The following is a 144,179-nucleotide window of genomic DNA, read 5'->3' as shown; positions in this document are numbered from 1 at the left end:
AGGCGCCCCAGCCGCGAGCGCGCGCGCCGCTAGGAAAAAAGGAGGCCGAGAACGCAGCGCCCTTAAAGGCGCCCCAGCCGCGAGCGCGCGCGCCGCTAGGGAAAAAAGGAGGCCGCGAACGCAGCGCTCCTAAAGGCGCCCCAGCCACGAGCGCGCAGTGAGTCCCAGAGCGACCACCGCGCTCCTGCAACCGTGCAGCCCGCCTCCCGTCCCGCAACCGCGGCGCCAAAAGAACTCAAAAAGCGGCGGCCCGCACGGCGGCCGCGGCAGCGTGCCTCCGCGCCCACCGCACGGCCCCCGTCACGCGACCCAAACGCTGCCCTCACAGAACGCCAAGGGAAACGGCGGCCGCCGATCTCCCCCAGCCAGTTCCTCCGAAGCTGCAATTCCACCAGGGAAGGGATCCAAGGCGCCCTCCTTCCCCCACTGCTCCGAGACCGACCTGGAGCAGCCTGCTGTAAGTCCTGTCCCTCAGAAAGTCTGGACAAGACTGAAGGAGGGAGGCTGGCTCACGTGACAAGCCAGCCCCGCCCTCCTTCTAGGAGGTTCTAACTGGAACCTCCTCCTCTCTGCCTTCAGGGGGTGGGGCAAATCGCTCTCCCCACCAACTACGTTGGTGTGGAGAGTCCCTTCATGTACAGACTATGATTTAGGGATTAATGTTATTCCAGTGTTAAAGGTTTTTGTTAACTACTTATCAATTTGGCTGATGAATAATATAAAATATAAAATAATATTAAAATAAACCCACTAACTATGGATTTTGAATCTGTGCTTTCTACTCTGGAAATAAAGGGGTTCTCAAATCTGATTGTTAAGCTTGTCAAAAGTAGACTCTGTCTGTGTATTGACTCACCATTAAACAATTGATTCAATGGGTTTACCTGCATGGCAGGGGGTTGGACTAGATGGCCCATGTGGTCTCTTCCAACTCTATGATTCTATAATCTAGTTAGCACTAACAAATGCACTGCAAATAGGTTTCTAACCGCATGTCATCATCACCAAGGGAAAACATGACCATCATTAATTTCGTCAGTCCTGATGCTTATTCTGCTTTCTTTGTTAATTCCATGTCAAACTAATTTTAGGAAGTATTATTAAAGATAGTTAAAACAGAATCTAAATGGAATCTCATTGTCACCCCAGTTGCCTACAATCAGGAAGACAATTACTATAATTTTTTTCTTAGGGGAAATGATATAATTTGATTTAGAAATAGAAACATGGTGGCTTTTTAAATTTAAAAGATATGAACATTATTGTGCTTTCAGGATTAGCACATGAGAATATAAAGAAGAGTTGGATCAGACTGAAGTCCTGTTTCCTGTGGGAAGCCATAATAGAGGTAAGATGTAGTGGCAATCCACTCTTTATGAAGGGCTTTCTGTGCTGACAGCTGTCAGTCCATATTTCTCTCTGGAAAGGAAAGCTCCAATGGTGGCAATTTGGCAAGCACGTACAATTTTATTTTTTCACACATACAACTGTGTGAGAGGTCAGTGAACCCACCGAAGGCATTTTGCAGTTAGTATTTTTGAACACCCAAGGACAATGCTATACAAACTGTTACAGCAGTATACAGTTTCCCTGGTATTTTTTAGCCTGCACATTCATTCCAATGTGCACAGAAAATGCCCACTGACTCACCCATCGGATTGCTTTTGTTTGGTTGTTTTGTTTTGTTGGCCTTAAGATGGCCTGTAGCAAAAATTCAGTTGTTACAGTTCTCAGTCCATGAAGTGAACTACCCAGCTTTTCAAGTGGTATTGTTGTGGTTGTTATTATGTACTGCATATGTACATTATACACATGTAACATCTAATAGCCATAGTGCAACCATTGTGGTTCTCCATCCCTTCAACACTGCCATATAATCCAGATTATCAAATCAAATTATCTTATTTGAGCTGCTTTATCTGCTTTGAACTTGATTATATGAGTCTACACTACCATATAATCCAGTTCAAAGCAGATAACCTGGATTTTATATGGCAGTGTAGAAGGGACCTGACCTCTGTTTCATATTTAGAGCTGGGGATCACTGTTACTTTGCAATTGGTGAGCGAATTTGTCTCTGTCTGGAGATCCCTGTTATCATCTTCTTAATACTTTGTAACAGATAGTAAAATCTAGGCCCCTTCTACCATATAAAATCCGGATTGTCTGCTTTGAAATGGATTATATGGCAGTGTAGACTCATATAATCCAGTTCAAAGTAAATAATGAGAAATATTTTTTTCTAATTTAGCAGTCCAAATTCTGCACAGCATGCATTGTATATGATGACAGTCCAAATTGACCTGCCATTTTGTTTTAACTGTTATATCATTGTATTTTATTTTGCACCATTGCGTTATAATGAATCCACTGTGGTTTATTTATTTATTTATTTATTTATTTATTTATTTAACAGTTATATGCCACCCTTCTCACCCCGAAGGGGACTCAGAGATATATTAGCATTGTGCAATATCAGTATTGTATATTACTATATTTTAGTATGCCATTATATTGTAATAATGTAACATTCAAATGTTATCATCACATATATTAATTATGCATTTCTTTTTTAAAAAGGAGTTACAACCTGTTGTTCTGGTAGCTTAGATGAGGCAGAGAAGAAAGGAGTTATCTCTGAAGTTAAGTTTTCCTTCTGCTTCTGTTCCTGATTCCCCCTTACTTACTGTAACCCTTTATGCCAATCCTTCTTAAAATAGTGATTCATAGACTGGTGCTGGTTCTCAAGGCATCCATTACCAATTGCAGGGGAGGAAGGAACAATTGTATCCATTGGGCATAAATATTATATTGGTTTTGCCTTTCTGGGCATTGGCTCTTCAGTAGAGGGATGCACAGGGTTTGAAAAGATGAGGTAGTGAATGCACATTGAGAATCTGACCTCTGCAAGGCAAAATCACTACTTAGGCAAGGGAAGTACTTAATACAACTCAAAAAGCATCCAGATAAACATTCTTGTCAAAGAAATATGCACAGGATGAAACCTTGCTTTAATTGTATGATTAAGCATGCTGTGAGCTAGCAAAACAAACAAGCAAACAAACAAAAAGCCACACACACCCCTTCTTTTTTACAGCTAAATTTACATCAAAAGTGGCTTTTTGAGCATGGCATTTTCAGACATTTCCATTTGTTCACTTATCTCCTGTGTGTGTTTCAAACAGTAATAAAGAGATGGGGTTATTTATTTATTTATAATTCAGAAAAGGGATTTGTTTCCAACATTTTATATATGAGTTCCAGCATAGTATCTTCATAGTCACAATCAGATAAAACTGCATATCCCTAATCCTTCCATAGTCAATCTGCTCATGGAATTCTTCTGTATTTCCTACACATGGAAATTGGGGTGGGGTGGGGGTTACAAGAATATTAAGAGAATTTCTAGACCTGGTGTTCTTTCCTTATGGTTTCTATCAACTCTAGCAGCAGAACCATTGATGAGATATTATGGGTAATGCATAAATATCCAGAGGGCCGCAGTTGCTGATATTATTTTAGGGGAAATATTGTTTAATTTTCTTCTCCTGAACATGAGCTATTCAGTCCTTTATTGACTGAGAGGCCATTTGCCTAGTACACTCTTCTTTACATATTCTATTAGATCAGTCATTGGCCTTTCATAACAGAAAATTATGCTTATAGGATATGACAGAAATGAAGTGTTTTCAATTATGAAAGAGATATGAGTTGTTTGTAACAGGTGAATCATTTTTGACACCAAGATGAAGGAGTAGAATGTTAGAGTGAATGGAGTGGGAATGAGGATTATTCAAGGCAGAAGAGCAAAACTCTTACTTGGCCCTATTTGAGTGACAGCTTGCCCAAGACAGTTTCCTGCCTATAAACTACATTCCCACATTGCTTGACATACCTGAAGTGAAGAGTGAGGAGGGAGGGGGAAGGAGTGAAAAATATAGGAAGATTTGGGAGGTAAATGTTAAAGAAAGGGGAGTACTATTATGATTATTATGACTTTAAAATTCAATTAAAAATTAAAAAGTCTCCCTCTCCATTTTTCCACACTCCTTTGCTAGTTAGCTGCGCACATATCTTGGGAGGTCTGACTTGGCCATGGTGGTTCATGAAATCATTACATCCTGAACAGATTATTGCAACACACTCTATGTGGGGTTACCTTTGAAGATTGCTCGAAAACTTCATATAGTCCAACAATTGGCAGCCTGGATGCTCACCGGAGCAGGATATAGGGAGCAGGATATAGGGAGGATATAGGGACCCTCCTGTTGCACCAGCTCCACTGGCTTCCAAGCATAATTCAAAGTGCTGGCTTTAGCCTATAAAGCCCTAAATGGTGCCAGCCCAGTTTGCCTGTCTGAATGTATCCTCCTCTCTGAACCTCCAAGGAGGCCCTGCTCTCAGTCCCACCACCACCACAGGTGCGGCTGGTGGGGACAAGAGACAGGGCCTTCTCTGCGGTGGCTCCTTAGCTGTGGAACTCCCTACCCAGTGACATCAGATTGACCCACTCCCTCCTGACCTTTCATAAAAAACTTAAAACCTGGCTATGGGGTCAAGCCTTTGAGCAATAAATTGGAATAATTTGGGAAGATAATGTTTTAATGGCCTTAATGTTTTGACCCGGACGATGTTTTAAATCAGCAAATTGTTTTAAATGGACTGTTTTAAAGTGATTGTTTTATAATTATGTTATTGTGTTTAATTGCATTGTGATTTTTAATGTATTGTGTCGGCACCGTGGGTTGCCTGTTGTAAGCTGTCCGGAGTCCCTCCCCGGAGGTGAGAAGGATGGAGTTTAAATGCCCTAAATAAATAAATAAATAAATAAATAAATAAATAAATAGTATGGCACAGAAGGAGGAAAAGAAACTGTGGAGTATGAGGTAGGTGGTCCACCACTGTAGCTGGCAGGACAGGGATAGAAGGGATGGGAGGGAATAGCCATCCCATGTCCTTGGGCTGCCTGAGCCTGGGTATCACAGGATGGTGTTAGAACACCCGCAGCTAGTTCTGCCAGAACTCAGAAGAAAACCCAGATCCTGGTGCAGGTTTCACTTTCCCCTGGGTTATTTTAACATAGGGTGCAGGTACATTAAGTGGCTTTCCTAGGTTCAACTGGATCAAACCATGTTGTTTTGTGGCCATCCATGGACTGATCCAAAAACCAACTTAAATGGCCAGTGTAAATGACATCGAACTGTATAGTATAAAAATGCTCTATAATCGAGAAAAATAAGTGTTAAATTGTCTATAGTGGGTGTGTTTTCTAACCACTATATTTTAGGCTAATCTAATGAGTGAGGTCATTCTAATGCTTCATGGAATACATCAAGTGAATCATATGTTTCCCTTGAACACATTGGAAGAAAGGGGAAATGAAAACCCAAATTTCCTTCCACTTCATATCTGTTATTCCATGCTTGGTATATGGACAAGATACATCCTAATACAGGATTATTTCTCAGCTGTACTTAGCCTTTTTCAATGTTGCTTCCTAAAGTGGGCATGAATCAATTTTATTTTGTATTATGGCTGCCACCCAAAAATAAAGTTGAACCCCCCCCCCCAAAAAAAGCTTTTGTCTTGGGGAATATACCATAATTGCTAAGAAAAATGTGGTCCAATTTAACCCTAACAGTTGTAAGTGTTGATTGTTTTTTGAAAGATACTATCAATGACACCATTGAAGGTATATTTAACACCTAGTAATGAAAGAGCAAACAAATCATACCAAGTTTTGTGAATGGTCATTTTCTAAGCTGTTGTCAACATTCATAATCCTGTCTTCCTTTCATTGTACTTCTTTAAAAGACTAGGAGATTAATAAGTTCTTCTTGATAATATCCCCTCACATTCTGTGAGTTTCAAGAAACATAAAATACCTTATCACTCTTACATTAGAAATAATAGAGCAAGTTACCCAGCTGAAGATTGTGAAGATAACCTGCAGGTTGAGCAGTTGTTCAGGGTCTTTTCATTGTGTTCTTGTATACTCATCGGTATTTTTCCAACTTTTCACTACAGTGGGCCACACAGAGACCTATTTGTTTACAGTGCAATTTATTACTGTGCTACCAACTAACAATCTCTTACTTTCAGGTTAATTTTTTGAGGAGTCAAGACTGCAGAAAAATTAGAAACCCAATGTTGAGCAATATATTAGAAGTATGGAACAAATATAGGAGAATGTTAATAGCAAATGGTTCAGTAATACCCCCCAATTATAATGGAAAAGAAATTTCCATTTTTTTAAAAAAAAATGTAATGGATAAAAAATTAAGGGAAAAAACTTAGATAAGATAGGGGATTGGATAAAGGTTGGAATGAAGAAGGAAATGATCCATTGTATACAATTAGAACAATGGTTTAAAAATTGGGTAAAAAATAATTAAAAAATGGAAGTAAGCTTAACCAAATTGAACAAACAATCCAAAATGGAAGGGCTGTAGAGGAGCATGAAATTTTGAAAGGAATAACTAGTAAAGTATATAAGATAATAATTAAAATAAAGGAAGGAAAAACAAAAAATAACATCCTCAAGGAGGTCTGGGAAGAAGATTTAGGGATAAAGATAAATGAAACAGAGTGGCAACAATTATGGAGTCAAAGACATCTAAAAATTATCAATATGTGTTAAAGAAAATTACTATAAGCTAATATGGAAATGGTACCTAACACCAGTAAGAATGGCAAATATAAATAAAAACTACTCAAAATATTGCTGGAGAGGATGCCAAGAATCAGGAGCATATATACATATGTGGTGGCAGTGTAAATAATTTTTGGGGTAAAGTATTTGGCGAAATAGAGGATATAATGAACATTAAAATAGAAAGAAGTCCTAGTATAGCTTTATTGTCATTATATAATAAACAATTGAAAAAAGAGGATAAAGATGTGATAACAAAATTATTTACAATAGCAAGACTGCTTACAGCAAGGAATTGGGAAAGAGAAATAAATATACAAATAGAAGAGTGGTACGAGGAAGTATGGAAATTGGCAATAAATGATAAGCTGACATGTATATTAAAAGTTAAAAGAGGTATATGGAAACAAAGTGATTTTTGATGATATATGGAGAAAATTTATTGAAAAAGGATTTAAAAAGAAAGAGGGAAAGGCACCTCCACAAGAGGAATTGAAATTGTGGACAGATGATATGTAAAAGCTGTGGCTTGGGAGGCAGGGGGAGCACAGTGGTGAGAGTTAGATAATATGTATAAGCAGAAAAATAACAGTAGATGACAAAGTTAAAGTATGGTAGCTTGTATTGAATAATATGTATCTGCTGTAAAATCATAGAATCATAGAATCAAAGAGTTGGAAGAGACCTCATGGGCCATCCAGTCCAACCCCCTGCCAAGAAGCAAGAATATTGCATTCAAATCACCCTGACAGATGGCCATCCAGCCTCTGTTTAAAAGCTTCCAAAGAAGGAGCCTCCACCACACTCTGGGGCAGAGAGTTCCACTGCTGAATGGCTCTCACAGTCAGGAAATTCTTCCTCATGTTCAGATGGAATCTCCTTTCTTGTAGTTTGAAGCAATTGTTTCGTGTCCTAGTCTCCAGGGAAGCAGAAAACAAGCTTGCTCCCTCCTTCCTGTGGCTTCCTCTCACATATTTATACAATGAACAATGTATAACAAATGTATTGAAGTATGATAACATAATACATTTTTTAAAAAAAAAGACTGCAGAAGCAGTACCACAAATCCTAGCCTCTATTGATGTACAGCTTTCTCCAAAAGCATAGGACAAAAGGAGTCAATTTAATACAGATGGCTAAAATAAATGAATAAATAAGCTCATTGCTTAGAAGAATTTTAGTAGACTCAACTGTTTCTGTTATTCTCCTTCTCAAGATTTGTTGTGAGAAAATGCAAGCATTTCCTGGAGAACAAGCACTTTTATGCGCCTTGTGGGTTGACATTTGGTCAACTTTGGTAGATTCTTTGGCAGGAATCATAATAGCATCTCTAATTATCCTAATAGCATCTCATAATTATTGTCATAACATTTAAAACAGAATAAAACACAGAGCTTTCTATTCATTTATTCTCCATTGCCATCAGATTGCATTAGCAGCTCTTTCATCAGAAATTTTTGAAGCCTTTTTTCTTGGACCCCCTGAAGAGGAATTTAAAATATTAACAGCCTGTAATAAATCAGGTTTATTACTAATACAACAACACCTCACAGCATCGTCAGACATGTCTCTTACATATATAGTTTCTGTTGGATGGTCTGTATTGGATGTGATGCCACAACTTTTCATTCATAGCAAGTATACTACTCACCACAGCAGTTGTTTTCTGGCTAAATATAGTGACTCTAAAGATCTAAATAATCTAAAAATGAATGTGGAATAACTCTTTGTATGATAAAAATTAAAAGCCAGACTAATTATTACTCTAAAGATGCAGCACGATACTGCACCATTTCTTCTTGGTGTCTGGGTTTTTTTGGGGTGCTGATTCAGAAAATTGCATTGAATAGACAATGCCAGCTTTAGTTTCTCAGATGAGTCCCATAATCATTGTCATGGTTTTCTATGGGTAAGCAGATAGCACTATAGCATATGTTCTGTATCTCAAGGACTAGAGCTGATTTGGGGAAACTGGTGCCATTTTTGGAATCAGCAGGCCAATTATATCCCAAAATAGTTATAACATTTGAGATACCAAATTGTGTGTTGTCTAATCCAAAGTCTAGGACTTTGAGACCTTAACTCTTAAGATTCTGGCTTGGAATCCGTTTGCATTCAAAAATTGTTACTGCTTCATTATGGGGTTGCCATTTCTTTTTCCATGAAAATGGAAATTAAATTTAACAGAAATTTAAGAGGGAGGGAAATATGTTTTCATTACTACTGATGTATTCACATATATTTGTAGTGTGTCTGTGTGTAGGTGATTAAAATGCAGAATTAAAAGGGAAACCAAAAGTCGGAAATCCAGGGACTCATCTACATTGGCAGATTAATCTTTGGCTAGTCCAGAGCAGTAAAGAAACCCCATTTAACTGTGCCATTGTATATAATGGGACATCTGCATTCACCTATTTTAATTTCCATGGGGGCTAATAGAACCAGCCCCCAGTGCAAGCCAAGGGCCCACTGTGTGTGTGTTAAAAATAGTTTTTTTTTTAAAAAAAATGTTTTTGAACAGAAAAGAATGTAGGAAAAAAGTTAATCTCGCAGATGTTGCTTAAATGAGACTTATTGTATGGCAAATTTCACTGTTTTCTTTTTACATAGACATAAGATATCATTTACGTAAAAGTACATGTCACAGCGATTCTGATAAAATCTCTTTTCAAAAAGGTAAGGTATTTAAGAAACTACATGATGTTAAACATTTCTCACTTCTGAAAAGATAAGAATGTGGAACTGGAAGAAAAAGTAATTTCTTTCATTATTTTCTGTTTTACAGGTAGCAGGGATTAGGAACATTGCAGTCCTTATGTCACCCTTTCCTGAGCAAGTTTCATTGCTCTTGGATCACATTTTCAAGGCATTCACATTTTATGCTTCCAGACTATATCTCCCAGGATCCCTTAACTAGCTTCCCAACATTCACACTCTTTTGCTGGCTGGGCTTTTCTGGATTTTTTTGTACAAAAAAATAATTGTCCTAAACTTGAGTTTAAACATGAAAAAATCCAACTCATGTTAATGTGAAAACATGCAAGGGTGTGCATCAGGAGAGCAACTCTTAGCACCTCATTACATTTAAACCTTAAAACACTTAATCAGCATGCATCCCACATTTTTTTTACAACAGAATGCATACAGGATTCTGACAGCATGCATACATCCCCATCACATACATTTCTTACTGTTTAATGTAATCAATTTTTACTCATCACACCACAGAAGCTTTTCTCCTCCCAATTCATTGTAATGTCAGCATACGACAGGACCTGAAAGGAGATGTTACAGCACAGAGGACGGAATGCTTGCTGTTCAGCTGATCACACATAAAAGCAGCACATTTTATGCAATTTATATTTAAAAGCACAATATGAAACCTGTATCCAAATGCTCTGTTTTTGACATCTTTTGCACATGGTTTCCAACAGGTTGATGACAACAGGGGACAAATGTAGCAACCAAGGCTGCTACAATCTGAAGTCTAACTTCAATTGAAAAGCTACATCATTTCCATCCCCTGATCTATATACAAGGGCTGAATGAAAAGTCTTGAGCCTACCTGTGATGACCAAAATAGAGCAACTTTTCATCATACATCCTGCCAAATGTCACCTGTATGTGAGGTGCTGCTCTCTGACAACAGGGGTAAATATCAGGAAAAATGTTGATTTTTAGTAATGAGAACTGTGTTGTAGATTGTATGCATAACACAATCATGCAGAACCATCAAGTGACATTGTAATTCATAGCAGAAGAGCATGCCATTATCCATAATAAAAAGCCTGGAGTGAAAGCATTTCCTATCTGATGGCATTGTCATGGATGCTATGAATGACTGGGGCAACTCCCAGGACCCTAAGAGTGATTTATGATAAGTTATACAACTTTGTTCTCAATTAGAATTGATTGTAGAACATTTTTGGAAGATTGCATTTTGAATGTATTCAGTGGTACATTCCACCCATGGCAGAGGTCCCTTTATAAATGTGTTTATGAAGCCCCTAATTATTTGGTAATATTGCTTCCGTGAGACTTTTGCATGAATAAGAATGACTGGGTTAAACAACATTACAGAGAGTTTCTGAACAGAATTTATGCAGGTGCATTAACGGATGCACTTTGTAAGCTACATCACAGGCTTCCAAAAATTGATGATTTTACCAGGATTAAGAAATTCTTTCAGATACACACCCTTCAGTTGATGACTATGTATGTTGTTGTTTTTCCTCTTCTCATTTTCCATTTTTTACCCACTTCATCTGAAGCGGTAAGCACAAATGAAGTGCACTTCATACAGAGAAAACTTATTTCAACTTTGATCCCAACTGTTCAACGAGTTGCAAGAGATGTGGATTGTTTCCCCTGGTTTGAACCATTGAGTACAAAAGATTGCTATATAAAAGAGTACAAATAAAAATGAAGAAAACCTTCTGCTCTTTTTGGTCAGCTTTGGGCATTTGAACTGCTGGTTTTCTTTGAGGTGTTAGAGAACTACAGCTACACATCGTTCAATCTTCCCTTATCCCTATGCCATTATGAAAATATATCCCACACCCCCTATACAATACAAACCATTAATAATTAATCTTCACTGATTATAGAGAAACAAAATTAAGATTTAGCATTTGTGAGTTTATTGAAGAAAATACCATATCTCTTCTTGGATTATTCCTCTCTGCTTACCTTCTTTTCCCCCCTTGTGTTAGATACTCAGATAATCCAGTTCAAAGCAGATATTATGGGGGTTTCTTGATATTCTATGTCTCTGTGGAAGGGCCCATAGTTTGGCCTCCTTGTGCACAAAGACCTGTTATTTTAGATAACATATAATGATTACAAAATATAAATATCCTATCTTATCCAATTTGTCATCGATCCACTCTTTTGGGCTTTACGCAAATCTATCATTTGCCAAAATATATGATCCTGTGCTTTTCTTTTCAATTTCTGGCCAAATAGCTTAACCATTGATTTGTCCTAAAAAGTACTAAGTCTGCCCAAGGGCTGCTTGTGGTATACAGTTCATTAGTTGATATGTTCATTGGTTGTCTTTTGTTCATTCTCCACACATCTTCTTTTTGCCTCACAGATTTCATTGACCATATCATGTACCCCAGTTCTTTGATGCAGCTCTTTATTGCTGGCTTTATCTCTTATTGTCATGCCACACATCCTTCTTTCCATTGCTCTCTGAGTCACTGCCGGTTTTCCCTTCTCTAACTTTGTTGTTGCTCATGTTTCAGATGCTTATAACATTGTCAGTATGACTGCAGTGTTGAAGATATCTGCTCTGACCTTCATTAGCAGCTTATAATCTGTTAGCATTGTCCAGTTTCGATTAAAAGCCATCCAGGCAGCCTTGTGTTTACTTGTTCATTTGCCATCTACCAAATTATTTGACTGTGTAAACATAACATAATTTATAGAAATAGCAACCCCTGTAAAAGCAAAACATTATTAGGAAAGTCTCAAGCTACAAATGTTGAAGAAAAACATTAATAATAAGAATCTTGAAATAATCTCAAATTTCAGGATAATCAATAAGATATGTGATTTGCTTTCCATTTTGCATAGGATTGTGCTGTTGACTAAATAAGATGAGAAATGTAAGCAAATAATCTTAAAAATCCACCCACTTTAGCTTCTTGCAAGTAAACAGCCATAGGCCTATGTTGTTATTATTACAAGTTTTTCATAATAATATAAACTAGTTAATGACATGATCACTATGGTTTGGGGGCAAGGTTTTGGGAAATTCTGGGCAATAATTGGATGTAATGAAGTGTATTATAGTTTAGAAAGTGCAATTCAGAAGTCTTCACACAACATCACCTTTGAAATCCATTAGAAGGAAGCTTCAATTACAAGCAAAATGGGCCGTTCTCTTGTGTCTTCGTGTAGACTAATAATTATTAGGCCAAATAAACAAAGCACAAAAGCTGTGCAAGCTTTCAAGACACACAGGTTGTTTCATTAGGCAAGGATATCAGAAAAAGACAGTCAAGAGAAAATGGGGAGTAGGGAATATGATCTAAAACCCTATAGTATAGTATGATGTGATTCTTTGCTAATGTAATTTTTTCCCAGTAAGGTTGTTCTTTGCTGATTTTCTCCTTGAAACAATCAATAAACCATTTTGACAGTTTTCTTCCTGTTGCCAGAAAGTCTTTGGAAACTACAGTTTTGAAAGGTAATTTGATGCAACACTTCATTGAAAAAAAATGCACGTGCTGTTTTTGTACAGAAAAAAAAACAAATTTTCTTTTTAGATTTTTTTTGTGTCAGGAGTAACTTGAGAAACTGCAAGTCACTTCTGGTGTGAGAGAAACGGCCATCTGCAAGGGTGTTGCCCAGAGGACACCTGTTCTGTCACGCGCTGGGCCTGTAATAGCTGTACTTTTCTATAGGACGTATACTTTAAGCCCAGCGGGAAGTCGGGGTGCCTCAAAGAGAGGTTGTCAGGGATTTCTCTGAAGTGATGGTCTTTAGAGTCTTTAATGATACAACAAAGTCTTTATTATGGAACAAACAACAAATATTCAATGGTTCAAACAACACTTTAAGGCTTTCTTAGTCTAGTCTTCAATGGACTGGCACCTGACTTCGATCAACTGAACCTTCTTCATAGGAAAAAAACCCCTTTTTGCCTCTCCCAGGCTGCTTTCTATCTATGCCTCGTCAGTGTGGGTGCTACTACCGATTCCAAGTGCGTCTGGCTATCGAGCAGACCTTACCTGCTGAGGCTTGAAGATATTTCAGCTGAGTTCAGTGAATCGGTTTCCCTGGATGGTCAGTTTCCCTGGATGATCAGTTTCCCTGGATGATCCTTTTTCCCTTGGATGCTCTTAAGAAAGGAAGCTTTTCTATGGGACAAGCTGGTCTACGTCCTATAGCTTAGCTACCTTGTGTGAGACTGACTAAAAAATGGCTCCTTTCCCTCCCAGAGCCCAGATCAGGGGGCGGAACCAAAGCTTAACTATGATGGACAGGAGCCCTGCCCTATGACTGCAAAACAGATAACAGAAATAAAATAAAGTTGGAGCTCCTGGTACAGCTGTACCAGCACAACACCGGATGTTTTGATGTTTTATCATCCTTGTGGGAAGGTTGTCTCATACCCCCACATGGAGAGCTCATCCATGCTCTCCCTGGATTCGAACCTCTGACTGAAGTCTTCAGTCCTGTTGACACAAGGGTTTAACTCATTGCACCACCAGGGGTTCCTTCTTTTTAGATGATTTATTTATTATTTATTATTTATTTATTTACTTTGCTTCTAAACCGCTGTTCTCAGCCCGAAGGCGACTCACAGCGGTTCACAAGACACAGAACACAGCTAGCAGAACATGATAGCATTGCCTTCTCTGAAAATATTTTATATATCCTTAACAAATGCTGTTTTCTTCAGAGCAGTATTGGTCACTCAGATGAGACAAGTTCCTCAGTGATCACAGAGGAAAGGTCTCTTTCTCATCTTATTTATCCTTTTCCTTCAATAAAAACTTCAATAGTTATAATAGAACTATAATTCTTTTTTCATAGGTCCCAATTACATTAACCATTTAATGCAGTTTCAAACTGGCATTGAAGAAAGTGGTTTTGCTGTGCAGATGATTACATATGAAATCCTGAAACCAATTTAGAGCCTGGATAGTGATGACACAAACCACAAAGCAATGATGTGCACTGAGGGCTTTCTTTTAAATGCTTTTGTGGGAGTTTGTTATCTGGCCACCTCAGTTTGAAGCTAGCTTTGAACTGCATTAAATAATTAGTAGATTGGGCCTTAAGTAAATGAAATGCTGCATTACTTCTCTTATGGCAGGTTTATGAGTAAGTCTGTGGGACCCCAGATAAGTGAATCAATGTAGCTGTGCAAATACAGAAAGATGCAATATGAGGTTGTTGTTGTGTGTTTTTTTCATGTCAGGAGCTACTGGAGAAACTCCAAGTCACTTTTGGTGTGAGAGAATTGGCTGTCTGCAAGGATGTTGACCAGGGGATGCCCAGATGTTTGATGTATTTCCGTCCTTGTGGGAGGCTTCTCTCATGTTCCTGCATGGGGAGCTAGAGCTGACAGGGGGAGCTCAACTCACTCTCCCCAGATTCGAACCACTGGCCTGTCAGTCAGCAGTCCTACCAGCACAAGGGTTTAACCATTGTGCCACTGGGGACTCCTGGTATGTTGCCACTCTCAGTGATCATTTGACTTCTGAAGGATTGGGGCTTCATGCAATAAAGTCCTGCTCAATTTTGAGATATAGCATGGTGGGAGAAATTCTTTTCCACACAATGAAAGAATCCCCGTTGGAAATGCATAGGATTTGGTCACCTTCTCTTAACAATTGTCTCTTCAAATAATTTAATTTTTGAAGGCATTGTTTCTTTTGTTTGGTTTCTGGAAGTGCCTTTTATACTGAAAGGAATTTTTCTCTCCACTCCCCTTTGTCATGGCCACAGGATAAATGAGAACAATTCTCTCTCGTTTATATTTCCCCCCTATTTATGTTTAGGAGAGGTGAGGGTAAAGTGTCAGTCACTTCAGTACAAAAGAGTTATAACGTTTTCCCCGGCACATTATTGCATTTAAGAATGGAGGCTTATGCTTTATTTAAACATTTAAAAAGACATTACTGAAATGAATAAAGGTCAGATTATACAATTTAACCTTTATGTACTGCAGTATGTAAGAGTCTTAAGTATTTTGCAAAACTGAGCTTGCCAAACATAGGTATTGGAATATGTCACAAGATGTGATGTTTTAAATAAGAAAAAATGCAACTTGACTATTTAATATAATCTAGGGTGACAAAAATACCTATTACAAATTGCCTATTGCATGATTGCATGAATGAATACACCCTGTAATAAGTTTGCCCTAGGGACACGATATGTCAGAAATGACTTCAGGGTACGCAGCAAGAAGTAGGACATGATTGGCCATATATATATATAGAGAGAGAGAGAGAGAGAGAGAGAGAGAGAGTAAGAAGACTGAGCAAAAAAGGTATGTTTGATTTCACATGAAATTGTCTTTAATTGTGTGTGATCCTAAATGCACCTTTTCCTCCCAAACTATTTATTTTCCCAGTAGATTGATAATATTAATACTGTTTTAATAGTGGTTTGAGAATTATAATAAGCTCATTGACAGTATTATAGAATCATAGAATCATAGAGTTGGAAGAGACCTTGTGGGCCATCCAGTCCAACCCCCTGCCAAGAAGTAGGAACATTGCATTCAAAGCACCACCGACAGATGGCCACCCAGCCTCTGTTTAAAAGCTCAGAGAAGGAGCCTCCACCACACTCCGGGGAAGAGAGTTCAGCTGATGAATGGTTCTCATAGTTAGGAAGTTCTTCCTAATGTTCAGGTGGAATTTCCTTTCCTGTAGTTTGAAGCTGTTGATCCGCATCCTAATCTTCAGGGCAGCAGAAAACAAGGCTGTTCCCTCCTCCCAATGACTTCCCCTCACATATTTACACATGGCTAACTATCATGTTTCCTCTCAGCCTTCTCTTCTTCAGGCTAAACATGCCCAACTCTTTAAGCCGCTCCTCATAAGGCTTGTTCTCCAGACCCTTAATCATTTTAGTCGCCCTCCTTTGGACACATTCCAGCTTGTCAACATCTCCCTTAAATTGTAGTGCCCAGAACAGGACACACTATTCCAGATGTGGTCTGCCCAAGGCAGAATAGAGGGGCAGCATGACTTCCCTGGATCTAGACACTATGCTCCTATTTATGCAGGCCAAAATCCCATTTCTGCATTGTAACAAAAGACATTAAGCTTAGAAGAAGCAGAACCTTTTGTGTATCTTCATTATGGTTGTGGATCCAAATAGTTTTAAAATTAATTTATCAGCATTGTGCCACCTAGAACAAACCATTGCAGATGTAATGCAAAATACATGCCAGGTGTTTTAAGTCCTTTGTCCTATTAATGAGACATACGCCAGTTCAGTGGCCACCTCATCATAATGGAAAATTCTCTGCACTACAAAAATCTCATAGCAGATGTATAGTAGGTATTCAGCAGTTAGAAATTAAGAAAAATCCTTAAATGTTCTGAGGGGGGAAATAGAAAATATAATAACATTTTATAGATAGGTTATGATAATTTAACAGCAGGGCAACATATAGTGCCCAGTTCTGTTAATAAATGTTTACAAATAAAAAACTTCAGGGGGCTTGACTTTTCTAAAATAAAAATGCTGATCACTCCAATTGAATGTTAAGGCCTCATAATGTGTTGGTGGCCCAGGGCTGCTGACTTATCACATTATAGTAACTGGATTCTGGTATTTTCTGGTCTTTTGGATATTCCCTAATACCCTATCTAATTTTTTTTCTCCTTTCATTTATTTACTATGCCACTTTTCCTGCACCAATACACCTGAATTCTTTTAAAACTATTTTAAGCTATTTTAAATCAAATTGATGCAGAATTAATTCTTCATTTGAAACATGTACATTCTGGTCACAGTTTGCATTTTTTCTCCTTTATATTTTTAAAAAAATAAAGAAAGAAAAAAAAACTGAATGCAAACATAGAAATTATCATTCACCTGTTAGCGCAAGGTTTGTGAGGTACATACATATGCTACTATATATTATCAAACATTACACAATATTAATATTGGTACGACTGCACATATGTGCCCCTCAGCATCTGCAACATGAGAATAATAGTTTTGCCTTGCTATAGATCGGTATTGTATACATTAATCTGTTTTCCTGGAACTAGGGAGCAAAGGGCTAGCATATTTTGACCTCTCCTTCTGGGCAGGGACAATAGGTACAACGAAGTGAAGAAAATAAAACATTCAGCAATATATAGATTTGAACTGTAGATGAATCTGTAGATGCATAGACTTGACCATTATAACTATGTACTTCTTGATTACTTTGTCATTTGTATTGCTTAAATACTTGTGTAACGGGGTATTTAACAAACCATTCATTTGAAACACAATGGCAGAGGGAACTTGTCTACATCAACTAAAATATAATGTAAACCAGAAGTCATTTCTAGATATCCAAACAAGATCCAGGTTTCCAATCCTTAATGCAAGGCAGGGGTTCTCAAACTTTTTCTGCCGCAGAGTGCTTTTTGAAGCAAAAGTTTTTTTGTGGATCCCCAATAAATGTTTATATCTTACTCACTCTCTCTCTCTCTCTCTCTCTCTCTCTATATATATATATATATATATATAGCATGGGCAAACTTTTTGCTGCCACATCGGCAAGTGGCAGATGGATGGAGTGTGGTTGTGTAAACTAATTGGGAGTTTCAAAAGAACTACAGCAGGTATCTGCTTGAATTTCTCCAAAATGACACAACATATGCAGAGCATCATTTCTCTCAAATTTTAGAAAGATTCTTCTATCCACTGATTTTTAGGAATTTCTTTCAATTTAAGCAATTTAAGTACCTTGGGAAGTCACACTCTCTCAATTTCAGAGAACTTTAGGCTTTAGGTTTTCAATAAACTTTTTCAATTACAGCTATTTGAGTTGGGTTGGACTACATGGTCTTTGGGGATCCCTTGAGCGGAAACTTTAGAAACTAATTTCTTCATCATTTTCAGGACTAAACTTGGGATAGTTGTAGAACAATTTTACAACTGTGAGCCTCCCAAGTTTCAGAACACTTCACCCATGCAGATTTTTTTGGAAATTTTTAAAGTTTTACAAATAACATTATATATATATATATATATATATATATATATATATATATATACACACACACACACACACACACACACATACATACATACATACATACAGGAGGCATCCCTTGAATTTCTGGACAGTGAGGCAACATATGCAGGGTGTCATTCATCCCAAGTTTCAGAACATTTTGCTCATGCACTGATTTTTTGGATTTTTTAAAAAAATCTATTCTCTCCTACTAAGAGGAGGAGACAGCTTGCATTGGGGGGGGGGAGAGATTCATCTGCTATTCAGCAGCCAGTGGCAGGGATTTCTGGGACTTTAAGTCCAGCAAGAACTTCACAACAGTAGTGGAGACTGGAGAGGAATATCAGCCCTATGATTGTCTGGGGAAGAATATGTGATGCACCAAGTATGACTGCTCTCAGGCCTATCACTTGGTCCGATCACTCCCACAGTTGTTTACTCCAACTTGGAAAAAAACAGTCAGGAAACTAACAAAACTAATGAACATTTCTGGAATTTTGTAGGATACCTGTTTTTTTTTTTTCATTTGGGTTCCAGAAAGTAGCGGGGAGATTCTTGTGTTGAATTTTGGCAGGTCTTATCTATGAATTGCTGAATACATCTAAAACTCAAAACAAATTCCAAAGTTTTACACACCCCTAGAAACTAACTGTCACAATCCATCTCCCCATCTCACATTACATATATGAGTGTTTGTTCAAAGGGCCTCTTTGACATAAAGAGTTGTTGCCCTCTAGAGCAGGCATGGACAAACTTTCTAACTTAGGAGCTGCATGGTGGGCTGGAGCGGAGTGGGCAGGCTGGGAGGGAAGGGGTTCTCCCCAAGACCCCTCCCTACCCCTTTCTCCGTTTCTTCTTCTCTTTCAGAAACAGGAAGTGAAGGAAAGATAGGGAATATTTGGATCCCAAAAGAGTTGGCCTTGGTCAAGATGAGATGGTGAATGGGAGAAAAAAAGGGCATCAATTAGACCCCTACTCCTGATATAGAATCTTATAATCCTAGAGCTGGAAGAAACTCTAAGGGCCATCCAGTCCAACCCCCTGCCATGCAAGAAGGGACAATCAATCAAAGCACTCCCAATATATAGACTTTGTGGAAAAGCCTGCAGAGAAGGAGACTCCACCACATTTGGGGGAAGCCTAGAAGTTCTTCCTAATATTTTCAGTCAAACTTCTTTCTCTGCCATTAGAACTTTGCCATTTGAACTCATTCCTCCCTTGTGCCCTGGTCTCTAGAGCAGCATTTGAAGTCCATTTTCCCTTCATCCTTCTCAATGGGACACTTTTTAATTTTGAAATATGGTTCTCATGTTCCCTCTCTACCTTCTCTTCTCCCAGCTAAACATCCCCCAGGAGGAAAGGAGGAAGGAAAAAAGCGAAGGAGGGAAGGAAGGAAGGAGGGAAGGAAGGAAAGAAGGAAAGAAGGAAAAGAAAAATGGAAGGAAAAGAAAGATGGGAGGAAAAGAAAGATGGAAGGAAGAGTGGAAGGGAATGAGGGGAGGGGAGGAAGAAAGAGAGAAGGAAAGAAAGACAAAAAGGAAGGGAGGGAGGGAGGAAAAGGAGAGAGGGAAGGAGGGAGGAAAGAGGGAAGGAAGGAAGGATGAAAGGGTGGAAGGGAATGAAGGAGATCGGGAGAAAGAGCGAGGTGTGGAAGGAAAGAGAAAATGAAGGAGGGATAGGATGGTGTGAGAGAGGAAAGAGCCCAAGGGGCCACATCCAGCCTCTAGACCTGGGTTTGCCCATACCTGCTCTAGAGCCATTTATGTCACTAAAAGGAAACAACTTATTTCAGGCTAATTCATGTAAGTGTTTGGAGCATGTGTATTATTGAGACATGGCACCCCCCCCCCCCAAAGTTTATGGACAATTAGTATGCAGTTTATGGACAATTAGCAAGCAGTATGATTTTTCTTTATTTTTTGAACATTGCCTGCTGCTCCAAAGTTGCAAAATGTCAAAGCCACTACACCAGTGGTTCTCAACCTGTGGAGACCCTGATGTTTTGGCTTTCAGCTCCCAGGAATCCTAACAGTTGGTAAACTGGCTGGTAATTCTGGGAGTTGTAGGCCAGAACACCTGTGGAACCACAGGTTGAGAACCACTGTGCTAGACATTCCAAAAGGACCTAGTAGCTGCTGTACCCTAAAAACTTGATTAAATCAAAGCCTTCAGTAAATGTATCAACTTTTATGTATAACTTGTATTCATTGTATACTGTGTCAATTTTAATGTATAAAATGTATCAAATGTATCTTGAAGGTAGGTACCTCCCTGTGTCCTAATTTTACATAATCCCTTGGGATCATGGCCAGGGTCCCTTCAACTATTTCCCAAGTCAGATAATATCAGGACTTTTGTGTGTGAATGAAAGACAGATTATCTGCTTTGTCATGAAGATGAGCTCAGAATGTTTGTCCATGTAACTGAGGCTGAGATTATGGTGCAACCCGAAGTGCTTGTTCTCAATCTGGGTTGATCTGGTTTTAAAGGAAGCTTACCAGGTATGGACCTCCTTATTCATGGTCCTAGCTGAAATCTATATGTGGGGACCCAACAGCTTCATATGGATCAGACTTTCTCCTCATTACCATGATTATGCAAGCTAAGTTATGTATAACGAAGTTATCAGCCAACAAGTATAAATGCGAGTCTTCCCAAACAGTATCTTCAGACATGCATTGCAAGACCCAAACCTACCAGCAGCCCCATACACTCCCTATTTATCTGTGCTGAGAGTGCTGTTGGTCTGAGTTTGCCACTGTTCTTGTTTCTGATGAAGCACAGTGCAGTGTAAATAACATGTAAGGAATATAACAGTGTTTTTCACTTCCACTGACACTACAGTGCTGCGCGCAGTATGGTATTTAAGGTAGCTGTGACTTTTATGTAACAGGATTGATTACAATCTATTAAGCCTGTCAGGCAAGCCTACCTCCCTGGCTAATGTTGTGATATCAGCACGTCTCCTGACCACTATTTCTGCCAACTTTCCTTTCTAAAGATGACAAGAACCTTCAGCTGGGCATCATGTTCATTTTTCAGCATGGCTGATGCAGTTCCAAATTTGCTGTTCAGCTAAATGTCAAATCCTGGTTATCAGAGTCCAGCCCAGTGTGCCACTGACAGCATCAGCCACTTACAGGGCAATTTCCTGCATTTGGAATTGCATGGTGAATTTGTATTCATTAGCAGAGGAGGGAAAATGCTCCACAAAGCCGCCAAAACAAATCCAACTAGTTGGCCAGCCACACAATTAAATCACACAAGTATGGCAGTCGCTTGCTGTTACCTTTCTCTTCTGACCACTACTTGTGCGTGGAATTGTATATTTACTATCTAATTGATTGGAGGCATCATAGTTTTGAACCATTATCGGAGCATGTCATGTCACTCCATGTTATTGTCTGTGCCAAATTAATGGAATATAGCACAGGGCAATAATATATGTCAGGCGCTTCCATAAAACACCATTTGGAGATGTTATATTGCTATGAACAGTCAGTTTCTAGTCCAAAACCTTTGGCAGGTGAACGAGTATGAATTATTCATGATAGATTTTAAATTTATAATCATTTATTATCTGCATTGTACAACTTTTAAGGTTTTTCTCTCTCCAAAGGACTATATTCTTCTGAACAAGATTTCAAATGACACTATGGTCACTTAAAAATTGAGGTCTCTCTGTAGCTGAATAGCAAGGCCACAAATCCTCTTTTCTCAGCAACCCATTAAGCAGAATGTTTGGTTAAGGTGAATTGCTTACCGTTCCGTTCCTGTTTTGTGTTCACTTTGTTGAAGGAGAAAAGTCACAAAAGGTAAGCCAAAAGTCATTACTGCACCAATTAAACAAGTGCACATAGAGTGGGTGGAGAGGGAATCTGGATAGGAACGGTGTTGTTAATCCCTTTATTGTTTAGATAGCTTACAAGAAAATTGGATAGGATTTTTGCTAACAGTGCTAGGGGTAGATAATTACCTGGACTGGTTCAAATAAGTAATTATCTACACATTCATTTATCTAATGATATGGGTGGAAGACAAAATAACATGAATGGAATTGGGCTGCTTCTAGCATATTTAACTGAAATGTGTGCTTTGAACCCAATAAACACCATAAATATCCAGACCAGTGCTTCAACTGCATTCATGAGTAGTCCAGGAAAATGTTTAGTTTAGATATGTTAGGCGTTATGTTTCCTTTCTAACACCTGAGCTGAATATGACTTTTCCAAGAATGCCTAAAGGATATATCTTCATGTAAGAGATATATTTTTGCCAGTGCAGATTTCTGGCTTCAAATTAAAAAAATGTAATTTTTCAAAGATCTCCTGCTTTGTTTGCCTTTTTGCTTGACATTTGTGTGTGTGTGTGTGTGTGTCTGAAGAGTCAGGAATAAATAAGCAAAAATCCAATCCCCAGTAACTTTCTCTGGCATAATTGAATCAAGGTGGGTTGCTGTGAGGTTTTTCAGGCTGTATGGGTATGTTCCAGCAGCATTCTCTCCTGACATTTCACCTGCATCTATGGCAGGCATCCTCAGAGATTTGGTCAAAGGTCTGTTGGAAATAAGTCGAGTTAAAAATCAATGTGTGGTGGCATGAGGTCCCACTTCTGGTCTGGACCCAAAACCCAGCATGGCGCATTGGTCTGAGCATTGGACTACAGTTCTGGAGACAAGGGTCCAAATCCCCACTCGGCCATGAAACTCACTGGGTGATCTTGAACAGGTCAGACTCTCTCAGGCTTAGAGGAAGGCGATCACAAATCACTTTTGAAATAATCTTACCCAGAAAACCCTAAGATTGATTTGACTTAGGATTGTCATGAGCCAAAAATGTCTTGAAAGCACACAGCAACAATGATTTGGATTGGATTAAGCAACCTATGAAATCAGCCTGCCAATCTTGTGTTACATTAAACTGATGCCTGAGAGGCAGCTTGAGTTTTTAGATACAACCAGCTATCAAAAACGGAAGTTTTACTGAACCACGACACACAGCCAAAAGCTTTACTTAAGGGGTGTTTTTGTTTGGTTTGGTATATCACATATATAGGTGTTTACAGCTGTGAAAGACAGCCAATAGTAATATAACCTATTTAAAATAGCTCAAGCATGGGCTCACTTGGTATAGCCTTATATTTTGATAAAATGAGAACTTATATAATCATACTGAGACAGTGTTGATCTTTCTAATGACATTTTGATAGGAAAAAATAGCTTTTTTATTTTTTTTTAAATCGTAAGTTATAAATATTTGAATTTGAACTTTCAGGATAGTGGGCGTGTGTGTCTGCTGCTTTGCGTCTGTCATGTTGTTATCTATGGCTAATGGTAATCCCGAATCAGACTTCAGAGAAAACTAAAAACTGAGAAGATAGGGTGGCAGGTGTTCACTAGCCTCCCAATATTGCTTCTTTGGAGGTCTGCTTGACATATGTATTCATCAAATTGTCTATTACATAGCTACATAGAGTTGTATTAAGGCAAGAAGAAGGAAGAAGAAGGAAATAAATGAGTTGTGATTTTATTGTATCCTATATATCTTGATCAGGCTCTATCCTGACTGTAGATGTAACAGAAATGATTGAATGTAAATTGTGTTTTTAGTATCTGTGCTTCTTCCTGAAATAAGAGCTTGAGCTCACCAATTTATTGCCTATATTCCAATGTCCTGGGCCTCTTAATATGACCATTAAAAGGGCTTCCCAAGGCCTTTGTGTAAGCCATTTCCTCTTCTGCAACCAGCATTTTGTAAATGGAATTCAGGATAGGTAGTCAACAATAAGAAGAAATGCTTTCCTTTTTAAAATTTGCTGCTTTGATTGAAACTTGTTTTAGATTCAGCCTGTTTATTTTTTCCAGCAGCTCAGACAATTTAAAAAATCCCTTAAAATACATATGATTTTCCTCAACTATTGAAGACTTTCTCAGAATGAACATTTTGCTCTTCAAAGAAAAGAATGGCAATTCATGGCCTACAGAATTTTTCTATGACTTGCTCCCCTATAGTTTTCTAGATTTACTTCTCTTGTACTGAATATTGGTATTGTTCTGCCCCCCATGCTATTTTAACTATTTGGAAGGTGAACTGGCTGTACAGGCAACAGATCAGAGACTATATAGTTCAGGGGTCCTCAAACTTTTTAAACAGAGGGCCGGGTCACAGTCCCTCAAACTGTTGGAGGGCCGGATTATAATTTGAAAAATCTATATAAATAAAAATGTAATGTTCATTTGTGGGATTAACATAACTCAAAAACCACTGGACGAATTGACACCAAATTTGGACAAAATACATCTATCAGGCCAACAAGTGACTATCACTCATAAAAACACTGAAAAACACAGCGGAAGAGATTTAAAAAGCAACATCCCCCAAAAAATACATTACAATACATTCGCAAAACCATATATATACACAAACACACACATCTATGCATATACACACACAAAACGCATATACAGAAAAGGGGAAAGAAGGAAGGAAAGAAAGAAGGAGGGAGAGAAGGAGGCAAAGAAGGAGGGAAGGAGAGAAAGAAGGAAAGAAAGAAGGGTAGAGAAGGAAGGCGAGAAGGAGGGAGAGAAAGAGAAAGAAAGAGGGAAAGAAGGGGGAAGGAGAGAAAGAAGGGTAGAGAAGAAAGAGAAATAAAGAGGGAAAGAAGAAGGGAAGAAGGAGGGAAGGAAAGAAAGAAGGGTAGAGAATGAAGGAAGGGGAGAAGGAGGGAAAGAAAGAGAGAGAGAAAGAGGGAAAGAAAGAAAGGGGAAGGAGAGAAAGAAGGAAAGAAAGAAGGGTAGAGAAGGAAGGAAGGAAGGAAGGAAGGAAGGAAGGAAGGAGAGAAGGAAAGAGGGAAAGAAGGAGGGAAGAAGGAGGGAAGGAAACAAAGAAGGGTAGAGAATGAAGGAAGGGGAGAAGGAGGGAGAGAAAGAGAGAAAGAAAGAAGGAAAGAGGGGGAAAGAAGGGGAAGGAAAGAAAGAAAGAAAGAAAGAAAGAAAGAAAGAAAGAAAGAAAGGTAGAGAAGGAAGGAAGGAGAGAAGGAAAGAGGGAAAGAAGGAGGGAAGGAAAGAAAGAAAGAAGGGTAGAGAATGAAGGAAGGAGAGAAGGAGGGAGAGAAAGAGAGAAAAAAGGGAAAGAAGAAGGGGAAAAAGGAGGGAAGGAGAGAAAGAAGGAAAGAAAGAAAGAAAGAAAGAAAGAAAGAAAGAAAGAAAGAAAGAAGGGTAGAGATTGAAGGAAGGAGGGGGAGAGATTGAAGGAAGGAGGGGGAGAGAAGGAGGGGGAAAGAGTGAAAGAAGGAGGGAAGGAGAAAAGGAAAGAAAGAAAGGTAGAGAAGGAAGGAGAGAAGGAACGAAAAAGAGAAAGAGGGTGGGAAGGAAGGAAAGAGACAAGGAAGGATGGAACCAAAGAGAGAACATCAGGAGAGAATGCTTCTGGAACACAGCCATACAGCCCAAAATCAAAGATGATGTCTGTGTGTGTGTGTGAAGGGAGTGGGTTCTTGCCCAGCAGAGGAGGAGGAAGAGGAGGAGGAGGAGGGTCTTGGCGGGTGCTTCACTGGTGGAAGGAGACCCCTCCCTCCTTCCCTCGCTCGCTCCCTCCGCACTGACCCCCTCCCTCTGCTCCTTGCCTTGCCTTGCAGGGAAGCCCATGGAGTCCCCGCCCTGGCAGGCAGAGGCTCGGGAGGCGCACCATGCCCGGGACGCGGCTGCTGCTCCGCCTGGCTTTGCTCTGCGGATGCACGCAGCTCGTGGCCCCTTCCCAAAGGCAGAAAAGCTGGCTTGGCCCAGGGAGGAGGAGGACGAAGCGGCCCCAAAGCTGCTTCATCCGCAGCCTCCTCCCACCTTCTCCACACCCTGCGGGCCGGATAAATGCCCTCGGCGGGCCGGATCCGGCCCCCGGGCCTTAGTTTGGGGACCCCTGATATAGTTAAATCAAACAAGAATTTATTAACTGATGGGAATTTTAGACTTTTTCTCCTCCTGAATCTCACTACTAAGTCTTTATGAGGAGAGGTAAAGTCTTTAAGAGATAAACACCGTTCTAGCCAAAATGAGGTTCTTGAATATATTTCTTCTTATTGTCCCTTTCAGCTGTCTCTAAGATGGTCTCTATATTTAACTCTGATTGGATTTAAATACAGCTCTGACTGGACATGCTATTTTGTCGACCTTTTTGCCTTCCTCTCTCGTCACCTCCCAGTCACAGAAAGGGCAAACTCTTTCAAGAACCAGAAGTGCCTTGCCTGAGGCACCACCTTTGAGGGGATTCTTAAAGGGGCAGGGCAATGGAGGCTTCAAATGCAAAGAGGCTGTCTAGACCAACCCCCAGAAACTGTATATAAAATATCAATTAAGCTCTTAATTAATTAAGAGCTTAATTAGGGGTAAACAGTGAGGGTCTTCATGGAGCACAACAGGTATTGCTAGTATAGGCTTTGAAGTATCCCAAATCCTTTTGAGAAGTCGAACTCAATGAAGATAGCTTTCCGAACTGGTGTTAAATGTAATGTCTATTGTCCATCTGAAGCTTTCTTTCTGGAAAGTAAAAAAAAACAAAAAAAACAAACCAGAATTTCACTGTGATGAGACAAAGCAAGATCTCCTACTGCTATGAAATACTCTGGAGAGAACTAAAGATGCCTGTATCTTGTCAATAGTATTAACACAGCTCATACAAGAGAAGAGTGTTTTCAGTACACATGATTAAGCAGGAGAATCTGAGGCTGATTTGATTTCCAGGGTAGTCTGCAACCCATCTGTCCTCTTGTATTTTCTGCTTTTAGAAGTCAAAATGTTCTAAACATAAAATAGTTATAACAGAACAACCCTATGAATTTTGACATAGAGGTCCCATTGTATTCAATAGGATGGCCTTACAGTGAAGTCTGCATAAGAATGCAACATTCTAAATTTGGAAGTAGTAATTTAACTTTCTTTTGGCTGCAATTCAGTTTTATTCACCATTTTCCCTGCCATCCTTTTGTCAATCAGCAGAGGGTGTAAAATAATGATATGCATTTAAGCAGAAATGGTACAAAAGGGAGAAATAACATGTAGAGCAAAAGAAAATCTGCAAATCCAAATCATATGGCTTTCTGGGAAGAGGAGAAAATAAAATTAACTGTTTTTTAGGCAGACCAATAGAAAAAAAAGATGTGTCACCATGCCTTTTGATGAAATAAGATAGAAAGAGTTATGGCATGATATGAACACCTGGAATTCAGGGAATCTACACTGTAAAAATGTGAAAAAAATATCCATTTTGTGTTTTAAAAAATTCCTCAAATGCTTCGACAAGATTTCTGAATTATGAAAATTCATAAAAAATGAACTGAAAGGCATCGATGTTTCGCTGTGCCTTTGAGTAGATAATTCCTTAGATAGCTGGTCCTAGCTAGGACCCTAAGTTTTGTCCTCTCACTTTACAATCGCTCCTATCTGTATTGTTGCCTTATGACTCATGTACTTTAGCTTTTGTTGCACCAGTCCACACATCCATGACAATAAACTGAATTTTGTTATTGGTTGTTGATTTTGATGCTTGCTTTATATTGTTAAAATACTGTTGTTTTATTTTGTTTTATATTGTTGTTATGGATTTTAATGTGTCACATTTTAATTATTTTGATCAGGCTTGGCCCCATGTAAGCTGCCCCAAGATCCTTCGGGGAGATGGGGGGGGGGGGTAGAAAAATTAAGTTATTATATTATTATAAATTCAATAGGTACAACTGTTCTCAGTAAGGAAGAATCACATTGTAAGTGCCCGCAGGTGTTAAAGATTGGGAGCTACTAAGGAACAAGAGAGGAGGAGGGGAAAGAAGAGAAGAGGTATCAACCTAATTTGGGAGTAACACGGTTGAATACCCAAGAACTCAAGCACACATATAAGAGTTATGTCTTTAAAGCTTAGCCTTAGACAGCCAAACAAAAGTTGCTTTTGGTTTCCTCTGCATTACATTTGAAACACACACATAGCTTTTTCATCCCCAGTTACGAAGAAATTTGTGGTAAATTTGTAACGGAAAAAAAACCTGAAATGAAATTGTCAACCATTTCTAATGTCCCATTTTTTCAACAAAAACAGTGTATTCCAATGGATTTCTTGTCATGCCGGCATTACAACCACTTCCACAACCCAAGGGAAGGCATCAGAAGTGCTGACTATTGGTAACTGTCCACACAGTGTGAAAAAGTCCATAGGTTTAAAAAATCCCACATACAGTCAAAAAGATAATTGTCTAGATATTATTACTATTCCTGCTCATTGTATTATTTGTAAAGTTCTGAATGCAGAAGTGTTATACAATATTTAAAATATTTTTAAAATACCATTGCTAGAAGGCAATGGGCAATCACGTCTCTCCCCCACTTCCCACCTCAGTCTTTTTGCTGAAGCCATTTCCTCTGTGTCCTTAAGGCCAGGTTCCTCTTTGGTCCATATGGTCAATTCCTTCTTTTTTACTTTTGATTTGTTTCATCTCATGTTGAGGATGAAAGAATTCTGCCAAGCCATCTGCTTAGGCTTTACCCTTCACTGCATATACAGAGGCTTTTTAAAAGTTCCCTTTTGAAAAGCTTAGAGATCCTTGCTGTGACAAAGTTTTGAGAAGTCCTAGTTTAATTAAACAAAGCTGTTTCCTGAAATACTTATTTTCTATTATAGAACAGAACTAACTCAGCAAGTGCAGGGATTCGTTTTTCTGTTCTCCACTTCAAATATTCAAGTGTTGCAATTGTAGTTCTCTTTGAATGCATTGTAATGGTGAAAAGATTCAACATGTGAACACTCCACATTGAGTGGAGTTGGATTTTTCCATTGCTTGGGTACATAAGCCAAATGTTCTGTTGACTTACACTCCATGTCACTTCTCTGTAGTCAGTGGGAAGCCATTATTAGACAGATTTCACGAACAATCTGAATCACATCACCACAGGAATTTCTCTTTCAACAAAAGGGAGCTGTCTTTTTTGTAAAGCATTTTAATGACAGCACCTAGGGTACTCCAGCATTGTGTTAATATCATTCAAAGGCAAACATATGTTCAGAACCATCCTTGTGGGAAAAAATGCTATGAGATTAGGTATTGCTTTTAGGAATATCTGCACATTAAGTGTAGAGTAGATGGTTTGTTCTTCACTGCCTGATTTCTACTACTACAGTTATGTAGCATTTTTGTAGTACCAATTGTGTCCAAGGTTCATAATGTGAATCTTGGAATGTGAAATACAAATCCTTTCATTTACAATAAAAGAACAAGACATAGATGAGTCAAAAACTGATAGGCCAAAGGTGAATATATTTTATACTGGAATGGGGAAACACAAAACCACAGTAATCATGGTCTGAGCAGGTTTACCATTCACACCTCAACTGGAAAAAAATGATATCACTTTTGAAACATTACAAAAAGAAGGAAAAAAATCTTGAATACCCACAGGCACAAATACACACTGATATCAGTTTAAGGAATTTGGTCTGAAAACTACTTAGAGGTACGTTTTCCTCTACATTATTCTGTAGATCTAAAAGGTGATGAAGATGCCTATGGGCATATATCAGGTACATGATGATTATGGGGCTGATGAAAACTTGATTTGGAAAAAGCTAAAAGGGATAGATGTGAAGATTAGAAAATTATGTGCTATAGGAGACTGGACAATCATCTTTGTGCTCCCATTCTGAGTTTTAGTAACTTCTAACAAATTTGTACTTTCATGTCACTGTTGATGTAGAAAGAGAAGATCTTTCAGACAGAACACTTCTCTGTGTGTTGTAATTACCTCCTCTATGTCTTCATGCTTAACAGAAAAAGACAAAAGTATCCAGCAGACATATTGTATTTGTAACCTAACCACAGAAAGTTGTAATTAAAGGAATTTTATTCTGATGAAGGTCTACTGCTCTATCCATCACACACTGGGGTTGAATTTTTTTTAATGGCCATTTGGTGGTTACTTTCTTTTCTCTTCTAAAATGGAAGTAGCATGAAAATCTGGAGGATGGTTAGACTGTATAAGGAGGCATACCTTAGTCTGTCTGCTTCTGCTTCTTTTTTTAAATTGAAGCAGTGGTGGTGACTTTTAGGAGTTGAACATTCTTGGGATTCACAAAAGGATGATTCTCTCCTGATGAGAGTCTCAGGTGGGGGTGATGGTGAAATGCATTGTCATAGTAGAGTTGAAAGAAAGATGCCAGGGTGTTCCAAAATAATCACTGAACTGAGTAGAGCAACAGAAAAAAATGGATTAAACTTGGGAGAGTAGTGTGTATATGAAAGGAAGGGGAAGAAGAGAAGACATTTTAAAATAATTGCTGAGATATCAGGAAATGAGATTGATGAGAAAGAATGAAGAACATCACAGCAACTGATGGATGAGATGAATCGACTGATAATGGATGAATGAAACTAACATACATGTACAACTGCGTGAGAGTGAGAACAAAGACAGAATGACACAAAGAAAGATAGAAACAGTGTTCTATTTGGTTCTCTGTTCTATTTGGTTCATCCCACTTTTTTTTGGTTCTTACCATTACCAGTGTACTCTCCTCAAATATTTCCTCACAAAGGGAACTGAAAATGTTACCCACACTTGTACTAGGACTTATTCACATGGTCCAAAATTTGACAAAAGCAACAGGGTTTTTGCCCTTTTGCCACTGAGGCAGTTGACTCCCATCACACTTGATATAATTTCTTTTGGGGTGGCTCCATGGTGGAACTGCCGCAAAACCCTTGCCACCACCGAAAAATTGGCAGCAGCGGACAATGAGAGGAAAAGATTGGAAAAGATGTGTCGAGCCAGCTGAAGCAGACTTCCCCCTGTGTAACGAGGTGGGGGGAGCCTGGTAAGTGTGGGGTGCAGGGTGTAGGCCCCCACAGCCCCTGGGCAGGCACCACTAGCATTGCTACAGTTAGAGGTGATAGTGGCCAATTCCAGAGGCATGTGTGATAGATCAGGACTGAAATTTCACATTAAACTTTACTTTCAGAGGCTAGCTTGGAACAAGTCAATATCTCTCAGAATAATTTAACTCACATAACTTTTATCCTACAAATGTCCTTCTATCTTTTTAGTGTATTAAGCTATTTTACTGTCTCTTGATATATGATGGGATATAAATATTGCAACAACAATAAAAGCAACAACAAATGGTAGAATATTTGTTGTCCTACGTTTTCTAATAGAAAGATGGATATGAATATGGATATGACAGATGACTATTTAAATACGACATTTAAAATGGTGGATATATGGGTAGAAGCTAGAGGAAATAATTAGCAGGGAGAAACTTCTTTGTTTTATGCTATTGTAAAAGCCCAAAAAATCCCAGCATTATGGGAAATATGCAATTCCAAATGACATCGCTAATTATGTTTCTATCAGCACAAATTATGCCTATAAGAAAAACCAAATAGAGAAGAGAGCCAGTTATGCCAAAAAAACCTTAATAATCAGAGGATGCCATTATGATATAAACTAAGTTTTACATTGAATGACATACTTCCATTATATCCCACGGCTTCAGCTAAAGCTCTCTGTCCTCAAAATTGTTCTGTTGGCTCTATGGAGGCCTGCAGAAGAAAAAGGAGGGAGATAAACTCTGACTTCTACTGTTATTGATTACTAAAATCTACAATTGCCCTAAATGATGCCAACTGGGTATATACTAAGCAGGCTTGTGCATTTCAACTGAACCTCGTAGACCCTCATATTTGTTTGTGAACACCTCTCAAAAACAAGTGAGAAACTAGATGGCATTTTCAGACTGCAGCCAAAAAAATATGGCTAGATCTGGTCCATTGGTGGCAATGGGGTGGAGTGGGGGCTCGCAGGTTCCCCATTCTCAATCAAGAAAATAAAAGAAAATCAAAAAGATACAAGAGAGAGGCAAAGCCAGAAGTCAAACCAAAAAATTCACTGAAGCCAGGATGCAACTGGGGTGCCAAATAGAGGAAGAGGAACCATGATCAGCTGCCACGTGGTCCCATTACGGATGGGAAAACGTGATGACTGGGCCCTTGCCATTACAGCCATATAGTAGAGCCAAAGAAGTTGGTTTGGTTGAAGTAAAACAGATAAAATGAATCCATGCACAGGTTTAATGCTAAAGATTGCAGAAAGGTGCAAATGAATGGCACTTGGAAAAGTCTACATCAGCTATACCAGGGATCCTCAAACTTTTTTAACGGAGGGCCAGGTCACAGTCTCTCAAACTGTTGGAGGGCTGGATTATAATTTGAAAAAAGCATGAATGAATTCCTATGCATACTGCACATATCTTATTTGTAGTCCAAAAGCACTTAAAAATAATACAATAATTAAAATGAAGAACTAATAAACTTATTAGTATTTCAATGGGAAGTGTGGGCCTGCTTTTGGCTGATGAGATAGTATTGTTGTTGTTGTTGTTGTTGTTGTGTGCTTTCAAGTCATTTCAGACTTAGGCTGACCATGAGTGAGGGCTGGGTAAATGACCTTGGAGGGCCATATTCGGCCCCCAGGCCTTAGTTTGAGGACCCCTGAGCTATACCAATGGTGAGGCTGAAATGGCATATAAAAAAAGAGAAATATAGCTCGAGAAAAGATACAAAGTTTAGGTTTTTGAGTTGATTTGTTTTCCTCAGTTGTTTCAGGACTGAGATATCACACATAGAGAACCAGAGTGAAAGAATATAAGACTTGTTTATGGGGAATATGACAATTGACAGAAGAGCCATTTATTTCCAGTAACCTGGGAAATTAAAAAAAAGCTACTTGCAATTGAGTGTGTTGTGCTTGCTATTAAATATTTTCTTTCTAAATATAAAATAATAAATGCTGGCATCACCACTTCCTGTCATTTTAAATTACCACCAGATGCACTGCCTGGTATCTCTTAAAGAAAACAGAAATCATGAAATACACAACATTTATACTAAATAATATATATCCTTCATGCTGATATTGGCCAGGTGTTCTAATGGCACCTAAATATTTAGGGTAGTTAGAGTAAAAACAGATTGCTAGGAGCCCCGGAAAGATTTTTCCAAATTGGATGGGGATGGTGGAAGAGAAAGCCCTGAAAATGGCAAATGAAATTCAATGTAAGCAAGTGTAAAATAATAATGCATAGTGAGGAAAAACAACCTCAGCCTCATATACACTAATAGATTCTGAATTGGCTGATAAAGAAAGGGAATTCGGGATTCAAACTGATGAAAATGTTGATCCATTGCATGGCTACTGTAAAAAAAAAAAAGGCTTACTAAAAATAAACCCATAAAATGAAACTACAAATAACATGTCCCAATACAAATCTATTTTGAGCATATTGGGAAGAATGTACTATTTTGGTCATTGCACCCAAAAAGGATACTATAGAACTGGAAAAGTTATAGAAGGGGGCAACTAAAGCAATAAAGAATGGAGCATGCCACTCTGCTATGAGGAAAGTTTACACCATTTGGAGCTACATAGCAGGGAAAAAAGGCAAGTAAGGGTTGATATGATAAATGTCTAAAACTGAGTATGGCATAACTGCAGAATAAAACATGGAGAAGGCATATAGAATTGCATATGCTTAGGAAAAACAGATAAGGAGAAGCCTTTTCACCTTTCATCACACTAGCTTCTGACATGGTGTGCAAATGGTATGATGCTGAGGTCATATGAAAAGAAGCGTTTTTTCAGGCAATGTGCCATTATTCCAGCTCACATACCACAGAGGCTCCAGATCCTGTCTGATCTTGGAAACTAAGCAGAGTCAGCTTTGGCTAGTGCCTAGATGGGAGACCATAAAGGTAATTTCCTTCTTCTTAAATATAAGCTATCAGGTTCTGTAGGCTAAAAAACTGAAAAACCACTTCTGAGTATTGCCCAAGAAAACATTTAATGAGGCTATTGCAAGTTGATAAGTGACTTGAAAGCACCCACACATGCACATCATTAGCTGCAGAATGTATCAAAACAAAAAAAAGTGATGACTAATAACTTGAATATATTTAAAAGACTGTTGGAAATATTTATGGAGAACAAGGCATCATTACTACTGGTTACACCCGCAATACCAAAGATTTGGTAGGGACCACAATGAAGTGAGTCCCCTTGCACTTATGGCTTGCTTGTGATAACAGAATAACATGTTGACTGCTGTATGAACAGAATGCAGGGCTAGATTAGACTTGTGTATTATCCAGCATTGTTCCTATCATATTTGTTTGTTTCACCTGTTAAAATAGCATCTTCAGCCTGGCTAACTGTGTGTGGCAGAAGGCTGGAGAGATTTTGAACTCAAAGGTCTATGAATAATGCTTGATAAATTAACCTGCTTGTAGATGAAAAAAAAGTGTTTCTGCTCATTTAAATTGATGACTAGGGAAAAATATATTTAACAACATTCACAGAGTAAAGTTATGGAGAAGGCATACAAAATTGCATATGCTTAGTCTTCTCTGCAGACTATCTTCCATAGTAGAGTTGGGAGAAAAACTCAATAATAATAATAATAATAATAACTTTATTCTTATACCCCACCACCATCTTCCCAAAGCAACTCAGGGCAGGTTACACATGGGACAGAATGTCCACAAGACGTAAGATAAATCAATCAATTAAAACAAAAAAAAAACCCATTAAAATAAGAGCATTGTAAAATACAACAAACCAGATAAAAACACAATTAAACATAAAAGTATAAAACAGCAGCACTGAAGTTCCATCAGACAATGTTCTACAAAAACCAATGACCACAATTACTAAAATGGGCATGATCAGGCCGTAAAGGGGCTGGGCATGGGAAAGTGCAAAACAGCATACCATAGGGCCAGAGAATTGGATGAAGTGCAGAGAACAGAGTACTATGTGGTGACCTAGGGACTGGGCATTTATAAACTAGTGAATAGTCATTCTCAAATGCTTGCTGAAACATCCAGGTTTTCAGATCCTTGTGGAAGGAGGACAGTGTGGGGGCTTTGCCTAATCTCCCTGGGAAGTGTTCCAGAGTTGGGGGGTCACCACCGAGAAGGCCCTCTCCCTCATCCCCACAAGCCATGCTTGTGATGGTGGTGGAAGTAAGAGGAGGGCCTCCCTGGCAGATCTTATAGCCCACAGCAGTTCATAGGGGAAGATGAGATCACAAAGATAGGTGGGGCCCAAACTTTGTAAGTCATAACCTACATGTTGAATTGGGGCCAGAAACTTATTGGCAGCCAGTGGAGCTACTTTAATAGGGGCATCATGCGCTCCCTATAATTAGCTCCAGTTAGAAGTCTGGCTGCTGACCTTTGCACCAGTTGCAGTTTCCGGGCTGTCTTCAAAGGCAGCCCCATGTAGAGTACGTTGCAATAATCCAATCTGAATATAAACAAAGCATGGACCACTGAAAACAAGTCTGTCTTTTCAGGGTATGGTTGCAGCTGCCTCACAAGCTTTTACTGTGTGAAAGCCCTCCCAGCCATTGTCAACACAACCACATCGAGCACGGGTTGCCACCCTATAACCCAATCAGCCTTGTGACTGACCAGGAGGACCTCTGTCTTGTTTGGATTAAGCCTCAGACTGCTAGGCGTCTAGAGAGCTTTCTATGGGGCATGCTTTGCTACCAGAGAAGAAGAAATTGAATTCTCTTTTACTTAATTAGTTATCTTAGGATTCAAACTGACATATTTTTCACTAAACGTGTTAGTCTTAAACAATTGAAATTCTGCAGTTTTAAACAAGGAGTATCAATATTATAGCAATATTATACTTATTTAATATTACAAATTAAAGACAACCAGCAACACTTGAAAAAAATTCATTCTTGTGTTCAAAATCAAAGAAAGTGATCTTAATACTTTTTGGCAATTTACACGAAAACAGTATTACTTAAAACATATTACAAGCTTCAGTGTCTTTTTTTAAAAAAAGAAATATGCTGACCTTATTCATTTGTAGATTAATTATTTCTAGAATTTCTCATTTCCGGAGCCAGTCTCTGTGAATTTTTTCTTTCTTTCTGTAAAGTTGCTGTGGTGTCATCCACAATGTCATGTATAAAAACATATAGTAATTGGACTGCTTGCTTCTTCATACTCCCAGGCATCATTGAAGCCAGAATATAATAAATATAATTGCTTGTTATTAAAGAAGCATTAGATACATCCTATTCATGCAGTGTAGGGGTAGGCACTAATGTATCAAGAACCATTTCATTGATATAAATGTGTTCTTACATACTGAACACTGAATGAGGAACATAGAATATTACCCATGACATTGGATGCCATGTAAAATCAATCTAATCAACATCTGCTGGAACAGTAGGAACTTTCCTCTCTCCCTCCCACAACTGTACCTTTCTCTGTCTCTGCCAAACCTTGAAGAAGCAGGGAGCTATGGGATTTCGGAGAACAGAGGGAATCTGCTCCATCAGTGATCTTTGTAGTAAGACTTTTTTGTAGGTGGTGTATAGGTGGCTGATTCTCCATACATACATGTACTTCATCCCTTCTTTAAAAATAAGGAAATTAAAATGAATGGAAAATAAAGAAAAACAAATACAGTATGACCCATACATAAAACCCATGTAGGATTGGTATCTGTAGTTTCATTTATCCATGTCCTATCTAGATTTTTTACATCCATCAGTGCAACTGTGGTATTGAAATCCTATTAATAGGGTTCACTATTCCGCGTAGTTTTACATATCCACATCAAGTTTGTGAATGTACCTTCTGTGGATATGGGGACTGTACTGTATTATTACATACCCTCTTTGTGCCACAACTGAAGAATTTGCAAGAAGCTATAAATTTAGGAACTAAGGAATGGCAATTGCCATGTTCACCCAGTCACGGGCCATATTGAGACAAGGCAATATGGAGAGACATTTCAGAGTCCTGCTTCTTAAGACTATACAAATTATCTATCTTTGCATGTGAAGATAATGTACTTACAGTTACATTACTGAAAGAAGTTGTAACTAATTATATTTATTTTAGTGAGAATATGCAAGGCCAAACCCAGTGTCCAAGTTTTTATATCGCAACAAGAACTCATGTTGTTTTTCACCCAAGAGTTCTGTTCAACTGCACGGCACACATCAGTCTTAAAAAAGGGTACTTTCAGTTATATTCTAGAGCATGAAAAAAAATGTCAGTGATATTATCTACAATGCATCCAGAATTCATGTTAGGAAGAGAATGAAAAAATCATAGTCTATGGTCCAAAATGATCCAGCTGTCAATGCTTTAAACCCAAACAGAAGACATCTAAAGGTACTTATAAGGAAATGATATATTTTTAAATTTTATCATACCTTAGGTTTACTGCAGAGAAGTGGAAGGCACAGGAATTCATTTGCATGACTAAGTAACTTACAGGAAAGCATGTTTAAATATTTTATAAACAAGATATAAGAATTCCAGTTCATAAAATATAAGCTCTTCAAGCTGTAACAGACTTGTAGGTAATGACTACCCCAAATTCTATCGCAACAGCATATACAGCTATCTTGTTTTCTGTAAATAATTTAGCACATGCATAAAGGCTTAAAGTTTCCTAAAATGTTTTAGAGTATAAGTTTTATAACTCAATATTCCCATTGCTTTGATTAGTGTGTGAAACCTGTAGAGGGCTTGCAGGTGAAGAACTTTTTTCAGCCTCCATGCTTATAATATTCACATAAACTAATGAATAAAATAGGAACTCTATGACTGTATAAACTGAAATAGTATAGCTACTTGGAAGTTCCATAACATATTCCAAGTGTTCAGAGCACTTGGAAATAAGTTGCGGCAGTAACCAATAAAAAAAACCTCTACGCAGGCAGCCAATACAGTATTCTAATAACTCCCAAATGACTAAGATCTGGAAGACTGAATGAACAGTGCCTTGCCTGAGGTCTGCAGCAGAAATCTCTACATATGTCTTCAGTAAGAAATCCTAACGACTTAAAGGGGAATTAGGAATTAGCTTGCATCTACTACATAGGTCTTTTAGGGTCCTTCCACACAGTCATGTAACTGATATCCCACAAAATTTACTTTGAACTGGGTTATCTGAGTCCACACTATCATACATTCCAGTTCAAAGCAAATAATGTGGGATTTTATTCAGCTATGTAGAAGAGGCTTTAGTCTTAAACATAACCTGGGGATGATGACTTCCAAAGTGCTTGAAACCCTTTGTTTCTTTGAGAGCTTCCACATCACAGTGAAAGGTCTCATTATTCATTAACAGAGGTAGAAAGAAAGATCTGACATCATGGATAAAAATAAAGGGCATGTTCCATGACAAATTAATAGGGGGGGGGGGGATGTTTACACTACAAAGCAGATTTTTTTCCATTAGATTTTATAGACCTGTGCTCATATAAGTGTCCCATCTTCTCTTCAAGTCTTGCAGCTCTTTAGAAGTAAAGTGGAGGGCATCAGCAAACAGACATATGGAAATGAACTATGATATTATGGTAATTAATAGCAAAACCAAACTATGTATTCTACCCTGTATAAACTGGTAGATTGCATTTGTTTGGGTCACAAGTTGAAATGTCAAGAGAAAGATGGCCATTTATACAAAACCAAAGAGCAAGGAACTAGAAATAGATATTCATTGCATAGCATCTCAACATGGTGGAAAAAGCTATGGCTAGACAACCTGTTTACCAGCTTAATCTGCTAAGTACTGATTTTTAAAAAATGGAAAACTTAAAGCTCTATGTTTTGATTAACAAAATTCACATGAAAACCTACTGGGTAAGTTTTCATTCTTAAGATTATTATTATTATTATTATTATTATTATTATTATTATTCCTATGTTTTTTATTATTATGAAACAAGACTTGCACTGGCTGAACTTTCAAATAACACTGTTGTCATTGCTGCTGCTGTTGCTAATTGCTGTCAATTCAACTTATAGTGACTCTATGAATGAGTGACCTTCAAGTCACATTGCCACCAACAGCTCTTGCAGACTTGAAGCCATGGCTTCCTTAATTGATCTATCTATCCGGAAAGGGGTCTTCCTCTTTTTCTACTGTCTTCTATCTTACCAGGCATTGTTTTATTTTCTAATGCTTTGTCCAAAATATGACAGTCTTAGTTTAGCCATCTTGATTTCTAGATAAAGTCGAGGCTTGATTTCCCCTAGGACCCATTTATTTACTTCTTTTTGGCAGTTTATGGTATCTGTATAATTTGCCTCCAGCACCACATTTCAAATGGGTTGATTCTGTCTTTGGCAGATTTATTCACTGTCTTACTTTTAATACAACACAGAAATATCATGAAATATATGAAAAGTCCTGATTGTAGTATTTAATCATATGTCTTTACACCTGAGATTATTACCTAATTCTTACATAGCTCCCCTTCCATTTCCTAGGACATGTTTACACTAATCAGTTCACACCACTGTAAATGTTCACACCAAATCTGAGGTTATTGTTTACATGACCAGGGAGTACATCCAGTGTGCTGGAGCTGTATGCATCTTACTTTGTAAGACTTGTCACTACCATTTATAGATGGCCATGAAGCTCCTTGTGAGCACTTGGGGATTGTGGGTTCCTCTGCTGGCAACAAGACCAGGTATAGTGACAATGGTGATATGGCATGATGACCTCAAGGAAAAGGTGATAGCACTGGTGTAGCATCTGGAGAATGGATAAGGATTATTTGGACCCAATCCAGCTGTCCATACTGCCTCAAAGCTGTGAGATACTCTGGAATTTCAAGAATTTCAAGAAAACTCTGGAGTATCTCCTGACTTTGACTAAATAAAGACATTTTAAACCCAGGGCTCTTCCACATAGTCATATAACTCAGAATATCAAGGCAGAAAATCCCATAATATCTGCTTTGAATTGGGTTATCTGAATCCCCACTGCCATATATTCCAGTTCAAATCCGAAAATTTGGGATTTTATTCAGCAATGTGGAAGGGGTCCCAGAAAACCCAAGATGCTTACTGAAATTAACTCTACATTATGAAGACGGACAGCCTTCCATTTAAGGTGAGTCTGATGTTTGGATCTAGTGTAGACAAGCCCCACATCTTCTGATTTCTTCACTGCAGTCTCCATTCCAATTAATTACTGAAGGTCCTTCCACACAGCCCTATATCCCAAAATATCAAGGCAGAAAATCCCACATTATCTGATAACCTAGTTCTAAGCAAACATTGTAGGATTTCTTGCCTTGATATTCTGGGATATAGGGCTGTATTGAAGGGCCTTGAGCCAATGCATGGGAAATCTTGAACTATTTCCATATCTTCATTTTCTACTTTAAAGTTATGTAGATAATCTTTGGTCATTATTTTTGTTCTCTTACTTTTGCCTTTGCATTTTGTTCTTTGACTTTTTTTCCCCAGTAGTCATGTTGCCACTTTGAGAGCTCCTCCACCAGTGTCACCCTGCTCTTGTTACTGCTGCTGCTCAATATCTGTTTAACTTATTTAGTCTGGCCCCTCAGCAGAAGGCTATCTCACATTGGAGAGCCTACCAGCAGAAGTACTACTGTCAACCTAACCTCTTGCTTCACAAGGCTATGCAATCCCACCATTATGTAAAAGTAGAGCCTTGGTAGGGCTGCTTTTTGAACATTAGGCAGAGCCATCCTCTCCTAAAATAATAAAAAGAACAGTCTGTTTTATTCCTTTTGCTTCCAATTACTAGGCTTTCAGCAAACCTTAAAGAAGCATTGACAATTGAAAAGTGGATTGTTAAAGTTGATGAGATAAACTAATGTGACTTTTAAAGAATAAACCAATTGAAGATTTTTTTGAACTTTGGTAGAAACTGTTTATAGACATTTTTGAGCAACAATAGCTAATTTTGTAATAATATGTGACATTGTGATCATATTTTTAGTAGAATGATTTAGCTAGATCTATCGTTACAGTTTGGATTGGAGGTAGGGAGTGTCTTTGTGTCTTAGGGTACATTTACACTGTAGAATTAATGCAGTTTAACATTGATAATAGGGGTGTGCAGGATTCTGTTTGGCAATTCTGGATTCAGGGAAATTTGTCAATCTGGCATTGGGACCACCGAAAACAGACCAGGGTAGCTGAAGGCTCAGTTGGAAATGGATCGTGACAGTAGGATCTTTCAGCTAATGGGGGTTATGGGCTGAGTGGCACTCTACCTGAGGTGATGGCCACAGCATGAGGGCAGCGTTGCATATCAGCCAAGAGTGAGTGCCTGCTAGTGGTGGCTCCTCCTCTTCTTTCTTCTCTGACAGCCTTCTCCAACCCTTTGTGACCCCCCGCCCCGGTAGACCAACTGCTAGAGGTGAATAAGGCAGGAAAGTCTTCCCTGGGCTTTTCCTCCAGAGAGGGCCTGCCAGGAACTTGCTTTCCCAGCAGCGTTTTGATTGGCACAGGCATCGAAGGAGCCACTGTGCTTTCTCATGGGGCATGATGAGAGTTGAGTGTTTTTCTCTCTATTTCTCATGTTTCTTTCTCAGCCAATCAGAGGCCCAGTTGACTATGTCCATTTCCCTTCCCTCTTGTGGCAATTCAATTTCCAGAACCCCCTCTTGTGGGTTTTTAAAAAATGTTGTGGTAAAAAAATTTTTTAATTCCCCAAAATTAGTGGATTGGTGAAATGTAGCCATAAATGTGGCCTACAACTAAAGCAGCCAGAAATGGGACTGAAAAGGGCTTTTTTTTTTTGACGAGTCACACACCCATAATCACTAACTGCCATGGCTCATTACTATGGAATACTGGAATTTGTAGTTTTTGAAGTACCCGCAGTATTAGGCAGGAAAGGCTAACAGAATTCTAAAACTACAATTCCCATTTTTCCATAGCATTGAGTTATGGCACTTCTTTCTTGATCCTTGTTGATGCTGAAAGCATTCTCTGAAATGTGTGATAGCAAATAATAACTCATACAGAAAAGTCAACTCATTTGCATAGGAATATTCTGACTAAAATGCAAGCTGCCAGGTGAAAATGAATCTTCATTGTGGTTTCTTTACATGCAAAAACACACACCAAATTTTGCTTTCCTATCCCCACCTGCCACCTTATTCCTGTTTAAGCACATAAAGTGCTTCATATAATAATTGAATTTTTCATCTTATGGAACCTAAAAGCTTCTAGGTAAATACAAACAGAGAAAACCATGATAAATCCATTATGGAAGTTGGCCTTTTCCCAACTACTTCTGTATTAGGCAAGTGAAATCACAGACTCCCTGCTGTCCATTGTTAGGTTAGGTGAGCCCAGTTCCCTGCTGCGCTTCATATGCATTCAAGGAAAGGCTTCCCGATGCTACATTGAATGCCTTTCCAAACAAGCATTGGTTCGCACCAGTTAAATGACATTTTATGAAATTGCAAAATGTGCCTTAAACAGTATAATAGCTTTAAAGCATTTTAATTAGCTATTTGGCAAATCAACAGATGTAGACTATCATTGAGCATGCATAATTTATCTACTAACAATAGTGTCAGTTCTTTTTAAGAGCTCGTAACATGCCTCTGTACTGGTACTTTAATATACACATTGATTGTGTTCCTAACTCAATTAGCAATCACTTACGAAGTGCCAAACTTTCAAAACCCATGAAAATTGTAAGCAAACAACTTCTTCCATTTGCTTCTTCACTCCAGTTGGTTCTTCATTTCAGTTCCTTCTTCACTAAAGTGAAACAACAGCTCCACAGGCAATTTAAACTAGAGTGCATAGGTTTTTGTTTTCACATGGAGTCATTTGTGCTTCATTTCAAGTATATATTTTAACTGTAAAAATAAAAAAAATGTGAAAAGCAGTCTTTTCAGTGTTCAATCACTGAAATGAGCAATTGGAAAGATCTTTCAAGGGTAAATATTCATGTGTTAAAGGCACAAGTTATGAGTTGATTGTGCTAACACATGGTTTCTTAAGGTGTTGGGTCCCAGCCTCAAATGGGGTCCTTCTCGCTTAGGTCAATGTTGCAGTCATGAAAAATTTGACAACAGTAAAAGATTTCTGAACGTTCAGTATTTACAGTGGGTTCTTCAGAGAATGCTTCAGCTGTACTTCATAAAAAGAAAGATCATCCTGATTTCTATCAGTAGATGTTTGATTTTACACCTATTTTATATACTGATATTTATCCAGGGTTATGTAAAAATTTATTGGACAAAAAGAGAAAGTAAAAAAAAAATATTGACCGGAAAGGAGTTGCAGGAGTGAAAAGTTTAGGAAGTCCAAAGCAATTGGCAAGAAAAAACGCCAACATTTCAAACATCTGATGAAATAGAGATTAAGACACTAGTCATGAATTGCGGCATGGAGGAGGGGAGGTGTTCCACTAGCCGAGGGGCCCCCATAGAGGTCGTGGTGGGAAGGAGGAGATGCGGGATAAGGAGACCTCAAATTCGGCCAAATTCGAACCATTTATCCAAAACATTAACAATTCCAAATCGGTCTCCTAAGGTAAATTGGTGTAACCAGGTGAGCGGACCCTCTGGACTGAAGGTGGTGCTGTTGAACGCCAGATCTGTCAACGGAAAAACGACCTGGATCCAGGACCTAATCCTGGACGAGCGGGCAGATCTGGCGTGCATCACGGAGACCTGGTTGGATGAAGCTGGAGGAGTAAATCTGACCCAGCTTTGTCCTCCGGGCTTCTCCGTGCAGCACCAACCGAGATCCGGAGGGCGGGGAGGCGGGGTCGCAGTGGTCTATAGAGATTCCATCCATCTGACCAGGTGCCCCATCCCGCAGACCGCAAACTTTGAAAGCGTCTACCTGAGGGTGGGTGACCGGGACAGAATAGGGATTCTGTTAGTGTACCGTCCACCTCGCTGCACTACAGTCTCCCTACCTGAGCTAGCGGGGGTGGTCTCGAGCCTGGCGTTGGAGTCTCAACAGCTCCTTGTGCTGGGAGACTTCAACATCCATGCCGAGGCGACCCTCACAGGTGCGGCTCAGGACTTCATGTCTGCCATGGCAACCATGGGGCTGTCCCAACAAATATCTGGCCCCACCCACTGTGCTGGACACACATTGGATTTGGTTTTCTGCCAGGGATGGGAACTGGGTGGCGGTGTGGAGGAGTTGTCCATCTCTCCGTTGCCATGGACCGACCACTTCCTGATCAGATTTAGGCTCACTGCGCCCCCTAACCTCTGCAAAGGTGGAGGACCTATTAAGATGGTCCGCCCCAGGAGGCTGATGGATCCGAACGGATTCCTGACGGCTCTCGGGGATTTTCCCGCCACCTTGGTAGGTGACCATGTTGAAGCCTTGGTGGCTCTCTGGAATGGGGAGATGGCCAGGGCTATTGACATGATTGCTCCGGAACGTCCCCTCTCAAGTAGCCGAGCTAAACCAGCCCCTTGGTTTACTGAGGAGCTGGCAGTGATGAAGCAAAGGAAGAGGGAACTAGAGAGCGTGTGGCGTTCGGATCCGAGCGAGTCAAACCGAGCACGGTTTGTGTCCTTTCTTAGGGCATATGCCGCGGCAATAAAGGCCGCAAAGAAAACTTTCTTTGCGGCCACTATTGCGTCTGCAAAGAACCGTCCGGCGGAGTTGTTTCGGATTGTCAGAGGTCTTTTAACTCCCACCATTGCAGGTGGGAGCCCTGACAATTCGATCGCGCGCTGCGAAGCATTTGCTCGGTTCTTTGCAGACAAAGTCGCCTTGATCCGTTCTGGGCTGGACGCCGCGTTAGATGCAGACTCCGAGAATGTAACAAGAGCACCTGCTTGTCCTATTTTGATGGATTCTTTTCAGTTTGTGAAACCCGAGGATGTGGACAAGGTGCTTGGAGGAATGAGGCCCACCACGTCCATCCTAGACCCCTGCCCATCCTGGCTTCTGAGGGAGACCAGAGGGGGATTGGCTGAGTGGGTAACAGTGGTGGTGAATGCCTCCCTTCGGGAAGGCAAGATTCCAGCGAGCCTAAAACAGGCTATCATAAAGCCGCTGTTGAAGAAGCCATCACTGGACCCCACTAAATTGGACAACTTTCGGCCTGTTTCCAATCTCCCCTTCCTGGGCAAAGTCATGGAAAGCGTGGTGGCCTCACAACTCCAGGTATTATTGAGAGACACGGATTATCTGGATCCGGCACAGTCTGGTTTCAGACCGGGGCATGGTACCGAGATGGTCTTGGTCGCCTTAGTGGATGATCTGCGCCGGGAGCTAGACAGGGGGAGTGTGTCCCGTTGATGCTCCTGGACCTCTCAGCGGCCTTCGATACCATCGACCACGGTATCCTTCTGGGGCGCCTTGCGGAAATGGGCCTCGGGGGCACTGTTCTACAGTGGCTCCAGTCATTTCTGGAGGGCCGCACCCAGAAGGTGTTATTGGGGGACTCCTGTTCCGCACCACAACCTTTGACTTGTGGGGTGCCACAGGGTTCCATACTGTCCCCCATGCTGTTTAATATCTACATGAAGCCGCTGGGTGAGATCATCCGGAGTTTCGGGGTACGGTGTCATCTGTACGCAGATGATGTCCAACTCTGTCACTCCTTTCCACCTGCTACTAAGGAGGCTGTCGAGGTCCTGAACCGGTGCCTGGCCGCTGTAACGGTCTGGATGAGGGCGAACAAACTGAAACTAAATCCAGACAAGACAGAGGTACTCCTGGTCAGTCGCAAGGCCGAACGGGGTATAGGGTTACAGCCTGTGCTGGACGGGGTCGCACTCCCCTTGAAGGCACAGGTTCGCAGCTTGGGTGTGACCCTGGATTCATCGTTGAGCCTGGACCCCCAGGTGTCAGCGGTGACCAGGGGAGCATTTGCACAGCTCAGGCTCGTGCGCCAGCTGCGCCCGTATCTCGGGAAGTCTGACTTGGCCACGGTGGTACACGCTCTTGTCACATCCCGCCTGGACTACTGCAACGCTCTCTACGTGGGGCTGCCCTTGAAGACGGCCCGGAAGCTTCAGCTGGTTCAGCGCGCGGCAGCCATGTTACTAACTGGAGCGGGTGGCAGGGAGCACACAACGCCCTTGTTGTCCCAGCTCCACTGGCTGCCGATTTGCTACCGGACCCAATTCAAGGTGCTGGTTTTGGCCTACAAAGCCCTAAACGGTTCCGGCCCAAAATACCTTTCCGACCGCATCTTGGCCTACGAGCCCACGAGGACCTTGAGATCGTCTGGGGAGGCCCTCCTCTCGATCCCGCCTGCCTCACAGGCACGGCTGGTGGGGACGAGGGAGAGGGCCTTCTCGGTGGTGGCCCCCCGGCTGTGGAACACTCTCCCCGCACACATCAGACAGGCGCCCTCCCTCTTGTCCTTTCGAAAAAGCCTGAAAACATGGCTGTTCAAGAGAGCATTCAATTAAGTGCTAGACATTACGGTAATGAGAATTAGAATGGAACAAGGAATATGAGACTGGCTATGATTCCACTAAGAGACGAAGCGGATTTTTAGTGTAGTCTGTAATTGTTGTGTAGTTATATGTTGTTGAAACTGGCTTTTGTAATTGTCTTTTATGTGTACTGTACACCGCCATGAGTCGCCCTTATGGGCTGAGAATGGCGGTTAATAAGTACATCAAATAAATAAATAAATAAATAAGTCCTGCTCTAACAAATTGCAGTAGATGATGTTAAAAAGAATATGTGGGATGGAAGAAGTGGATTCCATGTATACCAGTGGTTCCCAACCAGTGGCCCACAATAATTAAAATATGGTCCTTGGCCTCACCATTATGACACCGTTGCCTTGAAACCATGTGGCAGCAAGAGCAACTGGTCTTGCAAATCCCTCTTATAGTGCTGAGGCAACGGGGATGTTGGGAGGGGAGAGGCTGACTACCCACAAAAGTTTACTACTACCACATCAGCTCTAGATTATTAAATATGGTTTTCTGTGGGCAAATAGATGGTAACTACTGGATGGCATATATTCTGTATCAGAAACTAGAGGTGATGTGGTCTATCCAATGTAATTTTCTGAATCAGCATTCCAAATAACAAACCAAATCTAAAGTTGACCAAAAACTGATTCATAACCCTTTTGGTACTAATGTTGGAGAGTGGTCCCAGGTTGAAGTGGTCCCTGGTCAAGTGGTCCCTGGTCAAAGTGGTTCCTGATCAAAAAAAGTTGGAAGGAACTGATGTATACAAAAGTACTTCATGCACTATACCTGAAGCACTGTCTGAAAACTGTTAAAAGCTTCATGAGAAAAGCAGCAGACAGAGATAATTCATAGTAAATTTAAAAATATCAGTTAGTCTACGAATCTGCCTATTATGATATACAAATTGCCACTCTTGTTTGCAGAGTCCACAGGAATTCATGGTTACAGTCAACAAACTTCAGTAAGACCAAAAAAATAGTTCTAGTTTCCAAATCTGTATTTCAAGTGCTTCAGATATCAGCCAAAAAGAGCACTTTAGATATTGTTATTATTGTTATTGGCTGGAATCTTGTATGGGATCTAGGTATGTATAAGCACTGTAATTACAGTGTCATGCAGTAAATCACAGCTGCTGTGATCAATGTGGGTCTATTAGGTGTATGTTTCTACCCCCTCTTGTGAGTGATCTCTTCGGTGCACAAGCAGAAACAGAATCCATGTTGCAATGGAGGTTGCTAGTATGATGGAGAGTCAGCTGTTTCTTGAGCAACAGGGGGACCTTGATCACACTGATGACTTCCTGGTGTGGGAATTGGGAAACTTTCACAGTCCCTACATAGTCCTTCGACTAGAGCAGGAGTCCTTGAAAATGTTAAGCAGATGGACAGTTCATGGTCCCCCTGACTGTTGGAGGCCTGGATATAGTTTGAAAAAAATATGAATGAATTCCTTTGCACATTGCACATATTTTATTCTAGTTCAAAAATAAATAAATAAAGAACAATACAATATTTAAAATGAAGTACATTTTTAACCAAAATAAACTTAGCAGTATTTCAGTGGGAAGTGTGAGCCTGCTTTTGGCTGATGAGATAATCAAGTTAATTAGGATTATTTTTACTGTGTGCTTTCAAGTCATTTCAGATTTAGGGTGACCCTAAGTCTAATGATTAGGGTGGGGGCCAGGTAAATAACCTTGGAGGGCTGCATCTGGTCTGCAGACCTTAATTTGGGGACCCCTGGACTAGATGTAAGAGTCATAAATACATAAAATCACAAGTAAATAACTCTAGGTTATGCATTTATAACTGCCCTAGAATATTTCAGTTTTGATTGATGCTGTTATTATTAGTAATGCTTTAGAATGCTCTTGGTATTTTAACACATGATAACACCCTGAACATTTTCCAGCAAACTTTGGCTCCCCCATCCCCTGCTCAAAACAAATTACTGGTTTGTGTCCAGTTTGCATGGAGCATGGTGTAAATACAATTTAAGGACATTAGAGGATGCTTGTTTCATTCAAATTATAGCAAAAATTTGAGAAAATTACAAGATCTTTGTACAAAGCCAATTAAAACTCCCCCCACTGAGAAAAAGAAAGCACTGGACAATTTATCGCCTGTAGGGCTGGAAAATGTCATGTCATGTCATGTGACAAATTTGTCAAAGATGAGAAAATCTGTGAATATTTAATCCATTCTTAGAGATCTAAGCTGTGCAGTGTGCAAACCGCTTTGTGGAATGAATATGTGAATGTTGAAGCCCTCTGTATGAAATTGAGATGAAACTTTGAAAGCTGTTTCATGAAGCTGAAATCCATATTTTGCAGGCTACTAACTTTTCATAATTTGTAAGGTAATGTCAAACCTATTGAGAATTGTACCTGTCTTGTCCATTTCAATTTCATTGTATCCATTCTCTTCTTGGTCTCTTGGTCCCTCCCTATGTGGATCACACAGGGAACTTCCCAGTACCCTGACCAACAATAGTTTCCTCTATTCTATCACTAATTATCTGTGTTACTGGAAAAAAATAGGTAAAGAAAGTGATAGAGGAATGCATCATTTGCTGGATACTTATGATGCAACACAGGAGATGAATCTACACTGTAGATTTAATGCAGTTGGACAACACTTTTTAGTAATCATTTTTGTTTGCCACCATTTCAAAATAACAATAAAAGGAAGAACAAAGCGGGTGTGAAGGAAAGTAGGAAAATAGATAAGTAGTGAGATTGGTAGTGGATGATTGGGAGAGGGTTGGGAGGGGTGGGTGGGGGTGGTGGTAGGGTAGATGGGGGGGGGGGGTTAAGAAGCTTCCAGTTCATTCCACAGAGAGATGATATTTACAAAATAGGTTTTCGTTAGAGCTTCACTGTCTAATTGTCTCTGATGTCCTTTTTTCCATTTAAGTTTCAATTTTATTTTCTCCTGCAGGTATATTTTTAGAGATTGCCACCAGTTGGTTTGGTTTGGTTTGTTCTGACCTTTTAATAGTTGTGTTAGTGTGTCCATGTTCATATATTCTACTATCTTAATCGTCAAATCTTCAATTGAGGGGGAATCTTTATCTCTCCATTTCTTGGCTACTGTTATTGTCATGGCTGTTGACAGATAAAATAAAATTTTCTCTTCGTTTTTTTCCAGCTCAAAATCTATTATGTTCAGCAAGTAATATTCAGGTTTTGTGTCATATTTTATCCTGCTTATGTTTTGTGTGTCTCTGAATTGTTGACCAGTACTTTTAAATTGTTTTGCACCCCCACCATGAGTGATAGTAGGTGCCCAGTTCTCTCCCACATTTCCAACATTTGGGTATTGCAGATTTCGTAATATTTTGATAGTAGCAGTGGGGTTAAGTGCGATAGAACATTTTGTACCAATTTTCTATTATGTTGATAGCTCTAGTATATCTTAGTGGAAGGGTTTGGTGGGCATTGACCTTGATTTTGGGAGTTGAAGTTCACCTACATCCAGAAAGCACTGTGGACTCAAACAATGATGGATCTGGGCCAAACTTGGCACAAGCACTCAATACGCCCAAATATGAACATAGATGGAGTTTGAGGGAAATAGACCTTGATATTTGGGAGTTGTAGTCACTGGGATTCAGAGTTCACCTACAATCTAAGAGCATTCTGAACCCCACAAACGACAGAATTGGGGCAAACTTCCCACACAGAACCCCCATGACCAACAGAAAATACTTAAGGCCATCCAACCAACTCCTTTCATCAGGGCAAGAAAACATAATCAAAGTCCTCCCGACCAAGAGCCATCCCGCCATAGAGATAGATGATAGATAGATAGATAGATAGATAGATAGATAGATAGATGATAGATATGATTCACAAACACACAGATATAGTATCATAGATTTGAAAGGGACCCTTAAAGAAGGACAATGATATCTTGCATGTTCCAGGGTGGGCAAACCAGACACTTTCCACATCAACACTGACAAAGAAATAGCAAGAAATACTCTTTACCCACAAGCATAAAGACATTACACATATTAGAAACCAACACTTTCTCATTACTTTATTTTCCAGATTACCACACTGGGCTACAGCAACGAGTGGCAGGGGACCGCTAATAAATTTATATTTGTTAAAATTGCTCTTTATTTTAATTATTGTATTGTGTTTAAGTGTATTTTGCTCTACAAATAAGATATGTGCAGTATGCATAGGAATTCATTCATGTTTTTTTTTTCAAATTATAATCTGGCCCTCCAACAGTTTGAGAGACTGTGACCTGGCCCTCTGTTTAAAAAGTTTGAGGACCCCTGCCTTAAGGTCTTTGTCATCCCTAATCCCCTCCAGCAAAATTTCTAGTACCATTATAAAGAGTAAGGGGGATGGGGGCACCCTTGTCTTACACCATTCTGAATATCAATTTTGTCGGTCTATATACCGTTAACTAAGATTTTTGCTGTTTGCTTATTACAGATGACTTGGATTGCATTTAAGAAGTGGTGCCCAATATCTACTTCTTTTAACACTTGTGTCAAGAATTCCCAGTTAGTATTATTGAACGCCTTCGCTGCGTCAAGGAAAAGGAGCCCTACCTCTCTTTGTGGATTTTTTTTTTTTGTAATATTCAATAAATGTCAAGAATTGTTCTTAGGTTGTCTTTCATTTATCTGTTAGGCAAAAACCCACTCTGTTCTTCTTTTATTCTATCATTTAGTAATCGTTTTAATCTATCTGCTATTATGTTGGCGAAGATCTTATAATCTGTGTTCAATAGTGATATTGGACGGTAGTTTTTCAAGTTGGTGGGATCTGTGCTGTCCTTATGGATTAATGTTATATTGGCTTCTTGTCAAGACTTGTAAGGAGTTTTACAATATTAGGCTATATCTTCCATAAATAGGTTTGGCTTGGATGAATTATATATTTATTGATATTCTTATTAATAATTGATTATTGAATATTAATATCAATTTACTTACTTACAACTAAGTCACAATTCATTCATCACATTATTTACATTAAATCAAAGTTAGCCACTCCTTTAAATTAATAAATTATGTGGGTGACAAGTTAAGTAGCAATTAATATATACTATAAACTAAATTTAATTCCAAAACTATTACCTCAGTATAATGATGTTATGACAGAATAATATGCAAAATTATCAAATCACAATATATAATAGATTTAAGTTAGGTACCTTCCTTTCTCTCTCCTCTTGGTCCTTTCTTTGTTTCCTTTCTTTCTTTGTTGTGTGAATCTTCTTTCTTTTCCTGTAGTCCCCTTCTGATTTACTCTCTTCTTCCTCTTACTTGCCTTCTAGGTTCACTTTCCTCTCAATATCTTGGGTGATATTGCTTCCTTGGCTTCCCCTATCAGCCTTCTTCTGTTATCTCTCTTTCTCCCACTGGTCCTATGCTTTCGTCTTTATTATTATTGTTTTTTAAAATAATTTTTAAGTGATTTCCTTATATTCCGTCCCTTTTTTCTAAATTTCGTCTTGTTCTGGGTCTATTTTGTAGGCTTGAGGCTTCCCACAGGCTTTCTCTTATTATTGGCTTTCTTGCTTTCTTGCTGCTTTAAGTGTCTCCTTTGCCCCTTGGACGGCATTCCTTATGCACCCTGTGTAGTTAGTAGCTCTTTTCTTCTTTGCATTACTTAAGTTGTTCTGCGTTTACCATGCTATTTTCTTAAAGGTACCGCACTATAATTGAAGGCTTTTTTTTTATTTTTTGAGATAATTCACTCAGTTCTCTTAGTGTTTCTTAGGGCTTCAGTCACTTTTCGGCACCTCTATGTCTTTATTTCTTCATGACTCCTCCTTTCCTTTCTGGCTTTCCCCATGCTAGGCTCCTGGCTGGAGGCAGCCACTTGGCATGCTGCCCTTCGGCAGGCCTCGCTGCTCTTCCTCTCGCCTGCCATTAGTGAGTATATTATTCTCAGGGTATCTGGTATTTATGCTTGTATTTATGCTTACTTTTTTTAAGATAGCATTTCTTCTCCCTGTTTCCTTTCTCCTTCTTGGACTTTCTTCTTGTCAATTTTGTTTCTTTCTTTTAAAATGAAGGCGGTCAGCTTGTGCATGGTGCTTTCACATCACATACCCTCCTCTACAGGTTGCTACCTCTACGAGGATCTCTTGCACAGATTTGGTGACCTCCTTGAGGGAGCCCACCTCTCCATATCAGGAGTGTCCCCTATGGGGTTTGCTACCAATCTGACCTCTTTCTGTCAGTGTTGGAGAATCTTAGACAAAGTCCAAACCTTTTGGGGGAGAATCGGGTCTCCATGCTCTTTGGAGCTTCATAGACCTGCTGCAGCCGCCATCTTGCCTTTACCCGGAAGTCTCAGTTTGACACCACTTTAACTGCATTGGTTCAATGTAATGGAATCATGGAAGTTGTGTTTACAAGGTCTCAAGCCCTCTTTGCCAGAACATGGTGGTGCATCATCAATTTAAAACTCTTAGGATTCCAGTTTTTGTTTTACAAACTGTTGTTAGAATGGATTCTGTTTTACCTGTTTGAAGAATGGCAAATTTGTTTCAGACTCTCTTCTGGCCAAAATAGAAATGGCATTAAGGTGGAAAGTTGTGTGGTTTGGTTCTTTCCTTTAAACTCTAATGGCACAAAATTACAATCTGTTACATTTGAGAAAAGAGCACTTCAAATGTGCTTTCACCTCAATCCAATATGTCAGATGTCCTACTGAAAATTATAAGCATCAGAAGAAAATAATTATATTGAACAGATGTGGATTTTTAAAATGAGGTTAATGTGTTGGTTGTCATGGATGATTTCTTAGTTATTATTTTCCTTAGTTATTATTTCAAAACAGAGCAGATACATTTAAAAAACAACAAAAACAACAAAATCTTTGAGGAATTGTTTAAAACTAATGACGGAGTATTTTTGCTAGGAAGTATAATGGTCCTGGAAAATCTATGTGCTGTTAAAAATTAAAAATTAATACCAGAGATCAAATAGAGGTTTTCTGAAAATCAGTACATGTGTAACTTAATCATTTATCACAGATACAAATAGCACACTGGTGAATGGAGGCTGGTCATATTTAGCTAAAAAAGACGCAGACCTGCTGAATTGTGATCCAGAAACTAGAGACAATATAGGTGGAATCAAGTTATCTTTGACTGACAAAGAATAGCCAAGGCCAGTCATTTCTGGCAGGGAAGCACAGAGGGATGGGGAAGAGTATTATTTACATGTCTTTCCTGTTCCCAAAGAAGATGAAAAGAAGCAATCTGGGTGATCTTGACCTCAGTTGTAGTAGATTTTTCTTACATACAAATAATGCATACAAGTGATCATTGTAGATCAATTTAGTCATGTCTACAAGTTCTACATTGACAAAAGTCACCTGCAATAACAGACACCTTTTCCAGGACTTGATTGAATGTTCAAAATTTTGCACAGCACTTCATGCAGTTTTTTTTTTAAAAAAATAATTAAAATGTATTTTTTTGGAGGAAACCACATGAAAAATACAGTTGTCATGGGATTTTATGTAAGAAAATAAATTACATGATTCTCCAGATTTTGTGATGCATTTCTTGACCTCCAAAATGATTGAATTGTGGCTATTTCAGTATTAATATGTGTATCTTTAGAGGAAAATTTCATGCAAAGGACATGCCATGGAAGCACATATATGAAAAAAAATCATTTTAAATGAATTTTGGAATTGATTTATGACTAAATGCCAGCTAAAATTCAAATAAATAGGCATGCTAGTCTGCATCAATATGCAAAGATATATAGTATCACCTTTGAGACTAACACAGAGAGAGAATTTTGCAGAATAAGCATCTGGAAACTGAGTCAACTTCCTGACAGGCATGGAGTGAAGTGTCTGTGATCAGAAATGAGTATGTCCAGGAATGAGTAGATGTATATGCTAACAGCAACATGTATGTATAACGTATGGATGTGGTAATGAGGTGGCAAGTTTAGTTTTAATGATGGCCATTGATGGATGTTCTTGGAATGGAAAAGAGAAATAAATTGTGATCAAATAGTGCCCTTATGACAATATACTCTACTGTATGGTATCCAGACAGCATCATCCTACAGTCTAAGAACTCCTGCAACCATTCATATGGAAGGGCTCTCAGTTTTTTTTATTCCAAGACAGGACTCCTTAAACTTTTTCTACTTGCGGTCCTTTTCATCTGAGAGCTTTTTCTGTGAACCTAAATTTTTATAAGTATATAAAACAGGTTTCAAAATCAAACATTTACTGATAATAAATCACAGATTGCAAGGCTTATAAACAGGTTGATTTTCCTTTTTATGAAGTACAGCCAAACATTCATATAAAATATCTAAAACAGCCACCAGGTGGTTTTCAGAAACCCCTTGCTGTTACCATTTTTTTTTTCATAATCCCAACATTAAGCTAAGGTGACACATTTGGACCTGATGCCAACAGTTTAAGAAGTTGTGGGGTAGGGAACCTTGATGCTAAGAGCATGCATGTAACTTTCTCCGAAGTTTTAAATGAGCAAGTAATTTCAGAAATGTTCTTTCTGGTGTGAGAAAATCTTCCAAAAGCATGCATATCTTGAAGTTTATTCAGAATTTGGTTTTTTTTCTGTGTAAAATTTGCATGTGGTTACTCTATATAGAAAACAGCACTTTCTGTGCAAGAACAGAATTGTATATGCAGAAAATAATATTGCTCCATAGAAATGCTGTTTTCTACACATAAAATGTTTTATGTACAAAGCACCAAATGCAAATTTTGGACAATACAAATCCCCAGTTACAGCATTTCTTGCACATGAAGCAGTCCTTTCTGTGTGGGAACTAATATTTTTGTCTAGTTTCCCATCCAAAATTTTGTGTGTGACAATTCTTTTTAGTGCAGGATTATTTTAATCAGGGACTCTCAAGATTCAAAAATTTGTTCTTCAAAATTATTTGCATATATTTTTCCATCTCTATCTTAAGACTAAGAGCTAAATTAAGTGCTTTTGGGTTTTATTTTAAAATGAAATAATGAGTTTGCTACTCAAAGGATGTGGTGGAGCTCACTGATATATTGCTCCTACATATAGCTAAGAAGAAGATTCATTTGCATCAGAAATGGAGAGATAGAAATATTAGTTAACTTAATGATTTGTTGATAATCTTCTCTGCAAGAAAAACTGAGACAACAATAGAGCTATTACACTGAGAAACTGGTGGGTGGATGAATCTTTTTCATTGACAGTTTTTAAACAGAAGTTGGAGGGGTGCCTGTCAAAATTATTTGAGCTGTGGAATCCCTGCTTAATCTCTTGTTCTAATATTTTTTAATACATTCAAACAGTAGTGTGATGGATGTCCAATAATTTGGCCCCTTATATGATTGTTGCTCACATTTTCCCTTCCTGAAAGAAGGTTACATATCACATCACAGGATAAAAGGAGAGTTGAAGGGTATGCATATAAATATACCACTCCACTCCTCTTCTGTCATCTTTAACAGTCACATAATACTCTGGGTTTTAGGAAAGACTTTTGTTGGTTGCTTTTGGGGGGCTGTTTACGAGTTTTGATAGTTATTAGGCCTTGACAGAGAAATTGGGTTTTCCGACCTTGTACTGACTCTTTATCATAAAACAGAAAAAAATAGTTTTAATGGCACATTAAAATAGTTTGATTGTACTCATTAAACTAGTTATTACTTATTACATTTAATGTTATTTATGTGTAGAATTGGCATTTCATTGTAAATAATTACCACATTAGTTAGTGACAATTAGTGAAGGAAACTGAAATCTTAATCACCCCTCTTGCACCTTAGACAATAAACTCATTTTGTGAAAGAGAGTTCTGCAGACTTCATCATTGGATATTAAAACACAGGGATGGAAAAGGGAGCAATGTTTAAAACTGAGCTTGACGGGTCATTATCTTTTAGGGCTTGAAGGAGAAATCAGCATGCTCAGACTTTGTGGAAATGGGCAGTCTGGTAACTTGTCTTTGGTGGTCTGAAGTTACCTACCCTTGACACACTGAAGAGGAAGTAAATATAGACTTCCTTTAGCATACAGCATATTATACAAACCTTCTACAAATCAGTTTAATTTAGCCAGAATCCTATCAAGTTGTTATGAATGTATAACCCAGAATTAAACATTAGAGTAGTGTGATGGATGGAAAAAAATGTTTCAAAACTCATTACAAAATTAGGGAGTGCCAGCATTTCATTTAGAAAGTGTTTCTAAAGTATAGTTAGAGAAAATTTCTTCCCACCCAGCACAGAGATTTACTTACTAGAAGTATCTGTCAGTCCTTCTCTTTGCAGAGTCAACATTGTATTGGATCTCTGACTGGCTGCTGCTACAGAGGGGCCAATTTCTCCCCTATCGTGATTGGGATGATGCTGAGCAGAATTCTGGGAAATGCAGCTTAGTGTGGGGCCTTTTCAGTTCTCTGGCATAGGGCTCCTTGCTTTCCTAAACTACATTTCCCAGAATTCTGTCTTTTCTGTCTTTTTCCCAGAGAACTCTACTTTCTTCCTGCTGCTTTCCTCTCCGAATGGTGAAAGGCCATTAATTTGAAGAGCATTGGCAGCCTTTTTGGTTTTGCTTTGCTTGTTTGCACTAAAAGTGAAACTGCCTTTGGAAGGCAATTGAGATTTACAAAATTCAAATGAAAAAGTATTGGATAAGTTTTGATTCTTAAGTTTTTGGTGCAGACAACGCCCACGTGTCAGATTTTGCGTCATACGTATGAATTTAATGAATTTGATCCGATTTACAATGACTATCCAAAAACTTGCACAACCTTATTAAACATTCATGATTGATTTCTGTTTACAATCCCTATGTATGCTCTAGTCAAGGATATATATATGGAATATGAAAGCCCCCATCCCCATTTAATGAAGAGCAACCATTGCAGTAAATAGAGATCTGTTTTCCTGTTGATCAGGAAACATCTGGATTATACTTCATATCCTAGACCCAACCTCTCACATGAGTGGTGTTAGAGGGGTGGGATGTGATAGAAATGTTGTTTCTTGCTATTGCACTAGAGTGTGCACAAGAGAGGACAGGGCAATCATCCACTTTACAATTGATGGGGAACAGGATAACTGCTATCCAGTAAATGTTAAGAGAGCAAGTTGGGTTAACAGTTTCTGTGAAGCTTTGTAACTACAGTAGTTATGCACTCCCTGAAGAATTCTGTCCATAAGTAATAAAGTAGCTACAAGGTGAGCATTCCTTACCCAAAATACTTAGGACCAGAAGTGTTTGGAAATTTTGATAATTATTTTAGATTTTAGAATATTAGGATAAAAATAATGAGATATTTTAGAATTAGGATCTATGTCTAAGCACAAAATCCATTTATGTTTCATATACATTTTATATACATAGCCTGAGGGTTATTTTGCACACAACATGACAGTTTTGTACATTGAGCAAACATGTCCCAGCCTCAACTAGCCATGTGGACAATTTCCTACTTTAGAGTATTTTGGGTTTAGGGATTCCAGATAAGGGATGCTCAACCTCTAGTTGGCCCATACATTTATGTTATGTCAAGGATGTAATCCTGGAGCATGAAATCAGCTAAATATTTGAACCATTTTTGACTTCCCGCATTCTCTCACATATCAGGCCAAATCAAGAAGAACTGGGATCTGAAATGGGAAGACTGATAGATATAGTAAAAGGAAAATACAAAAAACTGAACCATACTCTCTCCACAATTGATCAACTTAAATAATATTTGAATGAAGGAAAGTACTGTTCCCTTAGGGTGGGGAGAGAGGGGGGGAAGGAAGGGGAGAAATATCAATAGATACAGGTGGGAGATAAATGTGGAATCGGCAATGCTAAGAAAATTAAGAGAATAATATTTTGTTGGTATTATGAAATGGTTACCAAATTTGATGACATTCTACATGTTTTCAGTAAAAAAAATAAAGAATATGTCCTGTTTTAAAAACTAAATCAGAAAATTGTGTGACTATTTACATGCTTAATATTTTTGAATATTATCTCCTGCATCAGGCAGTATAGAAAAAATGGGGAGTCTTTGGAGGGAAATCATTTTCTTGAAGCTGGAGTGTAAACACTCTGATGTTTAATTAACTAAGAAATAGCTGCTTTATATTTGAAGCCTAATGCCCATGGAATTAATTACTAAATAGCCACACAATTTAATGAAGGCAAGACCAGAATTATCAATATTCTAATGAATACAACTGGGGTACAAGTAAATTGAAATGTGCCATTGCTTTATATTTTATATGTTTGATTATTTAATTACAGATTTTGTGTATGTTAAAATGTTGTATAATGACCTAGCAATTAAACTTTATTTTTAATTACTTAAAAAAATATTTTTAACAAAAAAAGTTGGAATTGGTAGTATTTGTTCACATTTGTCAAACTACTGTAATTTAGAAATATCACTGACTTTTGCAATTCCTTGGCTTAGAAATAAGATATAAACATCTTCCATCCAAATGTTTCTTTTCATTTTATTCTTCAACTTTTTTTAGTAATGTCAATGGGAATTAACCAAAAATGAGTGTTTCTGATTTGTGAGATTTTTCCATAAATATGTGCTATAATCATGTCAGCATACTTGTAAGCAGGTTCAGAAATAGATATGAACATAGATGTAATTATTTACTAAGTTTCTTTTCAAAGATAGCAATGATTAGTTTTAGAAAGTTTCTTCTTGCTCTGAAAATCACATACTTTTCAAAGTTATTAGTGAACCTATTCTGGTTGTTTTGGGGGGCTTCAGAGTGGCTACATGCCATCCCCGTTGGTATTGGGGTGGCATGTACCCACTTCCCCCTAGGAAAGCCCATGGTTTTTTGGTGGAAGTGAGGACAGAATTGCAGGGCAAAGCAGGTTTTAAAAACCTACTGTGGTGTGCATTTCTCTCCTGTTTGGAAACATGGTAAGAAGCTCCCTACTTGCTGCCCTTTTCTCAATTAGCAAATATCTTTTTATTCCAACAGCCTTTCAAGATTGCTATGCAAGAAAAGATTTTTCCAACTGTTTTGTGTTGCTCTCTCTCTTTCTCTCTCTCTCTCTCTCTCTCTCTGGCTTTTAAATAGTAAAAATTCAAATGTTTTAGTTTTGTAGAACTAGATCATGAAAATAATATGCAATTTAATGATAAGATTCTGTGAGCTAAACTCTATCCATGGGATTTTTCTCTCACAAAGTTGTAGGGAGGCAATTTATGCTCATTTTTCATTCTGGTGAAGCCTCTCTGAAAATCTTCTCTGGACACAGAAAAGCATGAGAGATGGCACTGAGTCTGTAGGAAGAAAACTACCTCCTTGCCTCCATCAGCAAAGTCCCAGTTGTTTGCAGATGTTACCCGTGCATTGGAAGAAGACATTGATTTCTACAAGGGCAACCCAGGATCCAAGCTTTATGTTCAGTTTGCAGTCATAGGCTTATATGTGAAAGTAAAACCTACAGATCCTACACAGCATGATTTTAATTACACTAAGTAAACAAATAAATTTTGAAAAAAAGGGGATTTTAAAAGACCCAAGAACATTAAAACAAATACTGCACCGTGTGCATCAAAATCAAAGTGCTCAGTGAGCTCTTTGGGGATACAGAGGAATGGTTACCATGATGAAACCTATCCCGAACAATTAATTTCAATTGGTTATTATGAACAATTTTTTTCTTCACACAACAAACTCACTAAGTAATTAGAAATGTATGGCTATTTAATATTGTGACTGCATAGTGTCTTTGAGTCCAATGTCCCCATCTTCAGTTACTAAACAGAGCCACTGGGGGTCTGTTCCCCTTTCAGTCATGAAATAGCTCTCTGGCATTTTGACCGATTTCCTATTCATGATCTTCATTGTAACAGAGGAAAGGCCCCTACCTTAATTTCCCCTTGCTAAAATGTGAGAGTGGAACCATAAACCAGCAGCTTTCCAAACAATAGGTGAGCAAAACTTCATTGCTCACAGAAGCTGCTGCCTAATAAATAAGGGCTGGGGTTTTTTCTCTGTTGCCACATATCCTTCAAACTAGAGAATACATAATAATCATGAGTATGGATCAGTCAAAAATGTGTAATTCTAGGTTATAAAATCCTAACTGACTTAGTGAATGCCAGCCAAAATTTTATCCAGAATTACTTAACAGTTGCTAAAGTTACACAGACATTCTAAACTTTGTTTCTTCAGATTTTGAAAAGAATTCCAGAATTTTAAAGAGAGTGTGTTAAGAGTAAACTTGCTCTGCTGAATACCTTATACAATGTCAAATCATTGCAAACTCAGTCTCTGCTTTGACACAGAAAATAAAGGCTTCAACAATAAAAAAAATTGTAATGATGTTGTGATTAGCTCAGTATTTCACAGAGGACACATTTCATCTTATAGCCAAGCATCTTTGTTTCTATTTCAACAAAACTGTCATAGTATTGAAACTATTGACATTTTCAAAACATTAGTCATAAGGTATTTTAGTAAAATAGAATAGAATTAGCATTTGTAAGAATGTAAGATAAATTTATTTGGGTAAAATAGTGTAAAATAGAGTGACTTTATCATACAATGGCATGCTTTCAGGTCTGTTTATATACTTGCTTCTCCCTAAGATTATGTTTTCTGTATACTATTCAAGTATTGCTGTAGCAGATTAAGAATACATTTATTTGGAATGTCAACTTGTTGGGTCACCATGATAATAAAGAAATGAATAAAGTATTGAATTTTGGCAAAGAACATAGTCTGTACAAAAAACACATTGGATATACATTTGGTAAAAAATACAGGCAGGAACGATATAAATAGGGGAAATCCTTAGGAAGTATGAAGTCTCCAGCTTCATAATATTGCAATGAGACCTCCATGGTCATTATAAACTTACCAGATGTCAAAAGGTGAAACAATACTATCCTAATAGTAGCCAACTAATAGACTGTGAGGCGCGCTACACAGTGCATTCAACATATGAAAAAGAGCATAGCTGTGTTATTCAGAACTTTAAAAGTTTCCTGAGAATACAAAAACAAAATTTGAGGTGATAGAAAGGGCAGGTCTGGAGTAGTTTAGTCCATATTAATTGGATAGGTGTAGACATCAAGTGTGGATATATCGCTAAAGAGAGACCTTTGACATTGGCACTATCAAAATAGCCCAAAACTTAGGTTAATGTAACTGAAGGAGAAGAATGACAAATATCCAGTCCACAAAAAACAATTACACCAGACACCTTTTTTTGTGTGTGTTGGTGTTCTCAGCTTCCTTGCGCACATTTTCAAACATTAGTATGTGATTTGTATTCCTGCCTGTGCTATTAACCATAAAGATAAACATGAAGAAAAGAAATAAAGAGGAGCCATATGTGTGACAATTACAGAATTGCAAGAATTTGAAGTTTCATTAAATGCAGTGGAAAGAGTGATGCAGACAAATAGGATCAGCGGCATATGAATGCTTGAGGTAGATTAATGATAATTGATATGAAAAATTATATTTCTTCATTATAAAACACATTCTTCCCACTTTCCCTTCACTTCCACAGTCATTTTTAAATTTCAAAGTGATGGAGAGTTTTAAATAGATATTCTTTTAAAATGAATGTCAGAGGTCAGGGCACAATGGGTTGCTTCTTAATGTTAAGATTAGCTTAACTCTACATTTCCTGTATCTATAGAATTTAGACATATATATATGATAATCCAATATCTTGTAGTGTCATGCCCTTACTGGAAGACTACTCCAGTGAGACCTTGCTACTGAAGCCTGCATAACTCTGGAACAGGCCAGATAGTGAAATAATTTAGATGATATGAAATTTGCTACGGGCATAGCAGTTTGAAGACAGCTTCATAGTGTGGTATTTAGATGATGTACCCAATGAACACACACATCTGCATTAAGGGCTTATAACAGGTATAAGTAATACTATATAAGTAATTACTATATAAGTAATACTCCGAAATCTACACATATTAAAAAAGAACCTATTTCTTCATGAAGCTGAGGATATTGCAGATCCTAGAAATAGTTTGAGACCAGCCTCTGAGATGCAAATAAATATTACACAGGTCTCACACCTCCAGGACTTCACATGTAATCATCCATACAGTGAAAGAGCTTACTTCTCTGCCAGTTTCACACTGACCGGTGGTAAACATGGATGTGCCTCAAGACAATGCTATACATTTCATTATTAACAAAGGCCCAGGAAAACCTTTCAATTCACCCTGTCATATGTTAATTTTGCATGGAACCAGTGAAGAGGTAGAACATGTAAGATAGTTCTGGAAGCATCCTGCTTTGTATGCACATTCAAAAAGATATATGGGTTGACATGTGAGACTGTAGCACTAAAGACATGCATAATGTTTTGAGGGAAGAGCTTTTGTGTAAGCCAACACTCTTTTTTTCATGTTAGGAGTGACTTGAGAAACTGCAAGTCACTTCTGGTGTGAAAGAATTGGTCATCTGCAAGGACATTGCCCCAGGGATGCCCATATGTTTTGATGTTTTACCATCCTTGGGCGGGGGGCTCCTGTCATGTCCCAGCATGGGGATCTGGAGCTGAGAGAGGGAGCCAACACTCTGCACTCTCAGGCTTCTTTTGTGGGTGGATCATAATGGTGGTTGGGAATGGCTGGTAACTTGGAGCTCAACTGGATTACTCTACTTTCTGATAAGCCCATCTGGTGTTGTCCTTAGATGCTCTAGCCAATGTGCAATAGTGATTAAGGCTGCCAGGTCTTGCAGCCCAATAAAATCTGGAGCCAGATGAGATTCACCCAATTTTTCCTATCAACATACGTACTTACTTAGGTGATCCCTCGTAGTCCGTGGATGATGGTCCTCCAAGGTTGGTGGATGGGTCTGTAGGTGACCGCGGAGCCCAATTCTTGATCTGCATCTTCTCCCGCAGTGAGGGCATTGGTTTCCAGGTGGAAGGTGCTCCCGGTTGGGGTTGGCTTGACACGCCATCCTCTTGGCACATTTCTCTCTTTCACCTTCCATTCGTGCCTCTTCAAATTCTGCAGCACTGCAGGTCACAGCTGACCTCCAGCTGGAGCGCTCAAGGGCCAGGGCTTCCCAATTCTCAGTATCTATGCCAGAGTTTTTAAGGTTGGCTTTGAGCCCATCTTTAAATCTCTTTTCCTATCCTCCAACATTCCGTTTTCCGTTCTTGAGTTCGGAATAGAGCAACCGCTTTGGGAGATGGTGGTCGGGCATATGGACAACATGTTCAGTCCAGCGGAGTTGATGGCGGAGGACCATCCCTTCAATGCTGACGGTCTTTGCTTCTTCCAGCATGCTGACATTTGTCTGCTTGTCTTCCCAAGAGATCTGCAGGATTTTCCAGAAGCAGCGCTGATGGAATCCTTCCAGAAGTTGCATGTGACTTCTGTAGACTGTCCCCATCTCGCAAGCGTATAGCAGGGTTGGAAAGACAATAGCTTTATAAACAAGCACCTTGGTGTTCCTACGGATGTCCAAGTCCTCAAACATTCTCTGCTTCATGTGGAAAAAGGCTGCACTCGCAGAGCTCAGGCAGTGTTGGATTTCAGTGTCAATGTTGACTTTTGTGGAGAGGTGGCTGCCAAGGTAGCGGAAATTGTCAACATTTTCTAATGTTACACCATTAAGCTGTATTTCTGGCATTGGAAAGGGATTGCCTGGTGACTGCTGGAACAGCACTTTGGTTTTCTCGATGTTTAATGACAGGCCGAGCTGCTCGTATGCTTCTGCGAAGTTGTTTAGAGTGGCTTTTAGGTCTTCTTCTGCATGTGGATAGACGGCATTGTCATCAGCATATTGGAGTTCTATAATAGATGTTGTTGTAACCTTGGTTTTGACTTTCAGTCTGCTGAGGTTAAATAGCTTGCCATCTGTCCGATAGATGATTTCAACTCTGGTAGGAAGCTTCCCATCAACAAGGTGAAGTATTATGGCATACAGCCTCTACGCTCATCAGATGGAACCAAATTTCTGAAGGACAAAAAATCAATAGGACTACATTGGAAAGAACACTACCAAAGCCCTCTGAATCGCAGCTCCAATGTGGCAGAAGAGGTTCTCTCACAAATCTCACAACAATAAACCAGGAATGAGGTTGCAGCGCTGCCTAGTTTGGAAGAAGTTAGCAATGCTATCAGCCAACAAAAAATAACAAAGGCAGGGGTCCTGATGGGATCCCTGCTGAAATATTTAAAGAGGGAGGACCTGAGCCGACACAACAACTCCACCAGCTCATTGAAAAAGTGTGGGTGACCGAGAAAATCCCAGCAGATTTCAAGGATGCCACCATCATCACCCTCTTCAAAAAAGGGAAAGAACAGACTGCGGAAACTATTGAAGTATCTCCCTTCTAAGCTCCGCTGAGAAAATCCTCACAAGAATCCTTGCAAACCACCTTCTACTCCTCTCAGAAGACACTCTCCCAGAATCCCAGAATGGCTTCCGCCCCTCCAGAGGAACAGTGGACATGATCTTCACTGCACGGCACCTCCAAGAAAAATGCAGGGAACAAAATCAACCTCTGTACATGGCATTCAGTGACTTTGCAAAGGCATTTGACACAGTGAATCGCAGTGCTCTCTGGACCATCCTCTAAAAAATCGGGTGCCCTAACAAATTTGTGAACATCCTGTGACTCCTCCATGATGACATAATGGCAACAGTCTTGGACAGCTATGGCTCCCAAAGTGACCCATTTAAGGTGGAATCAGGTGTCAAACAGGGATGTGATATTGCCCCAACTTTATAATCCATCTTCATCGCTATGATACTTCCCCATCAACATAATTTGCAGTGGTAAACAGGCTTTGTATGCCCTCCCCTACCTCTACACTGCCTTCGGGTTTCTGATTTTCATAATTTAAGAACAGCTTACTAGAAGCAATTTTGTGGTAATCAGAGCCCCGCCCACTCCAACTAAGGAAGAGGAAATAATCCACTTTGAAATTTTGAGACATGTAATGAGGTTATGTGGGAAACACTTTTTGGTTTAGGAAAATTAGTAATAATGGCAGCTTTACTAATCTGTTCAGAATAAACTAAAATACTAGATTTTCTTCCCTCCCCCAAACTTCCACAACTAACCAAGGGGCTTCCATAGTGGAGCTCCATAAGGCACAATAGGCTGCCACTAGGGGAAAATATAATCATCTCTCTTTATTCATGCAGAAGTGTTTTCTTCTTCGACAGCAGGAGAAAAAGGCACAAGAATGTAATGTAATAAAATAGTTTTATTGTAATTGACTAGTTCCACTTTCAATAAGATGTTCCAAATCAGTTGAGTTCCTCCTGATCTACAGGGAAAGCTAATTTTATACAAGTCACAAGTTATGGCTTGTCAAGCTTGTAAAGCTTCCATGCCCACTGAAATGGGTTATTTTCTGGGAAGAAGCTTTTGGACCTTTTAAACATTCCCAGTTGAACTATTTTCATTTTCTGGATAGCTCATTCTTCCATCACATTTTTGTTCTCCGTATTAAATCATAGCCAAATCATTATCAATATTTTCTTCTTATATTGTCTTTCAAATGTTCCTCATCAGAAAGGTTACTGGTGGATTCCCGATCTAATAAACTTGTATTATGACTTACTATATTTAAGAGGCATACCTGATTTCCAACAAAGTGTGAGGGTCAACACTAAAGCTTTCCATTTGAATGATTCATTCAGAATTAGGCCTAGCATATAGCCAGATATAATAGGTGATTTTCTTTTTCCAGGTATTGACTTGTATATTTAATAATGTGTTCTTACATGTCTCTCTGTAATACCCACAATCTCTTTCTCTCTCTCTCTCTCTCTCTCACACACACACACACACACTTTATTCATTGTTGAAAGAAATTAGATATTCAGTGTAATCCAAATAAATGTTACACAGTTAAGTTGCAAAACCATTTTTTCCCAAAGACTCAATAATTATACTTTACTCTCCAACCAGCAAAATAACAAGACAACTCAACTGTGTGGGTTGAACTATGGGCAACTTTTATTCAATGTTACCAATAAATCTATGTGTGAACTGCCAACTGCCAAAGTCATGAAGTTGGCATGTAATTAAACTTGAGGCAGTGGCCATCAGAGACCTACTCCTGCTCAATCAAGGGCGAGAGACCATGGTACCTGGGTGCAACCAACTGTTGCTTCCAGGGTGACTGGAATTCAGGCAAACGGATGGAGAATTCCAGTCCAATTCCAGAGGATATTGAGACCGGAATTCTCCCTGCTGTAGGCCACTAATGTTCACCCTCACCTTGATTCATTTAATGATAGGTGAGGGTTGCCACTCATGTCTACACCACAAAGGGTTACCTTAGGTGCACACCGATATGTAACTTATTTCTGTTTTCCCACCACAGATTAGGATCAAGCACCCCTATCCTCACGGCCAACTCAGGGCCCGCAGCAGCCAGCTGCCAAGACCCTGGGCCTCGTGAGAAAAAAAAGGGGGGAGGGAGTGAAGATTCCAAACACCCCACAACGACAGGAGTGGAGGAAGGCTATGCCAGCCACAGAGTTGGCCTGAGACAGTGAAGGGGCTCACCACCACCCCACACCTAACGGGTTGAGAAGGGACCCACTATCCCCATGTCCCACCCAAGATCTGTAGCCACTAGCCAGCAAGTACCCTGGGTTCAAATGTATCAATTGGGGGGAGGGGCTGGCCGGCAGCTATGCCGGACCCACAACTCTCCCCACACTACTTACGGAGTGGGGGAAGAGACATCTTTCTTCAATGCCATAGTCAGGAATGGAGATAAAGGGTGGAGAACATGCTCATGCTGGCCCCGCCCACAGCAAGTCCCGGCTGGGACTATTTTAAGTCTCTTTCTTTGCCAGAAGGGAGCAAGTCCTTTCCCTCCCTCATTCTTGGGGGGGGGGGAGCAAAAAGCTAACCTTGTCTATTCTTGCTTCAAACCACTATTCCTATGCAAAACAAATATTGCCAGGAAAAAAGTGCAACAAAAGAACAGCCCATGATAGTCTGACATATTTCAAAACAGCTGTGCAAAACTATATGTATAATATGTCTATCTAGAATTAAGTCATATAGATAGATAAATGTTGCTTTGGTGAGAGGACAAAGATTTGTACTTTATGGGTAATATGGGGGAAAATCAAGAAAACGCCATGTGAAAGCAAATTTTCACTTATCCTGTCTGGATTCAACCATTATTCCAAATATAGTGTGCATCAATTAATTAACATTCCTTCATTATTTTCTAAAAAACAAGTAGAACAATAGGAAGAGAGTGAGTAAACCTATGATGGTATAAATAAGAAATTTCTCTGGAATAATAAATTAAGCTCTTGCTCTTGTGTTTTTATTTACAATCTATGATTGCTAATTCTATTACAGGGGAGAGCATGATGCACAAGTTGATTTTCTTGTTGCGTGTGCAAGTGCGATACACCTCCCACAGCCAGCCCAATAAGTACACGCACACACGGTGTGGGATAAACAATGGCCACAACTCATTTATTGCAAACAGGAAAAAGGGTTGGCAGCCAAGCATGGGTCCTGGATCATGATCGGACAGCCCAATACTGCCCGATCCCGCACAAACCGGGGTGCCGCCTGCACAATACCGGGCAAACACAACCCGGCACCCCTGGGACCACCGGGCGTCCACCCCTAACCGCTAGGGGGGATACCAAACCAGATCCAGGGCCCATGCCCCACGCCCAACGAGGAGTTGTGACGAGAAGCATACAACAAACAAGTAACTGTTAACAAGGAAACAGTGACAAGGTGAACATGAACAAAATTAACGTCCATTGAAAACATAAACCACATGCAGGGTGGGTGGGATGGATCAGCTGTTGCAGGCCGAGTGCCTGCTGGGGAGCCCGGGCAGCCTTAAGAAGGCTGACCGGGAAGGGGGAGAGGCCAGCTCAGGCCTCACCTGTGGAGGGCGTGGTCAATAGGCCATTGGCCCCCTTGACCCGCCGGCGGAAATCCTTCCCGCCATCAGAGGGGGCTTCTGGGAGGAAGAAGCCCCCCCTAGGCAAGAATGGCGGTGGGGGACACCCTGCACCGCAACTTCTTTGGCCCGGTAAGTCGGGCCATGCTATTTATCTCCTCCCCTCCCCCCCCCCGCCCACCGCCAATTCAATCTTTTACAACCTTTTGTGTAGTAATTATTTATTCAAACTAATGTTAAATATATTTAAGCCCCTGTGAAGTCACTTGGAGAGGCTTAAATATATTCTTGACACTTATATTTTAATCAGCCGTGCCTTAAAATGTCTAACAGTATCATTAGGCAGCAATGCTATCCTACTTCCCTAGGGAAAATCCAGTTAACATGAATAAAACGTAAATCCGAGTAGACACATATACGATTACATTGGTAATTATTATGGGTCATGTAAATATCCTCTAAAAATATGTTTCTCAAACTTGGTTTGACAGATGTGCTGGACAGCTTCCAGAAATCTCACTGAGTATGGCTAATGATTGGCAGTTCTGTGAGATAGAATCCAACAACATCTGAGGCCTCTGTTTTGAGAACCATTATATTAGAGAAAACCCTAAAACACAGAACAAGAGTGAATTTGCATGTTTTGCATCATGGAACTGGATCACAACAATGTCTCCACCACCTATACTGAAAAAGGAAAGAAATACAAAATAATACATTAAAAGAAATAAATCTAGACTTCTTATAAACACAGAAGCTGTGAGTGAGCTTTGCTTATTTTTGCCTTTTGAAAGTAGATATTATATGACTGACCACCATATTCATTAGCCATGAGAAAAGTAAAGCACTTCAAGCTTTCAAGTATAAACTATCATCATCAGTGTTTTTTTCAGTGACATACACTACATCCATATTAAGCCTGTATGGCAAGAAAGCTGACAACATTTACAACACATGTGAAGGTCAAAGTGATTTCTTTTCTCTCCAGTACTCAAAGGGGATAATGAGGCAAACAAGTCTCCACTATGTCAGGAAAGTTGTTTATCAATTGACTTTGTTAAAGCTGGAAAGTAGAAATTGTCTGAAAAGGTTTGAAATACATTTCTGGAATATTGTCAGTGTGACATTTGTTTCAAGAGCCAGTGGGTTGAATACCTGCCCCGCAAAGGGAACCCTATTGTTTATCTTGAGCAAATAAGTCTTCCTCAGTGTGGCCACACCTTCTTTGAAGAACACTTTCCAGCCCCCTCCATCTGTATGGTATGGATTCCATAAGTCTAAGGCACATAACAACAGAACACCTTATTTCAATTGTCTATGTGATATTGATTTTTTTTTTGTTGTGTCAGGAGTGACTTGAGAAACTGCAAGTCGCTTCTTGTGTGAGAGAATTGGCTGTCTGCAAAGACGTTACCCAGGGGATGCCTGGATGATTTGATGTTTTTATCATCCTTGTGGGAGGCTTCTCTCATGTCCCTGCATGAGGAGCTGGAGCTGATAGAGGGAGCTCATCTGCCTCTCCCCGGATTTGAACCTGCAACCTGACGGTCTTCAGTCCCGTCAGCACAGGGGTTTAATCCACTGCGCCACCGGGGGCTCCATGTGATATTGATAAATTGTTATAATTCAAATGTTACTATTTCCTTCGTAGACAAAAGGCAAAATACTGTGTTCTGTTGGTAGATGATTTATCTCACACTTTAGAACTTTTGTGAAACTGGCTTCAGATTTTGCCAACCTTCCAAAGCTCATTTACATGCACACCAAAATTGAGGATCATGCCAAATGATCCAGACCAGTCCTGGATTCTGTGCAGATGATCAGACACTCTGCCCTGACCTGCAGCAGTAGCAGAAGTTGAGTCCCAAAGCAGATTCAATCCTGCTAGATGGCTTACCTATATTGTCATCCCTATTACCATGACAGCTAGAAAGATTGCTCCAGAAAGCTTCTGACTTTCTCCAGGTATTTTGATGGCATCAAAGGTTCCTGCATGACCAGGGAATAGGAGAGGAGTCAATCTCTATGCATGAAGGTACTTTTGCAGATGTTAGCAAAGACACTCGGTGAGGGCAAAGTCTAAGCTCCCCAAAGCTCCTCAATACAGCAGCAATGGAATGACATGGCCCCAATTCATCCTTCCCCCCCCCCCCCCATCTGCAATCAAACACAGGGCAAAGGGTATGGCAACTATAAGGATATCGCACCGCTGTACCACCAATTATAAGGAAACTGGGGAAGCTATATCAGCCAATTGCCGTTAATTATAAGGAACTTAGCAGGGAAAGGGACAGGGGATTTTAAAATAGTGAATCCCACAAGCTGCCAACCAAATTATATATAGGTCCGGGGGGGGGGGGGGGGTTAAAACAGAAAAGAGACAACTGGGATATTTTGAAACTGTTCCTTCAATTGTTTTCACTGTCATCTTGTTGTTTGGTATTCAGGCTGAGTTGAATGTGAAGAGTATACCTAGTAACACCCTTTTGTGTTCCAATAGTGTTTGTTTAGAGGGTTTAAATCACAATGATGCACACACTGAGGCTGTTGTAAAGTGTTAACAATAATAAAATGTTTATTTAACAGGCTTAAACTTCTTCTGGTACAAATGTGTCATGGTTTCAGTAAGCTACTGGTATATAAGCTTATGGTTACGTTTGATATACAATTCTTAGATGGGTTCTGGGTTCAAATCTTGATGTTAACAAAACAGGATATTATCTCAGGAAATTAATCACTGATAATAATTCTAAACAAATTTCCCCCTTTTCTGGAACCTAGCCAATAGCCTTTGGCCTAGCCTTCCTCAGGGACAAAGGACAGACCACAAACAAGGTCCTGTTCTACTATCTGTATTCTTAGCTAATTTCTCTAGCTCTTGAATACCACAAAAGATTAACCCAGCTCTCCTTTCTAACACCAACCAACTGTTATCATCAACTGACAAACTCCCAACGGACAATTTCCAACTGCCAACTCAAGCCCCAGTTCAAAAGGTACATTTTTTCTTTTTTGAATGCTAGGCACTGCCCCCTATTTTCTAACCAATCCTGGCTGTCTAATCTCTGCTTCCTTGATTAGGACAGGCCCCCTCTAGAAAACCCTTAACTAAGATTGCGTTTCCTTGTTTCCCTATCCTAAGATGGCTGCCAGGGCTTCGCCAGGCCCACATTCTAGCTGCTTAAGGTAAGGAGTTCTTTACAGCAACACTAACCTATGTGGGCAGTGGATCCCAACATTTGGGGCTGCTCTGGATATTTTCCAAAACCTCAGAGCTGTTCTCAACTTTTCATAACATGGGGAAAACCCGTATTAATTCCATGTAGTGTATTACCCCATGTAACCAACTAGAATTTCCTGGATGTCATTTGGAAATTTAGGAATTCCAAAGCAGGGTTTCTGGCTACTCTAGATAATCCTTTAGAACCAGTATGTTTTTCTTTTTCATTTTAAACACATGGCAATCATACTGGGAAAGGGGAAGTTAATTTCTTAAAGAACAAATTAGAAATATTTTATTCAAATATCGAAATCTTTCTTAAGTAAGTGACTAGTCCCAATATAATCAATAGGATTAGTAAAACTAAATTCATGTTCAACCCTTCAAATGCATGTAAAACTAAATTCTTGATCAACACTTCAAATAACATGCTGGAAATGCCAAATAATTGTCACTTTTAGGTTATGATTTTTTTTAAAAAAAAAGCTCTCTATTCTGCTATTCTCAAATATTCTCAAATATTTCTACACTAGTGTGTTTTTGAAAGGTTGAAAACACAGGTTATTGAAAGATTATTCATGGCTTGATTTATAATATATAGCACACTGACTTTTCTTTACCTTCTGAATTGCAATCCTGTAAATCTTGTGGACTTCAATGAGAGTTCAAAACACTTATGTACAGAGTTCTGCTGTGAGTATAAATCAAAAAGCTAATTTCAGTTTCAAAATATTTGGTCAAAGACATACAATCAACAAAAAGAATACACATTGACATTTTGTCTTCCCATTTGGGAACCCATGAATACTTTTCTCCTTATTATTGCCTGGGCTAGGTATTTTGTAATGCTATTTATTTAGTCAGTGTTTGATTTTGGATTTTATAAATGGAACCATTAGAAATTGCATAATTGTATAATATATAGGGACAATTTATAAAATTGCACAGCTGATGGGGTCCAAGACTTGCTTACACTGCAACATTCATCAGATCTAGATATAGCTGCCTGTAACTCCCATGTCTCCCAGATTGGGCAGGATGGAATTCCCATTAGCCCTAGATCTGTCCAGTGTTGAATTCATATTAGCACTAGGTCTGGGTGGGTAAGTTAAGGGTCTGCTTCTAACTGATTAGATGGGCTGGATTTGAACTCCCATCATCCTCTATCTCCCCCCCCCCCAAAAAAAACCCCTCACCCGTATTTTAAATTGGATCATGAAGGGTATGTGTACCAATTTTAGTTCAGCTCCATCATCTGTGGCAATAACAAAACTCTCTGAATGTGGATGGACTACAATTCCCAACATTCTATATAATTCTCCACACTAATAAACACCAGTTGTGTCAATCAAATCAACTGAAACAAAAAAGTGAAAACTGATATTTCTGAAATGTATGGAAGTCCTACATGCACATCTATTCAAACAGTCATGGAATGGACTATTTGTTTGTTTCCTTGAATAAAGAGAATCACATAAATTGGGCATCTGTGTGAACATTTCACTGTTGTAATCCCTGTTGTATATATCATTATCTGCATAGTAAGGCAAGGAAATGCAATGATGTTTGGCCTAAGCCTGCGACAAGACTGTGAAGAAGGGGCAAATGAATACTAAAGGAGTAATTTACAAAGATATTGAAATTTTGTGTTTGTTTTCCCATTGAACCTAAACATCTGTTGAAAGACTCAAAAGTGCACAAATATCTTGGTAGTGTTCCTTTTACAACTCCCTTAGAGCCCTATTGAAATTTTATGATTGAGCATCCCTCCCCCTATTCATTTTGTTCTGAACAGCAGTCTCATTGTACAAAAATTAAAAAGTTGCCATGCATAAACTAGGCATTAATTGTGAAGAAATCTGAAGACTAATATGGTTCTTTTTCTTGTATTCTTTTAAATATATATACATAACCATTAGGCCTGGGTAACAACAGAAAAATTTGTTTCTAAAATCGATTTGTATTTGGGGTTTTTTTTTGTTTCGATATTTAAAATAATTACAAAATTTTCCTTTTAAAAAGTTCGATATTTACAAAATTTCATAAATGGTAAAAAATTAACGAATCGATTTCCGAAACAATAACGAATCGATTCGTTAATGGCAGACGCGACCGCGAAATACGCTAAAAAACCTCCAAAACCTTCTGAAGCTTCCCTCTCCCTCTGTTGTTGACTGTTGGTGTGATATTATAATTTTTTTCACTAATTAAACCATAAAACTGGCCTAGACATGCGGAAATAATAACGAAACGACCTCTAAAACAATAACGAAACGAATACAATATCGAAATACGAAGCATTTACAAAACGTTTTTGAAAATTCGTTTTTTTAAATAATTGCTCCAGAATGGTTCATTATCGTTTTGTAATTGAAAAAATTAACGAATTATTAACGAATTACGAATTAACGAAACGAAACCGCCCAGCCCTAATAACCATACATTTTTTCCTTTTTCATTCCCTTCTCCCTCCCACCCCACACTCACCTATCCCCCTTCCCTGAAGACTAACTTGGTAACAAACTGAGACATTTGCAGGAAAACATATACCTATTAGTCTTGGGCACGGATTCGGAGTGGTCGGTTCCCTTCGGCCAATCCGGCTTCTTTGGCTTGACCAGATGGCCGTAATGGCGAAAGCCCAGGCATCACATTTTCCCACCCATAAGGGGACAATGTGGCAGTGCATCACGGTTCCCCCACCCCTATTCGGCGTCACAGTTGCATCCTGGCTTCAGTGTATTTTTGGCTTGGTTTCTGGCTTGGCCTCTCTCTTGAATCTTTTTGATTTTCTTTGATTTTCTTTATTCTTTTTATTTAGTGAGACTGAGTGCAGTATGAAAACGGCTATCCAGTTACCCGCCCGTTTTCAGGATGCACGTGTAAATGGATATGGGGGTCTACTGGTATCTGGCCAGCAGAAATGGATTGAGGTTCAGCCAAAATGCACAAGCCTAATACCTATCTTCTTTCCTTCCTTTCCTCTTCCCTCTCCTGCCTTATAATCTCAATGATGTTTCACACTGTACTTAACAGACCATCCACTGAAAAATAGCCAGGAGTTAGGAAGCATTTTAATAGTATAAAGTATATTTCAGTGAAGGCATTGTGTAGATTATCCCTTGACTTAAAATGTGAACAACATTTGGAGAGATGTCAAAGATTTGTGAAGTCCTGTCATGGTTCCCCATTTTGTCGTAGTATTTTACTGAGATAATCCTCTAGAATATTGATTTTGGGGCAAATGTTGATTATTTGTCAGATTATGTTCATATTATCAATCTTATGATAACTAAATATTTTGTTTACAATTAGTGAATGAAAATCCATGCATTCCATCACTGACATAAATGTCAGCCTGTTTCAGGTTTGAGAGATGGGGAAAGTACAGACCTATCAGCATGGCCTGCTCTTTCAAAGCATGTTGGAACTGCAAGAAATAGAATGTAATCAAATTCTCATTTCCTAATCAAGTCTGACTGGAAGCCAAGAGAAATCAGGCATAGCTATAATAGCAATAATCACATTCCAAGTGAGCTGTTGAATTTAGCAAGATTAGTAATATAGAGTTTGAAGGGACCAAGAGTCCAGTTTTCAACCTCCCACTGTGAAGTAGGAAAGGCTTTCTACCAGCTCTACCATGAACCAACAAATGCAATACAAACTAGTTTCCTATCAATAGAAATGAAAGGATCTGTGACAAGTTACTTATAGAACAAATAGCTCACTTGATACATCTGCACCCAGCATAATATTATGAATGTTATTCAGAAATAACCAATTGCATTCAACAGGGCTACTGCTGAATAAATGTGCCACCTAAGTACAAAAATGCTTTCATATTGTCCAATAAATATTTGCTATTGCAACAATATCTTTAATATCTGTGGCACTGACTTAGAGATGTCAATGTATAAATGGTTGTTACATTTGATAGGTACCAAACAGGACAAGGTGTGAGTGATGTATCTTTATTTATGATGTATAAAAGGCCTTTGCATAAAGATATATGTATATCCTAACAAGGCAGTCCAAGAAGTCTTCATGTTTGCATAGCTGGAAATGAAGAGCAGCATTTCCAATCCTGATCTAATATATAAATAATGGTGTGTTATGCTACTTCTTACTGGCCATGAAGCTTCATGAGAATGCCTGCCAATTGCTTGTCACATTTGTGGTGTTATAATGGGGCAACTATGTGAATAACAAAGGACTTCTTCACACAGTTGTATTAGAGGCATTGCCAGCAAAAAGGCAGGCACCCAGGGCACCTTGTGGCACTATATGCACCCTCCCTCCTTCCTCCATCACATGGTGGGGACAGGACAACCCAAAATACACTTTCCTGTCCATGGTGGCAAAGGAAGTATCTTGCAATGCTTTCCCTCCACTTCAGGAGGAATGGGGGTGGGCTGAAGCCAGCATCATCTGATGATGCTCAGCAGGCCCTGTCCAAAAGAGGCAAAAGGGGTCAATAAAACTCCAAAGTGATGAGGTCGAAGGAAGGGTAGATCACTCCCCCTTTCTTGCTCATCACACAGGCACCCCAGTTCTGGCATCTCAGATATGACTATGGCAGTCAGATCACAGAGCTCTATGACTGGTGGGGAACAGCCGTTGAATCACAAGAATAAATATTCCTCTTCCCTTCATTGATCAATGCAAGAGTACTGTGATGGTGTGGTGTCCATCTGGACAATGAATAGGGTTCAGCTGTCCAGACCTGATATGACTGTCCAGATTGCTAAGAACCCTAGGATTCTTCAGAGTTTAAAGCAAACCCCACTGTATTCCATGCCTTTGTCTAAAGTTGGATTATAGCAAGAAACCTCAAAATTGTGTTCAGGCATTGGTGTATCATAAGAATAGCCAGTGCTGCGGTTGAAGTGAGTCTTGTGCATTTAAAACTCACCTTATAAAAGTCTTCCCTGTGGCATAATTGTTACAATAGGAAGAAATGCCTGAAGTACTCAGTCTGTAGTGATGGTCTTATCACTATAGGCAGCTCAAAATGGATATATGTTGACCTAATCAAAGGGAGCCCATGTTGGTTGCCTACCAGTAGGTCATAACAATTTGATTACTTGAAGGGGAGGTTATCCATTTTTTTTATTTTAGGATTTTATTTGCATTAAAAACATATTGTAAAAATATAACCTTTAAACAAAACAGCCTATATTTTAAAAATAATACTATAGAATAATTGGGGGGTTGCAAAAATTAATTTTTTGAAAAAAATTAAATGCATAATAAAGCAAAGTAATGCAAAATTCCAAAGAAGTATGTGATAATTGTCAAGACACACTTTCATCTGAACAATGGGGACACTTGCAAGTACTTTACAATGTAGATGAACCCCAAGTTATACATGCCTGCATTTGAAATCAACTCTATGAGTTTAAATTGTTTTTGTATTTAAAGTTACTTGTACTTAAATTAGAATACGGGTCAACTGAAAAGGGGGAAATATGTCTGTGTACATATGTGAAGGGTGCCTTACACCTTTCTATATTGTCCCCCCCCCCTCTCTCTATATATATCTGATTCAACTCATTTGAAAGGAAGTATTTTTGTTGTTTTGAGCCTTTGTCTTTGTCAATAAACATCAGGATTACATTGATAGTATCTAATGCAGAAAGGCAGATTCATTTATGAGCATGGTTTCTGAGCCAGCTCTGGGAGAGAAAACAACCTCATCTGCTTCCAAAAACAAGAGTCTGCCTTAGTTGTCAATGAGGCCCATGTGTTTGTTGAGCTTTGGAATGCAACCAAGTTTACTTTGAAGTGTCACAAATTAAGTCTTACATAATTTAGGATATCACACAACAAAACATGGTCTCAGGGGGGAAATTAGTTGGCTCGATAACACTACGTAGCTTCCTTGAAGAACCAAATTTGCTGCACAACTAATTGGCAAATTAGTGAGTTATCAGCTCCCAGTCTTGGGTGGGGAGGGGAAAATAAAAGAACAGACAGATTACATGGGAGTCTTTTATTACAGGCTTCTTACAAAAGTTATCAGTAAAAGGTATTAAATATTTACCACACTCATTATTGAGTGTAATTTAAAGACGGTTGAGGTTAGAAGTGGAAACAAAATACAGCAGGGAACTCTGCAGTGCACCCTCATGTAGTCCTAGTTATAACTCTGCTAAGAATCTAACATTCATAAGGACAGTATTTTTTTTTAAAAAAGGGAATCAAGTGACAAACTCTTGAGATCCTCCCCCCCCCCCCACAAGTAAAGACAGGAAAGTGCAAGGAATAAAAATTAAGATCAAACAAAAGTTGGAATAATATTTTATAATATATTACTAGGTGGCCAAAATTATTTTGGGTACTTACAAATACATAACCAAGCATTCTGCATTTGTATTCACAAACCTATGTAGTACTGGGCTTAGAGATTACATAGGGACTTGGACAGTCCCCCAATCTCCACCTTTTTGTCAACCCTGGCTGCAATCCTGGGGGCCTGTTCCCCAATGATCTGGAAGAGGCTGGCTGTTTTCCCCCATCACATGGTCTTTGTTGAGAAGGGGAATTGAGAAAGGGACCCTGTTTCTGCCTGGTTAATAGGAGGAGGTAGGAACTTCAAGGATCTCCTACACAGACAGATGCAGTTCAAAATCGGTTCGAGGACAGGGTGTTTACAAAATATCTATCTCCAATGCACACTGTAGAAAGCATCAAATCAGAAACAGTACATTAGGAAAAAAATCTGGAAGAAGTCAGATAGTATGCTGCAGCAGACCATAGTATATCCCATGCATGGCTAAAAAAATAGGACCAGAAAATGTGGAGTGCGTATCCACCCACTAGTGCTGCAGTGCTTCAATAAACACTGAAATACAACTGGGCAGAAGGTGAGCACACTCAGATAAGGAAACAGAGGTAGGTAATTATTCCTCCCCAGGAGAGGAAACCACATCATTCTCATAGGAATGCTTGATTTCCTCTCACCTGTTTATATTTCTTGTGCCCTGGTATGGTCCAGCACTTATCTTAAATCGACATGGATATGTGCATCAGTGCATCTCAGCAGACTGGTTAATTTTTAAAAAACTTTCATTTTCCACTGTCTATCTAGTTGCAGATACTGTAGTTCCTGGGTTTAGTTTGATCTGCAATTAGCAGATACTATGGCCACTGTTTCAGCCTTGAACCAGCTCCAGGGGTGTTTGTGTGGATTCTGCCCAGTAAAACCAGTTGATTTTAATCCACTTTCAAGCTGGCATCATTTCTATGTGCCAGGAAGATGGGAGGACTACTGTAATGGTGACCCATTTGGGTTTTTTTTTTTTTTAGTTTTTAGGGCTTCTTTTGGGAGAGGTTTGGGGTGGTTCAATATTTATTTATTTATTTATTTACTGTACTTTTACCCTACCCTTCTTACCCCCAAAGGGGGACTCAGGGTGGCTTACAAACTATTGCAATAACTCAGTGTCAGATTCAGACAATAACAATAGCAGTAAACACAATATTATAAAACTGTAAAACATATACATATAAATTATAAATAATCTTTCAGATGATTAAAAAAATATACCAATTTAGCTTTGTAAACATTAAACCAATTGCTTTCGCTGTTCTTATACAGGTTCCACCATATTTATGGGTCATATTATCCCCAAAAGCTTGCTTAAATAGCCAAGTCTTAAGATTTTTCCTGAAGCTTAAGAGTGAGTTGGCTGTTCTGATGTCACTGGGGAGGGAGTTCCATCTAGACAATCCACCGGGAAAGCCCCTTTTTTCGGGGGGGGGGGGAGGCTTAAACCTGCACAGAAGTGAGTTTTTAAAACCTGCTTTGGTGAGGGTTTAACCCATGTCTGGAAGCACCCCAAGTCTGTGGTCTTTTTATTCCTCTCACACACACACAGTGCTGAATGTCATAGTTGACTTCTACAATGTAAATTGTATGTCAAAATAGGGATTATATGAGTATTCAAAAGAAAAAGACTACTTGCAAAAATTGAATACTGACTGACCCATTCGGTTCTGGCTTGGACTTAAAATAAGGTTCATTGACCATGTCACCTCTATTCTAAAATGTTCTTTTGAAATGAAGTGAAATGAGAGAGGAGAATGAAGTGGCAACAGGAAAGCACCTATTTGTCTTTCTCAATCCAAAGCTTGTACAGATTTAATAGTGTTGGAGGATTAGTTTAAAGCATAAGGACTTCATATAATATTGGGAGGGGGGTGGAGAGTGTATTGGGGAAGGTGAGTGCTCCCTTGCCTTAATAATTTACCTAGTAGTCATAGGTAAAAAAATTAAACCTGTCCTTCCAGACTTAGGTAAATCAGGGAAATGTTTGTGTTAAGGTGGCCTTATGCCAGGTTACTTTGGATGAGTTCAATATGGCATGTAGTCATTACAGGGTTGATCCTCATCTACACCAACCTAAATGGCCAGTATAGATGTGCCCCTAGATGATGCTTTACATTCTGCTACTCCCAGGAAAACTGATATCAGGAAAAGTAGCTATGATGGTAAAAGTCCTTTGTCAAAACTATGTCTACTAATGCAAGAACTCAGCCATAGGTTTTTTTTCATAGAAACTGGATTTTTGGACACGAAAATTCTACATTATTTCAAGGTAGCTGTGCGTGTATTGTTATGCAGATTTTTTAAATCTTGCACACACAAAAAATCATGGTTAGGCAAATCTGTCATGAGATTTTTTTTTCTGGCAAGATTTCCTCAGAAAGGATTTGCTTTTATCATCCTCTGAACTGGAGAGACTATGACTTGCCCAAAGTCATTGAAAAGGGTTTCCATGCTGAACAGGGATTTGAACCTTGGTCTTCAGATCCATTGTCCAATGTTGACACCACTACACTACACTGGGTTTCAGTAATATGCTTAGAGAGAGTAAGAAATGTAGCCCGAACAGAAAGTTATTTCCCCCTTTAATTTTAATGTGTCACACACAAATCAATAAAATTGTCTTTCTTTTTTTTTTGGTAGAATATATTCATGAACCAAGAGGCAATTTACAGCACAATTAGAGAACATTAATAGATACATTAGCACATGACATAATTGTTTTGCCTTGACATGGTAGCACAAAGAACAAGAAAATAATAGTAGAGTTCTTCAGGATTATGTAACAAAAATAAAAAGTTGGGGTTTGATTATATTTATGCAAAACTTTGAGGCTTTTTAAAGGGTCATTGTGACCTTTTACATGAATCGTTAACTGTCCTTTACATAATGTTGCAATCATTTTGCCATCTAAGTAATTTATTCTTTGTTTCAATCTGAGAGCACTGTAGTTTCTATCATATTTTGAAGACCCAGTTATGGCAATGTTTGATTCTCTTCATCCTGTTGTTGTTCTTCAACAAGTAGTGATAGGATTTTTTAAAATTCTAGGTCAGACTTTGTAACCTTGGAAGAATAAATTGATCATACTGTAGTTTTCATCATTTCTCACCCTTTCTTCTTGAGTTCCTATGCTTACTTGCTTACTTACTTAGGCGATCCCTCGTTGGCCGAGTAGGATAGTCTTCCAGGATCAGTATTCTTATAGGTCCGTAGGTGACTGTAGAACCCTATTCTTGACCTGCATCTTGTCCCACAGTGAGGGCATTGGTTTCCAGGTGGAAGCCGGTCTCGGTCAGGGTTGGCTTGACATGCTTTCCTCTTGGCACATTTCTCTCTTTCACCCTCCATTCGTGTCTCTTCAAATTATGCAGCACTGCTGGTCACAGCTGACCTCCAGCTGGAGCGCTCAAGGGCCAAGGCTTCCCAGTTCTCAGTGTCTATCCCAGAGTTTTTAAGGTTGTCTTTGAGCCCATCTTTAAATCTCTTTTCATCTTCACTAACATTCTGTTTTCTGTTCTTGAGTTTGGAGTAGAGCAACTGCTTTGGGAGACGGTGGTCGGGCATCCGGACAATGTGGGCGATTCAGTGGAGTTGATGACAGAGGACCATCGCTTCAATGCTGGTGGTCTTTGCTTCTTCCAGCACGCTGACATTTGTCCACTTTTCTTTCCAAGAGATTTTCAGGATTTTCCGGAGGCAGCGCTGATGGAATCGTTCCAGGAGTTGCATGTGATGTCTGTAGACAGCCCACGTTTTGCAGGCATATAGCAGGGTTGGGAGGACAGTAGCTTTATAAACAAGCACCTGGGTATTCCTACAGATGTCCTGGCCCTCAAACACTCTCTGCTTCATACGGAAAAATGCTGCACTCGCAGAGCTCACACGGTGTTGTATTTTGGTGTCGATGTTGACTTTGGTAGAGAGGTGGCTGCGAAGGTAGCAGAAATGATCAACATTTTCTAATGTTACACCATTAAGCTGTATCTCTGACATTGGAGAGGGGTTGGCTGGTGACTGCTGGAAGAGCACTTTGGTTTTCTTGATGTTCAATGACAGGCCGAGCTGCTCGTATGCTTCTGCGAAGGTGTTTAGAGTGGCTTGTAGGTCTTTTTCTGAATGTGCACAGATGACGTTGTCATCAGCATACTGGAGTTCTATAACAGATGTTATTGTAACCTTGGTTTTGGCTTTCAGTCTGCCATCTGTCCGATAGATGATTTCCACTCCGGTGGGAAGCTTCCCATCAACAGGGTGATTTATCATAGTGATGAAGATGGAGAATAAAGTTGGGGCAATAACACATCCCTGTTTGACACCTGATTCCACCTTAAATAGGTCACTTTGGGAGCCATTGCTGTCTAAGACTGTTGCCATTATGTCATCATGGAGCAGCCACAGGATGTTCACAAATTTGTTAGGACACCCGATTTTTTGGAGGATGGTCCAGAGAGCACTGTGATTCACTGTTGAATGCCTTTGCAAGGTCAATGAATGCCATGTACAGAAGTTGATTTTGTTCCCTGCATTTTTCTTGGAGCTGTCGTGCAGTGAAGATCATGTCCACGGTTCCTCTGGAGGGGTGGAAGCCATTCTGGGATTCTGGGAGGGTGTCTTCTGAGAGGGGTAGAAGGTGGTTTGCAAGGATTCTTGCGAGGATTTTCCCAGCGGAGGTTAGAAGAGAGATACCGATAGTTTCCACAGTCCGTTCATTCGCCTTTTTTAAAGAGGGTGATGATGGTGGCATCCTTGAAATCTGCTGGGATTTTCTCGGTCACCCACACTTTTTCTATGAGCTGGTGGAGTTGTTGTGTCAGCTCAGGCCCTCCCTCTTAAAAGATTTCAGCAGGGATCCCATCAGGTCCGTTGGCTTTGTTATTTTTTTGTAGGCTGATGTCATTGCTGACTTCTTCCAAACTAGGCAGTGCTGCAAGCTCATCCCTGGTTTGTTGTTGTGGGATCTGTGAGACAACCTCTTCGGCCACATTGGAGCTGCGGTTCAGGAGGCTTTGGTAGTGTTCTTTCCAAAGTAGTGCAATTTATTTTTGGTCCTTCAGGAGTTTGCTTCCATATGATAAGTGTAGAGGCTGTATGCCATGGTTTCTTGGTCCATAGATGACTTTTGTGGCTTTGAAAAATCCCTGAGCATCATGGGTATCTGCCAGGTGTTGGATTTCTTCAGCCTTCTTTGTCCACCAGATTTTCTTGAGTTCTCTTGTCCTTCTTTGGATCTCTGCCTTTGCACTGGCGTAGATCTTTTTCTTAGCAGCACAGTTGACATCTCTCTGCCATGTTTGGAAGGCTTTCCTTTTCTTGTCAATTAGCTGTTGGGTCTCATTGTCATTTTCATCAAACCAGTCTTGATGTTTCTTGGTTTGATATCCAATAGTTTCTTCGCAGGCTGTGATGATGGAGGTCTTCAGTTTGTTCCAATGTTCCTCAACATTTTTGGGGTGTTTTGTGGGTAGATGGTCCTTGAGTGCTGTTTGGAGAAGGGGTTGTCAGGAGGGTTCCTGAAGGGCTTGGGTGTTTATTTTGCGCCTTGTCTTTCTTCCTTGGGTTCCTATACTAGGTACCTTATTAATCTATGCATGAGAAAACAAAATTATGCCCATGGTGTAGATGAATATAGTGGTTGATTAACATGATAAAATATTAATTGCAAAATAAACATACATATAAACAGATTATATGACCTCAAGAGATTCTTGACACATCGGACATTACGAAGCCATGGTTCTAAAATGGTTTTGATGTGCACATGGATTTGCACATATTATTACCATTTAATAATAAGTGGCATAGTCATTGCATTTTATTACCATCTGCAGGTAGTCCTGGAATAAACCCTCATGGAGCCAGAGGGTCCACTGTATTTTCATTTTAAATTTTGCAGATTTAAATGTCTAAAATTGGTTTAAAATAATCCATTTTATCAACTTTGATTAACAGAAACAAGGGAACAACAAAAAAAAACTAGGTAAAATAAAGCAAGCATATTTTGACTGTGATCAGCTCAGGGAAAGGATACTAATGGAAGAAAGAAGACATAACCTAGTTTGATTCATTCTTTATGATGAAGGAAAGCTGGAATGAAGTTCCATAGCAACATTGACAGAGACAAGGATGGGGAAAGGACAAAGGTCAGGGATAGCTAAACAAAAAGCCAAACAATACCTAGACATTCTGAATGAATTAAAATCAATGGGGTCTCATGACATTCATCTATGGCCCTGAAGCTCACTGGGCATACCACTGAACCATTAGCTGTCAGGGATGAGAACTCATGTGTAGTCTTAGAAGAAAAAGGAAAATACATTTCCTTTTATTTTTGAAGGGATGACATACTGCCCTTTTGGCTTGATTTCTATATCTGGGTATTAGGACTCATTATGAAACAATCAGATTAGATCGAGAAGCCAGAGAAGACCAATTTTATTTTCTTCCTTAGTAAAGTAACTGAATTAGTGGACAATGGAAGCCTACTCCCCATAATTAATTCCATTTTAGGAAAAACTTCTTGTTTTGCTCTTAGTCTCTTAAGGTATTTCTTGAAATCTGTAAAGGAAGATATAAAGTTTAAAAGGACAAGATGTTTGTTAAAAGAAACATATCCTATGGTAACTATTAAGAAACATGCAGCATAATGTGTAGCAACACTACAAGTTATGGCAGGAAGGTGAGACAGGGCAGCTGGACTTATCTTAGCCTCAACCCTTTGTTAAGGAATAGATGTTCACTAGGCTTTGCACAATTCTATCTCTATCAATTTTACAACTGTCTCCTCCTTGTAAAAAGAGCATGTCTGCCATCTATTTGTTAAACTGAAGGCAGGGACTGTAAGCTTTCTTGTTTTTTGTAAAGAACTAACTCCAGTGGTACAGTGGGTTAAAGCACTGAGCTGCTGAACTTGTTTATCGAAAGGTCGCAGGTTCAAATCCGGGAAGTGGTGGGAGCTCCTGCTGTTAGCCCCAGCTTCTTCCAACCCAACAGTTTGAAAACATGCAAATGTGAGTAGATCAATAGTTTCTGCCCTGGTGGGAAGGTAACGATGCTCCATGCAGTCATGCTGGCCACATGACCTTGGAGGTGTCTATGGACAACGCCAGTTCTTCGGCTTAGAAATGGAGATAAGCACCAACCCCCAGATTTGGACATGACTGGACTTAATGTCAGGGCAGAACCTTTACCTTTACCTTAACCACTTTTAACTTCTGTTCAGAACTATTTAGAACTTTGGAAAGTTCCTTCTTATAGTATAATTCCAAGAACTTCCTACCTAGATCAAGGGTACTGGGAGCTGTAGACCAAGAGTGACTTTTTCAAACTCTGGAAGTTCTGTGTTATTTGACAGACTTCCTGCAAGTATGTTCTCTTGCCTCCATACAATTCTTGGGTTTTGCACTGATTCTAGCCATTTAAGTGACTTATTGGATCTCATGGACAGAAGAAGAATGTAGTGCACCAATGAGTGATTTATTGTTCTTTGCCTAAGAATGTAATCAGTAGGCTTGTGCAATCCAAGTAAAACTTGCTCCGTTCCAGTGTCCTGGATATCAATCTGTTTTCGAGAGCCTCCTGAATTTGGGAAGAGGGAAATCCGTTTTTGATCCAGGAAGCTGAAAGATTTGTTTTCAATCCGGCCCATTGGTGGCAATGGAGGGGGGGAGTCCCCAGATTTAAGGCAAGGGTTTAGGAAACCCCTTTCCTGTAATCCTTTCTCTTCTCTTTTTAAATAAGACCCAGGTTTAATACAAGGACTTAAGAAACCACCTTTCTTGTGATCCTTTCTCTTCTCTTTATAAAGGAGACTCGGGTTTAATGCAAGGGCTTAAAAAAACACTTATCCTGTAAGCCACCCTGAGTCCCTTCAGGGAGATGGAGGCAGGATATAAGAATAAAGTTATTGTTATTATTATCCTTTCTTTAAAGGAGACCCAGGTTTAATATAAGAGGAGAGCTGGGTTTCAGGCAAAGGCTTAAGAAATTACAATTTCTGGATGCTTTCCCTTCTAGCAGCTGCCTCCCTCCCTGCACTCCAGTGTAATCAAAAGAAACTTAAGCAGCCGGGTCTTCAACAGTTGCTGTTTAGTTGTGGCCAGAAAAAAATGGTGGCAGAGCCCATGCTGTTGTGGGTGTCCAAACCAACTGAACCAACTGATTTATTTATTTATTTATTTATTTATTTATTTATTTACAGTATTTATATTCCACACTTCTCACTCCAGAGGGAACTCAGAGCGGATTACAATGTACACATATATGGCAAACATTCAATGCCAAAGACACACAATATGTATAGACAGACAGTCAGAGGCTATTTAACTTTTCTGGTTGCCAGGGGAGCTGTCGCTTTCATCGTCCATCTGTGACACTGATGAAGTACTTCCGCATTCCCGCATGCTTTGCTGGAGTGCTTTACTGGCCTTGTAAATTAGTCTCCCCACACATAGGTGGTACCTAATTTTCCTACTTGACAGATGCAACTGTCTTTTGGGTTGCAAAAGTCAACAACAAGCTACACAATTGGTCGGAAGCTCACTCCAACCTGGGCTGGCTTTGAACTCATGACCTTTTGGTCAGAAGCGATCTTAATGCAGCTGACACTCAGCCAGCTGCACCACAGTCCCGGTGCCAAACAAGCTGAAAGCAAATATTCATAATGAATCTGTGCACAAGCCTAGTCATTAGGCTTGGTTGATCCAGTTCATTAATTTCTTATCTCATTATTAATTTGTTAAATGATTACCTTTAGAAGCGATTCGACGCGTTTTGGCAACCCGGAAGTGTTTTTGCCATATTGAAGCCGCGTCCGCCATCTTCCTTACGACTTCCGCCAATGAATCATAAATGCTGGGGGTGTGGCCTTCTGGAACAGATGTTCTTACCCACACCCACCTCCTTCCTCTTTGCATCGGCGGCTTTGCGAGGTGGGTGAGACTACCTCCCTGGCGATAAGCGGCGATGTGGAAGAGCTGGGCGTACCCACGCCCACCTCGCAAAGCCGCCGATGCAAAGAGGAAGGAGGTGGCCGTGGCCAAGCACAGACCTCCTTGGAGGCCACGCCCCCAGCAACCTCCGAGGAGCCATGCCCACCTCTCCCTTGGACAGAATGCCAGGGAAGAGAAAGAAAAGTGAGAGATTTTAAAAGTGTTAGTTTTAAAATCTCTCACCTTTCTTTCTCTTCTCTGGCAAGCTGTCGAAGGGAGAGGTGGGCGTGGCCAAGCACAGCGCTCCTCGGAGGCCTCGCCCCCAGCGACCTCCGAGGAGTGCTGTGCTTGGTCATGCCCACCTCTCCCTTCGACAGCTTGCCAGAGAAGAGAAAGAAAGGTGAGAGATTTTAACAGTGTTAGCTGTAAAATCTCCAAGGAGCGCTGTGCTTGGTCGCTGGGGGCGAGGCCTCCAAGGAGGGCTGTGCTTGGCCATGCCCACCTCTCCCTTCTGCATGGAAGCTTGCTGCAAGGGAAAGAAGGGAAACAGTGAGATTTTAATGGTTCTGGAGGGAGGGAAGGGCACCTTCCATTAACGAAACAAAGGAAACGATTCATATTTCCTGGTATTTCCGATCTTTTTTTTTAAAGAAAATTTTGGAAATAATTTAAAAATCGAACCTCCAGAGCCCCCTACATACGAAACGAGTTTAGAACCATTTTTTTCTTGATCAACCAAGCCTACTAGTCATCAGTAATAAATAAGCAATAACACATCTGGTTAATGCCCTATAAGTGACTGCCCTTTTTAGGCATTACTTGCCACCACCATTTTCCTCAATTGGAAAACCATACATATATACATACATATATATATAGGCAATTCAGCTGTTGACATAAAGGCTATAACTCCTGTTTTTCCAGGGATTCTTTCTTGTGTGGTAAGACACCTCATGAGTTGGAACTTCTTTTCAGATATGCCATGGAAAGGAACAGTGGAGAAGGTAGGGCCAAGCGCTCCCTTTCTCTCTTATAAAAGAAATGGTGAATAAAGCCAGAACAGACTTTCAAACAAGTATGTTTTTTCTCAGTCAATGTCCTAGATAAACAGGTCTTCCATTTCCCCTTGAGGCTGCCTACAACATAGCACCCAACACAGATCTATAGTCATATGGAGATTTCTTTCCTGTGTAGTAATAGAGATAGTCAAGAATTGAATGCTTTATGGCTGAATACAAACTTACCCCAATCTCTTTGCACAGACTGCATGTATTTTACATTCTGGAAATGCAAATATGAAACTCGCACAAACACATTTTAGTGAACAGGGAGTGCTTACAAGTAATGTGTATGAACTTAAATAATACAAAAATATGCACTTTTTTTAAAAAAGTGAAAAAAAATCTTGTCATGTAAAGAACACAAAAACACAAAAAAGTTCCTGTAAAGAGAGTGAACACAGAAAGGATGTGGAAGAGGAATTAAGTCAGCAGATGAGAAGATGATGGATGAGCAACCTATAATCTAGATGTCTACCACGACATGGCAGGCATAAAATTTCCATTTTCAGATCTGCCAGTCTGGTACCACACACAAACACTAAATGTGCTAATTAAAATGGAAATTCAGCACTTCCACAAACAAAAGGTAAATACCCAGAAAATAGTTTCTAGTTTCTGTGACCCATTTTACAGGAAAACAATGACTCTATGTGAAGTAGATCTTTAGTATTTCTGTCATGCTGATTAATGTAATTGGAGAAATATGCCTGAGCCTTGCCTAAGGAAGAAGCAAGAACAACCTTAATGAGTTTCCTTGATACTGCAACTAGCTTAACTAAAATAAGAACACAATTAAGCTTTTTCAAATGTAAGAGTAAATCAGAATGTCATTAACTATTGTTCAGTACATGAGCATGTTAAGAATATGCTTTCATGTTTGCAGTAAAGGTGGAGGGAGTCCATATAGTTCAAATGCTGAAGTCTTGGGACAGAATGTAGTCAAAGAAAGGAGAATTAAATGGTAGCTAAAAATAGCTGCTGTTGTACAGTATAACTTTCATGCATAATAAAAGAATGGATGTGAGCCCACATGTAGAACACCTGGGAAGACTGGCTTTTTGATGAAACAATGAAAAATGAGTTACCTGGAGATTCATTTGCTAGGATTGGGGAACAGAGTTCAAGCATTGTAAATGACAGCAGGCAGACAGCACCACTCAGTTGCCCTCTTGAATTTATTATAGCTGTCCAGGCACAGGCTGTCCACCATACTTGCTGTCCCCCACAGGGCAGATAAGGAAGGACCACCTCATTTCTTGCACTCTGTACTGGATGACACGTCAATCATGACTGGTAGCAGCAATCAGTACTCTGTTTAGAAGTCTCAACATGTCAAGTGAACCATTTTCAAAAGAGTGCTTGAAAATGTGTCTTAATGTCACTTGACATACCACTAAGCTGGAAGCCCAGAAAGAGTACAAAACGTGTGCCTCATGGAAGGAAGGACTGATTAAAATAAAAGGATGCAAGTTGTACTAATTTTAAATTAGTGATGCAGCTGAGTCTGAGACAATGAAAAATATTTTGATATTTGACACACACAAAAAACCAGTTTGCTAATTATCCTTGTGATGGTTAATAACTCTTCAATCCTTTGTATCAGTCAAGCAGCCAAACTGAGATGAAACACCACTGAAATGGAGACATGATCTCCAAATACAACAGTGTTTGAGAGCTGAAAAGTTACCACTGCCAGAACTATAATAAATAAAGAAACAATGTAGGTAAGTGTTGGATATCATGTTCAGGGCACCAGCAGTACATTAATTCTGGTGGTATATGTGACAGGAAGAAATAAGAATAGCCTACCACATTTGCATTGTATAATTCATTCCCAATTACATTGTCTCCAGCTTGGTTAGCCATCCCTCTACTACAGGTCAGCCATGCTAGTAGGTATGTATGCTGTCTAAACTGTTACAATAAAAAGCAAACAACTATATTCCTGACATAAGCACTGAGATAAAGAAAGAGTGAGAAGTCTTCAAATAAAGTCTAAATTCACCCATCTTTAAACCTTCTGACCCATAAAATGAAATATGGTCTATCAGTCATGTTTCATGGCCTCATTGACAATCACCTTATGTTTGCAATGCCATTTAGGCAGTGTGAGATGGGTTCTTAAACTGAAAAAGGAATTTTCAACAAATAAAACTGGGACTAAACTTCTCATTAACTGACAGACATGATGGTGCTAGTTACTTTGAACACATTAATACTGAATAGACACGACCATGCTATCATCTATGATTTTTTTCCCCTAACATTTCTTTGGGCATATTTTAAACCCTACAAGGACCACACCTTCAAATATTTTTTTAAAGAGCTTTAATGAATGAGCTAAACAGCAAGGTTGTGGTTTTGAGGATCGTATGAACATTATGGACATATGTAATGTGAGTGCAGTTTTTGGGCAGATGGAAGACTTGCAGGATATTCTGGTCCTGATCACGTTATGATCATTTCTCATATTTAGGAGTCTATTTACAATGGTGCTGCCATCCTAATAGTTTGCCCTTCTGCAGTTTACGCACCATAAACTATTGCTGCCTGTGTTTCTTCTCTGTGTTTCAAACTGTGAGCAGCAAGCAGTTGATGAACAAAAAAACCTGGCTACAAACCAGATGGCAGCTGCTGATGTTCCTCTTGCAAACAAATTATGAGGCCAGAGAGTTTCTGGCTATGCACATTATGCCAAGAAACAGTGTCTGACTTTGATGGCACAGTAATGATTGTAAACCATGTTTCCATGTTTGTTTCAAATATGAGAAGTAGATCCTTGTTGACTCAATAAGGAGGGTGGACTGGAACTTCAGTAAGTCTGTGAATGGAAAACCTAAACAGGCCTTTAAAAAGTGGCTAAAATGTCAAGTCAAGATTAATTACCTCTTCACATGGGGCAAAAAGCTCTGTTTTGCTGCCTTCATGCGTGGCTTTGATGGGGCCTACTATGCACCATCACATGGTACATGGCAAACCTTGCCCACTTTCCTCCCAAAGTGGATGCGAAGCACCAAAAGGCATGCCACCCTCCACTACAGGGAGGAAAGTATTGTGTGGGTAGCTCCAAAAGAGTTAGCCACATTTTCCACCCCCAAAGCCCATGTGATGGCAGAAAGGGCGGCGAGGCAACATATGTTGCAACCCTTTCTGTCATGTGATGGGAGTGGGAAAGGGTGCCACTGCACCCTTTCCCACCCTCCCTGTGTGATGAGGGGAAGCAGGAGGGTATGTGGGCTCCACGATTTGCCCTGCACAGCTTCCCTTTCGTTGGCAAGATGGAATGGCCCAGCTGGGCTGTGTGACAAGGTCCTAAGCCAGTCTTAATTATTTGTGAAATCTCAAAACACTAAAGTTGGTGAAACTGTATTCTTCAACAAGATTTGTTCTCTTGAGTAAGTAATTATTGGGAGATTTCCCAGTCAGTCCTGTGGCCATTATGTTATAGGATGCTACAAAGTTCCATCTTATCCCCAATGCTATCCAATACATATATGAAATTATTAGTAAATCTACAGTTGCATACCACCAGTGAAGACTGAATCCAAATACAAAAGAAGACCTATAGATTGGTAGCTTTGAGGTCTGGGAACTGAGTAAACAACCTTTCCTGATGACACAACCATGTAGCTTGGGAGTACTATATATTTGTGCCATGTTCTTCTTACTGAAGCCAAATAGATTCCATGAGATTAGACTTGCTTGCTCTGCCAGCTAAGGGTCATTCCTAGGCTACTGTCTTCCATGGTTACTCTAATTCAGTCTACATGGAGCCATCCTTGAGATGGATGACATGGAAGCTGCAACTACTTTAAAATGCAAAAGGAAAATTCTTGACTGGAGCAACCTATAAGCATGGCATAAATGAAATCAAACAACCAGCTAATCAAATATATTGGCTGCTAACATGGTTCCATTCTGGCTGTATGGTGATGGTAATGATATTCAACCCCTACATTGTTTGGAAACTCAACACTTGAGAGAATATCTTTATATTTATGGGTGACCAAGAACTAGAAAAGGTCTCCTCTGTTTCAAACTAATGGAAACAGTGTATAATGAAATAAGCTTTTTTGCTGTAGTACTGAGCATGGTACTGTGTGTGTTTACTGAGCGCTAAGGTTGCTTTCTTTTCAAGAGAAATTATATACACACACACCTTTGGAACCTAATTAACCCCCCCCCCCCAAATGCACATGGTTTCAATTGTTTTAGTCTCATAACCTTTAAAAGGTTTTAAAGGTGTTTGTAGTCTATGCTGTTATTTTTACTATGTTTTAAACTGTTTCCATTGCTTATCCTTGCAGTCCACTGTGAGTTTCTATGTTATAGAGTGAGATAAAAATATTTTAAAAACAGAATTGGTGGTTAATTATCCCGAGTGGCTACCTGGAGCAGATGTTGCACTCTACTATGAGTCTCTAGATCCAATTAGATCCCCCCTTTTAAAAGTGTTATTAACTTTGTCACTTTCCAATGCTCTGGTACAGAATCCATTACAATTCATATTTGTAAGAAGGTTGGCTTATGGAACTATGTATTTATTCATGGTTGACAATGAAAGAATAGTTTTGGAAGCAAGTATAAAACCAAAAGAGTGTAAAAAGGCTGTCAGCTCTGAGAGAGAGAGAGAGAGAGAGAGAGAAGGAAAGAAAGAAAGAAAGAAAGAAAGAAAGAAAGAAAGAAAGAAAGAAAGAAAGAAGGGTTTCTGACAGAGAGGGAGAAAGGGTTCTGACAAAGAAGAAGAAGGATTTCTGACAGGGAGAAGAGGGTAGATTTTCTTAGTGAGCTAAGAGTTTGCCTGTTAGAGAATAGTTTAAAGCAGGTGCTTCTACAGAGTTTGACTAGGAGAGTCAAAGTGAAGACCTGTGTTCTTGTGTTGCATTAGGACACAACACAAGGGACAGAGTAGTCTGGGAAAACTTAGATACTCTGGGGGGCAGCCAAGAGAGGCTTGTCAAAGAGACCCACTGCTACAAGGTATAGAGTAGAGTGAGGGAAATAGCTCATGTTAAAGAAAGGAACCTCAGTTTAAAGAAACCATTTCGTAAGAAGATTGTGCTTCAGTAACAAAATACGCTTGTGTACCTCATAGAAGTCAGTTGTATGTTTCAAAGCTCTTAATAAACTTATTGTCTAGTTCACTGTTAAACTGCCTCAGCCTTAATTCATTATATAAGATAAGTTCCAGTAATCTCAACATCTTTACAATTCAGTCACTTGAAGGGAGCCAAAAAGAAGAGCCGGTGTATTAAGATTTACCTCAAGTTTAACAAGACAATTTCTCAAAGTAAATTTTGAGTGGTGGCAGCAACCCTACCATTACACACTCACATTTCCACAACACACAATGAAGTGCTTTGTGACAGGATTGTGTTAGTGTTCAGCCAGAACCTAAATAAGTAAAATCCTGTACCCTGATCTTCCGAAGTGGTGGTCAGCTGTGGGATGTTTAACAGCTGAAGGAATGTGTGTGTGTGTGTTGGAGGGGATTTATTTATTTATTTATTTACTTTGCTTGTATACCGCAGTTTCTCAGCCCGCAGGCGACTCAACGTGGTTCACAACAAGAGCAAAAGTCAATGAAACAACATACAATATTTAAAACCATTAACAGTACAATATACAAAATAATGACACATCAATATAACACATTAGCATCTCATAACTAAAATCGTGATCCAATTCGTCATCCATAAATTCCATTTCCTATATTCATCGTTCATTGCACTATTTATCTGAACGCCTGTTCAAACAGCCAGGTTTTTAGTTTTCTTCGAAACACCATTAACGAAGGGGCTGATCTAATGTCCCTGGGAAGGGCGTTCCACAGCCGAGGGGCCACCACAGAGAAGGCCCTGTCCCTCGTCCCCACCAGCCGTGCTTGTGATGCAGGCAGGATCAAGAGCAGGGCCTCCCCAGAAGATCTTAGAGTCCTGGTGGGTTCGTAGGCAGAGATATGTTCGGATAGGTAGCTTGGATCGGTTAGTGACATATTAGTCTAGGATCCTCATAAGCCTTTACACTTGCCTACATGCAACTTCTTGCCTACGAGTATCAAGAAGGTGCTTAAATGCAAGATCACTAGTCTTATTCTCTTGTCCTATTCTCCTACTCTCTCATTCCATCAGTCATCTTCTCCAAAGAATGACACTGCAAATTTTAAGGATTATACTTCTTACATAATTAATTTGGTGGGATTAGTGCTTCAAAGAATCCAAATTGGAATCTTACAAAGACCTCGGCCTGAAGAATTAGAAGATATCAATTGATTATATGAATTTGATAAAGACTCATTGTTGAAACAAATTTCATTCACAAAAGGACCCTTTTATTTCTTGCACAAAGGTCTAAATATACTAAAGGCACAAAATCCCATCTAATCACGAAAGCTAAGGGTACTTGGATGAGAGACTACCAAGTAATACCACGTGCCGTAAGCTATGTTTTAGAGGAAGGAACTGTTAAAACAACCTCTGAATATTCCTTGTCTAAGAAAACCCTTTGAAATTGATGGTGTTGCTGTAAGTCTGGATGATGGACAATTGGTGTTTTAATCTTTGCTATATTTTTTAATATGTGTGTTTTTATGGTCCTTTGTTTTCTCTATTTTTAACTATATCGTACTCTTCAAGAAGTGAGGAAAGGCAAGTAACAAGCAACAACAACAACTATCATCATTATTATTTGACAGGCAACTTAAATGCAAGCACACATACACTTCTTGCATGGATGATTCTGTCATAAGTAGGCAGAACTAGAAAGAGGAAACCATTGTGCCCATTTATCATTCACAGCTGCTCTATGTGCTTAGTTAGCTGAAGTGCCCAGGATATGGACATATTAGTGTTGGAAATAGCAACCTTCCAAGCCTTAACAATTTGCTAACCTGTATTGTATGTATATATTGATTTGCCAATTTGACTGTACCTCTTTGGTGTGGGAGGGGCTACAGACATGATTGTACTGAGCATATTTGAACTCAAGACTCCATTTTGTTATCAGTTTGCTTTTGGACTTTAATGTTAGCAGTTTGTTTTAGACCTCAGTGGAGATTAATGCAGTTTGCTTTTGGACTTATGCAGGAACAGTTTACTATGTGTTTGCTTTGAGAAGCAGTGAGTACAATTACAGTATATAGTTTGGACTTCCATAAGATGCATACTTAAAAAGTTTGGACTATGAACTAAGAATGATGCCCTGTTTTCTCAACACAGAGAAACTACATCCTATCTGTAAATGTGACTCTATGCTGAATTAATACAAGATGTTTAATGAGTAAACAAGATATGTTATTTGATAAAGAGGACTGGGGGGGGGGGGTTGCCTCAGAGTGCATATTTTAAACTAAGAATTTTCAAGGGAGAATATATGTTTTGGGCAACTGCAACTACAGTTTCAACTTCAACTTTGAAGAACGATTTTAACACTCTGCTAGCTGAGTATATGTTTTTGTGCAGTGGTATGTCTTTGTCCCCGGCAGTTCAAGACATGGTTTATCAGTTTAACAGCTAAGTTACCTGTGTATGAATGCTTGTGAACATCACTTTTTGAAATGGCTGACTTTTAACAAGGTCATGTCTTTCCTTTACTAGTAGTTTTCAAAAGGTAGTCTCCAAATGTTCATGGAGATTCACATTTGCCAAAAAAGATATGACATATTTTTTTTCCTTTTCAAAAAGGTTATTAATACATTTTTTTTCCTAAAATTAGTGCCTTCCCCCACATAAACTTGACATGGTTTGGGACTATAGCACTGGCACTAGGAGGCTTCAATAATTGGTCAGTTGAGAAGGACAGTTCTGTGTAAAGCTTTTCACTTTTAGTTAGCAGAATCTTACTAAAAATGTTTAAGTTCTAGTCTTCCCCTTCCCATTGGAGGAAGAAAAGGGAAGCCAACCATTCCAAGTTAGTAGTTGTAGATGTTGGTTAAACTCTCTCTTTAGGACTTGGCCAGCACTTGCAAGCTTCTTTCTGCTTTTACTCCTCAGATATTTATTTATCGTGCAGAAGTGAATTGAGAATACAGTCTAAAAAAACCACAAACAAAGTTAAAAAATACTTGGCATTATACTAAATGTTCTTTGACCAGAAGGGGGCCAGTTTGAGTGCCTCTGGTGTTGTTGTAAGATGGTCCTCCATTGGGCATGTGGCAAGGCTCAGACTGCATTATAGTAAATGGTCTGTAGTTTGCTGTTCTCCACACCTGCATGTCATGGACTCCACTTTGTAGCCCCACTTCTTAAGATTAGCTCTTCATCTCATGGTGCCAGAGTGCGGTTTGTTCAGTGTCTTCCAAGTTTCTCAGCCTTCTGTGTGCCCAGGAGGGAGTTTCTCATCTGGTATCAGCCACTGATTGAGGTTCTGGGTTTTAACCTGCCACTTTTGGACTCTCACTTGCTGAAGTGCTTCTGTGAGTATCTCTGTAGATTTTAGGAAGCTATTTCTTGATCTAAGGCACTTGCTTGTTGGCTGATATCTGAACAGAGGATGGGTTGAAGATGTCAACACCTCAGGTGTGTGGAATGGAAACTAGAAATAAAGGGGAGTTCCTTATTGACCTATTCATCTGTTCCTTTCTCCAGAATTCACTGACATTAAGGTTGTGACTACACCATGGACATTATGTAGTCCAGAGAGCACACATGTGTATGTGTGTGGAATGCATGCCCCCACTCCTTAAAAGTCTTGCCCAAAGCCAATTCACTCTTTATGCTCAGCTCTAGTTCATTTCCAGCCTTCAGTGATTATCTGCTTAATATTGCAATACAGGAGATTTAGAATTTTAACACTAAATGAACTACAACTTCCTAGTTCATTAATCACATCTTAGCTCCCCCTTTTTTTGGAGGGGGGTTACTGTCTTCTCTCACTAGCTTTGGTCCTACACACTCAATAGTAAGCTGAAAATGGTAGTCCTGGTGATGTCTATTTTAAAATGAGTTACAAGCAATATGGGAGCATCTCATTGAACTAAAAAAGGTACTTAAAAAAAAGATTACTATTTCTCCATTATCCCTGAGATAACACTTGCACACATATAGTCAGAGTGCACTTCTGGTGCCTCTGATAACTACATTCCATAGCAAAACTACAGCCTTCCAATACTTTATATAACTTCAGTATAGTATGGTTGTTCTCTGCTTTAACATGAAACAAAGATTCTTTTATATTTTTTTAAGACCACAGTTACACAAGGGACTCTGGAGACAGAGAATGATCTTCCTCCTCTCATCCCCCAAGATTTCTTTTAATCTAGAGTATATTTTTGTTATAGAATTTGTGAAATATACAGCCTCGATTTAAAAAACTGATACCATGTAGCTAGAAATATGCTTTGGATGTTCAGTAAAATGTTTCCTTGTAAAGATAAGCAAAAGCTTGAAATCCCCACTTCCATCCAGCCTAAAAGTTAATCTGCTTCTAGGAGCTTTGGCTTAGTTTCTTACATAAAAAGTTGTAAAAAATCCAGATTTAATTCCTACAAACTTCCCACTAACTAGGACTTTGGCTGCAGCTTTTTCCACTTTGCTTTTCCTTCTGCTTTCATGCTCTTGCTTTCATCCTCTCAAAAGCCTACAAGCCAGACACCTGTAAAAATTGGGACTTGAATTTATTCTGATTTATGCCACTTTCTAATATCCATAAGAAGGAAAACTTTCCTTAAAATATTATTGTTGTAAGTCTAAGACGCAGACAAAAGCATGAAGATTGGACGGGGCAAAAAACCTGATGAGGTTGTAATTATTGTTTTAATTGTGATGCAATCACATGACATTTTATTATATCTAGGAGACACGAGGGATACTACTGTCAATGGAAATGGATCACAGCACAATATCAATTGTGAGAACTCCCTGTTTACAGACAGGGTATTTCTGCATATCAGTTAAAGGTTTGGTGGTGGTAACTGAGGTAGGGGTAGTTCAGAGGTTCTTGGTGTGCTCCGCAGAGACCTTGGGGTGCACTGAGTATTCTGAGGGGCCCTGCGCTTCCCTCCTTTCTCCTCCTCCCCCTCCTCCTCAGGAACTCAGGCAAAAGGGAGCTCAGGAACTTCCAGCCCAGAGGTGTTTCAAGAAGCAAAGTGCCTTTGGCTGTCTCCCTTTCATGGGAAGGATCTATCTAGGGCCACCAATTGGGGGGAATGGGGCCTAGCAGGGCCACAAAGAACCTGGTGGGTCTGGTAGAGAGAGAGAGAGAGAGAGGGAGGGAGGGAGGGAGGGAGGGAGGGAGGGAGGGAGGGAGGAGTCAGGAGTCCTCACCTCTGGGCAACTTTCTTTGGTCAGTGGCTTTCTCTGAAGCTTCAGGAGAGAAAGGGCAGGCAAGTATGCCAGTCTTCTCAGTGGCCCACTCCACTGCAACCATATTCTGGCTTTGATACAGAAGGGTTCGGTCATGTCTGGGAGCAGGAGATAGGCAAAGCAAAAGCACAGGGAAGAAGCCTGCCCTCCTCTGCTCTCTGGGCTCAAAAAAGGAAGAAAGGCAGGCAGAGGCTGGTGCGTGGGTGGCATAAGAGGTTGGTTGGTACTCCTTGTGGCCCCTTTGTCCTTCACAGTGTTGCAAGGGCCTGAGGGGGCCTCCATCATGGGATGTGCCTCCTGAAGTTTGGAGCAAAGGGGCTTCTTCCCTAATAGAGCCTGGCCTCTGGCATTGGCCCTCATGAACAGCCTGCACTGGTGGGCACTTGGGCTTCCAGAGTGAGTGAAAGATGGAGGCCTAACCCCTGCCCCTCAAAGGTACTGGGTGGTGTGAATAGATGTCGAGAGGAAGAGCTTGGGAGACCCCTCCACACTTCCCTGGCCTCAGGAGTCCTTGAGAGGCCTATGGAGTCAGCCTCAGTGGGTGCAGACACTAGAGGACTGATGAGAGGCCCTGCTTTAGAGGCAGAGCCAGGCATCCATGCCCTTCCTCTCCTGGTCCCATCTCTCTTCCACCTGCTGTTAGCCATTGTGCAGGTGCAGAGGGGGGCAAAGGGCTCAGCCATTTCCTCCTCCCAGCCTGCCTCCAACTATTGGGGGGTGCTGGGTGATGACTGGGGTTTATTGGGGTACAAGGGTGCAGGAGAGGTCTTGATAGCCAGGGTCTGTGAAGCATGGAGCCCGGGTGAAGGGGGCTGCTCCCTCATCTGCCCATCTGTCAAAGCACCTGCCTGGCTGGCACCTAGAGTCACCCTTGTTGTCTACTACAGGCAGCCCCCAAGTTACAAACAAGATAGGTTGCTCCTATTATTATTATTATTATTATTATTATTATTATTATTATTTCAAAGGTTGGATGGCCATCTGTTGGGGATGCTTTGATTGTGCTTCTACTTCAAGGCAGAACGGGGTTGGACTGGATGGTCCCTGGAGTTGCTCCTATTACTAGTATTATTACTATTAGTACTATTACGACAAAGGATGAATTGCCATCTGCCAGGGGCATTTTGTGCTATTCCTGCATGGTAGAAGGGAGTTGGACTGGATGGCCCCTGGGTTTTTCCACTGAAATACTATTAAGTATATGTTGGTTAAAATTGTTCTTCATTTTAAACATTGTATTGTTTTTTTTTTCTTTCCTTTTTTGAACTACAAACAAGTTATGTGCAGCGTGCAAAGGAATTTATTCATATTTTTCAATTTTATAATTCTATTTAAAATGTTCATTTTAATTGTATATTGTTTTTAATGGCATTGAATAGCTTCCTGTGTGTAAAACTACTTTGAGTCCCCTCCAGGGTTGAGAAAGGCAGGGTAGAAATGTTGTAAATAAAGAACTAAATTAGTTCACACAAACACTCTCCATCCATCTGCCACTGGATCTGACTATCTGTCAAATTTTAAAATGTAATGCATCAAAAAGTTTTTTCATGCCTGATATACATACATTATACATAATATGTAATATAATATATAAACATTTATTATGGCTCCATGGGAAAGTTTTGCTTCAAAAAGGGCTCTGCATCTGAAAAAGTTTGAGAACCCCTGGATTAGATTCTTGCTCTTGTTATCTGTTTCCCATAACACTTCCATACATGTAGCTTTCACCGACATCACAGCTACAGCTACAGAGCTCATGAAAACAGATACAACTGAATACTGGGATTGTGAGCCTCACTTGAAGCTATTCTAACAGGTTGGAGTATTAAAAAGTCAGCCCACAATTACAATTAATAGAATCAGGTTTTATCTGATTTCATAAATTGTAGGGGTGTGTGAAACAGCAGAAATTCATTTTGAATTTTGTTTCAGAATTCAGATGGCCCCTGTTTCGTTTTGAAAAATCCAGAGGGGGGGAACATTTTATTTCGAATCCGAATTTCCAAAGTTGCTTTGCCAAATAGCCAAAGGACTTGGATAGAGGTAAGAAATTGAAGCCCCTGCGAGAGACCAGTTTATATTACATAGACTGATGTTTCCCACCAGTTTTGACAGGTGGGAGGGGCCTAGGTAGGAAGTTAAACAGCTGACCCCCCCCCACCTGTTTCAGATGTTCATTCAGCAACCTGCCTTCCCTTAGCACATTATGAGTGAATGCTAGTCACCCTAGGGGTCAGGTAGGAATTTTCCCTCTGCTGTGTGGGGGGGGGGGGGGGGTTCACCTACCCCATATTGTTTACATTTGAAGGAAAGGGTTTATTTGGGTGGTGCTCTTAACTAAATTTCCACTGGCAGGAACTGGCAGGGAGAACATTGTTAGTGGTCACCTTGGCACTCTCAATTTGGGGGTGAATTTTAGAGGTTCCTTTCTCTGTCATTTTTATGGCTATCCGGATGAAACCCGAGACACTTGTGGGACAATTTTACAACTGAGAGTTTCCCAAGTTTCAGAACATTTCACTCATACACTTATTTTTCTGGATTTATTTTTATATAACCAACATTTTTTTTAAAAAAAATACAGGAAATATCCCCTTGAATTTCTGGAAAATGTGACAACATATTTAGGACATCATTCCTCCCATGTTTCAGAACATTGCACTCATGCACTTTTTTTTTTTTGAATTTATTTTACATTTTTTCTCTCTCCTACTAAAAGGAGACAGCTTGCAGGAAAAAAAACAGATGCAGCTGCCATTCATCAGCTGACCATATAGATTTCTGGGACTTGAAGTCCAACAGAGGAGGGAAATGGAGAGGCAAACCAGCCCTGTGAGTGATCAAGGAAGAGCATGTGCTTCAGCAGGTATGGCCGTGCCCAGCCCCATTGCCCCCTTGGAGAGATTGCTTGCTTCAAGTTGTTATGAACTTTCCCCAAATTTCATGGAAGGCCTGTTTTGTTTCATTTGGGTTTTTGTTGTTAGTAGTAGTGTGTGTGTGTGTGTGGGGGGGGGGGGGGGCTTCCTGCATTTTATTTTGGTGGTTCATATCTACAAATCACCAAATTTGTCCAAAACCTGAAAATACATCCACAGTTTTGCACACTTCTAATGAATTGTATTATCAGGTTGTGAAAATGCAGTTCATCACCGTTTATTATAACAGAATTGATGGAGATGCTTGAAATATTCTAGTGGGATTGATAGATTCCTATTTTTAAAGGATCCCAATGCTGAATATGTCAAACGTTCCACTGAGAACTGAGAACTTTATAATTTAATTAGCTAGGTCTTTCATATTGGCAGAAAGTAGTCATTAATATGTGTGGTTTTATTTGCATTTTGCTTGCTTTTGGCATGATTGAACTTCATTATCCCAAATCTTATCCTTTCTTTAACGGTTCTACTAATATTAATAATGCACACAAACATACTGATACCCAAGGACAATTTTTCTTTAATCATACAGTATTTGAGTCTTATTTAGTGCTTTTGAACTTAGCTTTATAAAATGTTCTTATTGGACTATATGATTTCTCTCAAATTTTAGCTGATTTATTCCCAAAGTTAATCTTTGCATTTAATGTACAAAGATTTAAAAAGTATCAAGCAACCTTGACATGAAGAATTTTGAACTGTCAAGGGTCTTCATGATTTAGGTTTTATCCTTCACAAAATTTGCATATGGTTTTCTTTTCACAGCATTTTTTGTGCAGGAAACAATATATAAAAGTGTCTTCTATGCTTGGTGCTTGGTGGACTTCTCGGCTGGTACAAACCTTTTGGGAAAAGGTAATCAAGGAAACAAAGTAATTACTAAAAAGGTTAAGAAAATCCAGAAAAATGTCACATTGGAGATATATTGATGTTAGGTTCTTGTGGGTTTTTTCGGGCTATATGGCCATGTTCTAGAGGCATTTTTCCTGACGTCAGGAAAAACGTCAGGAAAAATGCCTCTAGAACATGGCCATATAGCCCGGAAAAAACCACAAGAACCTAGTGATTCCAGCCATGAAAGCCTTCGACAATACATTATATTGATGTTGTTGTTCAGTCGTTCAGTCGTCTCCGACTCTTCGTGACCAGCCCACACCAGAACTCCCTCTCGGCTGTCACCACCCTCAGCTCCTTCAAGGTCAGTCCAGTCACTTCAAGGATGCCATCCATCCATCTTGCCCTTGGTCGGCCCCTCTTCCTTTTACCTTCCACTTTCCCCAGCATAATTGTCTTCTCTAGGCTTTGCTGTCTCCTCATGATGTGGCCAAAGTACTTCAACTTTGTCTCTAGTATCCTTCCCTCCAATGAGAAGTCGGGCTTTATTTCCTGGAGGATGGACTGGTTGGATCTTCTCACAGTCCAAGGCACTCTCAGAACTTTCTTCCAGCACCACAGCTCAAAAGCATCTATCTTCCTTCGCTCAGCCTTCCCTAAGGTCCAGCTCTCACATCCGTAGGTTTCTACAGGGAATACCATGGCTTTGACTATGCGGATCTTTGTTGCCAGTGTGATGTCTCAACTCTTTACTATTTTATCGAGATTGGACATTGCTCTCCTCCCAATAAGTAAGCGTCTTCTGATTTCCTGGCCACAGTCTGCATCTGCAGTAATCTTTGCACCTAGAAATATATTGATAGTAAAATAATATAGATAGTCACTTTGGAGATAATTAGATAGCTATAGAGTTATTTAGATAGAGGTTAGATATAGATATTGACATTGTGTCATAGATGATATAGTATAGTAGTCACATCTAAAATCTATATAATAATTTAAAGGCAGTCACAGTTACAGTGGCAACCAAAGGAAAGGAAATTCAGTTTGTTTAAATAAACATTATTTTAAAAAATTTGAAAAAAGAAAAACCCAGAAATTTGCTTTTTACATTTATTTGGTGAAAAGAAATCAGAGAAGACAGAGAAATTTGTCAATACAGTTTTTGTAGCTGCAAGACTAATATTAACAAAATAATGGAATGGGATAAAATTGCTATTCATAAAGGACTGGAGAGGAAAATTATTAGACTATATCCAAATGGCCAAGCTGTCCAATGGCGTTATAGGAGGAAATAATGACATGTGGCATGCAGGGGAACAAGCATAAAAAGGAGTTCTTACTCCTGAGAATGGATTCTTTCCCTACAATTAAATAACAAGAATATTTAGAAAAAGGTAAGGATAATTGAAAAAGAATATTTTAAATAGTGCACCATAAAAAGGAGACTTTTTCTCCTGTCTTTAGCATAAATGACAATTTTGAATTACCTATTGATATTATCTCTAGTCCCCCAGAGTAAAATGAGGACAATCATATCCTATTTACTTTCTTTTACAGGAAACTGGAAATACTGAGACCATTTAAGTAGCATTACATGGATATTACAATGGTGAGCCTGACACATCTGCTTTCTTTCTCAGAAAGGATTTCAGTTTCACAATCAGACAAAAGGTGATAAAACCCCATTATTGGTAGCATTACCATTACAACAGAAGTATCATTAAACTGGGCATCTGGTATTTACCAATATATCTGACATTGTAAACCAGAGTCTGTTATACTCCGTTTTAATGAAGCCTGTTGTAATTTTTGACACTTTCTGGATGGGATGTTTTTTCAGTGTGAAGGGAAGGGGGTGAAATACTAAGTGCAGTTCTTTCAGACATGACTAAAATCAAAAATATATGATGCACAACTAGATTAATAAAACCTCTGAATAAGATTATTAATAGCTATTCTTTATAGTATACTATATTCAATTTGCCATGTGCTCTGGCATGTAGTGTCCCCTGTTTCTATCACCATTACAAATGGTTTATCAAATATATGGAATGTTATTGAAACTTTATAATATCGTCCAAGTGAAGATTTAATGCTTAGAACTCATCCCAGTGTTCCAAATAAGTAGCAGTTGCTAATATCTGGCTCACAACACCAATGAAGCTGGAGAAGAAGGCTCATGCATTCTTTCCTTATCTACTGAAATGTCCAAGGAGAAAATGAACAGCTTCCAAGTACTAAATTCAAGGAACTGTCCAAGCCCCCATGTCTCCCTTTCCAAGCAGTCAGTTCTAGCTCTAAGTTCAGGGACCACTCTGGTTAATCACCAAAACTTAACAACTGCTCTGAAATCATAAAAAATCTGCAAAGAGCTCTGAAGTTTGGGAACAAATCTGTTTCACTTGACTGCTTTGGGGAAGAGTTTCTTTGTTTAGAAGGAGGACCAAATTTTTACCCTTGGATCAAGAAGTTTCTTACTAAGAATATGTACACGGCAGGGCTGTAGCCAGAAATAAAAATTGGGGGGGGGGGGAGTGGGAGAGAGAGAGAGAGAGGGGTGAAACCCTTATTTAGTGAATAATGAAAAGTTGTTCCATAACACAAAATAATTTAAATAAAACCTAATTTTAGAATTTGAGTCAGAAAGTTTTCCCTGGAATTGATGCTTCATATTGAGGACCCAAGCAAAGTAATCACAAACATCTCAGCATTATGAATTCTGTTTCAATCTCATGCATTGTATCTAAATACAATAAAAAGCATGGTGGTGCATTGATACCATTAAGGCAGGCTCACCTTTATGCTTGCTTTCCTGACTTTCATTTTCCTAGAGCACAACTGGGATGAGAGCATGGGAAGTTACTTTTTTCAGAATAATTTCTTTCAGTTATTGCTTTTAGGGATTGAAAAATTATGTTAAAATTTGACAACTACAGTTATTGTGGACCCAGCATTGTAGATTGATTTGAATATTGGACTAGGTGTCTGAGAGACCAGATTTGGTGACAGAAACCCAATGAGTGACCTTGAGTGAGTCACATGACCTCAGCCTTAGAGGAGGGCAATGCCAAACTGCCTCTGATCAAATCTTGCCAAGAAGATCGAATGGTGAGTTTGCTATAGGGTTGTTCAGTCAGAAACACATAAAATAACAAGTAATTGTTCTTTTATATTTGATAAAACTATTGAAACATTATTCAAAGTGAACTGAAGTTGTTGCTGTAAAAGTTACTATTATAAAATGAGGAATGCTATCTCTTTTCTTATGCAATCATGATGCAAAAGTAGTTCTGCTTTAGCATATTCAGAAAGAAATAGATTACTATTATCCACTTATTTGTAGCTAGTTGTAAGCTCTACTAAATAGTACTGGCTATTTAGCTGAAGAAACCATCAAAATTTAAATATAAAAAATAGGTTTATTATTTGTCTTTCACTGATACATTGATTTAAGTAATACCTTCTGTTCCATATTTATAAAAGATTTTCTACTTTCCAGGATTCACTTCCACTTTGTTTCCTTTCAGTATTTATCCTGATACTTTACAGTTTGCGTGGTGAACTACACAAGCCACAAGAACAAAGGTTTGTCTCCTGATTATTATTATTTGTTGGCATACTTCTTATTCTTTCTGTCAAAACAGATTTTAAAAAGCAAATCATAAAAGCAATGATTTTGCCTCATACGACTTTCATATGCTCATTATTTGGAGATTTGTTCTTTCAAATTTTATCCTCCAGCTCACAAACTAAGGTAAAGCTAAACAGAATGGAATGTGTCATACAAATGAGTATTTACTCTATTCGGTAGTATTTTAGATCTTTTCCTTCCTTCATTCAGCACTAGAACCTACTCTTTATCAAGATTCCAGACATGAAATAAATGTACTCCCATCTCTATCTCCACAGACACAAAAATATTCCACTCAGAAGTTTGATGGCTGATATTCTCTCTATAGGACTGACAAATATTCTTTGGAGGTTTGTCATCACTTGACATCTAAAGATTTTGGATAGAGCTGAGTTGAACATTTTTACAGTAACACAATAGCTTACCTGCAGTATCCAACAATATAGAACTTTGGGCTGATATGTAGAAGCAGGAAGAATGCCAAAGCCATTGTATACTTTGATCAATGGAGCAAACTATGGTGAGCCCGTGGAAAGGGTAACTGTTTCATCAGTTGTCTGACAATTATGGTGATCCCATAAATTTCATAGGATTTTGTTAAACAAGAAATATTCAGAAGTAATTTGCACATTTTTGCCTCTGAAATATACTTCTGTACTGGCACACCAGAAATAAATTGACATCAAGGGATGGGATTCTGCTCCTCTTCTATGCTTCTCCCTCTTTGTTGCTATTCCTAAGCATCTGTTTATTTTATGTTTTAAAATTACATTTGCCTTTTTTTGTTTTCATAGCTGAAATAGTTTTCAAAAATTTTAATTAGAAAATTACAGATTAGCAGAAGTGCAGGACAAAGTGGTGGGGGCCGACAGAGCCATTTGGGGCTGGGGCTCTTCTTCTTCCTGTCTCATACACAAAATGGGTGAAAGTAAAGCATAATTGAATCAAAAGTGCACCCCATTTTTGAAGTCCTATAAACTTAGATTCAATGAAATATTCTGTGTGTGTGTGTATTTATAGCCTATTAAATTTAATCAGATTATGAGTTGAAAGATTTAGGCATTCTCCATCATGTTTGGAGAGGATTAGAGGGGAAGCATTTGTTTGACATCCAGCCTGCTGCACTTTTGGTGGTCCAGCCTTGCAGGTCCCCCCATTTTGGAGGATCTGAACATCTGCAGGGATTGGTTGATTACTTGAATTTATGTGCCACCGTTATCCCAAAATGAGAAGTTGTTGCACTTGAATAGGATTATACATCTCATGAAGCATATACATGAAAAGCACAACTCTCTCTCTCTCTCTCTCTGCTTCAGTCCTAAAACATAGATAGCTGCAGGCCTAGAGCTTATGAAAGAGATGGAAAGGGCAATGAACATAGCCTTGTTTCTCACTCTCTTTCAATGGGAGCACAACGTGGATAATAGCTGTGAATTCCTTCACATTTTGAGAGTCTTTCCAGAAAAAAATGCACAGAAATACACATGCCATTTGTACAAAAAGGATGTCTGTGTTAATGGGGCACAGTGTTTTGTTTGTGTTCATGGGGCACTATATTCTGTGCATGAAAAAGACATTTCTGAACAAACTGAAAAGAGTCCTGAGATGCATATAACCACTGGAAGTTGCAAAGAAACCTTTTTATTCTTGTGCAATGAGGGATTCGGCTGACTTTTGTTTTAGTTTGTGAGAATGAAATGCATCCCTGCCATCTGCTTCACACAGAATAAATGACTACAAATTAAGAATGGATATTCCCAGTTCAAAGTTAGATGAACTGTTAATCAATTAATTCTTTATTACAGCTCATACTAATTTATCATTAAATTTATAAATTACACTTTTCTCTTATTAGGTGCCCCTGATGATCAATAAAATATTAAACAAAAATTACCATAAAAGAAAATACAGTACAAAAAGCCGTGTCCACCCACAATGAAACAAAGCAGTCTCTGTCCTCCATTTTGAGGTAAATCACTCCATCTCTTGTGGAATTTTGGTCATCAGACATTAAGACAAGAGCTGGCTGTTGATGTTTTCACTGTCAATTAACTATGTGTGTGTGTGTGTGTGTGAATCTATTCTATGATGTGTTTATTTTATATTTAATATTTAATATATTTAATATTTTAAATAATTTAATCTGTTGTATTTGGCCTCAGAGTCCTTGATGGGGGAGAGCTCATAGACATTAGACAAATTAAGAAGGACCATAATAATAATAACAACAACAACAATAATAATAGTAATAATAATAATAATAATAATAATAATAATAATAAGATGTCGCCATACCAGGTGACAGTCGCACTGAGGAAAAACAACTGGAAAAACTCAGCTGTTATCAGGACCTCAAAATCGAATCACAAAGCCTCTGGCCTAAATCAGTAAAGGTGGTTCCAGTGGTCATCGGCACACTGGATGCCATGCCAAAAGACCTCATAGGCATCCAGAAACAATAAACATAGCCAAAATTACAATCTGTCAACTGCAAAAAGCCACCTTACTTGGATCTGCGCACATCATTCAAAAATACATCACCCAGTCCTAGATGCTTGGGAACAGGCATGTAGCCAGGGGGGAACAGGCATGTAGCCCCCCGAAATTCTCATGGTGGTTCGTGAAAAGGCCTTACTGGTGCATTATTTAAACGGTTATGTTTATTCATATCATGATCTGATCACCATACTCAATATATCCCATATGCATGGGGGTATTGGGGTAATGATACAAAAGGTTTGCTAGGGTAGACCCTCTTTCACTCAGACTCAGCCCCCCCCGAAACTCAGCCCCCCGAAACCCCCCCTGAAAATTTTTAGCCCCCCCCCCCCCCCCCCCGAAATGAAATCCTGGCTACGGGCCTGCTTGGGAAGTGTTTGATTTGTGATTTTGTGATACAAACTCCAGCATATAGATCTCATTTGCTGTGACATACTGTGTTTTTATGTCAATAATAATAATAATAATAATAATAATAATAATAATAATAAATTTTATTTTTAACCTGCCCTCTCTCCTCAGAGGAACTAAGAGTGACTTCCAAAAGGACAAATGGCAAACATTCACTGCCACATACAAAACAGATTAAGCAATTAAGACAGACAAATTAATAAATAGTTACAATAGAACAATTGAACATTAAGGACATGATCTGGTCTCCTTTGAAAGTTATTTCCACAGTCATTATGCTGCTGTGTCTTTTCATACTATTCAGTTATTAGGGCTGTTAGAAACTATAGTTAGTCCTGTAAGTCATTTGTAATTCATTAGATTCCTGCAAACAAATCACTTTTAAGAAATATGCAGGAAAGGGGAAAAAAATAAACATCAAAGCACTTGCTAATATTTTTGTTAAGATTCTGTAACATTTGGAAGTCTCTCAAAGTCAATTTGCTTTGGCAAAGTCAAAGAGGTCATTGGAGGTATTTAAATTAAGACCAAGACTGCTTGACAATCGCCATAAGGAAGGGTAGCAGGTGAGTAGGGACAAGCTTAGCTGGGCGGGAAAGTGAGAACACAGTATTCTGGAAAATGTAGTAAGGGAAGGTGAGACCCCTTTTGGCAGAGAATTCAAAAAGCCCTGCCCTAAGTTACATTTCCCATAATGCAGTGCTCAGCATCAAAAAGCCTCAATGAGGGCTGCAGTAGCCAGCTGTATAGAGTCAATCTAATAATAATAAATAAAATTATTGAATCTACAAAGAGGACCTAAGTAAGTAATAGTATGAATCTATGCTAAGTTGAAGTTATGTTAGATAGACATTTGAGGGGATTGCTCTTCTGGCTTTTTAGGGATAAATGTTTGTGTCTAAACTTTTTAAAATACCCCCCAAATCAATAAATGTGTATTTTTTTCTGAAACTTGAAGGTATTGGTGCCTTGGTTATTTTGTGCATTGTATACAAAATTCAAGTAGATAGCTCTTGTAGTTTGTTAAAAGATATATTGCTTGTAAAAAATTGAAAAAAATTCCCCAAAATTCTGAAACTTCGTGGGCTAACATTGGAAAATGTGCGGTAGAATTATAGCAAGTTTCATCACAATAGCTCTAAAATTAGGGAGAAATGAACCTCTGCAGTTTTTCCACTTGCTCAATTCTTTAACGAAAAAAGTAATGAGAAATTTGTTAGTTCATTAGAGTTATAAAAAAATTTGGGTCCATAATTTTGAAAATATCCTCTAAAACAATTCATCCCCCTCCCCAAATTTGTAATGAGTTTTGAAATTTTGTTTCATGGATCGCACAGGCCTAGCAGTTATAGCTCTATGATTCCATTTTAACTACTATGGTAGCATCTTATGGAAATCTGGGTTTGCAGTTTGATGAGGGACTAGATAAGCTTTCTCATTTATTCCCCTTATTTCAAGTGAACTCTCATTTTTGGGGGGGCTATTATGAGATTTCCTTGGCTACACTTTATTCAGTGGGGATTTGTACTTTCTTCTAAAGCAGTGGTTCTCAACTTGTGGGTCCCCAGATGTTTTGGCCTTGAATTTCCAGAAATCCTAACAGCTGGTAAACTGGCTGGGATTTCTGAGAGTTGTAGGCCAAAACACCTGGGGACCCACAGGTTGAGAACCACTGCTTTAAAGGCTGAAAAATCATAACTTGCTTAAGATCATCACAATTTCCTTTGGATGACCTTCGAATTCATAGCTGAGTAGGGAATTGGTGCCCTGGTTTTCTGTAGTCTTTGCTTACCACTACTATATGTCCCTCCCTAAACTAAAAATATTATAACAGTTAAAGTGGAATAATAGTCCTCTATTGTTTATTGTGAAAAGAGGTCCTGAGTATCTACTATTGAGGATGTTCCACCTTATGCTAGGTTCTCTGGTTTGTAAACTGCCAGGATTTGGAAATTTTCTAAGTGATAGCAGAGTTAACACCTTTGGCCTAACCTCCTGTAAAAGAGTTAAACAAACATAATTAGGGTGTGGTGGCTAATACAATGGTAATAATATATAGATTGTATTTGTACTGAATAAGTTTGATGAGAGCTGCTGAGAGATATATGGTGGTTTGGAGAGTGTTTTGGAAAATTAATGCTGTGAGTAGTGAGGAAAAAGAAGCTGTAAAGTTTGCATATTATATATATATATATTAGGGCTGGGCGGTTTCGTTTCGTTAATTCGTAATTCGTTAATAATTCGTTATTTTTTTCAATTACAAAACGATAATGAACAATTCTGGAGCAATTTTTTAAAAAAACGAATTTTTAAATAGTTTTGTAAATGCTTCGTATTTCGTTATTGTATTCGTTTCGTTATTGTTTTGAGGTCGTTTCGTTATTATTTCCGCATGTCTGGGGCAAGTTTTATGGTTGTTTTTTGTTTAATTAGTGAAAAAAATTTATAATATCACACCAACAGTCAACAACAGAGGGAGAGGGAAGCTTCAGAAGTTTTTGGAGGTTTCTTAGCGTATTTCGCGGTCGCGTCCGCCATTAACGAATCGATTCTTTATTGTTTCGTTAATGTTTTGTAATTTTTTTCACGTAAATTTCGTAAATATCGAACTTTTTAAAAGGAAAATTTTGTAATTATTTTAAATAACGAAACGCAAAAAACCCCAAAAAACGAATCGATTTTAGAAACAAATTTTTCCGTTGTTACCCAGGCCTTATATATATATATATATATATATATATATATATATATATATAATATACTGCTGCAACAAAGAAGTAAGAAAAGCCTTCCTGCTCATTTAGGAAAGAACAAAAGTATCTGTTTAGTTCAAGTAGAAGACCACTACAACTGTGTTTTTGAATACCAGTTTCCTTAACTGGAACTAATGGAGTCACTTCTGCAAGAACAGAAATTTTATGATTGCAAAGAACCCTTGACTTTGGCTACAGGCCCAGTGCAGCCAGTACACCCAGTAAACGACTCTGAAGACAAGTATCTGTGGGAGTGGTGAAGAGCGGTTGAGTAGCAATGTCTCTATCTGTGAGTAGAAGTTTGAATTTTGAAAGACTGAATGCTACAAACTACTCAGCTTGGGCTGTTGAATTGAGGTTTTTCCTGGTTAAGGAAAATTTATGGAATATAATAGAGAATCCACCACTAGCTGGGGCAAATGCACCAGAACTCAGAGCGAATAAAAAACCAAAGCTACAATAAATCTATCTGTGGAAGAAGCCCAGTTAGTTTATCTCAGAAATGCTATAATAGCCAAAGATTGTTGGGAATCTCTGTGTAATGTTTACTAGACAGAAACTGCAGGCATCAAAATAATTGCAACACTATGTCTTTACAGTTTAGAGCTAAAAGGGGACAAAAGTGTGTCAAACTATTTATAAAAATTAAAGACATTATGGCAGTTCCTACTGAGGTTTATAAACCGTGGGTAACTAATATCAAAAACAGCATATGTAAAACATACGCTGAACTTTGTGTAAAATAATCGCCGGTGGCTTTGGCTTCCCAAAGATTTGACCAACAGCTCTTACTTTATCTTATTCATTTGGGGTTGAGATGATGGGTGTCCTAGGACAAAACGTTTAGAGGGCCAGGGATTCCCACCATTAACTGAAGAAATATTAGAAACTGGAGTAATTTTAGAAAAATGTTTTAATGTTTACATTTTGAAAGATACTCTTACTCTTTCAAAATTACTCCTATTGTTTTAAACTGCTCCAACTTGATTTTATTTACTGTACACCCCTCTGAGGTCTTTGGATACAAAACAAGATAAATAAGAAAACAAAAAAGCTCATAAACACACAAATAAAGCTACTGAAAAGACTACTTTGACTATAAGAATTGCAGTGTATTCTGAAAAAAACTTTTAAAAATATAAATTTGCATAATATTTTATTCTTTGTGGATATGAAGAGTGTGCCAAAAGTTTACAGTGTCACCCAAAGCAGTCCATATCTTTTTTTTCTTACAAAACAAAAGAAAGATGAATTTAAGCTCTCAAAAGAAGAGTCTATGTCCCAGGTGGTCAACTGCACTTGTCAGCTGTTATTTTGGAAATTGTACAAAATTTAATAGATGAGGTGTATCAAACTAACTATGTTAGAAATGTACCAGCTGTCAATATGGCTTCAGCCCAGCAGCATCTTTGGGGAAAAGCAAATTTTGAAATACAGACAGTATACTATTAGACTGATAGAATGATTATAAGTCTAGCCATCTGTTGCATATTTCACACTTAATTGTGATCTGTACCAACAGATTTTTCTTTAAAAATAAACAAATCACATTTCTATCTTAATTGGGGGGGGGGGGGAGGCAAAGATGAATAGTAACACAATGTATTAAATAAAGAGTGACCAGCACTGGAGCTCAATCGGATGTTGCTTGCTAATTGTGCAATTTAGGTAATTCAAAGTGCTAATCAGAGTAAACAGATCTAAATATATAATTATCAGAATAAGAGGATGATTTATTCTGGCTTTGCTACATTCTTTTTCAAAGCATTTCATATTATTTAATTCTTACATAGAGTATTTATTATTTCCAGCATCTCCAATCTGTCAAACAAACAGAAAAGAAAATATATTTACATAATTACATTAATAAATGAGGCTTTAAAACAGCCACCATAAACTGATTTAAAATAAATGCTTTGGGTATAACCTTGATCTAAGCTATCTTTATGTACTTTAAGATTTTAAAGGAATTTAAAATTAAATGAAATTACTGTACTTTTTGGTTCACTCAGATTTTACATTTCTCACACATGCAAAAACCATCTGTGAGATTTTTTTTAAAAAGAAATACAAAGTAAATCTTCATAATCTCCAAAGATTTTTCCTCTTGTGTGTATAATAATTCTAGATCATCTTTGGACATGATCTTCATCTGTTTCCAAGTTAAATTTATTTATTTATTTATTTCAGAGTTTTATATACCGACCTTCTCACCTCTTTTGAGGGACTCAGACCAGTTTCCAACCATAAAAACACAATTGTTAAAAACATCATAGTTCATATTACAATAACACATTAAAACAACAAATATATCCAAAACTACAGTGGTCAGTCGTCATACTAAAAAACAATTATACATCATCTTCCATCCATGTCTTAGGGTGTTGTCTCACTCATCAAAAGCCTGTCTCCACAACCACGTCTTCACTTGTTTCCTAAAAGTCAGGATAGAAGGGGTGGTTCTGATCTCCGGTGGGAGAGAGTTCCAGGGTCGCGGGGGCACCACCGAGAAGGCCCTGTCCCTCGTCCCCACCAGACGCGCTTACGAGGCTGGTGGGACCGAGAGCAGGGCCTCCCCAGACGATCTTAATAATCTTGATGGTTCATAGTGGAGAATACGTTCGGAGAGGTAAACAGGGCCGGAGTCGTTTAGGGCTTTAAAGGTTAACACCAGCACTTTGAATTGTGCTCGGAAGCTAATTGGCAGCCAGTGGAGCTGGTGTAACAGAGGAGTGGTGTGCTCCTTGTACCCAGCACCCGTTAGTAGTCTGGCTGCCGAGTGTTGGACTAGCTACAGCTTCCGGGCAGTCTTCAGAGGCAACCCCACGTAAAGAGCGTTGCAATAATCTAAATGGGATGTAACCAAAACATGGACCACCGTGGCCAAGTCAGACTTCCCAATGTACGGGCGCAGCTGGCGCACAAGTTTTAGTTTTGCAAAAGCTCCCCTGACCACCGCCAAGACCTGGGGCTCCAGGCTCAGCGATGAGTCTAGGAGAACTCCCAGACTGCGAACCTGTGCCTTAAGCGGGAGTGTGACCCTGTCCAGCACAGGCTGTAACCCTATACCCTGTTCGGCCTTACGACTGGCCTTACGACCAGGAGTACCTCTGTCTTGTCTGGATTTAATTTCAATCTGTTGTCCCTCATCCAGTCCGTTACAGCGGCCAAGCACCGGTTCAGGACTTGAACAGCCTCCTTAGTAGCAGGTGGAAAGGAGTGATAGAGTTGGACATCATCTGTGTACAGATGACACCGCACTCCAAAACTCTGGATGATCTCTCCCAATGGCTTCATATATATGTTAAACAACATAAGGGGACAGTACTGAACCCTGCGGGACTCCACAGTACAATGGCCAAGGAGTCGAGCAGGAGTCCCCTAGTGACACCTTCTGGGAGCGACCCTTGAGGAAGGACCGGAGCCACTGCAAAGCAGTACCCCCAAGACCAATTTCTGTGAGGCGTCCCAGAAGGATACCGTGGTCGACGGTATTGAAGGCCGAAGAGAGGTCCAGCAGAACCGACAGGGAGACACTCCCCCTGTCCAGTTCCCGGCGAAGATCATCCACTAAGGCAACCAAGGCTGTCTCAGTACCATGTCCCGACCTAAAGCCAGACTGTGCCGGATCTAGATAGTTCGTGTTTACCAGGAACTCCTGGAGTTGCGAGGCCACCACACGTTCCAGGACTTTGCCCAAATAGGGGAGATTGGAAACTGGCCGAAAGTTGAGCAATTGAGTGGGGTCTAGTGATGGTTTTTTCAACAGCAGTTTAATAACAGCTTGTTTTAAGCTGGCTGGAATATTGCCTTCGCAAAGGCATTAACCACCACCTTTACCCACTCTGCCAAACCCCCTCTGGCTTCTTTCACCAGCCAGGAAGGACAGGGGTCTAGGATGCATGTGGTAGGCCTCGCCTCTCCAAGAATCCTGATGACCTCGTTGAGTCGAACAGATCGAAACGAATCCAACAAAACTGGACAAGCAGATACTTGAGTTACATCCTCAGAGACTGCCGTTAATGTGTTATCAAAGCCCGAACGGATCAAAGCGACTTTGTCCGCAAAGTACTGAGCAAATGCTTCACAGCGTGCTGCCGAGTCGTCAGAGGACCCACTCAAGGTGGGGTTCAACAACCCTCTGACTACTCGAAACAGCTCTGCCGGACGGTTCCTTGCAGACGCAATATTGGCCGAATAGAAAGCTTTTTGCGCAGCCTGTATTGCCGGGCCATACGCCCTTAGATAAAGGCATAGGCATGTTCGATTTGGCTTGCTTGGCTTTTTCCGCCACATCCAAGTAGGTTTTAAATAGCCATTGGTCTTTGGCTGGATCCAAGCACTACTTGCTCCTTTGTTCATCATTTTATTACTGCAGTACTAATAGGAACCTTTCTCTGTTAAAGCTGCTAATCCTTATGGAATTTCTGCATATTCCAAATTTCTTCTTAAACTCCATGCATTTGAAAGCATTTCATTCTCACATTTGTCTGTGTCATTGGACTGATAACTGAGGGATGAGAAACTAAAATGATAAAAATACAGATTTGAATTGATTTTATGACTATGTTGTTTCTAATGTAAGTTTCATTGATTATTTCATTTGACCACTGTAGCTCATTTTGAACAAATTCTTCTTCATAAGGGCACCGAACTTTTTGTCAAGTAATAATGACAACTTATGTCACAGATGAATAACCAAGTTCATGACTGTGTTTGCAGACTAAGCCAAAGTGCTATTTGTGTCCAGTAAAATAAAGCCATTTTGGACTATTGATTGGCAAACCATTTCAAATAGTAAAAGCCTCTCATATGGATAATGATGTTTAAATCATAGAATCATAGAATCAAAGAGTTGGAAGAGACCTCATGGGCCATCCAGTCCAACCCCCTGCCAAGAAGCAGGAATATTGCATTCAAATCTCCCCTGACAGATGGCCATCCAGCCTCTGCTTAAAAGCTTCCAAAGAAGGAGCCTCCACCATACTCCGGGGCAGAGAGTTCCACTGCTGAACGGCTCTTACAGTCAGGAAGTTCTTCCTAATGTTCAGATGGAATCTCCTCTCTTGTAGTTTGAAGCCATTGTTCCGCGTCCTAGTCTCCATGAAGCAGAAAACAAGCTTGCTCCCTCCTCCCTGTGGCTTCCTCTCACATATTTATACATGGCTATCATATCTCCTCTCAGCCTTCTCTTCTTCAGGCTAAACATGCCCAGTTCCCTAAGCCGCTCCTCATAGGGCTTGTTCTCCAGACCCTTGATCATTTTAGTCGCCCTCCTCTGGACACATTCCAGCTTGTCAATATCTCTCTTGAATTGTGGTGCCCAGAATTGGACACAATATTCCAGATGTGGTCTAACCAAAGCAGAATAGAGGGGTAGCATTACTTCCTTAGATCTAGACACTATGCTCCTATTGATGCAGGCCAAAATCCCATTGGCTTTTTTTGCCGCCACATCACATTGTTGGCTCATGTTTAACTTGTTGTCCACGAGGACTCCAAGATCTTTTTCACACGTACTGCTCTCGAGCCAGGCGTCCCCCATTCTGTATCTTTGCATTTCATTTTTTCTGCCAAAGTGGAGTATCTTACATTTGTCACTGTTGAACTTCATTTTGTTAGTTTTGGCCCATCTCTCTAATCTGTCAAGATCGTTTTGAATTCTGCTCCTGTCCTCTGGACTATTGGCTATCCCTCCCAATTTGGTGTCGTCTGCAAACTTGATGATCATGCCTTCTAGCCCTTCATCTAAGTCATTAATAAAGATGTTGAACAGGACCGGGCCCAGGACGGAACCCTGCGGCACTCCACTTGTCACTTCTTTCCAAGATGAAGAGGAAGCATTAGTGAGCACTCTCTGTGTTCGTCCACTTAACCAATTACAGATCCACCTCACCGTAGTTTTGCCTAGCCCACATTGGACTAGTTTCCTTGCCAGAAGGTCATGGGGGACCTTGTCGAAGGCCTTACTGAAATCCAGGTACGCTACATCCACGGCATTCCCCACATCTACCCAGCTTGTAGCTCTATCGAAGAAAGAGATCAGATTAGTCTGGCATGACTTGTTTTTGATAAATCCATGTTGGCTATTAGCGATGACTGCATTTGTTTCTAAGTGTTTGCAGACCGCTTCCTTAACAATCTTTTCCAGAATCTTGCCCGGTATCGACGTGAGGCTGACCGGACGGTAGTTGTTTGGGTCATCCTTTTTTCCCTTCTTGAAGATTGGGACCACATTGGCCCTCCTCCAATCTGCTGGAACTTCTCCCGTTCTCCAAGAACTCTCAAAGATGGTTGCCAATGGTTCCGAAATGACTTCCGCTAGTTCCTTCAATACTCTGGGGTGTAGTTGATCTGGCCCTGGGGACTTGAACTCGTTAAGAGCGGCCAGGTATTCCTGGACGACTTCTTTCCCAATTTGGAGTTGGATGTCCTCCAATCCCTCATCCACTCCATCTTGCTGAGGTTGAAGACTCTCTTTTTGTGAGAAGACTGAGGCAAAGAAGGCATTAAGTAGTTCTGCCTTTTCCCTATCCCCTGTCAGCATTGCCCCATCTTCTCCTCGAAGAGGTCCTATCGCCTCCTTGTTTTTCCTTTTTCTATTGACATAAGAATAGAAGCCCTTTTTATTGTTTTTAATGTCCCTGGCAAGTCTGAGCTCGTTTTTTGCTTTAGCCTTGTGGACCTTTTCCCTACAGGTGTTGGCTATTTGTTTGAATTCTTCTTTGGTGATTTCTCCCTTTTTCCACTTCTTGTGCATGTCTCTTTTGTGTCTTAGTACAGTTAGAAGTTCTTTGGACATCCATTCTGGCTTCTTTGCACTTGTCCTATTTTTTGTCTTTGTTGGCACGGTTTGCAATTGCGCCTTGAGTATTTCATTCTTGAGAAATTCCCATCCATCCGTAACTCCCTTGTCTTTTAGTATCTGTGTCCACGGAATGCTGCTCAGCGTTTCCTTCATTTTTTGGAAATCAGCTCTCCTAAAGTCCAAAATGCGGGTTTGACTTGTCTTAGTTTCGGCCTTCCTTTGTACCTCAAATTGCAGGAGCACATGGTCACTTGCCCCTAAGGATCCTACCACTTCGACCGCATCGATCAGGTCCTCCGCATTTGTTAGGATGAGATCAAGAGTAGCCAATCCCCTTGTTGCCTCTTCTACCTTCTGGACCATGAAATTGTCTGTAAGGCAAGCGAGGAATTTGTTGGACCTTGTACTCTTGGCCGAGTTTGTTTTCCAGCAAATATCGGGATAGTTGAAATCGCCCATGACTACTACATCTCTTCTCTGTGCCTGTTTGGTCAACTGTTGGCAGAAGACTTCATCAAGTTCTTCCTCCTGGCTTGGGGGTCTGTAGTAGACGCCTACAATGACATCTTTTTGAGTCCCAGTTCCCTTGATTCTTATCCATATGATTTCAAGCTGGTTTCCCAGATTGCTGTCTTGAATCTCTTCTGTAGCATAAGAGTTTTTAACATATAAGGCTACTCCACCTCCTCTCCCCTTTGTTCGGTTTCTGTGAAAGAGGTTATACCCCTCGATATTTACATTCCAGCGATAGGAGTCATCCCACCAGGTTTCAGTGATCCCTATGATATCATATTTGTGGTGTTGTGCTAAAAGTTGGAGTTCGTCTTGTTTATTTCCCATGCTCTGTGCGTTAATGTAAAGACATGTGAGCCCCTGAGATCTTCCCTTGAGCTGTTTAATTGGGATTATTGTGCTTTTGGTGCTTGGTCCTTGTTGTGTTTGTGCAGCCCTCCGTTTAGCCTTCTGGCGATTCCCAGACATTATGAGTAAAGTAGTGTTCGCAAGGCTGTTGTCCCCCTCCCCCGGTGGACCTAGTTTAAAGTGCGTCTAATGAGGTTTGCGAGTCTGTGAGCAAAAAGGTGTTTTCCTACTTGTGTGAGATGCACCCCATCCCTTGCCAGTAGGCCATCCTCCTGGAAAAGCAGCCAAAGCATTCCTCCTGACACCATTTTCTAAGCCAGTCATTGACCTGTACTATTTTTCTGGCTCTTGTGGGTCCGTGTCTTACAACAGGGAGGAAGGATGAAAAGACCACCCGTACATTACATGAATCAACATGAGGGGAGGACGGTGATAGGGCTTGAGGAGCCTGGTGAGCCTCTGAGTGATATGGTGTATTTTTGCCCCCGGTAGGCAGCATATTTCTCGAGCCATCCCATCCGGTCTGGAAATGACAGCTTCCGTTCCTCTAAGGAGGGAGTCGCCAACTACCAAGACCTGTTTACTTTCGGGAATGACAGGGCCCCTTTTGTGCAATGTAGTGTGTAAGTCTCCAGAAAAGTGATCGTGTTGTTGTGAATTGTGTAGGTGAAAAGTGTTGTCCTCCTCCTCAACATCCCCGGTGCATTCGTCAAGGACAATCCATTGAGATTCGTCCAAGAGCCTATGGTTCTCCTGTATGTGTTCCTGTTGCACCTGGTCTATGGTTGGGGATGGTACACCTGCAGGATTGTGCAAGTGTGAATGTTGTGAAGTGTTGTCCCAGTCAGGGCTATCCCCTGCACACTGATCAAGGATGAGCCACTGATCAGTATCTAAGCCATTCTGGTCTTCCCCAATATGTTGTGTTTCTTGGTCAGGTGATAGTTGTGTGAGAATTTGGAATCTATTGTGTAACTGCAGCTGAGCGGAGGAGGCTTCCGGGTCCTATGTGTCCTTCTAAGGGTGACATTTCTCCAAGCCTGAGGGTTGTCCACATCTGAGGTGCTGTTCTCTTGAGCCTCCCCGTAATGTTGGTGTGATATGGGCTGCGTGTCTAGGCCAGTGTGGTGTGTAGTGTCTATGAACAGCTCAAGTTCCTGAATGTCCTTAAGGGTCTTAATACGGTCCTCGAGTTGTCGGATCCTGTGTTCCATGCGAGTGATCTGTTGACACTTGGGGCAGATGTAATTGAATAATTGTAGTGTGAAAAAGCTGAACATGCCACAGCTTGTGCATGAGACGGGAAGTTTTCGTGTTTGTTCCATCTGGAGGTTGCTAATGACCTCCTCTTGGTGTGTGTTTGATGTTGTTGTCTGTATGCAGGGGTGAAAGTATAGGTTACTGAGTGTATAGGATAACCAGGAAGCCCCGCCTCTCAAACAAAGCAGTTAATTTTTAAACTCAGGAAGCCCCGCCTCTCAAAAAAAGCAAGACTGAAAGCAGTTAAATTTAAACAAAGCTTATCTTGAAGCAGAAGGAAACAAAATGGATTCCTGCTTCCTCAGCTTCTGTGGAAAGCCCAGCTGCCCCTTGGCTTCAGACACTGGTTTATATAGGATAACCAGGAAGCCCCGCCTCTCAAAAAAGCAGTTAATTTTTAAACTCAGGAAGCCCCGCCTCTCAAAAAAAGCAGGACTGAAAGCAGTTAAATTTAAACAAAGCTTATCCTGAAGCAGAAGGAAACAAAATGGATTCCTGCTTCCTCAGCTTCTGTGGAAAGCCCAGCTGCCCCTTGGCTTCAGACACTGGTTTATATAGGATAACCAGGAAGCCCCGCCTCTCAAAAAAAGCAGTTAATTTTTAAACTCAGGAAGCCCCGCCTCTCAAAAAAAGCAGTTAATTTTTAAACTCAGGAAGCCCCGCCTCTCAAAATGAAAAGACAGTTATAACTTCTAATGACTTGATGTGGTTTACAAAAACATTTTTCTGTTTCAAGATTGTGGCAATGCTTCTATTAAAGCCCTAACACACGCACACACACACACACACACACACACACACTAGGACTGGGGTATTCAGATTAGAAAATAAAAGAATTCTTTGTCAGACAGAGACACTGAAATTCATATGAGAATTTTTTCTTAACAAGATCAAATATTCTTTCTGGCTCCATTATCAAATTTCATCACAGATAATGTCATACTAAGCCCCCAAATGGATATAGTTGTAATTTTCATGTACCTCTCAGAAAACTAAATCCTGGTATTGTGTACAGTGTCTCAGGAAAGTTGTAAACAGTTTGTTACTATGCCATGTGAATTGTATTATCCATTAATAAGTGCCATGAAAATGCTATTACATTGAGTTATTTTTATGGACTTCGATAGGCAGCTGTTTAACCACTATGAGAACATATTATTGGGCTACAAAGCATTTGGTAGTTCTTCTTGGGTTCTTATTTTCTTATCCATGAACACAAATTTAGGTTTTCTCAGACCATTTGCTGTTTGTTTCATGCTTCAGAATAGCTATAGGTTATCCCAAGGCAATTTAATATCTCAATTTTCTTATGTTATCATGAGTTGTCAACTTTCCTTGTGTATCTTTCCACTTCTGGAAGACTTCCAGACCTTTGAGCAAAGCTTTATTAAATTCAAGAGCTTTTGGTTAACATCACAACATTTACTTTGTTCACTGGAAAAGCATACAACATACAGCACTACAAAGTATTCTGCTCCAAAGTTTCTGTGGTTCTTTAGATTAGGCCAAACTTAGATTTTTTTGTTGTTGTTGATAGGATCTTAGGGTGCTGCTATTTGTGTACAAGATATACAGCTTGCTCTTTGTCAAAACTTAGTACAAACTATTTCCCTTTGGCTTTGGATGTAAAAAAAAAGACCATATGTTCCAATGTGATGTCTCAAGTACTTGCTATTTAACATCCCAGTTGGGTTGGTAAATAGCAAAGGTAACAGATATTAAACCTATTTTGGCACATCTACTTCTGCACTGGCTGAGACCAAGAGGTACATAATAAGAATGTGAAAATGTAAAGCACTATATAATCAGAAGACTGGCCAAATGTTTCTGAGCCTGCAAATAATTCACTTTGAAAAAACTTCAGCCAAGGTGAAAATGTACTTTGGCATATATCTATTTTATTCCTATTCATGTAGGCTTATGTATGAATAGAGTTTTAATATATAATGGAAAGCCTAGAAATAAGGATATAAAGGATGACTAAATATGTCAATGCTGCAGTAGTAACAGAACGAGGGAATTCAGCTGTGAAGAGGAAAAATGTATCTGTTTTACCTAATTTTGTACTTTAATACAAATACAAAGATGAAATCTAATTTTTCCTTCAAATGCGGCACTTCCCTGAATTTTGCAATTGATAATTCCTACCAAAAATGTGTACAAAATTTTAATAATCTGGAAATGTCAACACAAAAGTGAACATATTAAGGAAGAAATAGCTGTGGAACGCCCTTCCCGTGGACATCAGACTGGCTCCTTCCCTGATGATATTGCGCAGGAAATTAAAAACTTGGCTGTTCAAGCAGGCATTCGAACAAGAAGTGCAATAATTGGTAATGACGACAGGAATGGAACATCGGAAATGATACTGGATTGTGGCTTAAACGATGAGACGACGCGAGTGGCTTTTTGTATTATTGATATTGTTGATGTTTTTGGTTATTGCTAGATTGATATTTTAGACTGTGTCTTGAATTTTGAACCTTGTCCTTTCTATGTTGTACTCTGCTGTGAGTCATCCCCGGGCTGAGAACAGCGGTATATAAGCAAAGTAAATAAATAAATAAATAAATAAATAAATAAAATGTGTTATGATAAGGTAATGGTTCTAAAAGTGTGCTCTGTGGAGCCCTTGGGGCACTGTGAAGCATACTGAGGGGCTCCACATGTTGAGGCTTGATCTAAGGAGGAGGGAGACCCTTTGATGGTGGAGACTTGTGCTCCTGAACTGGAGCCTGAATTGGAGCCCACCACTCCTGTGGTGCCTCAGGGAGAAAATAACTCTTCTTGGGATGATGGGAAATGCTTCACAGACAGATCTGCTTCAAGTGAGAATGTTTCTCATGACTCTGAGAAAGAGGCTGAGTTGTTGCCTATAACTCAGCACCTCCAAATATGGAGAGATAGTGCCAAGGAAAGGCAATTGAGGTTCACAGGATCTGAAAGATAGATAAAAAGGGGTCAAGTGTTAGTCTGATCACATCTCCCTGGGAATAGATTTAGTTTCTTAAGTTAGCCCCTTGGGTTGTTCTGTGTGAAAGCAACTTTGAATATTCAAGAGAAAATCACCTATTTCATGCGCTCCATGTTAGGAGCTTCTGCCGTTTTCATGTCATGTTTTCTTGCATGGGATTACGGAATCACATTTTGGTTACAGAATCATTAACTTTGAAAAAAAAACTTAAACCAATTATCTAGATCCATTTCAATCTCATTTCAGACCTGACTATAGAACAGAGATGGCATTGGTTGCCTTGATTGATGATCTATGAAGAGAGCTACATAGGGGGAGTGTGTCCCTGTTGGTTCGACTGGACCTCTCAGTGGCTCTCAATATCATTGACTACAGTATCCTTCTGAACCAGCTCACTGGGATGGGGCTTGGGGGCTCTGTGTTACAGTGTGTCCAGTCCTTCCTGATGGTGGTGCTGGGGGACTTCTGTTCGACTCCCTGGTTGGTGGCCTGTGGGGTCCCTCAGGATTCAGTTCTGTCCACCATGCTGTTTAATATCTACATGAAACTACTGGAAGAAATCATCCAGAGTTATGGAGTTTGGTATCAAATTTATGTGGACGACACCCAACTCTATTATTCCTTTCCACCCAATGCCAAGGATGCCATCCTGGTCCTGAACTGGTGTCTGTAGTCAGTGATGAACTGGATGAGGGATAACAAGTTGAAATTAAATTCAGCCAAACACAGGTACTCCTGGTCAGTTGGAAGGCAGATCAGGGTGCGGAGTTACAGACTATGTTGGATGAGGACACACTCCCCCTGAAGACCCAGGTTTGCAATCTAGGGGTGCGTTTAAATGCAGGTCAGTGTCTTTTTTGTTAAAAAATATTTTTATTTCTTTTGTGCATGTTTGCAGACACAAATTCTAGGCCATTACTTCAAATCAACAAAAATATATAGTATCTTTTAGGATTCTCCTGAAGACAAATAATTTCATATTTGGGATTTTTTTAGTAACAACATTTCTTCCTTTTCTGGGACACATTTAGACCATTTACATTCCATTAATTTAATTCTCTAATTCATTTTAGTTATTGTAACTAAAATAATTTATTGTTATCTTCATTTATTTACCATTTTAATGTCTCCTTATGGGGTTTTTTCCTTTTGTATTTTGAATAGATTTCATAGATTATCCAAAGACTTTGTCATATATGTTTGGTTAGCAGAAGATGCACCATCTCAGAAACTGAGATTCAGTTGGAAAAAAAGTCTCATACAGCATTGAAGGCCTTCTACTTTGATATAGCAAATTAAGCTGCTAAGTTGTGCCTGCGGTTGCTGTGATGGATAGTAACTGTGGGGTATTGTGGGTTTTGTTTCATGTATATTTATTTATAGTATTATGTTTTACCCTCTTTGTGCTTGATTGTATATGTTGATGATCTTATTTGTTGGTGAAAGGGGCAGCAGCAACAATTAATTAGTAAAGTATTTCTTTTCTTTTCTGAAATATGGCTTCCATCTGTATCTTTTACAAGTTTGAATCTTGGAGATCTCAAATTTATTTCTTATTTTCATTCCAAATTACCACTCAATTTAATATTCAATTTGAGTGCTATATTATCCATCTCTCTTGTCAGCTAGTTTCTCTTTCAAGTACGTTGTGGATGAGACTGCACTTTGAATTTATATTTCAAACTGTTTATACTCACACATGGATAATAAATCACTAACCAAGAGAAGGGTTTCTCAATCTCTGTTCAGCATGGGACATCCAGAATCCTTTGGTAATATAGCAAATCTTTGTTTGGAGAAGTATTCTGTTTATACCTTAAATCCAATTAAGTTGCCCTCACTCCCAGATAATTAGTATAGGGTTGCTTGTCAAATTTGGAGAGGTCAATTTTCCCTGGGTGATCCTTAGGGTATATTCCTTCCATGACACATTTCAGCCAGTTCATTTTTAGAACCAGGATTCATTTATTCAAAATGATAACTATTTGTAATTTAATTTAATTAGCCTCATAATTCAAGATTAAGAGGTTCAAACACACGCACACACAACCTAAGTCTGAAACAACTTGAAAACACAAACAACAACAACAATAACAACAACCCTATTTTATCAGCCAAAAGCAGGCCCACACTTCCCATTGAAATACTAATAAGTTTATATTTGTTACAAGTGTTCTTCATTTTAATTATTAGATTGTTTTAAACGTTTTTTTGCACTACAAATAAGGTATGTGCAGTATGCATAGGAATTAAATCATTTTTTTTTCAAATTATAATCTGGCCCTCCAACAGTTTGAGGGACTGTGACCTGGCCCTCTGTTTAAAAAGTTCGAGGAGCCCTGATCTAATCATTCAATCTAGAGGTGCCTCAATCTGAATTTGATATCCCTATGTCTTCCATGTACAATATGTGCTTTGCTACTGGTTTTTTTTTTCAGACTATGCTCCTTCCTTGGGAATGAGGTGACAGAAAGGATTAAATTTTATATAGAATGTGTTGTAAATGCTCAGGGGCTCTCAGCCCACTTCTGATTAAGAATTCTCCATCTTTCTTTCAATAGCTGATCTTATTTAATTATTGCAGTGGATTGGGATCCTCTAAATGAACTAAATTGCTCACTATAAAGTTTTAACAAAGAAAGCATTTTAAGGGTGAGTGAAGTGTAATGCTGATGGGCAGAAAGTAAAGATAGGTGTATACGACTGAGAAAACAAGTTGAAAACATTGCAAAACAATGCCCCATGCATTGGAAGGAAGCTAATTTTAAGATGTAAAAACCCCCATTTGATGGTGCCAATAACAAAATGTATTTTCCTAAGATTAATGGGACAACCTCCATGCCATTTTCTGTATCCCATGCTCTGATCCCACAATAATATCTTGATAATAGAGTTAATTAAATGCTTTCTGGTTTCTGTTTATCAAAGTGAATTAATTTGCTGGCTTCTAATATTTAACTTTATCAAATTAATTTTCACACCCAATGTGCCAAGTATGCTTTTACTGAATCATCCTGTCATTTCTCCAGAAACCCACTAGGTGCAGAGAAAGAGAGAGAGGTAAAAAGAGATAACAAGAAAGCAGGGGGAGAGAATACCAAGTGACCCTATTCTGTAGTGGTTTTATCCCAGAGTAGTCCAGGCTAGTACTAAGCAGTACACAATACACATTGTCTTCAATATAAAAAGTTTGCCAACCTTTTCATTGGGAAGAGAGAAAAAGTGAAGTGGGAGCATAGGAGCACCAGAAACCAATTCTTTAATATCCTGTCAAACTGACATAATTTGGGGAGGTGCGGATTGGGTCAGTTTGTGCTAGAATTTACAGGTCACATTCCTCAAGCATTCGATTAGATGAATTTGTAGCACATTTCAGTCCTTGGATGCACTTTTTTCTCTCTTTTTAAAGTAATAACCATCCACTGACAAAGGTTGTAGACCTACTCTATGAAAATATGCTAATATACAAATTAATTTGAATACATGATATAACTTGCAGGTGAGCAAATAAAATGTAAAGCTACTGAATAATTTACATAGCCGAACGGCAAGCTGGATAACAATATTTTAGCTTTGGTGAAATATCTTTGCAGCAAGATACAGAGAGAAGAGCGAGTGAGAGCCTGTTCATTTAACAGCTCTATAGAAATGAATGATTTTACTTTTTTTTTAAAAAAAAAGGAAAGACTAAGCATGTGTCTCAAATAAAGTACTTTTTTCAGCCTTATTTAGCTATTTCATTTGTACAGTTTGTGATTTTTCAGTTCCTCGAAACAGATATGATAAGCCAATAATTTTCTGTGGGAATCTTTGGGAAATCCTCAGTATATCAAAAAGTGAAATTATAAAGATGTCTGACACTCCTAAATAAAGTTCTCTTTGGTATTGATGATGGCAGCTGGAATAGAGCTGCCAGATCCAAATTTATGAAAGCTCTTAAGAGGGCAGTGGAACCACACTTTTAAATATATACTTAAAGCTTCCTGCTGCTTCAAACTTGGGTTAGTGCTGCTACACTGACATAGTTAAAGCAAGGCTCTTCATCTAGTCATCCCTTCAAGCTCTTCACTATAATTATAGTACAACTGCAGCCACCTTTGTAGATGTTACTTATGCATATTGAAATGGATGTAAATAACAATAAACCAGAGAAAAAATGTTTCATAATATAAAAAGTGCAGTATATAAAATAATTTAAAGGCAGTTTTAATGGATAGTATAAACTGCGTGAAGGAAGTTATAAATAAAATAGAAATGGCTAAGCCCGCAGTGCTATGCATACTTATTTGGAATAAGTCCTACTTAACACAGAATATGTAAGCACAGAATGACTAGTTATTTGATTAGAAAAAAAACAAGAAATTGCGAGTTGCTTACAATTTTCCAACATGAGTACAATAAGGACACAGCTATTATTTCACAACATTATTTTCATATTTTATGCAATTTTCTCAATTTAGGAAATTTTATAGACTCATAAAGATGGAACAGACCTCAAGGCCCATCCAGTCCAACCTCCTGTACAAATCTTTACAAAGCCATTTTTGCAAAAAGAAAAAAAAAAGAAAGAAAAAAAAGCTGATGAAAAATATCTTATTATTGCAGATAAAGAAAGGAAAATTAATTTCTTAATCTTATATGTCCCCTGCATTGTGACAATGTACATATTTAAATATGAAAGAACCCCGATCTTACTAGACACCCGATGCTCAGCTGCAAGCCCTGGCAGTCGCAGGCGCTTTGGGCCTGTAGGCTACAAACACACACACACACTTAAAGAGAATCTCTTTCCAAGTTACTGTGCGTTGAAAAGTACAGGGGGACCTTGCTACCCATTTAAAAGAAAATGGAGCCTGAAAAGGAGCCAAGGGCTACAAAAAACATCATCAATGAGCCACAGACTGCATTTTGCCTATCAAATTTAGAGACAGGGATTTATCCTACCAACCCTAACAACTCAAATGAATGCTGGAGAGAGTCTGAGGATCAGTGAAATGGTGAGACCCTCTAGACCTAAAACTGAGGGGAAGGGAAGCATGGGAAACCTATCCATTTCTGCCAATGGGATGAAAATCAAGCAACCAAATGGTTACCATTCCCACTTTTCTTTCATTTCGCTGATATTTCTGTACCAGAGGGAGTGTACAATTTCATGCCATTCGAATGGATGGTATGAAGCGGAAACACAAAATGAATAGATGACACAAATACCTGGCCCATGACTAGTATTTAGCCTTCTCTGCTAAAGAATGCTGGTGCCTCACTAAACTGGAAACCCCAAGATTCCATCGACTTGAGCCATGGCGATTAAAATGACGTCAAACCGCATTAATTCTATGGTCCAGATTTTCCCTTTGTAACTGATGTCACTGTTCATGGATTAGATTGAGTCAGGGAAAATGGAGTACATGCCAGCACGACAGATATTTCCCAATATGAATACAACTCTTCAATCCCCTCCAAACTGTTCCAAGAAGAAGCCATAGTTTATTTATTATTTATTTACAGTATTTATATTCCACCCTTCTCACCCCGCAGGGGACTCAGGGCGGATTACATTGTACATATACATGGTAAACATTCAATGCCATAGACCAGGGGTCCTCAAACTTTTTAAACAGAGGGCCAGGTTACAGTCCTTCAAACTGTTGGAGGGCCAGATTATAATTTGAAAAAAAATGAATTAATTCCTATGCACTCTGCACATATCTTATTTGTAGTGCAAAAAACACTTAAAAACAAATACAATAATTAAAATGAAGAACAGCTCTGACCCGGGCTGGCTTTGAACTCATGGTCAGTAGTGATCTCAATGCAGCTGACTCCCAGCCAGCTGCGCCACAATCCTGGTACTGACTAATACACTGGTACTAACATATGAATAAACATGCAGGATTTCACCGCATCTTTGCACCGACGCCCCTCTGCATTGATGCCTCTCTGCATTGACACCTCTCCACATCTCCGCATCGATGCCTCTCTGCATCAGTTCCTCCCTGCATCTCCACCTCTCTGCATCAACACAACTCTGCATTGATGCAACTCCACATCGATGCAACTCCGCACGGACGCAACTCTGCATCAACACTTCTTCACATTGACGCATCTTGGAAAGCAACTTAGGGTTTCTGCCCCCCCCCCCCCCCACACACAAGTAATTTGCACACAAGTTGGAATTTTGACAAGGTCCCTCTTTGCTTGTTGCTCACAGTGTGGACATGGACACCAGTTAGCTGTTGCTTGATTGGTAGATCTCTGTGAATCACAGTGGTTACTGACAGATAAGTGGGGATTAACTTCCCTCCCCCACAAAGCTGGGAGGTCAGAGTTGCTTTGCCACCTCCACTGAGGGAGAGACCAAATGAAAGTAGCCGATCATGGAAATGGCCTAGGAATGGGGAGAGTCTGGCCTCAAAATCCTTGGGGCAGAATTCTCCATCACGTTTCCCTTAGTGGTTGCCCAGGGTTATTTCAGCCCAAGTGTTTCACCCAAATTAGCAGAGGAGTAAGTCAGGAAAGGTCATTGCCTCAACTTTATCCACACCAAGTTCATGCCACCCTTTAGAATTAGCTGCAAGTTACAAAGTTTAGTTAGGCAACATTAATAAAAAGTTGCTCATAATTTAACCCAAATTTGTTGTGTGGTCTCTTTATTTTGGGGGGTTGGATGGCAATTAGTGGATCAGGATGTCTACATATTCATAATTCTGAACAGGATTCTGGCCCATATGATTAATACAATAATTAAATGGTTAAGCATTGACATGTCTAAACAGAAATTGTTTCTTTAAAGAAATTGCACTAAAGTGGACATAAAAATAGCAGTACAAATACTTAAATATCTAAAAGTAGCAAGCAGCAGATGCTTGACACTCCCATAGCTTTTTTGCCATGAACATGGGGAAGGAGGACAAAATAGAAAATTGCAATTAGGCTTCCCAAGGCTCCATATTTATGTGGTTCTCAAGATGTCTTGGATAGGATAATCTGTTTCTATGAAAACTTGAATAGGCAGCTGTCATGAGTGGTTTTATACATCCTACACACAAAGGACTCCTGATTTATTCCTATTAAGGCCATATTTCAAATGGTTTAACAGTCACATTAATCTGATGTCTCTGGGTAATTCATTATCAGAGATCGTCATCATCATACAAAGTGATTTCAATGACTTCCTCCTTCTAATTTTTCTCTAATTTTTATGTTTGAATCACCCTGGGATCCCATAAGAAATGTTAGCAGAACAATGTGGATAGTCACTTTAAAACTTTGGATTTTAAGATTCTGCATCTTAAGTGGAAATACCAAAACCTCATTTCCATTTAATGGAGCAAAGCAGAGACTGAATGGTCATCTCAAGTTCTCTAGCAAGATATTCAACAATGCCAGCTCAATTCAAGTATGGCAGTAGGTATGAAGTACTAATATATCCTGCTACCCCTCCAAGTTACTGCTAAACAGCTGTTTGAGGACCTATTCCATTTTAAATATTTTTTGTTTTATTTTAGCATTTGGATCTGAGGACATTAGTACCACAGAGGTTGAACGTGACTAGTAGTGCCAACCTAAAGAAGGTTAATACGTGTTGAAGTTATGTAATGCTATGTAGGTTCTTCAGGCCAAAGATAAAAGAATTTCAGACACATAAGACTTCCCCTAAGAAAATGGCTAGTCAAGCTGGTATGAAAGATGACAAGGAGTCTGGCTAGAATGGACTTTAACAGTTTAGATGTATAAGTGGGCTTTAGATCACTTGGCCCATTTGGGTTGAACATATTCAGCATTACTGCATTTTTCTGAGGCATAGAGGGCTAGCTCCACACTCCACCATGACTCAACAGTCAGTAGTGTAGTTTGCCTCAAATGCTCATTTTCATATGAATGCTACCAAATATTTTAGGGCATGCAAAGTTTTGGAAAGGTGGGAGAGGGGGGTTCCTGAAAAAGGGCCACATTGTAGATAGGTGAAAACCTTTATCACCTGAGATGCTTAAGGGTCTGGGGAATGTGCAGACTCATTTGCATGAAGCTCTCCTTTTTCATGCTGCAATGTTGACTGCATTTTCTGAAGCTTTTTGTGTAAGCAAATTGATCACATTGGCCAAATAAGATATTTGAGGTAGATTACTGGCTCTTGAGGATATAATCAAGCAATGTAAGAATTATGAGTTTCAAGACAAATCAGAAGGGATAGGTGAAAATCACATTGAGTCAGTGCTCTGGTCCTCCATTATACAAAGTTGATGCCTTGGATTTTTGGAACATCACATTAAAGTCCTTGCAGAATTTGGGCCTACAGGCAGTTTCATCTGGCACCCATTACTTTGGGATTGGAGCTGTCACTATGGCTTTTGCTGGAGCCTGGACCCATAATTTAACCAATGAATTGGATATTGGAGATCATCTGTCTTAAGAGGTATTTGTGTCCTTTCCAATTCTGATGGTTGCTCTTTACTAATGTTAGGGTCCTCATGTGTGGCTTAAAGTTTACTGAGTGGCACACCAGGCCCATAGTTGCCACTTTGGGGCTCAACTAGGGTTGAGTTAATATGCCCCAGTAGAATAGCTAGGAAGAAGGGACCTCTGTTGCAATTGATATCAAGGGGAATCCCTCCCCCCCAAATAAAAAGGATCTATAGTTTGAGGATCTGTAGTTTGCTAAAGGACATCAATCTGAAGTGGTATAAAAGGAGTTATGTCTTGGCCAGCTTGCACAAGGACTAACAGCAATAAAAACGCCTCACTGTCAAGTTTGTGTATATTTTAATCAAAGTTTTATATATGCCAGTGGTTCTCAACCTGTAGGCCCCCAGATGTTTTGGCCTTCAACTCCCAGAAATACTAACAGCTGGTGAACTGGCTGGGATTTCTGGGAGTTGTAGGCCAAGACACCTAGGGACCACAGGTTGAGAACCACTGATATATGTATTTATAACAAAATGTGTTGGAATTCATGCCACATTCCCTAGCTAACCACTAAACATTTTTCAATGATTCATTAACAATGCCTTTGGTCTTAGCTGGAGGAAGACCCATCTGCATATCTGTGCCCTAGTCTGAAGAGGCAGGGAAGCAACTTTATAATACTGAACTTATTCCTCAGATCTCAAAATGTATCCTTTCTATATAATCTTTGACCCACTTGCTATCTCCCTCTCCAAAACGAGACCCCATGGAATGAATCCCTCAGGTGTCCAGGATTCCTCGTGTGTTTTATTCATGTATTATGTTTTCTGTTTCACAAAAATCCTTTTTTTTAGGAAGAATATTTACCACCAAGCCTGAGATGAACTTTTACCTACTCCTTGGAAAACTTCCTCCAGTTTTAGCTGCCCTAAATTCCTCTATTCCACAATGGTTCCTGCTCCTTTTCTTGGAGGAACAGATGGAGTCTCCTCTTCAACTTGGTGGGAATGACATGGGCTTACTTGGTGACTTTCATACCATAGAGAACATGTGGCCTAGGATTGAACTGGTTTGGTTGACCATTTCACTATACCAGGTTTTGGTGGGTGAAAGGGATACCAGTTGTCCGGATAGATTCTAAAGGAAGGCTGACTGAGAAATATGCAATTCTTTATATAGTGGATTGGGTCACTTTCTTCCACATCTTAGCACAGTTTTTAATTGGCCAGAGCTCAATAGATTTAGTCAATTCAAGTAGCATTTAGGTCAAACAAAGTGGCTCTTTTAAAACCCAATTTTATGTATTTGGTTATTCACTGGATGATCATCAAACACAATACTCAAGCATCCAGATTATTGATATGATGTTCAAAAACCAAATAAAGCTTAATATTGATTACAATATTATTGAGTACTTTTAGCAAATATAGATATTCCTTTACACATTAAAAAGGAGTTGAAGAAGACTTAACACAACTTAATGAGACTGACACTATTGAGTAAGTAGAAGGTCCTGCTGTTTGCTTCTCCCAAATGCCCAATGTGTAGAAACCTAAGCATTCAAGCAAAATCTGGATTAATATGGACAAATTAAAGCCATTATAAGGCAGAGACATCATTACATAGGAGAATGCTGTTTTTATTCTTCAAAATTGACTTTACAGATGGTATTCTCAAATTGAAGCTCTACTAAGATTCCATTTACATAAGAATGTTCTAGATTCATACTGATTTTGCTACTATAAGTATCTGAACACAAAAATATTCCAATATTATCTGTGACATTTGGACTGTAGTTCTATGTGTTCTTAATATAAATGATGATATTTCAATTTCTAGTACCCTATCATTGCAACATGATACTCAAAGCAACTTCAAAATGATTGCTTAGGAGAACCTGATATTAAAATAAGACAAATGTGAACTCAAAAAACCCTTTTCATAATTCAACTGACCTTAAAAAAGTAATGTACATACTATATATATATCTATATAGAGTAATAAAGTATTGTACTATTAAACTGGATGTGAATATATATCTGGAACAATAAACAAGAAACACAATTTCATCAAAACAATAATAATGTGAGACCAGGTATGAAACATGATCCCTCCTACAAGCAACTTCTAAGGAAAAAGGAGGTCCCTGCTATGCATCCATCAGCAACCCAGTATCAGAGACCAGAATCAAGTATACATCTTCAGGAAAAGGAAAAGTTTGAAGTCAACATCACACATGATGAGGTTCAGCAGCACAAGAGAAAGAGAGAGAGAGAGCCATAAACAGATATCCTGTCTTGCAGTTTCAGATTAAGTGTTCAGATTCTACACACAGGGAAAGAGACATTTGACCAGGGGAGATATATTAAAATTGATTGCTTTGTTTTCATAAATGCACTAGCAATACCATTCCATCTACCAATTCCATTCCATCCAAGTTTCTTACTGGTTTGCAAGACACTTTTTGCCCTTTTTTGAAATATGCACATGCAGGGTTAAGAACTACAATGCAAGAGTAAAGATACCCCTCTTTAATCAACTGAAAAGGCACTCAGCAGGCGGGAAGAGTGCCTATTTAAAAATCACAGGGGGAGGTGGGGGAGAGAGAAGAAATGATATTGCTATACTGCTATATGCCTATAAAGAAAACTTTTAACTTAACATGATCCCTCCTACCAAGCAACTTCTAAGGAAAAAGGAGGTCCCTGCTATGCATCCATCAGCAACCCAGTATCAGAGCACTGAAGCAAGGATTAAAAAGTGACATGGAGCTATAGTACTAGAGTACTGTTATGGAAGCAGATCCAGTGATTTGAGGCTCTGTGGAAGTGCTAAAATACCACTCTATAAATGGACACATTGGGGTTTTTTCATGTATAGGTTTAATTTCCCTGAATACTGCTTGTAGCTGTATTTCAGATGTGCTAATGAGCTAGGGAAAAGGTCCCAATTATTGTTCAGAATTGCATGGGCATAACATTTATTTTATTTTCAGTGGTTTTTAAAATGGTTGTTATGGCCCAATGTTGTGTAAGTTATGTGGTCCCTCTCACTAAGCCCCTTGAAAATATAGGGCAAAGAACATGATGTGCATCTCTCTGGATCCTATTACTTACTATCCCACCCCCACATCTGTATAAATGTGTTCTTTTTTTAATCTGGGGCCTTAATATCATTGTATACCGCATTTGAAGGAGAGAATTTATATCCTGAAAAGCTCATGATAATTTAAAAAAAAACAAGTTAAAGGCAGACCCCAAGTTGCAAACATCCAACTTACAAACAACACATAGTTAAGAATGGGGTGAGACAACAGGAAATGATATAATTTTACCACTAGGAAGGGAAATTCACTCCTGGGAAAAAGATGTCTCAACTAAAGCATTATCACCAATCCTTGTTTCCACAGCAAGGCAAATAATTCTAAATTCAATGATCACAGGGACAGAAAGTGAGGTGAAATCTTCTAAACAGGAGGACAAACAGAAAAACAAACTCCATGGGGGTGTTATCCCTTCCCAATACTATCAAAATATATATGGAGTTACACTTAAAAATGCACCTGTTGTGACTTACATACAACTTACATACATACGGTCTGGATGAGGGTGAACAAATTGAAATTGAATCCAGACAAGACAGAGGTACTCCTGGTTAGTCGTAAGGCCGAACAGGGTATAGGGTTACAGCCTGTGTTGGATGGGGTCGCACTCCCCCTGAAGATGCAGGTTCGCAGTTTGGGTGTGATCCTGGACTCATTGCTGAGCCTGGAACCTCAGGTTTCGGCGGTGACCAGGGGAGCATTCGCACAGTTAAAACTCGTGCGCCAACTGCGCCCGTACCTTGGGAAGTCTGACTTAGCCACGGTAGTCCACGCTCTGGTTACATCCCGTCTAGACTACTGCAATGCTCTCTCTCTCTCTTTTTTTTAAATTTTTTATTGATTTATCACATTTATTACATACTATTGCATTTTATACATCAACCTCTTTAACATGTTGTTTTGTTGTTTTGCTTTGACGTTTCCCCCTCCTTTTCTCTTTTTTTCCTTTTTTTTTTCACCACAGTGCTCCCCTCCACCCGTCTCAAGCCACATTTCTTACATTTCATCTGTCCAAAATTTCATTTCTTCTTGTGACGGTAATTTTCCTTCCTTATTTTTTAATCCATTTACCACAAATTTTCCCCATACAGCATCAAAATCGTTTTGTTTCCATATACCTTTTTTAACCTTTAATATACATGTCAGTTTATCATTTATTGCTATTTTCCATGCTTCCTTATACCACTCCTCTATTTGTATATTCATTTCTTTTTTCCAATTCCTTGCTATGAACAGTCTTGCTATAGTTAATAAGTTTGTTATCGCTTCTTTATCCTCCTTTTTCAATTGCTTATTGGTATATAATGATAGTAAGGCTATACTAGGACTTTTGTCTATTTTCATATTCATTATAATTTCTATTTCTCTAAATACTTTCTCCCAAAAATTATTTACATATTTACATTGCCACCACATGTGTATATATGTTCCTGGTTCTTGACACCCTCTCCAACTATTTATTGAGTTATTTTTATTCATATATGCTATTCTTACCGGTGTTAAGTACCACTTCCATATTAACTTATAATAATTTTCTTTAACTCGTATCGATAAATTTTTTAAATGTCTTTGTCCCCATAACTGTTGCCACTCTGTTTCACTTATTTTTATCCCTAAATCCTCTTCCCAAATCTCCTTAAGGGTACACTTTTTTATTTTTCCATCCTTCATTTCAATTAGTATCTTATAGATTTTGCTAATTATACCTCTCAAGTTTTCGTGTTCTTCTACTGCCCTTCCCTTCTGTATTATTTGTTCGAATTGATTGAGTTGGCTTCCATTTCTATTTTTTTTTCCAGTTTATTAACCATTGTTCTAATTGTATACAATGAAACCATGATAATTTTATTTCTTTAAACTCTTCCAACATCCTTTCCCTCTTCATTTCCACCTTCATCCAATCCCCTATTCTATCTAGATTTATTTCCCTTACCTTTTTATCCATTACTTTTTAAAAAAAATTTGGGAATTTCTTTTCCATCACTATTGGGGTTATAATTGATCCCTCCTTTATTAACCTCCCCTTATATTTATTCCATACTTTCAGTATGTTACTCAACATTGGGTTTCTAATTTCCCTCAATTCTTTTCTAGTAAGCTGTTTAAAAAATATATTCCAAGTTTCATCTTCCACTTTTCCTGAATCATTACTAAGCCAATCTATTCCCTCTTTTTTAACCATTCCTTCTATAACCAAACTTAATCTACTTGCTTCATAATTTTTTTTATATTAGGTAGTGCTAGTCCACCCTCCTTTTGCGATCTATACCATAACTGTTTATTTAGTCTGTTTCTTTTACTTCCATTGCAGTACTTATTAATCATTTGTTGCCATCTAATTAGTTCTTCTTCTGTGATTTGAAGTGGTAGCATCCTAAATATAAAATTTATTTTTGGAAGTATTTTCATTTTTACTAATGCTATTCTTCCAAACCAGGATAAATGTATACCTTCGTACTCTATTAACTTTTTCTGAACTTCTTTTCTTAAAGTTACTACATTTACTTCCTCTATCTCTTTTAAATCCTTAGTTATTATTACTCCCAAGTATTTTAATTTATTCTTAATTCTTATTCCCATTTTTCTCTGTTCTATAATTTTTTTTCTTCTTCTCTTGTATAATTGAGTAGCATCATTTCTGACTTGTTCCAATTAACTTATAAACCCGTTGCTTTCCCAAATATCTCCAAATGTTCTTTTATTCTATCCATTTTCTCCACTATATTTTCTATAAATAACAATGTATCGTCAGCGAATAAGCTCACCTTCTGTTTCTCCTTTTTTCCTAACCCTTCTAAATTTTTATCGTTCCTTATGTTATTAGCAAAAAGTTCTATCACCATAGCAAATAATATCGGGGACAAAGGGCACCCTTGTCTAGTTCCTCTCGTCACTTTTATTTCGTTTGTCACTCCATCATTTATAGTTATCACTGCTGAGTTCTTTGAATAAAATTGTTTTAGTACTCCTTTTATTTTATTTCCCATTCCAAATTTATTCAATATTTCCCTTAATGTCTCCCATTCCACACAATCGAACGCTTTAAAAATATCTAATGATAGTATCCCTGCTTTTCCCTTCCCCTCTTTAGCCCAATGAATTTTATTTAGTACTCTCCCTATCAAATTTGACATTTGTCTTCCTTTTATAAACCCACACTGATCTTCTTTTATGTACTTATACATACATTTATTCATTCTATTAGCTAATATCGTGGACAATATCTTTGCATCCTGGTTTATTAATGATATGGGCCTGTATGACCCTGGGTCTGTTAAGTCTTTATCAGGTTTGGGTATTAATATTATTAATGATCTCCTCCATGATTCGGGTATTTTATCTCCCTTCATTATTCCATTATACAATTCCAATAATTTTGGGGTTAAAACTTCTCTAAAGCTTTTATAATATTCTGTCCCTAGACCATCCAAGCCTGGAGCTTTTCCTACTTTTAATTTATTAATGACTTCCTCTATTTCTTTTTTCTTAATAGGTTGTTACAGTAACTCTTTATCTTTCTCCTCCAGCTTACTCTCCCAATTTTCTTCCACATATTTCCTAATTGCCTCTATGGGGCTTGCTTTGGTTTGATATAGGTCTTTATAAAATTCCTCAAATACTTTCAATTTTTCTTTCATAGCTCTACATAGTTTACCTGTTTTATCTTTTATCGTATTTATCATTCCTTCCATTTTCTTTTTCTGTGTTGATTTAGCTAGCATCTTTGAATTCCTATCACTAAACTCAAAATATTCCCTCCTTAAATAAATTAAATTTTCTTGTACTTCGTCTATTTCCATTTTATCCAATTCCTCTTTTTTTGCTCTTAACCTAGCATAAATTCGTGTATCTCTCTTTATTACATATGCTTTTTCAATCTCTTCTATTTCTCTTTCTAAATTCCTTTTCCTTTCTTCTTGCCTTCTTTTTAAGTTAATTGTCTCTTTTATACATAACCCTCTGGTCACTGCTTTCAGAGTGTCCCATAGAACTCCTTTTGTCACCCCCTTTTCGTTGAAGCCCCATATTTCTTGCCATTCTGCTTGCACTTTATCTACTAACTCTTTATGATTTAGTATTCTTGTGTTTAACCTCCACCTTTTCATTTTGTCATAATCACATTTCAACGCAATCTCAATTGAAACCAAAGCATGATCCGAAATCTTAATCATACCTATATCAGCATTTAGCACTTTACTTGTCATATTTTTGGAGACAAAAATATAATCAATTCTTGTATACACCTTATGTACCGATGAATAATATGTATATCTACTTTCATTCCCTTTTACCAATCTCCACACATCCTTTAATTGCCATTTATTCATTACTCTGCTTAATTCCGTTGTTTCAATGTTTCTAGCTTTTAATGCTATCGTAGTTTTATCCTTCTTTAAATCCATACAGCAATTACAATCTCCTCCAAATATTACATTTTGTTGATGGTAATTCTCTATTTGCTCTAACACTTTTTCATAAAATTCTTGCTGTTTCACATTTAGTGCGTATACATTTACTAATACATATTTTTCCTCCCCTATTTCCCCATATATTATTATATATCTTCCCTCTTCATCTTTCAATACCTTGTTTATGACAAAATTACATTTCTTTGCTATTATTATTGCTACTCCTCTTGACTTTGATGACCCAAAAGATGTTTCGTAGTTCCTTATCCAGCTCGACTTTAGCTCATTTGAGCCCCGCTTATTTTGATGTGTTTCCTGTAGGAAGATGGCGTCCGCCGCGTCCTTCTTCAGTAGAGATTCGATCCGCCTTCTCTTAATTACCCTCTCATGTTAAGCGTTGAAATTCTTAATTTATGGGACATCATTTCCCTTTCCCTTTAAAAGCTTTTTTGTGGCTTGAAACAACGTGAACCCTTGACCCTTTCCCTCCCCTACCCTTACTCCCCATTCCCCCCTCCCCCCCAATCCCCCCACTTCCCTCATTCCCCCCTTCCTCCCCTTCCAATCTTCGGGACTTCTTGTCCCAATCATGGCCCCCGGCCTTCCCAATTGGGGAGGGGGGGTGAAGTCATCCCGTGGCCCAGAGTCTCCCTCCCCCCGAGTGCTCATTTTACATTAAAAAAAACTTAATTGCAGTGTTTAATTTCTTCTTACATCTCAATTCCTCCAACGGCACCAATTAATTCCTCCAGTTCTCCTCCATCTGGATCCTTCTCCTCCTCTTCCTTCCGATCTCTTTCTTGTCTTTTTACTATTCCAAGCTCCTCCAGTAATTGATAACCTTGTTCCAGTGAATCTATTCTGTATCTCTTGCCTTTCCATTGGAACTTGAGAAAGATAGGGTATCCCCAGGTATACAAAATTTATTTATTTATTATTATTTATTATTTGCACTTGTTAACCGCCACTCTCAAGCCCGAAGGCGACTCGTGGCGGTGTACAGAACATAGAACACAAAGGACAACAGGTTACAATAAATCAGGACCATAACACACATCTTACTAATACACAGCTACTTAACTAAAAATCCGCTTCGTCTTGTTTAGGGTCATAATCAATCTCGTAGTCATGGTCCATTCCGGTGGTCATTCCAAAAACATAGCACTTAGTTGAAGGCCTTCTCAAAGAGCCAGGTTTTCAGGCCCTTGCGGAAGGCCATGAGGGAAGGCGCCTGTCTGATTTCAGCAGGGAGGGAGTTCCACAGCTGGGGGGCCACCACCGAGAAGGCCCGCTCTCTTGTCCCCGCCAGGCGTGCCTGTGAGGCAGGCGGGACCGAGAGAAGGGCCTCCCCGGATGATCTTAAGGTCCTCGTGGGCTCGTAGGCCGAGATGCGGTTCTCAAGGTATTTTGGGCCGGAACCGTTTAGGGCTTTGTAGGATAACACCAGCACCTTAAATTGGGCCCGGTAGCTAATCGGCAGCCAGTGGAGCTGGGACAGCAAGGGCGTTGTGTGCTCCCTGCGTCCCGCTCCGGTTAACAACATGGCTGCCGCACGCTGGACTAGCTGGAGCTTCCGGGCCGTCTTCAAGGGCAGCCCCACGTAGAGAGCGTTGCAGTAGTCGAGGCGGGATGTGACCAAAGCGTGTACCACCGTGGCCAAGTCAGACTTCCCAAGATACGGGCGCAGCTGGCGCACGAGCCGAAGCTGTGCAAATGCTCCCCTGGTCACCGCCGAAACCTGGGGATCCAGGCTCAGTGATGAGTCCAGGGTCACACCCAAGCTGCGAACCTGTGCCTTCAAGGGGAGTGCGACCCCGTCCAGCACGGGCTGTAACCCTATACCCTGTTCGGCCTTGCGACTATACCCTGTTCCAGCCTTCATTAACTGAATCGTGATAGGCTTCATTGAATATCTCCAATTCTTGGTTTCTGGGCAGTAGTCGTTAAATATCTCCAATTTTGAATCACCCATCTTTAGGTGATCAGGATTCTTCTTAAGTATTTTCATCAGGTCTTCCTTCTTTGCAAAATTATGGAATCGAATTATTATATTTCTGGGTGTTATTTTATTTCTTCCAGCCGGAAGGCGATGAACTCTCTCTATATCCAATTCTGACCAGTTCAATACCGGCGTAATCTTTTGCAACCACCTCAGGATTTCAGCTTTCAGATCTTCTTTTTTATTCCCTTCTGGATAATTTTTAATTATTGCATTATTCCTTCTTTGATTGTCTTGCATATAAACAAACTTTCTTTCCATATCTGAAAGTCTATTTTCATTTTGTTGTGTTTGCCGTTTGAGTACAAGTTGTTCCTGTTTATTTTTTTCAATTTCTGCTTTATTCATTTGTATTTCTCCATGTATTGTTTTCAAGGTTTCTTGTATTGCCTGGAATTTTCTATCTGAGCTTTTTCGTTCCATATCCAACTGTGATTTCATTTCTTGAGTACTGGTCAGAATATCTTGCTTTAATAACTGAGTCTCGCTTTTGATCAGATCTGCTATTTTATTTAACATTTGACTACTGCTCATTTCTTTCTCCGATTTCCCCAGTTCTTCCCTCTCACTTCTTCCTTCTGATCCAGCTGGTTTTGCAGTTAGACATGGCAATGACGTAGAGGTACCACTCCCTGTTTGGGGGGGGGTCCTTCTTAGCTGATTTCCCCCCTTCATTGGGGGGGGCTGCATCTAACTGCACTCATATCTTTAGGGAGCTGAGGAGCCTGGGGAGCCTCAGGATTTTTTTCCACCCTGTCCAATCTAGTAAGCCTTGAGAGAGACCTATCTGAGGGTTTTATACGTTCCCACAGAGGGTTTTTTGGAGTCTCTCTTGGTGTGTCTTTCCCTTGGTGTGTCTTCCTACTCCTACTCATTCAGTCATTCAGCACAGTCCAAGAATTTCCAACCAAATATGTCTTGTATCGCTTGCAACACTTCCCTTATACCGGGGAATTCGCTTTAACTGACGATGATAATTCACTCCTTCTTCATAGGAAAGGCATGCCTTTGATCATTGCTTGATCATTGCTTTTTGCCTTCCAAATCATTAAATCCAGTCTCTCCAAAAGTTTTTATTTAAGTAGCAAGGCTTATGACGCACTTGTAATTAAAAGGTTAGTTTCACTTTCAGGTGAAGCCAGCCAGCTTTCCACTCCCTCTGCCAGAGTTCATAAATCAAAAGCAATTAAACGGTAGTAATTTACCTTTAGGCTCCTCTTTTTTCAGCTCCTTAAACACACCACACTTTCGCCTCTTTTCCAGTCCATAAAGAGAAATCCTTGATCCATTTATCACTGCATTCTGATCTTTTGCTCGGGAGCTACCAAGAAGACGTCTGTTACTCGGCCATGGTTGGCTCCTCCCCCCCTACTGCAATGCTCTCTACGTGGGGTTGCCTTTGAAGACGGCCCGGAAGCTCCAGCTAGTCCAACGCTCAGCAGCCATGATACTAACAGGAGCGGAGCGCAGGGAGCATACAACTCCTCTGCTGCACCAGCTCCACTGGCTGCCGATTTGCTACCGGGCTCAATTCAAAGTGCTGCTGTTGGCCTATAAAGCCCTAAACGGTTCTGGCCCAAGTTACCTATCCGAACGTATCTCTGCCTATCAGCCCGCCAGGACCCTAAGATCTTCTGGGGAGGCCCTGCTCTCTATCCCGCCTGCTTCACAGGTGCGGCTGGTGAGGACGAGAGACCGGGCCTTTTCTGTGGTGGCCCCCCGGCTGTGGAATGCCCTTCCTATGGAGGTAAGATCAGCCCCCTCGCTAATGGTGTTCCGAAGAAGATTAAAAACTTGGATGTTTGAACGGGCATTTGGTTAAACAGTGCAATGAATGTGATGATTACAGGAATGGAAATTTGGACGACGGATTGGATCACGACTCTAGTTATGAGATGCATTGTGTTGTCTATTGTTGTGTTAATATTGTATATTATGCTTTTATGGTTTTAAATTGTATATCGTTGTTTGATTCTTATCCTTGTTGTAAACCGTGTTGAGTCACCTGTTGGGCTGAGAAACTGCGGTATACAAGTAAAGTAAATAAATAAATAAAAATTCAACTTAAGAACAAATTTACAGGACCTATCTTGTTTGTAACTTGGGGATTGCCTGTAGTCTTAAAGTTGATGCCACATTCCTTTTTCCCCGATTCCTCTTCCAGAACCTTAGAGCAGTGGTTCTTAACCTGTAGGTCCCTAGGTATTTTGGCCTACAACTTCCAGAAATCCCAGCCAGTTTACCAGCTGTTAGGATTTCTGGGAGTTGAAGGCCAAAACATCTGGGGACCCACAGGTATTGAGAGCCACTGCCTTAGAGGTTCATGAGATTTGAAACATGGAAGGATTAAAAAAACTGGTGTGCAAATCTTAACTGTTTGCTAAGAACACCCATGGAGAAGTCTTGATAGGAAATGTAAGCTTAATGCCATAAGGACAACATGTAAAGACTAAACTTTTATTATGACAAAATCTACTCTTTGTTGCAATAAATAAATAAATTTCTGAGTGAGAGATTAATTTAGTAATTAGAGTTGTATGTTGTTACGGGAAGGCCTGTGCAGTTTTATTTTGTATGTGGGAGGAGGGATATTTGGGAGACCGATCTTCCGCTCCTAATAGCTTCCAATTATAGACCTGTCTGAGACAATCATTATCTGGGGAACATTGCTGAGAGACTAGTAAGACAGGTTCACTGAATTATTTTCTGCATAATTATTTATCTGTCCTTATAGCCTCTGCTTGTTAAAGAAGGAAATCTTAATAATTCTATACTGCTAATCCCCTAGTAGGGAAAGACAATGGTCAAGGTAATAAGATTTTGAGTGTAACTGAAACTAGGGGAAAATAAATCTACATGAATAAAGGTTGAAAGAATTGGGCATGTTCAAGACCA

The sequence above is a fragment of the Anolis sagrei genome, chromosome 1 (assembly GCF_037176765.1).
Source record: "Anolis sagrei isolate rAnoSag1 chromosome 1, rAnoSag1.mat, whole genome shotgun sequence".
NCBI classification, from domain to species: Eukaryota; Metazoa; Chordata; class Lepidosauria; order Squamata; family Dactyloidae; genus Anolis; species Anolis sagrei.
This window is presented reverse-complemented; position numbering follows the sequence as displayed.